The following is a 121803-nucleotide window of genomic DNA, read 5'->3' as shown; positions in this document are numbered from 1 at the left end:
GGACGAAAATGGGTTGTGCCAATGAAATCGAATGAAATCTATAAAATCGGTAGATGAAAGTAGAGATGTACTATGCCAAATATTTCAGTCTTAACTTAAACGTGTTAGATAATCTAGCATCTCAGTTTTCTTCTCCAAATATTGAATAAAGTTAACGGGTGTCCCACATCAAATTGCATCACGGAAAAAGAACGCTGCAGAAAATAACCCATTTGGTATTCCTTAATAATTTGGGTAGAAATAGTTTAGAGTGCACGGTTTTACTGTATTTTTGTCGCTATCAGTTTTTCGAAAATCCGGATGACGTCATCCTGAAAGCAACGTTGCGCATTAATTTTATGCAATCCTCAACTCTCTCATCGGGACATCGGAAAACAACTGGGAATCGTCCAATCAACAGCGAGTCATGTGATTAAACGTTACTTCCCATCTCTGAGCATCCAACGGAACGAGAAATGCGGTAAGAATGGTTGTTCCAGTAGTGATCAGGATCACAAGCGTGTAGTGAAAGCGTTTAAGCGGAATCCCAATGCTTCGGTCAGGGATGTGGCCAACAAGTTGAATCTGTACAAGTCTTTCGTTTCGAGGACCGGGAGATATTGCACACGTGCAAAGTGCAGAAAGCTTCAAATCGTGAGGAACGGCAAAATACGCTAGAAAAGTCACAGACCCGGAAACTGTTCACCTAGACGCTGACGAAGCCTCATTGTATCATCATGGAGATGAGATTCCCGTCAAGGCGGACTTCCGGCAGCTTGCGGGGCTAATGTTCTTTACCGCCCAGCATAAGTTTGATGTTCCGGAGGAAGTAAGGAACCATAAGCTTTCAAAGTTTGCCAATAAATACATGATTTGGCGAGCGATTTGCTCATGTGGCAAACGAAGTGCGTTTTTCATAACTACCGGGACTGTAAACGGGGAGATCTACCTCAAGAAGTGTCTACAGAAGCGTCTACTTCCTCTGTTAAAGCAACACGAGGGCCCTACCATCTTCTGAGTGGATCTAGTTCCGTGCCACTATTAAAAAGCTGTCATGGAGAGGTACGAAGCAGAGCTAAAAATATTAAAAAATTCATTGAATGAAAATTGATGATATTCAGCGGCATTCATTTTCAATATTCAGTGACGCAGCTGAAAACGTCAAACGAACAAACCGCCGATTCATCCATGCAGATTTTCATTCGTCTCCGATTATTACACGAAACGAACGTGCAGCAACGAATCAAACGCATCAAAGCAGGCCCTGGCACAATGTTATCGATGATAATTGTTATTTTATATGCTTTACCGGCAATTGACAACATTTTTCTAGATAATTAGTGAAATGAAAATTATTGTATGATATTCAACTGAATGAATAACATGGTTTTTTGAATGAATATTTTTCTATCCACCACGACTCGCATCAGGTTCATTTTCAGCCGTCAAAAAAGATTATTTTTACTCTGATGCGAAGCCATGACCCCCCCCCCCCCCCCTTCTTCCCCACAACGCACCGGAACTAAGGTCCATCGAAAAATACTAGGTAATTATAAAGCAAGCAAGGAGGTCAAATCTGAGGAAGACATGAAGAAGCAGTGGGTTTCAGTACAGAAGAAACTGTAGCCAGCACAGTGCACAGTGATGCCGCGATGGCAAAAAACCCCAAAAAGTTTTTATTTAATTCATATGCCATATTATTTTTTCCCAATTCTACGGCACTTCAGACATCATACTTCCAATTTTCTTGATTATCGTATGACAAATAAGCTCTCCAGAGCATTTTGAACTAGGGGTGTTGAAAGATGTTTTCCATTCCTTTCATGGAAAACATATGGCGCTATAATGCAATAATACAACTAGGTTTTTAAATAGGAAGGAAAAGGCAGAAACGGATCACTCCAACTTTAATTTGTGGCAATTTTTGTGTACTTTAAGGAAATCTTAGTGCGATCTTGCGCAAATCTGCGACAAAAGAGTTATGATTAATTTTTTCACCGTTGACTGTAGAAACTACGCAAGGGCTAGGTATCAAGTGGTATGAAGTTGATAATCGCAAAAAATTTTTTTTTTGATTTCCAGAAAATAATCCAAGCTGATCTCAAATTTTGATGTCTTATTTTGATTATTAAGAACTATTGTGAAATAAACCGTCCAATGTTAAAAGTGATATTTTGATCATTTTGCCCTTGGCCCATAACAGTACTTCTCACATTAACCAGGCCAACTAACGAATAAAATGGGTTTTTTGTATCGACAATGTTCAATTTATATTAAACCTTATTAATATGTTGGTTTCCACCCTAGAATCTTTTTTTTTTCGTTCAAATGTTTTTTTCAGACATAGTTTTTAAAATGGCGTATCAAAACAATTTAAGAACATTGTGAATTATAAAAAAAGTTTGATCGAAATGACGAATGAGTAAATATCATTGCATAGTAAGTGGTAATTATTGACAAAATACACCGAAAAAAACACCATTTATTGCACCTAGCAGTGAGAATGAATGAAGTGAATAAAATGAACAATAAAATGTAATAAATTACATGAATATAATGAACGAAATAAAAGAATAGAATAAAATAAATAAATTGTATTAAATGAATAAAATGAACAAATTCTGGTTGGGCGATTTCAAAAAAAAATTTTTTTTGTTTTACATATTTGTAATCTATACCTATATAATATCTATAAATGTATGGAATATCTATCACCCTGGCAAAACCGATTAAATCGTAAGTTTCAATAATAATATTCTATTTAAACTTTTATTTTATTATGCGTTTTCTATAAAGTCGTGTTTTCGTTTGTGTAGGCATGTTCCGTTCTAAAATTTTTAGTATATCGTGTGTTTACGAGTTTTGATTTAAAAAGTGTTACTATGGCCAGACACGAGCTATTTGGGATTCTAGGTAAAAGAAACAGTTAATTTTTTTGATCAGCGAAATAAAAAAAACGCAATAAATACATCCTGGAAAACGATGCTCGAAATTCGACCTCACGGCTAGAAGACAGGGAAATGAATAGCATATAAATATAAGGAGTAGAACCAACCAAATGAATTTATGAATAAAATTTATATAACAAATAAAATGAATTAATCGAATAAAATAATTAAAGTAAAAAGAACTAATGATATGAATTAAGCAAATAAAATTAGCAATATGAACAAAATGAATAATATGAGGAAATTTAATAAAATTAATTAAATAAAACAAGGAAATTACATCAAAATAAATTAAAAAGAATAACACAAATAAATAAAATGATGGAAAAAATTAAAGAACAATTTAAATAAATAATGAAAAAAATAAACAAAATGATTAAAATTAATTCATAAGTAATAGGAATAAAAATGATTACATGAATTAATTTCATAAAAACCAATAAATTTAAACATCATATAAAATTTCTGTTCTTGATCAAACGATTCAAATTAATAAAATAATAAAAAATAACTTTTTCCTGCATTCGAGAACATTTTTAGTAAAAAACGCTGTTTTAAGCTCTAAAAATTGTATTAAAAAATTCTTATCCATGAAACAAAAATTTATGAATGAAAAAAGAATCGTCAAGGTACGCGAAAAATTTATTACGATCAACTGAAAAAATACGAAAATTGATTCAGTAGTTTTTCGACAATCGTGATCGCCAAAAAACCATTTTTAGTAAAACTACATTTCGAGATAATCGAGTTTAAAATTTCAAATTACCACTGCTCTTGGTAGACGAAGCGCGCTTGGAAGCACTGTAACTTTCGATCTATTTCTCGGATCTCTATAAAAATATGGGAAAACATTCTCAAGGAGTTGTACTTTCAGATAAAGTAATAAAAAAATTTCGATCTTATGAAAAATGAAAAAGTACTTAACCCCTGAATAAAAATATGCTTTGTTGCTAAATTAGACAACATCTTCTCACAAACCAAGTTTTATTGGAGTCTGAGATGATTATGGCTTTCATTGATTTAGTTTTAGATAAAAATATACTGAAGAAAAAAATCAGTTTGGTCAAGGAAAAGTTTTTTTTATTAACTTTTTTCCTTAAAAGTGACAAACTTGAATTTTTGACGGTAAGTAGGGAACATAATTACCTATCTTGGAACAAAATTTTATCCAAATCAAAAATGGGTTTTTATTTGCAAACCGATTTTAAATTTTTAAAATCGATTTTTTTCAGTGTAGGAGCCAATGAAGAATTTTTTCAATCTTTTTATTTCTTATTTGACTAATTTTGTGAAAATCACTTGTTTAACATTTTTTTGTAGGACTTGTCATTTTTAGACTATAGCCATTTGAAAAAAATTGGTAAAAAAAGTTTTTTCAAAATACAGCCTAGATCATTTTTGGAAAAACAAAGTATGCAAAGTGGCTTTTTGTGACAAAGTCTTTATGTACAGAAAATTTCATTAAAATCTGAGAGGGTGCTGCCAACTCTGAATACGATTTAGCGCAAAATTCGTCTTTTTGAAAGTTTGTTTACAAGTTTTTGGAAAAGTGGTTACATAAAGTACCAAAAAGCCTGCCGGTACTTCCATTCCATTCTTTTCCACATTCTTATTTTTATTTTATTTTATAATTTCATAGTTTGTTTATAATTTAATCATTTAAACTTGTCATTTACAAAAATAGCTCAATTATGTGTTTAATCCTAAACTAGCATATTTTTATTTGTTATTCCTATACAATAATTGAATCCAGAGGGAAATATCAATCGCATGAATGGCAGTCACATTGTCCTTTCATTAAGTACATTTCGGCACTTTTTGGGTAACACTATTAGGAGTCTGTACAGAAATGGGATTAATACGAAATAATTTATCAAATTCATTATTTTTCTATTATTCAAAAGTGCTTGAAATGCTTGTTTGTACACGAATTTATCACAAAGAAAACGGTTAGTGATATAGGGATACTTTATTCAGAAACATTATGTTGTATTAAAATATTGTGAAAACTTATTTTTGGAGACTTTAATAAATATTGCGATAAATTTGGAAGTCTATTCAAGGTAGAGAATTAATGTCTTCAAAAAAGATTGTTTAGATTGTAACTTTGCTGAGAATGAAAATTTTCTATTAACATTTTTACAGTCGGTAGTTTTGTTGAGTTTTTTTATGATTACTGACCGCTGAGAATTACGATTAATGCAATCAAAATTCGACATTTATATGAGCCAAAACGCAGACTGTTGCATTACAGTCAGATGATCATTTCATCAAAAATTGCTCGATAAATACATACTTTTACTATTTTACCTTAAGGATTTATATATGTTGTGCTTGGCCAAAAACCGAAAAATTTGTGAGTATCATATCCTCAATAGCGTTTGGTGAACTTTTCATGGCGAACTGAGCACTCTGAAGTTCATGGGGTATACATGGGTGCAAGCTATATCACAGTGTATTTCCGGAGACCTGTTTCAAACTTTAAGTATTGTTGTGCCGTGTTTCAAATCAACGGGATCAAACAAATAATAGTCTTCTGTGCTCTACGTTCGGGTACGTTTTCATTGAAATGTGAATAAATTACACAACGTGATTATCTCGAGGCGACTTCGAAAAGTGACCGCGTGATGACTAAAATATTCTAAATACCGCTGAACCAATCGATCTGAAATTTTCAGAGACTGTTTATAATTACACAATTTCAATTTTAACCATTTACACTTGTCCAAATATGAAAGCTCCCAAAAACCGTTTTACATTTCTTATAAAAGAAATGTATAGAATTCGCTCAAACTTTCAAGATTTTTTCCGAGGCCCGGAGGGCCGAGTCTTATATACCAATCGACTCAGCTCGACGATTTGGGACAATGTCTGTGTGTGTGTGTGTGTGTGTGTGTGTGTGTCTGTGTGTGTGTGTATGTAACGGACAAATTCTCATTCGTGTTTCTCAGCAATGGCTGAACCGATCTTATCCAAACCAATTTTAAATGAAAGAACTAAAAAACAGTATGAACGCTATTAATTTGTTTTTGATTCTGATGTTTAGTTTCCAAGATATGAATGTTTGAATGCGTAAAAATGGCGCTTGTTGCAGTTTTTTTAAATTATCTGCCGAAAATGACAATATAGATTAACAATTTATATGTTTTTAGACAGCTTTAACGAATACCTTTCGAACAAGCTATTGTTGAAATCGGACTATTATCAAAAGAGATGTTTAACATTAAATGCGGACGAAAGATTTTTATCATTTCCCATTGCCAGAATTATGAGCAAAAACATGTAATCTATTATTAACGCCAAAACGGCTTATTTTAGGTCAATAGTATCTTCGGAGAATTTAATGGAGGCAATATGCCCTTTCTTTTGGTATTGTGCTTTTGCTGATTAATCCCCCTATGAGTGAGATATTTTCACAAATTTTCTTGGAAGTGATTATATCGAAATGATGCCTTCAGCAAATTTATAGCTCTTACTTTTGCGAATAACTTTACTGAAGACTTCAAATATCTATTTTGAATACTTTAAAAGTTATGGCTTGTTGTTTGTGGATTACACTTTGTCGCCTATTTATTGTTCAATATAGTAATAATCCATTGAAATAAGCCAAATATTATTTCGATAAAACGAATTTTGTATTTCATTTTTCTATCTACAACCGCTACAAATATTCATCGAACACTTCCAAGTTGTCTGGAAGGAACTTGAAAGCTTATCAGTGCAAAAATGTTCATTTGTGCGAACCTTCTGACTACAATTTTTCTAACTTATAACCATCGGATCGATCTGAAACAGATCGGAAAATGAAAGCGAAGCAAATAACTCCAAGCAACGGCGTAGCCGAGAGAAGGTTTTGGTGTTTAACACCATACAACTCCTCCCCCCCCCCCCCACCACACAAACAAAAATTTGGATTGAAGTTGAAAATTTATTGATGCTAACTGATTTAATTCAATATCACAATAACAATTATCTGATTCTTACATTGATAACCTGTTGTTGTAAACATAAACATAAACATGTAAACGAATGGGGTCCAGATATGTAACTGTTCTATTGGTCTTGATTTAATAGTTGTCTAATAGCACCAATATCAAATTCCTGCCTGAAAACATTCCAATAGAAAATTCTAGAGTTCTGTAATCAATCGTAATCCTCAGATTTCTTTTCAAATTGAGCTCGCTTTTGTAGAGATGCACTGTAATAAGGGTCTTTATTTAATGGAAAGCGAAGATAAAATTGATTTAATGTCTATGAAACATAGACCTGCTCACCAAAAAAATGCACAACTTTCAACATTTGCTAAAAATGTTTTTGCCTTTCTCATTCACTCTAAAATTCGTCAATCTAATCCCGACCGGGAGGGCCGAGTGCCATATGCCAATCGACTCAGTTCGTCGAGATCGGAAAACGCCTGTGTGTATGTATGTGTGTATGTGAAAAAAAAATGTGACCTCTGTTTCTCAGAGATGGCTCAAAGTTAGTCTCAAATGAAACAACCTTCCCATCGGCTGCAATTGAATGTTTTATTGATTGGACTTCCGGTTCCGGAGTTACGAGTTGAAGAGTGCAATCACACAGCAAATTCCCATATAAACTGAAATGAAAAATTTTCAAAATCAGATTTGTATTTTTGATGCCAAATGACTTTAAAATGCATGAAACATTGAGATTTGATGTAAACTCGAAAAAAATAATGTTGGACAAAAATTGATTTTTTGGACTTTGGTACATTTTTGCCTTTCTCTTATAGAAAGGTTATGCAATCACTCTAAAAATCGTCAATCATACCGACCCGGAGGGAGTATGCAGTAAGGGGTTGCTACTTTAAAATTAAAACTAGTTTAAAATTTCGTAACAAGTTGAAATTTTTTGGCAGGACCCGGACCTCCCGGATCTTTCTTCATGATCCGCCGCTGTTTTCAAGCGGTGTTTCAGTATCACATAGTATCTCAAGATCGTGGCTGTCGATCCATTGTACGTATGTGCAAATCGTACTGAACATGTAATATTTATTTCCACCATTGTATTGAACATAACCAGCCATGGAATCGTAGTCTGGACAAATGAGAAAAGCACAATTGCACCACTAGGTGGATTAAAACAGGTTTTTATTTTGGGAATGCGTCGAGTTGAGACGAAAACGTAATATGATTAATAACTAGGATAACACTTTCCGATTTTCATTCGACTCTAGCAGGTCGTTATCGATTTTGATGAGCATTTGATTTTTGTTGTATGACCAATTATATGTATAGGTCAAATGTTTAAAAACAGTAATCTAAGGTCAAGATAGCATCATTTTAAAACCGCCAATTTCGGAGGTTTAGTATCTTCGATGAGTTTTACAAACGTTAAACAGCGCATCATTTGATAAAATAATTTTGACGGTATATCGTCCAAGAAGTATTTATGGTGAATTTTCTCAGGTTAATATTCATGACTACAATAAAGTCTCAACAAATTCGCTAAAGACACGAACTCTGTTACTATTTCCTGAAAAATAAATTCTGCATAATTTTAAAACATCAAAAATTACGGTTTCGGAATTATGCCGTTTGGACAGTAAGATCGATTTTCACCAAACCCCCACCAATTGTAAAATTGGTATTTTAATAAACGTAAGGGCGATACTTCAATGCTGATAGGTGGGACCGAAAAAGTAAACAATCGCCAAAGGGGCGATACTATCATTTTGTCAATTTCAATAGCAAAAACAAATTTTAATTTAATAATTTCAAAATACTTTATGAAGTTTTGGGTTTCGATCACTGAATCATGCAATCTAGGATGTAAAAAACACAATAGTTCTTAAATAGGAAATAAAACCAAGTCTGGAAATATTCACTGTTGATTTTCTTTGAATGGTATCACTACTAGTATCGCTTTTTTCAAGAAAAAACGTTGATTTCTTAGTTCTCAGTCGCGTTGGAAATTTAAGTAAAGTATAAACTTCAAATCGATTCAAAAAAAAAATTCGATTTTTTTTTGGCTCAGTACAATATACATAACCTCTTTAGGAAAATTCAGTTTTCCCACCACAATGCATTGATTGAGGAATTTAGATATTTTATTAACAGAGCATCCCTAGTAACAATTTTGGTTTTATGATAGTGTTATAGCCCCTTATAAAACTTACATGGCTCTTGTAGTGTCCTATAAAACTTCAATTGTTACTTGGGATTAACAATAATTCGTTTGTATGTCTATTTTATGGGCCATTTTATCGCTTTCCCATTGATTTGGTTTGAGATTTCTAGCACTGATGTTGTCCTATGCTGATTTGAGCGATTCTCTGAGTCCTGCCACTATCCCATGTAGTATGTGTTATCAAAAACATCGCGAAGCATCAAGTCCTAAATGTTCTCAAACGATATAATATCCGAAGAGAGTGATAAGAGTTATAAGAAATGTCTCATCACACTGTTAGGTGGATTAAAAGCGTTTTTTAAGAAAAGTCGTCATCATTCTCGAAAAAAAAATATCTTCGCCAAATCCGTTTTTCGCCAAATCCCCATTTTTTATGGTTGGTAACTGTGTGATAAGGTGTAGGTATCAAGAATATTACTATAATCTTTTATTAATTTTTAAAGCTTAGCCTAAGCTGATCTCGAATTTCAATAGTTTTTTTATTGCTTGGAACAGTTTTGAAATATGGCAAATGTTAAAAGTGATGGTTTCGATAATTTTGAATATGGTACACAATTATTCTTATTTCGCGTTTTAACCAGGCCAAATAACCAAATAAAACTAATTTTTTTGACAATAATGTTCAATATATAATGAATTTCTTGAATATATTGAATATCTTGATTTATACCCTGTAATATCTTTTCGTCAAAATATATTAATAGTTTAATTGATTTGAAGTCTGTACGAGGTAAAGTACCTTCAAAAAAGTTTCTTATGAAAAAATATTTTTTTGTGGGACAACAAGTTATCGCAGGGTTCTGCAAAATTAAAATATCTGCATTTATTGAAAATTGGGGTTCCTATTTTCTGCACCCAACCAGTTTGAAGTTATTCACTGATTGTTTGAAAAAAAAATCATATATATTTCGATTTTATTAATTTTTCCATTCGATTAACAAAGAAGTTACGGTTAGTTAATAATATCGGGTTATTACTGTACTGCATTAATACTTATGAAAGATTGATTCCTAATTATTCAAAAAAATTCCACAGCTATTTGTTTTGGTGAGTTTCGTATCGTTATCGACTACCGGAATTAAAATTTCTGATTGCCACAGATAGCAATTATTGCAATTGTTTGCTCATTCAGCATGATTAAAATCATACATTTCTCGAATAAGATTATGTTGGAAATCAATTCAGAGACCTGAAATCATGGAAAAAAGTTATCAAATAAATGTTTTTGTACATCTTTTGGGTTATTGCCAACTTCTGTATGGAGTGGAATCACTGTGCAGTGGCTCGGTTTAGGGCAAAGGGTGGACTAAAGTCAAAACTTTATCGTATCAGTTCGAATAAGACTGTTTTATGTAATTTAGGTACGTTCAATTCGTTTTTGATATTCAAATACCTTGAAAATATACATTTACTGTTCATTAGGGTGGCTTTTTTGTCGAAGCGGTCCAAAATTAGAACTGTAACTGTTGTGTTTTAAATTTGTTTTTGATAATACATCATGCCAGAAAAAAACTTACTCATTACGGTGACTCAAAAATAATTATATTGATGTAATCGTTCATAAAATTGTTTAATCGTTATGTTCGTGCGCTGAATTTGTTTTAATTTAAAAATTTAGTAGAAAAAAATTCCTCTCATTAGTGTGGCTCAAAAATAATTATTTTGTAGTAGCTTTTCATATTTTTGTAGTAATGTTTGTGCACTGCATTCCTATTTGATATTAAAACATAATAGAAAAAACCACTCACTAGGGTGGCTAAAAATAATTATTTTGTCGTTAAGGTTATTGTTTTTTTTGCTAATTTTGGTACGCCGCATTTATGTTTGGTATTCAAAAGAGTTAATTTCCGTCTCATTAGGGTGCTTTAAAACTATTGTTATGGCTTAACGATTCAAATAACATTTTTACATTTCTTATAAAAGAAATGTATAGAATTCGCTCAAAATTTCAAGATTTTTTCCGAGGCCCGGAGGGCCGAGTCTTATATACCAATCGACTCAGCTCGACGATTTGGGACAATGTCTGTGTGTGTGTGTGTCTGTGTGTGTGTGTATGTAACGGACAAATTCTCATTCGTGTTTCTCAGCAATGGCTGAACCGATCTTATCCAAACCAATTTTAAATGAAAGAACTAAAAAACAGTATGAACGCTATTAATTTGTTTTAATGTAGAATACATTTAAGGTTTCAATATAGGGGTCCCGTTTCAAAATATCGGCTGCGGCGCCGCGTCAGATTTTGAACGTTAATAACTTTTATCATACTAAACAGAATGATTTGATTTTTAGGCCAATTTGTTGCAAATATGTTCCTCTATGCTGTATTAAAATTTGAAGTATGTATAACATGCACTAATAACAAAAAAATGTGTTTTGAAAAATCTTTCGAAAACGACTCGGAAAAGTGAAATTTTTCAGCCCATTCCGCACAGAGCCGTCAAAATCGTGGACCAACCGAGCAATAAAATAATGAAAAGTTTATATATAGGTCCACTACATGTTTGTTTTATGATTATTCGCATTGGGTTGCTTGACGAGAGCAGTTGGTGGGGGAAAGACGGCATATTCCTTTGGTTAGGCCATTAGAAGCCGGACGGAAAGGAAAGGCTCATGCACGGCACGAGAACGAGCGAGAAAGCGATAGTAGTGCATATTAGCGCGATTATATAAATATCTGTCGGTCGGTTTTTCTCATCATTCGTATTCGTTCAAGCACTAGCAAGCAGCCAGTCCACCGAAGGAAAGCAGTTGGCGATGACGACGGCGGAAAAAGTGCCCCAGCTACTGGTGACTCATCGCAACCCGATCAGGAACTGTCGCCCTGCAAGAATTTCGCCCCAACTAAAGGGCAACAGAGAAACTAATCTGTGTTCTAATAAGAGTTAAACGGGCTCACCGTGTCCGCGGGGAGTGCGTCTGAATTATGCTCCCGCAATAAAACAATAAACGGTTCTTTACAGGACCAATTAATTGTGTTGTAATAAGAGTTAAACTGAAATTTACATTTTATGGTGCATAACAAATAATTTTCAGAAAGCTATATAAGAAATATGATGTGTGGAAAGAAAGAAAGAGAATTTAAATTATCCTCTCTCGCTCGTTTTCGTGCACTGCTTTTCCATTCCTTTCTGCTGCTACTACCATCATAACTAAAACGAATGTGCGTGTTCCCCCACAATCTCTTGGCCAGTGTTGCCACAATTGCATGTCGCTATTACAATTTGAATTATTTTATTGATCCTCTCTAGTATTGATAAAATATAGAACGTGCAAAGTACACTAGTCGCATGCTTTTATTCGAACTTTTTGGCAGCCTCCATTGATTAACTGCATAAATCGATTTGTTTGTGCAGCTCCTTGCTAGTAGCAAACTAAATAGCCTTTATCAGCGCTAACAAATAAGACAAAAGAATTTAAATTTGTGAAAATCTTCTCCTTCCTTCTTTTCAAATCTGCAACATTCTTTGAAAATATTGTTGGAATGTTGTTATTGAAAAACTGAACATGCAAGTTTGCTAGCACTGGCCACTGATTGAAGGCGATGGAAAGACAGAATATTCGTTTTGGTTATGCTAGTATTGGTAGCCGAACGGAAAGGAAAGACACAGGAATGGCACGAAAACGAGCGAGAGAGCGATAGTAGTGCTTTCTCGTGTGTTCATATATGAATATTGGTCGGTCGGTTTTTCTCATCATTCGTATTCGTTCAAGCACTAGCAAGCAGCCAGTCCACCGAAGGAAAGAAGTTGGCGATGACGACGGTCGGAAAAAGTGCCCCAGCTACTGGTGACTCATCGCAACCCGATCAGGAACTGTCGCCCTGCAAGAATTTCGCCCCAACTAAAGGGCAACAGAGAAACTAATCTGTGTTCTAATAAGAGTTAAACGGGCTCACCGTGTCCGCGGGGAGTGCGTCTGAATTATGCTCCCGCAATAAAACAATAAACGGTTCTTTACAGGACCAATTAATTGTGTTCTAATAAGTGTTAAACTGAAATTTACATTTTATGGTGTATAACAAATAATTTTCAGAAAGCTATATAAGAAATACGATGTGTGGAAAGAAAGAAAGAGAATTTAAATTATCCTCTCTCGCTCGTTTTCGTGCACTGCTTTTCCATTCCTTTCTGCTGCTACTACCATCATAACTAAAACGAATGTGCGTGTTCCCCCACCATCTCATGGCCAGTGTTGCCACAATTGCATGTCGCTATAACAATTTGAATTATTTTATTGTTCCTCTCTAGTATTGATAAAATATAGAACGTGCAAAGTACACTAGTCGCATGCTTTTATTCGAACTTTTTGGCAGCCTCCGTTGATTAACTGCATAAATCGATTTGTTTGTGCAGCTCCATGCTAGTAGAAAACTAAATAGCCTTTATCAGCGCTAACAAATAAGACAAAAGAATTTAAATTTGCGAAAATCTTCTCCTTCCTTCTTTTCAAATCTGCAACATTCTTTGAAAATATTGTTGGAATGTTGTTATTGAAAAACTGAACATGCAAGTTTGCTAGCACTGGCCACTAGATTGAAGGCGATGGAAAGACAGAATATTCGTTTTGGTTATGCTAGTATTGGTAGCCGAACGGAAAGGAAAGGCACAGGAATGGCACGAAAACGAGCGGGAGAGCGATAGTAGTGCTTTCTCGTGTTTTCATATATGAATATTGGTCGGTTGGTTTTTCTCATCATTCGTATTCGTTCAAGCACTAGCAAGCAGCCAGTCCACCGGAGGAAAGCAGTTGGCGATGATTACGGTCCGCAAAAGTGCCCCAGCTACTGGTGGCCCATCGCAACCAACTACCGATCAGGAACTATCGCCATGCTAGTATTTCGCCCCAACTAAAGGGCAACGGAGCAACTAATCCGCTGGCTAACATTCCAGCGTCTGGTTCGTAAGGTTGTGTATTACTTCAAAGTCGAGCTACGCTTACAAAACTCAGCCGTAATGAAGCCAGTGATGCCTACTTGGTCGGTTTGTGGGAGTGGGCGTAAATTACAATAAAAGCAACGGTTCTTTTCAGGACCAATCAATTGTGTTCTAGCGAGAGTTAAACTGAAACTTTCATTTTAAGGTGTGTAGCAAATTTTCAACAAGCAACATAATACGTTGTGTGGAAAGAAGTAGCTTGCACATGGAAAAAAAAATTAAATTATCCTCTCGCTCGTTTCGTGCACTGCTTTTCCATTCCTTTCTACTGTTATTATCAGTATTACCAAAACGAATGTGTTGTTGCATGTGTTTAAGAGAAACGTTGAAGTCGCATGCTTCTATTCAAGCTTTTTGGCAGCCCCCGTGAACTAACTGCATATGATTTTTTTGTGCAGCTCCGTGCTAGTAGCAAACAAAATGGCTCTACTAGTGTCTGATTCGTGAGATTGTGCAGGATTTCAAAGTCGAGCTAAGTTTATAAAGTTCAGCCGTAATGGTACCCGAAGAAGCCAGTCTTGTCGTTTTGTTCGATGCTACAAAACAGTTCGCTAGGCACGTAACTATCATGCCAAAAATATCCAACGATCCAGCGCATCACCATCAACACCAACGCCGATACCAAAGGTTCTTTTCAGAACCACCATTATTACCATAGAGAATTATTTGAAAATTTCCCATTCAAACGTGATTCTGTTGAATATTATTAGATTTAAATTAACGTCTCGAATTGAAATCACGACGCTATGGTTATGTGACAGACATTACCCACCCATCTTTTTTTATTGTGACCACGACTAACGGTTTAATATAGACACCCCATTTCAATATTTCTGAAGGAACAGAAGGTCGAGTTTGGAAAGTTTGTAACTTTCATTGTACTTAACCAAATTACACAATGTTCGCACTAATGATTCAGAAATATGATCAGGAATCTGTTCAGGAATCCAATCTTCAGGAATCTTCTGTTAGATTTGTAAGTATGTATAATTTACATGAATAAAGAAAAATTGATTTTCAGGAATCAATTATTATCTGTTCTTCCATTGGCCAGTACTACGCGACTTCCTCATGCTAACAATTAATTTCATCGTTAGCCATCTCCCTCACCAAGGCCAACAACGCCAACAAAACTGGTACCTTTTCAGGACCACCATCATTTTTGTAAAGAATAATTTGAAATATTCCTCGCCCAAATCACCTTTTGTCCGAAAATTCCAATGAATATCAACATATTTGAAGAACGTGTTCCTTATGTATTCTACATCTCTCCGGTTATGTCGCAGACATTACCCACCCATCTTTTTTTTGATTCTGATGTTTAGTTTTCAAGATATGAATGTTTGAATGCGTAAAAATGGCGTTTTTTGCAGTTTTCTTGAATTATCTGCCAAAATTGACAATGTAGATTAACAATTTATATATTTTTAGACAGCTTTAACGAATACCTTTCGAACAAGCTATAGATTGTTGAAATCGGACTATTATCAAAAGAGATATTTAACATTAAATGCGGACGAAAGATTTTTATCATTTCCCATTGCCAGAAATATGACCAAAAACGTGCAATCTATTATTAACGCCAAAACGGCTTATTTTAGGTCAATAGTATCTTCGGAGAATTTAATGGAGGAAATATGCCCTTTCTTTTGGTATTGTGCTTTTGCTGATTAATCCCCCTATGAGTGAGATATTTTCACAAATTTTCTTGGAAGTGATTATATCGAAATGATGCCTTCTACAAATTTGTAGCTCTTACTTTTGCGAATAACTTTACTGAAGACTTCAAATATCTATTTTGAATATTTTAAAAGTTATGGCTTGTTGTTTGTGGATTAATCTTTTTTGCTTATTTATTGTTCAATATAGAAATAGTCCATTGAAATAAGCCAAACATGATTTCGTCAAATCGAATTTTGTATTTCATTTTTCTATCTACAACCGCTAGAAATAATCACCGCACCGAACACTTCCAAGTTGTCTGGAAGGAACTTGATAACTTATCAGTGCAAAAATGTTCATTTGTGCGAACCTTCTGACTGCAATTTTTCTAACTAATGACCATCGGATCGATCTGAAACATATCGGAAAATGAAAAGCCAAATAAATAACTCCAAGCAACGGCGTAGCCCAGAGAAGGTTTTGGTGTTTAACACCATACAACCCCCCCCCCCCCCCACCACACCCAAAAAAAATATTGGATTGAAGTTGAAAATTTATTGATGCAGACTGATTTAATTCAATATTACAATAACAATTATCTGATCCGTAGATTGATAACCTGTTGTTGTAAACATCATGAGGACTTTTGATAAATTGTCGGAATGGGGTCCTGATATGTACCTGATCTATTGGTCTTCATTTCACAGTTGTCTAATAGCATCAATATCAAATTCCTGCCTAAAAACATTCCAATAGAAAATTCCAGAGTTCTGTAATCAATCATAGTCCTCAGATTTATTTTCAAATTGATCTCGTTTTTGTAGACATGTACTGTAATAAGGGTCTTTATTTAATAGGAAGAGAAGTTAAAATTGATTTAATGTCTATGCAACATAGAACTGCTCACCAAAAAAATGCATAACTTTCAACATTTGCCAAAAATGTTTTTGCCTTTCTCATTCACTCTAAAATTCGTCAATCTAATCCCGACCCAGAGGGCCGAGTGTCATATGCCAATCGACTGAGTTCGTCGAGATCGGGAAATGTCTGTGTGTGTATGTATGTGTGTATGTGGAAAAAATGTGACCTCTGTTTCTCAGAGATGGCTGAACCGATTTGCACAAAGTTAGTCTCAAATGAAAGGTACAACCTTTCCATCGGCTGCTATTGAATTTTTTATTGATTGGACTTCCGGTTCCGGAGTTACGAGTTGAAGAGTGCAACCACACAGCAAATTCCCATATAAACTGAAATGAAAAATTTTCAAAATCAAATTTGTATTTTGACTTTTTTTGGACTTTGGTACATTTTTGTCTTTCTCATATAGAAAGGTTATGCAATCACTCTAAAATCGTCAATCATACCGGCCCGGAGGGAGTATGCAGTAAGGGGTAGCTACTTTAAAATTAAAACTAGTTTAAAATTTCTTAACAAGTTGAAAATTTTCGGCAGGATCTGGACCTCCCGGACCTTTCTCCATGATCCGCCCCTGGTTTCAAGCGACGTTTCAGTATCACATAGTATCTCAAGATCGTGGCTGTCGATCCATTGTATGTATGTGCAAATCGTACTGAACATGTAATATTCATTTCCACCATTGTATTGAACATAACCAGCCATGGAATCGTAGTCTGGACAAATGAGACAAGCACAATTGCACCACTAGGTGGATTAAGACAGGTTTTTTTTGGGAATGCGTCGAGTTGAGACGAAAACGTAATATGATTAATAACGAGGATAACACTTTCCGAATGTAGAGAGATATTTATGAAAAATGACGATTTCCATTCGATTCTAGCAGGTTCTGATCGATTTTGCTGAGCATTTGATTTTTTTTGTATGACCAATTATATGTATAGGTCAAATGTTATAATCAGTAATTTAAGGTCAAGATAGCATCATTTTGAAACCGCCAACTTCGGAGGTTTAGTATCTTCGATGAGTTTTACAAACGTTAAACAGCGCATCATTTGATAAAATAATTTTGACGGTATATCGTCCGAGAAGTATTTATGGTGATTTTTCTCAGGTTAATATTCATGACTACAATAAAGTCTTAACAAATTCGCTAGACACGAACTCTGTTACTATTTTCTGAAAAATTAATTCTGCATAATTTTAAAACTTCAAAAATTACGGTTTCGGAATTATGCCGTTTGGACAGTATGATCGATTTTCACCAAACCCCCACCAAACCGAATTTCTGGCTACGCCGCTGACTTCAAGTAAGTAGAAACAAAGTCGTTCTACACTCGTTCACAAGAAACTTCTTCGAATGCTGAATATCTATTATAATACATTGAAACCCTGATTTTATCAGCCAAATATGAACATATGTTTGATGGGCTCTAGCAGACGAACAAGTCGACTGAATTCGAGTAAATCCTTTCTTGAGCATGTTTTCCTTATCATGAAGAGTGAAATATGCAAAAATAAAAAGTTCATCATAATCAGAAATAGTTATCAGACTACATCAAGGGACGGCAAGAATATTTTAACAGCTTCAGTTTATTATGAAGAAAAAAAATTGCCCGATTTAGTCAATGTCCCCATTTTGTCAGCCTAAAATACACCATGAGACTGATAAAAATGGGTCTTTATTGTATGTATTATTCACTGTGTTTCACATTAATAGGTACATTACATTTTTGGGGATTTTTTTATTGCATCGAACTACAACAATTTTTAAGTTGCTTTCAAGGGGTTATTCTATCGACTTCTCCAAAATTTGGCGTACCTATTCCAATTAATTGTTATACTTAAGGGTTTATTTGTTACAGATAGAGAAAATACTGAAATTTTCAGCTTTTTTCCTACACAATATTACGAGAGTTTATTAAACAATTTTTCCTAATAAGTTTCTGAAAATTATAAACTTTTTGAAATTTTTTAATAGTTTTATTTTTTATTTAACCGTGATTTTTTAATAAATAGTGACCATCGCTTCACAACGTAGTCTATTTTTCATGGCTTGCGGTGAGCACGATCTCTCGAATTGCTGAACTGAAAATTATGGAATAGAAATTAATTTTTAGTATTCTTTACAGACCCGCTGGTGCCCTAAGACGATTTCGCCAGATTTTCAGAGCACTGTGAACCCAGTGCATTAACGCAAGTGACGGAAGGTTATCGAAAAGTTTCGTGAAAATGAAAATTCCAGTAATGATGATGATTTTCCCAAACGGTTCGTTTTCGTGAAGTTTTTATTTGTTCTTTGGCATTAGGATTAGCGATAATAATTCAAATCAAGGATACTACTGGGAAGTCACCTTTAGAAAAAGTCGATGTCGAAGTAAAATTTGAAACTATGCACGCATGCACTTCAGAGATAGCGTGATATCCGGAGCTGCGATTTCATTTCAACCCTTTTTTGTGAAATTGGCGATACTTACAAATGTAAACATAAGGCTTTTTTCATACATGCGAATGAGGGCTTTGAAACGCAACCAATTAACCTAAAAATTTTGATTCTACGATATTGCTTTCTTAAACTACAGCAAAAAATACAACGGGCGAAACTGTATTTTTGTTTGTTTATTTAAAGTTTCGCCCTCCACGCTCCATGCAAACAAACAGGGCGATACTTTTTTTGCTAGCAGTTTAGAAGCGAAACTGTCATTTTCGTATTTTTTTAGGATTATCAAGCTGATATCAGCTGTAAACAGTAACAATGATCGCTATTGAAAAAAACCCGGACGAAATCGGTGGTGTAGAACTGTAGTTATTGTAAAAAAACGTAAGAACGATACTTCAATGCTGATAGGTGGGACCGAAAAAGTAAACAATCGCCAAAGGGTAAAGTATAAACTTCAAATAGATTAAAAAAAAATGCGATTTTTTTGGCTCAGTACAATATATAACCCCTTTAGGAAAATTCAGTTTTCCCACCACAATTTAGATATTTTATTAACAATAATTCGTAGCTATGTCTATTTTATGGGCCATTTTTTCGCTTCCCATTGATTTGATTTGAGATTTCTAGCACTGATGTTGTCCTATGCTGATTTGAGCGATTCTCTGAGTCCTGCCACTTTCCCATGTAGTATGTGTTATCAAAAACATCGCGAAGCATCAAGTTCTAAATGTTCTCAAACGATATAATATCCGAAGAGAGTGATAAGAGTTATAAGAAATGTCTCATCACACTGTTAGGTGGATTAAAAGCGTTTTTTGAATAACGTTGGAACGTTCACTAATCAGTGGTTTGGGTCACGCAGAGCATGATTTTTATGGTGGCTCGAATTTTTTTCTCATATGATTGCTTCAAACAATTTTTGGTAACAGGAATTAAGTGAATATTTTATGACAAAGTATTTCGGGGCTACCGTTAGTCTACCCGCATCCACTGAAATAACACAATATAACACAAGACCTGATCAAAACAGCGTTTCATAATGAATATAACGAAGTAAACGTGAACTTAGCTGTGTTGACTAAATTTGGCAGGTACTGTGAAAGATAACATGAAATACTTCCAGGAATATTTAATGACTCATTTCAACATTTGAAGCATTTACTGAATTTTAAACAAACTGATTGGATATTATCAACATCTAGGTAACAACTCTTTCCACTCGGCTTTCCTCGTTTGTGCACTTGTACAAAGCTCGTGGATCATCCTCTCAATATTATTTAAAATCTGTACATGTCTGCATGTTATTATTTTAGCCATAAAATAATTATTGAAATTTTCTATCAATAATTATCACGCGTCTCCATTGGCAGTTTTTTAAAATTTTGATTGCTTATCGCAAGTTTTCGCAAAATTACCATGGGCTTTTGTGAAAGAGAAAATTGAAAGCTTTCGATTAAACAATAAATAAATTAACTAGTAACTCATTTGTGGATTGTCTGTGCGTTCAAAGTCGAGACCAGCCCACAGTGGCACGACGAGTGACAAAACCCGAAAAATAAATGTCTTGTAATTCTTTTGTAAATATTTATTTAATTTTTCTCTCACTTTGAATAAAATTATCTCAAAAGCAAGTGTTGGTGAGGATTTCTGATCAATTCAATTTATAAAAATTGTTTGTACCTTCGAACCTCAAATGGCGACTGCACTGCTGATTGAAGAAGTTTTGAGTTCTTTGGAAAGAAGAATGAATATGCTAAACTATAGATTTAGACATTTTTTTGTAGAAATCGTTTACGTTTGTTCAGCATTAAGAAAACCAAAAACTAATTTTCATAATTTTGTCACATCTTTGTATGTGCAGATGCCACTGTACAGCCCCAGATTAAAAGATTGAACACTCTGTCCTGAAAAAACACCAAATAACTTTTTCACGGTTTAACACTATATTCCATAAGACAGAGTAAATTTATACGTTCAATATTCAGGAATCAGGATATATTGACTCAAATGACACATTTCCTATGCAATCAAGGATTTGCGGCTTGCTAGTCTTCTTATCATTTCCCAGATCGGAAGGAAAGGAGAAGATGGCGAGAGGCTGTAAAATTGGAAGGGTGAGAAAAACAGCAGCACAAAAACTAACAGCTGGTAAGTTAACGCGCAAAACGGTTTAGTCCAATTTTCACTTTAGGGAATTTAAGATTGCATACTACCAGGAGTTTGGTTCTTCAGCCAAAAGACAAGAGTTCGCTTTCGCTTTCTCGTCAGCAAACCAGAAGTATATTTGTTTTCCGGGACATCACTAGGGACATGTGTCTTTAGGCGTTCACATATGTCGTGTGAACTGTTTGGACTTTTTTGTGTCTAACTAGTGCTAATTTGGGTACTAGTTTAGATACATCGTCTAACTAGACACCCAGATGGTGCTAGTTACTGACGAGATGAATTCGAAACATAAAAAACTTAATTAAGCTAGAAGTTTTTTACAAGCACTGGACTAAGAAAATTTATTACGTCACTAAATTTCAGCCGAAAACTCAAAATAGCAATAGGGATCATTGAGGGTGTGCGGGTTAAGGCATTTTCTGATGCAGATTAGTACCGTGAGTTAATATCTCAATCCTTTTTCTATTTGTAGGTCCGAAACTATTAAAAAAACATTTTTAGTTCGTTTCCTTTAAGGACAACAACACATCCAAACCCATGCGACTTGCACGACTCTTTAGGTTGCCTTATCAGATCTACCATAGTTTGCAGATGAAATTTGGGATGGCAGGCTGCTAGCGGATTGCAAAAGTACCAGATCATGATAGTTGCATATCAGATACTATGGTCGGTGTTAAGTCAGATCGGACTAAGTGACAATATGTTGATTTCGAGATAAACGAGTTTAAAGTTTGAATTAATATATGTAAATGTAATTGTGACCACAATGGTGTAGTACGACTGATAGCAAGATCAACAGGGTTACTTTTCCAAAGACCAGTGACCTGCAGTCTATATGCACATGATAGTGCTTCTTCTTTAACCCCTTAATGCCCACGTTGTTTATAAACAATAACGTTTTTTAACAGTTATATATTTTGGTTTTCATAAAAGCAAGTAAGGCTAATAACTGGGACTATAACCTTTCATTTGAGCACTAATAGTTGTGAGATTTATCTGTATAACAGAAGTTATTGCAATAAACCTTACTGGATTCCACTGGAGCAGGGCTGCCAGAGATGGTTTCAGTTAAAGGTGAAAAATGATATTTTGATATATCTTCTTTGTCTTACAATATTATTAAAAACTGATGACACCTATATCAATTAAGGTTATCTTCGCTATTTTTCCATACAATTGGGCTATTATAAAAATACTTGGAGAATTGTATTGAGCTCCGGAATATAAAACTTGAGCAGCTTATAGCACTGCCAGAGAAACACACATCTTGATACAAATAGGGTTTCTGTGTTTCTTGATGTCAACAGACATAAACAAAAATAGTTTGAAACCTTATATGCACTAGAAACAAGTTGAGCACGAAAGGGTTAAGGTGTAAATGTGAAGGTTTAATATTTCGATGAGCCTCCAGAGCTGCAGTTGGAGTTGTAAATGCACCAATCAATGTCATGAGCGTCATTTTGTGCAAATGGTTGAGCCTCAACAAGATATGCCACCATACGAGGCATCTGTATGACAGTATGGGGCATACAACTATTATATAAATCCAGTAGAAGTATTTTGGTTTGAGACCCCAAGTTTTTTTTTCCGAAAATTCGCCTGCACTGTTTGAAGACCACGCACGCTTTTTTGACTCTGAACTCAATGTAAGCAGACCAGTTAGGTGTGGAATCCAACGTAACTCCAACGTGTTTGATCTCATCTTCACACAGTAACTCAAAATCAAAGAACTGCAAGCGACAAACCCCAGTTATTACTCGTTTCTTCATGGAAAAAAAATTACAGGGTTTTCCCCATTCGTAGCTTTTGTCAAATGAGTAGGAGACAGTGCGGAGTTGTGAACATAGTTTTGTTTTCGGGGCATAACTACCATAAATATTAATCGATTTTCAATGTTAGACCTGGTATTTGTTAAGGACAGCTTAGTACATCCACAGGCTGAAGCAATTCAAAATAATCATTGTCTTGTTTGAAATATGACAGAATGCGTAAAATGCGTGGAATCGGCATTTTTTTAATTTGGTGGGGAGTTGTGAACCTTTAGAATCGGTCAACAAACCATTGAGATATGGACTTTTGAAGTAAACATTCCAACTTTTATTCATTTTTTTAGTTTTCACATTATATTTAACGTTTGGAAGACAACCCTATTTTCATATTTTTCCGTGCACCATATAAATAACAGCTTTTGTACATTATATTTATGTAATTAAATGGCAAGGTTTTCCTTTAAAAACCGCGACACGTATAAACGATCTAAATAGTCAATGGACAAACATGGATTCACGCTTGATGTCTGGTTGAATACCCATCTATGACCGCATACCACATCCAAACCGTTATAAATTTCGATTCCGTCAATGAAATATTTTCAAACTTGCAGTAGATATACTTCATTACTATATCTTTCGAATGCCATGTACTAAATAACCTTTATCTCCATCGACACACTCAATTTTTTTGACGAATCCACATCCAATTTTTTTTTGACGATGAAATTGGCCAAGGAATATTTTCCACTAATTTACTTTGAAATCAGCTACATAACAGGAATCCACATACCACAAATACAATTGAGTAAAAAAATTTTTTGTTTGGTATATTTATTCGCCAGTTACCCGCACACGAAGAACATGAGTTAAGGCAACATTTGCTAATGAGAAAGTGACATCATGACAGTAGAAACATTTTAAAGTAGTTACCACATTTTTATCATCTATAGCTTGGCGGGAATTGACGGTGTTCACTCCCCATGGTTCACAACTCCCCACCGTCGCCTACATTTGATACAAGGCATCTTCTTTTATCAGCATTGCAATGCAGATGGAAGAACTACCTTTTGTACGACGAACGAAAATATTTCCTCATACTATTTGGAATGGCAGTCGAGTAGAGACAGGGTGCCATACCCACTGATTTGGCATTTTAGAAAATTTCGGGTTTATAGATCACATCTTTCAATAATTTGTGGAATATGTGCAACGGTAAATCAAAGTAAAAAAAGGTAATAGGATCGAAAATTAATCGAACAAGGATGTGTATAGTCGGCCAAACTTTTTATTAAAATATCGTATTCCTTTTGCAAGATTAATTTATACAAAATAAAGAAAAAAATAATTCAAGCTTTCGTTTTCGTGAATGCGAATTGCCGTGCCTTTCGTTAGATTCCTTCTATAGAGTTTTGCATAGCCTCCATGGCCACTTTCCAGACCACAAAACGCCAGTTTTCCATGAACAGTATCTCACTGGCAGCTATCTTTCTCATTTTCTTGAGATTCCGCTTGATGATTGCCCAACATTTTTCATGTCCTTGGGCATCACCTGAATGTTGCTCGCTGCATACCACTCCATGGCCTTTTTAACGTAATGGAAAGATGCCAATTCCGGCCAATACAGAACGGAACAATTGTGTTGTTAGAGGAATGGCCTGCTTTACGGTCCCGGTTGCGATGTAAATGTCGCTATTCAAGCCTCCGGAATAGATAGCCTGCCACAAGACATATTTCTTTGCGAAATTCGACAGCTAAATGTGTTAAAAAATCTGTGACACCTTTTCTCTTCAGTAGACGTATAACATTTTGTCTTTTTTGCGGCCTCCGGCTTTCGAGTTCCCTTTGTTTCAGTTTTCTTGACTGTCGACAAACGTTTTACGAACAATTTTATTGATTCGGCCACATTCAGCAAAATTTTGCTTTTCCTCTTGCTTAGATGCCATTTTCACAACTGAAGATCAAATGTCAAAATAAATTAGTAGGCGTGATGCTACATGATGCAGGATGATAAAAAAGCGTCATGATCAAGTTGATCAATTTTCGATTGTACTTTAGAAGAATTTTTCCAATTCAATTTTTTATTATGATTATAGAGGTTTTAACCTTAGGGTCATTAGCCTCTTTTCAGGTTAGAGAAATCTCTTTTGGAAAACTCTCTAACCCTATGTGCGGGGTTGGTAGTCGAACCCAGGTGAGCTGCGTACAAGGCAATCGATTTACCAACTACGCTATGCCCGTCTTCTAATTCAATTCTTCTGGTTATTAGGTCTTGTGTTTCAGGTTGAGTATCGTATGAAACAAATGGAACTCTGTCGGTACGGCTCATGCGCACGGTTATAAATCAGAATTTTTTGGCATTTCGCTATCTGTTGTGCAATCATCGCTTGGACTTGCGAAAGTCAGTATGCATCGACGCACGTTGTTCCTTCCGCAGCTCGCATGAAATGAGAGCTGGAACCAATTCGACATCTCGCTGTTTTGGGCAATCATCGCTGCGAAATACAACCATCAGCAAGAGTAGCAATAATCCTGCTCATTCTGCTAAGAAAGAATCACAGTGTAGAAATTCGGTCCTAATTATTTCTTTTATATCAAGCGATGGAATTTGTATGACACTTAGGGACCATTAATAAATTACGTAACGCTTTTAGGGGGGGGGGAGGGGGTACGACAAGTTGTAACAAGTTGTGACATAGGGGGTGTTAACTAGATCGTTACGTAACATGTTTTCATCGAAGAAAAAAAATTTTTCTTGGAATTTGTTACGTAACAGGGGAGGGGGGATGGAAAAATTTGTGACAATTTGTTACATAGGGGGAGGGGGGGGGTCAATTTTAGGCAATTTTTGCGTTACGTAATTTATGAATGGTCCCTTATGAATGTGGAGATGATGTCTGTGTTGGAGGAAGTTTTGTGTAAGTTTGCGAAAATGGTGTTTGCTTTGCCTATTTTTTACCGATTGAAGGAATTTCCAACAGAGTACTATTAAAACACACAAATGAATTTGATAATAATTTTTTATTGACAATTGTTTGAATCAATTGGTGTTTGAATTATGAAAGTCCGTCAACAATTAAGAGGGGCGTCTGGTGCAGTGTGCAAAAATAATGGACTTCTCTTTTTTATCCGCTTATTTTTTAGTATTGAATCTATAGAATAGTCTCCCGCAGTCTCTGTGGCCAAGCTGAACTTCTTTTGTTTTAAGCAGCGATGCATTCCTCACGCATATTTGCTATAACAGACGCAGATTTCAATTCATCGGCAAAATTTTTCGAAAAACTGACAGCGATAAAAATACAGTGTAAGCAATACACTCCAAATTCCTTCTACCCAAATTTTCAAGAGAAAATACCCAACGGATCATTTTCTACAGCGTTTTTTCCGTGATGCAATTTGATGTGGGACACCTTTTAACACTTTTCTCGAAACAACGTTTTTCAAATTGGCGAACTTAATAACTCAAAAACTAGTCAACCAATCGATTTTTTTAGGAGATGCATAATATGTGTAGCCTGTCGATGAACCACAGAAAACTAAATTAAAAATTCTCCCTATTTATTGAAGAAAAATGAGCGAGTTTTACAGTAAAATATGATATTTATCGGTTTTCATGAAGCCATTTTCCGAAACTCGAACTTTTTTTTTCTATTTTTTTTTTGATTAACTACAAATCTAAGCTTTACAAAACTTATTTAATTTCCCGTATCAGACAAGTTGATCGAGAGTTATCGTGCTTGCCGCGGCGCTCCTTGACATGGAAATGGCTCGACGTCTACTCTTGAAACGCGTGACTGAAATTTTTTTTTTTTCGTGCACAATGAATGTATAAATAAATCTTAACATCACAAAAAAGATCTATTGTTATCATGCCTTCAAAATCGTCAACCAAAATAACCATTTATTAAAATAATCGAATCATTTCGTTTCATTCACGAAAAATAATGTCGTTATCAACGATAACATTCGTGCAATATACAGTAAAGATATAAAATTTACGAAAACTTTCGTTCACCAAGAGGCCATTCAGTTCATGAAATGAACGAAACCTACTATTTACAATGCACGAAAATCGTTTGTTGCAGAAGACGATGACTCGTGCATTGCACGATCAATTTCATCATATTTTCGATTCTATATTTTCAGTGGAATAATATGGAGAAGAGTATGAAAAATTGTATTCGTTATAAAGTGTTAGTTTAAAGTCCTACTCTCGAATTCGTCAACCGTATGCAAATGACACATAAAAACTTTTTACTTTGTTTGAAAAGCCCTCACTGGAAAAGTTATCCAGATTAAGTGGCCAACAAAGTTCTGGCTTTTCCATTCTGGCTTCATGAAAGATGGGAAGGACTTAGTCACTTCACCACTTCAACCCACCTACAAATTCGAACGAACCACAGCCCCACAGATTTCTTCTCGAAGCTTTACACACCATTGCTTTTTATCACGTTTTATCCATCTAGGAATCCATTTCCAGATCCGACAAAGTAAACCGGAACGGAAAGCCAAAAAGTCATAAACGCGATCTTTACTACCCACGCTTCTCACTCAGCTTATCCGGTCCATTCCGCCCTAGGCGATATAATATTTTTATCAAATCGACCGTATGTGTATGCGTACGGTCGGTCAAAAGCGGTTCTCTCCTGGCCCCGGTTTGGCACGTCCCAAGTTCAGTGAGCTTCTAGTAAAAGGTGTCCCTGCCCGATGAAAGCAGCATTACTGTGATGGGCTAGACACGTCTGCTGCTGCTGCTGGCTATAAAAAGACGGATGAAAATAGGGAAGAGCGCGACGACTAGCGACGACAGAGCCAACGTGCCTGGTGGTCATGTGCTTCTGACAGCGTACGGGGTGTACGTGAGGCCAGGATTCGTCGTCGAGTCGGGTTCTCAGCTGTTTTCCCGCACATTTTGTTTGTACACAAAACACTCTGCGCCGGAGAGGAAAAGCAGACGGCGAGAATGAGTTACCTGTGGGAAAGCTCTGCTCCCGGTTGCTCCGGAGTTCTCGTGAATTCTCACGGTGTATGGAGGGATTAGCTGAAGGAAAAGCTGGGAAGTGTTGCCAGTTTTTATTTTCAAATGATTAACTGATTGGATGAGTTTTCAAATACACTGGAGCCTATTTTAACGAGTTTTTTCAGCGGTTTTTATGAGTTATCGAAGTGGTTTTTAACGAATTTATTAGGATCTGCTGAATTGGTTTAGGAAACAGAGTAAAAATGTTTTATAAAATTGTTGGAAATGGTGTGACATGATAAATCCAGAAAATTGTTGTTGAATGCATAATTAATTAATTTGTTTCCAATATCTTCGTATCAGATAAATGGTTACACCTTCCTCTTCAAACATGAAACTTACGATATCTCGATGGTATTTGGCGAACGACTCATTCTACCCGTGGAACCGAAGTCATGCCTCAAGCCGTAATATCTGCGCGTACCGCGAGCTCAACCTGTGCTGTGTCATTGCATGAGGGAACTAATCAAAAATATTCAGCGAAGCTATATTCTTGTCTCCCAGGAACTTGCGTCAATTGCGCATTATCTTCAGCAGGCGCCTATTCTCACTACACGGAAAAAAATCCGATCGTAAATTCATGAACAAAAAGTGACGATTTCGTAACTGAACGACTGACGAAAATCGTGACCAAGTTCCTGAAATTATGAATACTAAACCTCGTATTCATGAAACAATTTGTGTTTTCTAAAAACCAAATCGCTCCGAACATATACATAGCGTTACATTATAATGTTTGGTTGGGTTACTGTTGTTGTTCCCTGGACATGTTTAGTTTTGTTTATGATTCTTGTTCATGATTTGGGAATATACAGTCCACAGTCAAATGATGTTCATGATTTCCAGAGCTTATTCGCGATTCTTGTTAATTCTCATAACGTTAGCGGGATTAAAGTTCATGATTTCAAGATCTTAGTCGCGATGTTCGTAATTTTAATTCACGTTATCGTGATATTTTAGTCATGTATAGAGCAACTCATGTTCATGATTTCAGGATCTTAGTCATGATTTTCGTGATTTCTGTTCATGTTATCATGATATTTTATTTTAGAGCTTACTTTCAAAAAGTAATATAACTGTTCATGATATCAGCAGTTTCATCATGGTATTCGTAAATTCACTTCGTCTTATCGTGATCTATTATTTTTGGTTACTAACGGTTTTTTTTACTCGGAATATCGTAACAATATGAACTGGATCATTAAAATAAGACTCATTCGCTATATCTGGTTCTGTGAACCATGTCACGCACACCATTTTGGGGTTCTTAGTTCACTTTTCGTTTTCTGTCCGGACATCACAGTAAACTTTATCAAATGAATAACGATGTTCGGGGTCCTAATATTTATTTTTTTATATTTACTGCTCGTACCTATTACTGGTCACCAGGGTTGCCAAAATTAAATCTATGTTTTTGTCCTAAAAAATCTTTTCATCTGTATTTACTCTTCGAAAAATCTGTGTCGATATCTGTATCGAATCAGTTGAGTCGTTTAACCTTTTGCTGGATTATCTATCGAAAATATTATTTCTTGTGGTTTAAATCAGTCAAGCAAGGATCTGTTTACATTTTCATAAAAAAACACTACAAATCGTTCTGATATTTTACATCCAGAAACTTGAACTTTATCAATGTGCACAATGGAAAAATAATTTTTTTCTTCATTTAATGACTTTTGTTGATATATAATGTTATATACATTAAGTCGACCAATGTAGCTGTCGAATTCTCGGAAAAAAAATCGAGAATTACAAAGTCACAGAGCATTACAATTAACGTTTCTGGAAGTAGACTTCAGCCAGGCGTTTGCTGGGTGCTAACCTGAGTGTATTACAAACCTTTACCTTTCACATTGAGCTACCAATCTCAAAAGTGAAGATATATTTTAATATAGAGGGCTAAGCTGAGAGAGACAGACAGGAAGTATAACTGAAACTGAAAAAATATTTCTAAAATAGTTTTTGTAACATCATTTCTCAAAAGTCTGTATATACACGGAATAATCTGTATATCTGTACATACAGATTCTTGGTCTGAAAATAGCTGAAAAATCTGTATAAATACAGAATATTCTGTATTTTTGGTAACCCTGCTGGTCGCTAGCTGCTGGGTATTTCATGAAAAAGTGCATGGAACAGAAATTATTCCACGAATAATACTACAAATTTTATGGAAGAGTTCACGTAAAAATTTCATTACCATATTGCGTGAAATTGTAAATGATTAGGAATATCTTCTAAATATCACAAATACGCAGATAGATCATTGATCATGTACTACGAATCATGAGCCAGCTCCCGAATACATGAATAATATTTTATGATTTCGTTAACTTTTTCACGAAAACGAATCATTGTCATAGTTGTGACTATTATACTAGGTGTCACGAACCAGTTCAAGAAAACATGAATTATATTTCATGAATTGGTGAACTATTTCACGATTACGGATATTGGATCGTACTTAATATATTACGAATCATGAACCAGTTCACGAATACAAGAATATTATTTCATGATTTCGTGAAGTATTTCACGAGCACGGATATTGGATAGTGACAAATATGTTAAGAATCATGAACCAGTTCACGAATATATGAATAATATTTTATGATTTCGTGAACCATTTCACGAAAAAGAATGGTAAGTTGTGACTATTATACTAGGTATCATGAACCGGTTCACGAATACATAAATAATATTTCATGATTTCGTGAACTATTTCACGAGCACGGATATTGGATCGTGACTAATATATTAGGGATCATGAATTAGTTCACGAGGATTGATTGTATTCATGAATAAATTTTTTGTTTGAATATTTTGCTTTGTGAACTAATGTCCCTATATCTATGAAAAAATCATGAGTCAACCTTTGGTTTTATGAATAATGTTCATAAAGTTGTTCATAAAGTTGCGTACTCGGAATCGAATTAGAAATAACTTAGCAGAAACAGTGACTGAAGTTCACAAACCAAAAAAATATTTCCACTAATGAAAGCGTTATGCGGGCGTCAAAATAAAAAGAAACGCAACAACAAATCGTAAAATTACTCGTTAGCAGCCTTGCTATTTTTGTAGAAGCGTGGTAAAACGTCCCAGCAAGTGTCCCGCATTTACCAAAATGTCAATTTTTATTCCAAAATAATCATATTGTACAAATAACTCATAAAACTTTCGATACGTGGTGCTTAATCTCAGAACTAACTGGGTAATGTGCTAATTGACCCAATTTATTCGGATTGTCACGGTGTCCTTTTCGCCTTTGATGTGAACCAGTTCATGAATCTTTACCAAAAATTCCGTACACATTTCATTTCAGATGCATCCAAATAATTTTAATGATTCATATATTTTAACTAAATTCATATTCAACAACGAAAAAAGTAAAATGTCGCTTCAGAGTTGATTGATTTAAACAGTTTTTCTTCTAGAACCCTTCAAAACACTTTTTATTAAGTTATCAGAGAAGGAGTCGTCACAGTTCGAAATTATATTCCATAAATCATATTTTGCGAGGAAGCCCTGTTCCTTCCCTACCGTTGTCAACGCTTATGTACAGGATTGGTCCAAGCGTGTCTGCAATGGATTAGGAATCGGTCGGTGAAAATGGTGGTTTTTCTGTCCACGAGGTATATTAACAGATCCTAAGTAGAATAGATTCACATTAATTTTGATGATTGAAGTTTTAGAAAATAATTTCCGGCAGATTAGCAGATCGCAATATAAATGTCATTAAGAAGCAATTGAGTGAAAACAAGTAATAAAGGCAGGATTCGAACCTGCAAGCTATGTGACTTTAGCTTAATGCACATCGTCGCGCCTCGTCATTCAAAATATCACGAAGAACTCTGTTGGTTCTAATTTTTTATTGTATCCGTCGAACTTCCAACTAGTGCCCAGCGGATCTCGGCAGTATTGAGAACTAATGGAGTATTCCCAGTATTAGAATGTAATGGAATTGAATCATTATTCGAATTATACAATTTTCGTTAAACATATGAAGACTTTTTTTCAAAGGGCTTCTCTTTGTTTGCTTTCTCTTCCGCGAATTACTCGGTCACCTTTCTGATTTCTTCTCAACTGTTTGCGTAATAAGCTAGTAAAAATCTAGGTCTTTCGAAACATACTGATGAATGTTTGAAAAGTTTTATGGTTTTGCAGTAATAATGGAAAGAGAAAATGAAAAAGGAGGGCTCTCATTTGCAGATTGGACCTAATGAAAAACAGTCTTCGTATGTTTACGGTATCTAAACCAATTATCCAAATTCTCTTCGGACGGATGTTTCGAACAAACCAAACACAGTTAAGAGCAGTTAGGGAAAGAGAAAACTTTCCTCTCTTGTTTCCTAACAGTATCTATGTTTGGTGAGTAACAGTTGTACGCAATTTTCACTCAAAGTGAATTTTGACAGTTGCCTTATACGCCTTAATCATGTGCAGATAAAAATTTTTTAATAGGCTGTTGACATCCGTACTAATAACACAGACTAACAGACTTACAACTATGAGGGAATTCCCTCAAAAACATCCAACCTGCAATTTTTCCAGAACACTAGCTCCACCTTTTATTCACAGTCCCAAACATTCATTTGCTGGTGGGTTACTCCTCAGGTTTAAGAACAATTTTTCACTAGTGGTCTATCTCCCATACGCTTGCTCATATGTCTCCATAATTGCAAATGTAAGTGTTAATGCCATGATTTAGGATTTTTGGTAATGTTCAAAAGTGTGTAAAATCATATTATTAGCACAGACTAACAGACATAACACTCGAAAACAATGCTTCGCCCGCTTTAACGGTCATTTTAAATATATTTGTAGTTGGGACTGTAGCCCCCAACTACAAATATATTTAAAATGACCGTTAAAGCGGGCGAAGCATTGTTTTCGAGTGTTATGTCTGTTAGTCTGTGCTAATAATATGATTTTACACACTTTTGAACATTACCAAAAATCCTAAATCATGGCATTAACACTTACGGCAGATATCAACAAGTAAAAAGTTGTTCATATCAGTAACTTAATTAATTTCGTTCATTTAGTCGCAGTCCATGTTAAATCCACAATGTCTTTCTAGAGCAACTTTATTCAAAAAAAAAAAAAAAATCAGCATCCGTGAAGCTTCAGGATACGAAAGAATGGACTTTTCCCTTTCATTTGCTAACGATCGAAAAATAAACGGTCGGGGGGTCTAGAACAACCTCAATGATTTTTGTTTGGAAACATAGGTTTCACAATGATACTAGTTCACATTTTTGCCACTAGGTGGTACTATGGACATTCAAATAATACTAAAATTGAGAATCCGATGAAAAATTTCATTGTCTATAACTTTGCACCGAAATGTAAATTGATATAAAATCATCCGAGAAAGTTATTAACATTTTATCAGTTTTTAGATTTGCACAGGGCTTACTGGTTAAAAACTAGTTTTTCAAGGACGTACAAAAAATTGTTGTGTTTAGTTGAACAGTGAATTCAGATGAATTTAAGTGTTTACAAAGTGCCATTTTAAAAGGAAATAATATATTTTCAGATTCCGTCGGTTCTTGGGCGCCAATGATAATTTATGAATATGGAAGTATAGAGAAATGTTGACCGGACTTATTGGATACTCTCACCTTTTAAAGCTCTTGATTAAGATAGTAAACAGATTTTATTTATTCAATCATGTATTCGTGTCTTCTTTATACTATCTATTTCCATTCTAGGGAATGGCTATTTAAATCTAGAATTACTAACCTTCCTGATCGGATTCTGCATGGTAAAATACAATTGGTTTAAATTCAAAACTTTCTATTGGAACAAACTTAATCAGACAATTTAAGTCATGGTAACAAATGACGGATTTTATTGCAATTTTTGATTGGAAATTATGTTAGTCCTTTTCAATATTAAATAAAAGATGATTGAAAGAGAGACAAAAATTTGAGTTTTAGGAAGACATCTAATGCACATCGTTAAGTTTGTACCTGTGCACAAAATTTCGTGAACGCGTTCAACCTCAAACATGTTTCGTCGCGATGTACACGTTCGCCTCGAACATCGAACCCAAGCAAACGATGTACAAACTCTAGTTCAAACATCCGTGTGCGTACAGCGTGTGCGTAAACGAGAACGATTCGCACAAGGCAGAAAAAGTCAACGCTAGTGATGATGAGAGTGAGAAAGTGAAAACTGGTGTCACGAACCTATGTGTACGCACACCGTGTACGTACATGGGGTTCGGTTGTGCAGGCGAACATGTGCACGTATTTAGGTACGAAATAGCTTGTTCGAGTTCGTACACAAAATGTGGGTTTAATATGAGCACAGAACCAGAGCGAACATTGTGTACGATGTTTATTTGGGAAGACTGGTTTTAGGTACACGTTTGATTATTTTTGGGAAAGATTCCATTTATAAAAAAATTGTAGGGTTTCGCTTGCTCTCAAATCGCATTTTATTTCCAAAAGAAACACATTTCGCAAAGCCTTAGGAGAAGGCATCAAAAACAAGTTACAAGATAAGAAGAAATTCCGGAAACGTTACTCGCAGAACACGGATCACGACAGTAAACGAACAAGAAAGCATCGCGCTGAACCATACATTCGGTAAATTATCTTATTAATTTATGTCTATTTATTGAATATTTCTCGCATGATATAAGATAAGAGCAAAGACCGTATATCAACAAAACTGGAAACTCAGTCCAGAATCTGGAAACAGTAACAGCAATACCTCTTTCGGGTAAAGGTTGTAATTTATATATCTACTTTTATATTGAGCTCCCTATTTTCGTACAATGGACAACACTTTTATTTCTCATTGACTATTACGATTTGTGCTCAACGTATAGCGATCCGAGATTTCTTCTCAAAGAGAATTGTGACAGTATGCTTTGACATCTGTCCTGTCTCCTAGGTTATGTGAAATGTGCTACTTTTAAAACCAAAGTGTGATTGGAGTACAAGAAAAGCCTTGTAGGTATATCGTTCAATGAACAGAAATCCTCCAATTTATCCTAAAAGATATAAACTTGAACCTAAATCTCATAGAATTATACCTACTTTTTCCATCATTATTAGTTTTAATTTTGAAACGGTCAAACAGGATGACTAAATATCTAATCGAGTTTGTTGAAATATAAATGTATAAATTTAAACCAAATGTATCTTACAGAATGTTGATGGAAAAGGAGGTTGGTTCAAGATTATATCTTCCATCCTCCAGAACGAGGGAAGAAATGAAAAAGAAGGAACGAACATAGTTTTGTCAGAAAAAAACTGTTCCTTTTTACTACCTTACCCAGCCCAGCATCTTTGAAAAGAGCACCAATTTAATTCAAATTTTGTCTGCTCTTCTATGTACCTCCTTGATCAAAAGATATCATTTATGCGCAAGAACTGGTGGAATCTGAAACTATGTTTTTTTGCTTTCATGTGGGACTTTGTCAGCACTCAGATTCCTCTGAAAACACTGTTCAATTAAAGCAAACCATTTTTAACAAATGAAAATATTTTTTGAAATTGGCTTAGTAGGCCCCCTGTGAATTTAAAACTTTGGCGAAATTTTAATAACTTTCCCGAACGATTTAGGTCGATTTATAGCTCTGTACATAGTTGTAGACAATGAAATTGCCCATCCGATTCTCACTTTATTAGTAATATATGAATGTCTATAGCAATAACTAGGGGCAAAATTGTGAAGCAGCTTTATTGCAAAACCTACGTTTTCAAGCAAAAAGTCTTTAAAATAAAAAGTTGTTCTGGAGCCCCCGACAGAATATTATACTTTTGATTGTAAACGAAAGGGCAAAGTCCATTCTATAACATACTGAAGTTTTAGAGATGCCGCTTTTTTTTCGAATAAATTTGTTCCACCAAACACGCCGTGAAATCATTACAATCAAACTGGCACCACTGGCCAAAGGGATCTCAAAACGTTCTCCCAGATAGCTAAGATAACGTATAAGCGCTCTCCCTGAGTGGGAAGGATGCTGGATGCATGACGCCCGCTGCAAGTCCCGTTGAGGCCAGTTCAAGTTGGGATTTTCTCTCGTTCGGTTCGGTGGAAACGTTTCAGTCGACTGTGCTTTTGTTTTGCGAAAACTTCAACTTTGGAGTTTGGTCTAGCCTTCAATTATTATTTTTTCTTTCGCTTCGGAGACCCACCCGGGAGTGATATTTTGTCTGTTAGCCGTCTGCGGGAACTGCTTATAGGATTATCGGTGCGTCCAGATTTGGAAAGTTCAAATGGTTGTGTCAGCGATCGGAAGAAAGTAGTGTTGCCGAGTGATGATAATGAAATAAGCCTAATTTAGTGTAAATAAAAGGAAAGCGTGCAATGCTCAGTGGTCCCCGGAGTGAGCCAAGAGGAGAGAGCAAATAAGCGAAGTAAATAAATATCCTGACAAAAGAAGTTTATGGTTTGGAGAGCTGCTGGTGTCTGGTGGGAGTTTGAGTTCTCGGGAGGGACACTGAATAGTGTCCCAAAAGGGGTTGTAGAAAAACGTCGGGCCGGATTTGGGCGCACTATTGGGGGGTGAGATTCAATTTTCCCGCTCGCTACAGTTTGTTTTTTGCCCTCTGCTCGGCTCCCATCCCAGGCGATTTGTGATATTGGATTTTAATATCGGCTGTCCGAGAACTGTCAAAGATTATGCATGCAAACAGAGACAGTCGGTGGACGTGGTTCAGCGTGCTGTTTGTTGGGTGACTTACACGCCTTACTAACAGAGAATAGGAAAAGGATTATACAGCGAGTGTTAGGAAGCGTGTTTTTGGTTCATGCTGCTTCTGCTATCACCATCTAGGCAGAAGGCGAAGGAGAGTGTTATGCAATCGTGCAGGATTTTTTTCGTTTTTCGCTTCTCTGTTAGCAGCATTGGAGAAATACTAGCCGGAGCCGCTGAACGGTGGGTGTATGTGTGGGAGAAGGAATGCCACTCAGATGATTGAGGAAATGCATTTGGAAGGATATCAATCGCCCGTAGGAGAGACGTGTGATGAATCCGGCATTCGCTGAGTATGGATAGTTTAATGGAAGTTCCATTTGCTAATTTGAAACCCTTACCGATGATGGATTTAAAGTGCAGCGGCCTTCACTGTCCATGGTGCTGTGTGAGGCATTGGATACAACTATATGTATTGAATATAATTGAGACTGCTAACGTTGTTTAAAATATCTGCGTGGCTAGATGGAAAGCGATACAAACATTTGTATCCCAACGTGTTTGGCTTTATTGACGAACCGTTTAATTAAACAATGTGTTTAGGGATATGAGGAATATGATTGTCATCATCTCAAAATGAAAAAAGACTTGTTATTCAGAAATGTAGTTAGGCGATATTCGATTGGTTCAATAATTGATAGGAGTTTTAGTATACCAAAAATTGACGATAATCTTCGCTAATTCGCTCGAAAAATGTTCAAACCCGTCAATAATCTTTGGAACTCCTTCAGTTTACATTCTATAGAGAATTTGTTTTCGTTGACGCCCAAATAACAAAATCAATCGTTGCAACCGTTATGTGTCCGACATGTAGCAGGATATCTTCTCAGATCTCAGTGTACTAAATTCCAATGTTTTTTCCCACACTTAGTTACACAGATTTGGACCACCATCGCAAAGGATAGTTTAGGTGAGGAAGAGGCTCTGGATTTTTTTTTACTTTTTAACTGCCCACCAGATTACCAACGGAACTTAAATGCTCATAAACATGACATTTCTTAACCGCTTTGGACTTTTCTAGCAGAGTAAAAAAGCTTATTAGATCCCAAATTCCTTAAAGCTGTCTTTGTTATGAACAACCCGTGTACTCTGTCGGCCTGTTAAAGGTGCTTTTTGCTAGATAGAACGGATAAAACTGGGCCCCTATGCAATTCCGTCTAAATAAACTAAACTAAATATATTTAACCTAGTGACAATGGGCGATGTCAAGCTATGCAAAATTGATGATCAAGTCAGAAGCTTCACCAAATTTATTGAAGCTATGGATCAGTTTAGCGAACTCCGGTGAGCGGTAATGTCCGTGTTTGAACACCATGAGACTTCTCATGTAGGTATATAAGTTTGTTTTTTTAAGACAAAGATTGAAAGCATGAACCAGTACTGCTAGGAGTAAAGATAGGGGCTCACGAACATGATTGATTTGCAATAATATGAGATAAGGCCGTAGTATAATCGGCGGAGGTATGCGTGAATAATCACGTTTGCGGTCGGCTTTGCATCATCGCGACGGCGCGAACGTTTGTATGTTATCGTCCGCATTCATTGTACCGTGACATTTATTCAGTAACAGATGAACGTACGACTCGGTTACTACAATATATTAGAGAAAGATATTAGATGCGAGTATCGACAAGTTCGCGAGTTACTTCGTGTAGCTGGGCTGACTGCACAACATGAGTGCGACGCACAGTGGGACGGAATCAAAAAAAGCCGGACATTGATATTTGCGACGAAACTATTGGTTATGGCACTTTGATGTCTTCGGAAAGGTTCCTTTATTTTTTAAGTAGTTTAATATAATGTTGAAAATTTTTTATTTAAGGGGGTATATACGCAGATAAAAAAAATAACTTTGCAAGTTGTTGCCAAAATTGATAGTCATGTATGGAAAGTTTGTAGATGAAATGATTTTATGAAACTTTGTAGAAGTAGCGAAATAGCTATCTGTTAAGTGAAAAGTCCCTTAAAGTTAGCCCAAAAAAACCAAAAAAACAGACATACACCCTAAAAATAAAGAGATAGCGAGTTGGTCTGTTCCACAAAAATGTGTGTTTTGAAAGCATCTACAACTTCCTAGAACATCGAGAAACTGTTAAAAATCAAATAAAAAAGTTACAATGAAAAAAACACTTTTTAAGGGGGTATTCCGACATGTACTTCAATTTCACCCAATAACTTTTTTCACTTAACAGATAGCTATTTCGCTACTTCTACAAAGTTTCATAAAATCATTTCATCTACAAACTTTCCATACATGACTATCAATTTTGGCAACAACTTGCAAAGTTATTTTTTTTATCTGCGTATATACCCCCTTAAATAAAAATTTTCCAACATTATATTAAACTACTTAAAAAATAAAGAAACCTTTCCGAAGACATCAAAGTGCTATAACCAATAGTTTCGTCGCAAATATCAATGTCCGGCTTTTTTTGATTCCGTCCCACTGTGCGACGCAGAGAAGATTTGAATGTGGGTATTGTTGGAATTTTTTGTTGGGACCTTTTTAGTATTAACCATCTTGGTATTAGAGAATTTTTCTCATTACCTATAGGTATTGCGGCCGAATTTTGAGTGTATTCCACAAGTACAAAAGCATCAAAATTATACTATACCAGCACATGATATTAAGTTTTTCTTTCTTCATTCTGGTTTCGTACTGTATGCGTCCCAGTATTTGCCATCATAAAACGTTAATACGCTAAAACATATTATTGTTTGCTTAGTTGTGTTTTGAACCTATGATTCGCTCAGATATTACAAAGAAAACCCGTTTTTATCAGCCCCGAATTTTGACAGCTTTTCGATCCGATTTCGTCAGCCAGCCAGGGTTGTGGGGCTATGTCTACGCAATAATGTTGAATATTTCAACAGCTTTGTTTTAATAAAAGAAAATATTTGTTGTCGTTGTCCCCGTTTTGTCATCCAAAAATACAACAAAGGGGCTGATAAAATGGGTCTTAATAATATAATTAACTTCCGTTTCAAACGGAAAAAAATTAGTGCTCGATTGATTGAGTCTTAATTGAAGTTACTGTATCGTTTAGCGTAGAACAGCGCAATATTAAAAAAATGTGGAAAATCAAAATGAAATGATTATTACCGAGGAAAACCGACTTAATCCACCTAGCAGTAAGATGGGACATTAGTTATACATATTATTATTGGATCATTAATTAGTTTGCAGAACGCATTCGAAGTAGGCACCCAACTAGAGATGAGATGAACACAGTTTCGAGTCCTGCACGAATAAAACCACAAATAAACTGAATAAATTAGAGAAAATGAGCAACACAAATGAAATAAAAAAAAAATATGGCAAACAAATTAAAAGATGTCACCAAATGCATAAAATGAGTAGAATGATTAATATAAATCAAATTAATAAAATAAATAAATGAAATTAGATTAGATTAGCTCAACAAAATTAGTCAATATTTAAAAATAGTTATATAATTTATAAACTAAGTTGAATTGACTCAATTTAACAAATTGATGGAAATAAATATAACATAACATGAAATTTCTAAAATGAAAGAAATGAATAAATTAAATTAAATAAATCCAATGAATAACATGAATAATATCATTAAAAGTAATATACTAAAACGATGAAATTAATAAAATAAAAAAATAAAACAAGCGAATCAAGTATACAGAATGAATAATATTAAGTAAATGACTAAAAAAAATAAGCAGAACAAACTGAATTAATTGATTCAAATGAAAAATTACGATGTCAAAGAGTTATCAATTAATAGAAAAGGTAAATTGCATCAAATCAATAATTTGTATTAAATGATTAAAATTGACTACTGAAAATCCATATTATTAAAATGTAGAAACTGAATAAAATGTATGAACTGGAAAATGAACTGGAACTGGAAACTAAATTGAATAATATGAATCAAATACATAAAAAGAATAAACTGATCACAGTGAATCCAAAGAAAGAAACGAATACAAAAAAATAATATGATTAATTCGAATGATTTTGCAAAATGAAATAAAAAACGTGTTTAATCCACCTAACAGTGTGATGAGACATTTCTTATAACTCTTATCACTCTCTTCAAATATTATATCGTTTGAGAACATTTAGAACTTGATGCTTGGCGATGTTTTTGATAACACATACTACATGGGATAGTGGCAGGACTCAAATCAGCATAGGACAACATCAGTGCTAGAAATCTCAAACCAAATCAATGGGAAAGCAAAAAAATCGACTTTTTCTAAAGGTGACTTTCCAGTAGTATCCTTGATTTGAATTATTATCGCTAATCCTAATGCCAAAGAACAAATAAAAACCTCACGAAAACGAACCGTTTGGAAAAATCATCATCATTACTGGAATTTTCATTTTCACGAAACTTTTCGATAACCTTCCGTCACTTGCGTTAATGCGATGAGTGCACAGTGCTCTGAAAATCTAGCGAAATCGTCTTAGGGCACCAGCGAGTCTGTAAAGAATACTAAAAATTAATTTCTATTCCATAATTTTCAGTTCACCAATTCGAGAGATCGTGTTCACCGCAAGCCATGAAAAATAGACTACGTTGTGAAGCGATGGTCACTATTTATTAAAAAATCACGGTTAAATAAAAAATAAAACTATTAAAAAATTTCAAATAGTTTATAATTTTCACAAACTTATTAGGAAAAATTGTTTAATAAGCTTTCGTAATATTGTGGAGGAAAAAAGCTGAAAATTTCAGTATTTTCTCTATCTGCAACAACATAAAACCTTAAGTATACCAATTAATTGGTATACGAATTGGAATAGGTTCGCCAAATTTTGGAAGAAGTCTATAAAATAACCCCTTGAAAACTACCTAAAAATTGTTGTAGTTCGATGCAATAAAAAAATCTTTAAAAAAAGAAATGTACCTATTAATGTGAAACACAGCGATACAATAAAGACCCATTCTTATCAGTCTCATGGTGTATTTTAGGCTGACAAAATGGGGACATTGACTAAATCGGGCATTTTTTTTTTCTTTATAATAAACTGAAGCTGTTAAAATATTATTCTCGTCCCTTGATGTAGTCTGATAACTATTTCTGATTATGATGAACTTTTTATTTTCGCACATCTTCATGATAAGGAAAACATGCTCAAGAAAGGATTTACTCCAATTCAGTCTTGTTCGTCTGCTAGAGCCCATCAAACATATGTTCATATTTGGCTGATTAAATCGGGGTTTCAATGTGTTATATTAGATATTCAGCATTCGAAGAAGTTTCTTTTGAACGAGTGTAGAACGACTTTGTTTCTACATACTTGAAATCAACGGCGTAGCCAGAAATTCGGTTTGGTGAAAATCGATCATACTGTCCAAATGGCATAATTCCGAAACCGTAATTTTTGAAGTTTTAAAATTATGCAGAATTAATTTTTCAGAAAATAGTAACAGAGTTCGTGTCTTTAGCGAATTTGTTGAGACTTTATTGTAGTCATGAATATTAACCTGAGAAAATTCACCATAAATACTTCTTGGACGATATACCGTCAAAAATATTTTACCAAATGATGCGCTGTTTAACGTTTGTAGAACTCATCGAAGATACTAAACCTCCAAAATTGGCGGTTTCAAAATGATGCTATCTTGACCTTTAATTACTGTTTTTGAACATTTGACATATACATATAATTGGTCATACAACAAAAATCAAATACTCATCAAAATCGATCAGAACCTGCTAGAGTCGAATGGAAAGCGTCATTTTTCATAAATTTCTCTCTACATTCGGAAAGTGTTATCCTCGTTATTAATCATATTACGTTTTCGTCTCAACTCGACGCATTCCCAAAATAAAAACCTGTTTTAATCGACCTAGTGGTGCAATTGTGCTTGTCTCATTTGTCCAGACTACGATTCCTGGTTACGTTCAATACAATGGTGGAAATGAATATTACATGTTCAGTACGATTTGCACATACATTCAATGAATCGACAGCCACGATCATGAGATGCTATGTGATACTGAAACATCGCTTGAAACCAGCGGCGGATCATAGAGAAAGATCCGGTAGGTCCAGGTCCTGTCGAAAATTTTCAACTTGTTAAGGAATTTTAAACTAGTTTTAATTTTAAAGTAGCAACCCCTCACTGCATACTTCCTCCGGGCCGGTATGATTGACGATTTTTAGAGTGATTGCATAACCTTTCTATATGAGAAAGGCAAAAATGTACCAAAGTCCAAAGAAGTCAATTTTTGTCAAACATCTCAATGTTTCATGCATTTTAAAGTCATTTTGGCATCAAAAATACAAATTTGATTTTGAAAATTTTTCATTTCAGTTTATATGGGAATTTTCTGTGTGATTGCACTCTTCAACTCGTAACTCCGGAACCGAAAGTCCAATCAATAAACAAAATCAATAGCAGCCGATGGGAAGGTTGTATCTTTCATTTGAGACTAACTTTGTGTAAATCGGTCCAGCCATCTCTGAGAAACAGAGGCCACATTTTTTTCTACATACACACATACACACACACATACATATACACACAGACATTTTTCGATCTCGACGAACTCAGTTGATTGGCATATGACACTCGGCCCTCCGGGTCGGGATTAGATTGACGAATTTTAGAGTGAATGAGAAAGGCAAAAACATTTTTAGCAAATGTTGATAGTTATGCATTTCTCTTGGTGAGCAGTTCTATGTTTCATAGACATTAAATCAATTTTAACTTCGCTTCCTATTAAATAAAGACCCTTATAACAGTACATCTCTACAAAAGCGAGCTCAATTTGAAAAGAAATCTGAGGATTATGATTGATTACAGAACTCTGGAATTTTCTATTGGAATGTTTTCAGGCAGGAATTTGATATTGATGCAATTAGGCAACTGTGAAATCAAGACCAATAGATCAGTTACATAGGGGTCATGCATAAATGACTTAGCATTTTAGGGGGTAGGGGGGGTACACCAAATTTGTGACGAAGTGTGACGAGGGGGAGGGTAGGGTCAGAAGTTGTGCGACGTAGCATTAAGTTTAAATTTTTTGGCGGGCATCAAAACCCATTAATTAGAGAAAACAATTTAATGTTCCTCCATTCCTAAGTTGATTTTCACGCCGTTTTTGATTTTGTAAATTTTACTGTTCGCGGAATGGCAGGCTCACAAAGAAAAGGATAGATTTTTCATGCCGATTTAAATTTCCACATTAGGTAGCTAATATTGCTAACTAGTAGACTTATTTTGGTAGCTGAATTAAATTTTCTTTCGGATTCAATCAAAGAAAATTTAGTAATTTAGTTGAGCTTATGCTTCCTAAAATCGTTGGCAGCTGCAGGATTGTAAACTTTTCTTCATGCTTTATGACATGTAAAATTCTAAACAAAACTATCCACACTATATTTGTCATGAAATGGGCTTCTTTTGTAGGCAATTTGCTGTTATAATGAAAATGTTGATAAAAGTCGTCAAACATTTTGTAAGGACATATATTTAAAAGAATTGAAAAACATATGTAATTTTTTCATCTCCCGGTCACGTTGCGTGGGGGGGGGGGGGGGGGGTTAGAGCTATGCTACGTCATTTACAAGGGGGAGGTTAGAATTTTGTGACCAAATGCTACGAGGGGGGAGGGAGGGGTCGAAAATCGCCAGAAAAAAGCTACGTCATTTGTGTACGGCCCCATATCAGGACCCCTTTCCGACAATTTATCAAAATTTCTCATGATGTTTACAACAACAGGTTATCAATCTACGGATCAGATAATTGTTATTGTAATATTGAATTAAATCAGTCTGCATCAATAAATTTTCAACTTCAATCCAATATTTTTTTTTTGTGTGGTGGGGGGGGGGGGTTGTATGGTGTTATACCCCAAAACCTTCTCTTGGCTACGCCGTTGCTTGGAGTTATTTATTTCCCTTTTCATTTTCCGATATGTTTCAGATCGAACCGATGGTTATAAGTTAGAAAAATTGCAGTTAGAAGGTTCGCATAAATGAACATTTTTGTACTGATAAGTTATCAAGTTCCTTCCAGACAACTTGGAAGTGTTCGGTGATTATTTCTAGCGGTTGTAGATAGTAAAATGAAATACAAAATTCGTTTTATCGAAATAATGTTTAGCTTATTTCAATGGATTATTACTATATTGAACAACAACACACACACAAACAACAAGCCATAACTTTTAAAGTATTCAAAATAGATATTTGAAGTCTTCAGTAAAGTTATTCGCAAAAGTAAGAGCTACAAATTTGCTGAAGACATCATTTCGATATAATCACTTCCAAGAAAATTTGTGAAAATATCTCACTCATAGGGGGATTAATCAGCAAAAGCACAATACCAAAAGAAAGGGCATATTTCCTCCATTAAATTCTCCGAAGATACTATTGACCTAAAATAAGCCGTTTTGGCGTCAATAATAGATTACATGTTTTTAGTCATATTTCTGGCAATGGAAAATGATAAAAATCTTTCGTCCGCATTTAATGTTAAATATCTCTTTTGATAATAGTCTGATTTCAACAATCTATAGCTTGTTCGAAAGGTATTCGTTAAAGCTGTCTAAAAACATATAAATTATTAATGTATGTTGTCAATTTCGGCAGATAATTTAAAAAAACTGCAAAAACGCCATTTTTACACATTCAAACATTCATATCTTGGAAACTAAACATAAGAATCAAAAACAAATTAATAGCGTTCATACTGTTTTTTAGTTCTTTCATTTAAAATTGGTTTGGATAAGATCGGTTCAGCCATTGCTGAGAAACACGAATGAGAATTTGTCCGTTACATACACACACAGACACACACACACACACACACAGACATTGTCCCAAATCGTCGAGCTGAGTCGATTGGTATATAAGACTCGGCCCTCCGGGCCTCGGAAAAATTCTTGAAAGTTTGAGCGAATTCTATACATTTCTTTTATAAGAAATGTAAAACCTTTCTATATGTATCAAAAATACTGAATGAAATAAATAATTAAAATTGATGTTTTTACAATTAGTAACACAATTCATGAATTGAAGTAATATGGATATATAGAATGAAATTGAAAAATATGAATAAAGTCAATGCAAGAAACGGATTGTACGAATTTTAGAACCATTGTTTCAGATAGTTCTGAAATCCCATTATTAGAAAAAAGGGCTAATTAATATACAATGTAATTTCTGGGGTTGTCACTCTTTTTTGTGTTCACCTTTTCGTTTTTGTTCTTTTTTTCTTAAAGGAATCGATTATCTGGTGTTTTTATTTTATTTGTAAGCCCTAATGAGTTATCAGGAATCTGGAATGTTCAATTTGTTTTTGGAATTCAAAGATGCTTTTTGGTCACAGATTTCCGATAAAAACTCTTTTTTCCCATTTTTTGTTAACGACCTATCGAGTCAATTTGTCAACTGTTGTTACGGTATTTAATTAGCAGGGGGCTGGAAAGTGAAGTATATTTTTCAATATCAAGAGCCATAGTACTTAAGGAAGAGCAAAGAGATGAAGGAAGAAAGTTTATAAAAGCGTGGAAAGGGTCATATTAGCAAGCTTAGAGTTTCCCGGCGACTTAACCCTTTGTCTGCTACCGCAGGAGTCAGGATCTTTTGGCATTAGAAATGCGAATCATCTGAGTCTGCGGCATGTCCGGACGAGCGTTAAATAGTTTTGTACTTCATGCTGTGGAATGGAATTTTACGGACCAGTATTTCAACGCGCGATTGAAATAAGTAAAGTGAGATAAGGTCACATGTGCTTTCAAGCCCCTTAACGGTAGCACCACTGAAGAATTTAAAAAAATCGATATTTGTTAGTCTAAAATGTGCTTTATGATGTTAAAAATGATATACCAAAGCGTGGAAGACGAGAATAATACATAAATGTTCAAATATTCAATTCTGCCGAAAGGCCTGTATATGTGTACTAAAAACTTCAACCGCGTTTTTCTCGAAACCACTTTTTTGAGCTGGCCGGAAATGTAACTCAAACAAATGATTTTTGATCGCTTTGAAATTTTCACAGTATATTCAAAATTGATATCTACAGCAACGTACGTAGCATTTTATTTTTCTATAGCTTAACTTTTTTTAATTACCAATTTTGTGTCGATTTTTATAACATTTTCGGCGTTTTTTCACTTAAAAATTGCGTCATTTCGCGTGAAATCAAAATATTGAAAAAATCCTACGTACGTCGCTTGCTATTGACTTAAGGAATCAGAGAAGCTTTAGTTTTTTACTCTAAGTCAAAAATTACGTGACCCCCTTCCGAATAAACGCGCATGGGGGAAAATGCTGCACAGCTACTATTTTGTGATGAAATTGTTCGGAAAAAATATTTTTTTGTGATTCAATACTTATGTTATAAATCCCATTTAACAAGATCTCGATTCTCCTCCTTATTGCGTCAAGAAAAATTCTCCAAATATGCCCATTTTTTCGAGCTCTACACTGGTATAACCCCTTAAACAGAGAGCGACAGAGGGAGAATGCGATTCTTGAATGAGATAGGTAGATACTTTAAAGTATTCCTTTGCGTTGAAATAAATAGTAGGAGATGTCTACACTCAAAAAAAAGTAAACGTTATGCCTATTGATTTTACACATAGATTTTTGCAATTAACGGAGGCATATAGACACTATTTGCTGGCACATAAACCTTATGTGTGTATTTACAAGACTTAATAATCTTACATTCACATTTCATAACTATTAGGCACATAAAACCCCATTCTATAACAATATTTACATATAACTCATGTGTGTGCATACATAGTTTATGCAGCTGACACATAGAAGGTATGTGTGTGCGAGATAACAATAGCATTTCTTCTTCATATGAATTTTAAGCGGTTTGAAGCAAATAGAATTAACGTTTGGATTTTTTTCAGTGTAGGATATGTCGATAGCACAAAAGCCGTGCACTCAATTATCTACAATGCAGTATCTTTCCAGTCATCCTTGGGTTTGCGAATTGTTTCGTTCGGAATTCTCGTTCCGGAGATATGGATAAATGAGTCCTATGCACACAATTACAACGAAAAAGAAATAGTCTATAAACTTTCAAAATTAGTATTCAAATGCTTGGAAAACCAAGTGACCATTGAAAGAGTCACTAGACGTAAAAATCGCTTTTGATGGATGGACATGCTTGAAAGTATAAGTCTTAATTTTATGTTAATAAATAGGGTTGTAGCCACATTGATCATGAAAAAGTACCTTGTGGTTTTCAGTACAAATCAGTGGCATTTTTTGCTACAAAGTAAAGTGTATGGCAAAAATGTAGTCAGAATAACTATCTGTCCAATGCATAAACTCTGATTGTAATCCTACCGCCTCTCTACTAATTGGACCTGCCACTGAAACATTAATTGAAGTGTTTTTAGTATAGAGCAAATATGGAAAACTAAAATCTTCGCCGTAAGTTAGGAGAAACATTGTGCTTTCATCCCCCATCGAGAGTGCGGTGGTTGGGAGACTTTCCCGGATCTAATTCATGTATATTTTTTTGGAATTTTATTCGTTATTTTTCATAAATGTTCATACCAATACAATGAATATGTATTTTCAATAATATTGTCACAAAAATTGTGTTTTTAGGTTTCACATGACATCTTTGAGCATATGTTTCATTCATAATTCAATAGAGCTACGAAGAGTTTAAAAAACGCACGTAGAGTGTCTCTTTTCAAAATTTGTATCTTCAAACATCCAGATTATCCAGTTAAGTATAATATTTTTCTGAGATAGCAAGGATTTCCCTTATTATTGTGTATATAAACGTTTTGTATAGCATTTAATTAAATTGGAGTTTGAGTAGCTTTCGATTTTTGGTCACCTGGATCCCCATAGTTCAACGTTTCGAACGAGGGTTTCATCTTAAGGGTTTGCACATTTGAAAATAGTTTTTTTTTCAGCACTACATATACAGTGAAGATTTGTTTTTATCAGGACCTTGGTGAATTTTAGGCTAATAAAACGGGGACGTTTGCAAAATCGAGAGATATATGTTTTTCTTTTTAGTAAACCGAAGCTCTTAAAATATTCTTCTTTGGTCTCTAGAGCCTCATATGTTACTGATGCTCAAGAATGGATTCATTCCAACTTAACTTGGTTCGTCTGCTAGAACCTATTAAACTACAAACTTTCAATTTTCATATCAGGCTGACAAAATCGGGGGTTCACAAAATCGGGTCTTATCTGTATTTTCTTTGCCTAGTAGGATGTAATATTAAATTAGCAAAAAAACTATTTATGTTAATAGCCATAGGTACCATAAATGATAAAAAACCCATTGCTGCCTTTTCTAAATAAGCATGCAACTGCAAAGTTGTTCTGACCGGATTTGACCATCTATCTTTACGCCATGGACACGACTGTTTGGTGTCAATAGAATCCTATTTCTAAAAGTTTTAGAAGTAACGATTAGAAGTTTGAGAACTGGTTACGAATTATTCAGAGGTATTTTGCTGCTTTCTCAGTCTAAATATTGTAGGTAAACAATTTATTTGTAGATTGGGCAACGTACAAATAAATTCCCCAGCAACAATTGAAGTTTCATTGCACGCTACAAGTAGAATTTAAATTTTATAAGAGGCTATAAAACTACCACAAACCCTCAATTGTTACTAGGGATCGTTTGCCTGCAATATTGAGACTGAGAACCCGAGCAGAGTCTGATAACAAATTGAGAACTAAACTTGATGTTGTGATGTAATAGGGAATGATTGCTGAGGTTGTTATCATTTTGGTCGTTTTAACGGTTAAAAGATCAAAATCGAAAGCAGAAAAATTGCACTATGACATCAAACAGAAAACTATTTATGATATCAGTGAAAGCAAATTGAAAACTTATTGAGATGGTGAAATATTTAATTGATAACAAAATAAGGAATCAATTTGATGTTTGTCAAAGAAATAGAAACAAGCATTTTTTTTCTAACAATGTAAACACATCAAAATGAGATCAAAATATGACGTCATATTTGAAAAAGTTTAAATTGATATCCAAATAAGATTTCAATTTGATGCTTGATATCAAAATATGTTGTCTATTTGTTGTAATTTTGATGTTGGACTTTGCTCGGGAAGGCCGTGAAATACCTCTGAACGATTTAGAAGTATATTGTTTATCTTCCTAAGGATTGTAATCCACCTAACTGTCCTAATCTACTCCCACTCCATACATTCTTGTCAGTCGTAAAGAAAAATATTCGGTTTGCTTTTGAAGAAAATTGGAAATGGTATTGTGCAAAGACTAAGGTACAAAAAGTGCGCTCGACAGACTATGGAACAGAATCCATATAACATAATACAGAGTTTTGATGAATATCTCAATTATATCCGATATGAGGAAAACAAATTTTATGAAGAATTTAGAGTTCTATTTTGTAGCATTTTTGTGTGGTCGGATTTTGGTGTGAACGGCCTTTCAAAAAGTTCCTGAATCGTAAAATAACCTTGAAAAAGATTGTTTTTTTGGGTGCATGGATGTCTGTTCCAAATTCCCCAAACCTACCTAAAACAGAAAAAAATATTTCTCAAACTCATTTTTGATTCAAGTGAGTTCAATGTAGCATCGATCAAGAAAAGTTGAATGTTTTCAATAATACACATTAAGCCAATTCTATTGTAGTTGTTTTTGTTGTGAGATGTTGCTGAGAATAATTGCAAATTATGATGGGATGATGAAAAAATCTCATTGCGCAATGGAATCGTAGTTGGTTTGTATGAGAAAGGAACAATTGCACCACTAGAACATGTTTTTTTAGATTATTGGAAGATACAGTATTTGTGAACTGTTTCATTCGTTCTGAACCCGTAAAACAAATTAATAAAATCTTCACGTATACCTGAATAATAGAAATGCCATCCATTCGGGGAAATTAAATTACTCAAATCCATACACTGAGTTCCGCGACCAGACTGAGACAGAGCATTGATAAATTCTTAAAGCCACAACCCAAGTTCCACTCTTCGATCAAGCATAGAATACCAATAAACACATTTATCCTACCATTAAACAACTTTATCCTATGGCAAAACCCATCATCGCAATCATACCTCGTATTCGCTCCAATGTTGATTTTGAGTTCCCATCCACCAGCGAGGTCTGTTCGAAATAGCATGGGGAAAAACCTTTATCAATATTGACTTTGATATTATTTGTTCACTTTGATAATGTTGGCTCCTCCGTGGAGAGACGTAAATGGCTGCTCCCAACACAGTTAACGTGATCTAAATAACGGAAAAGTCGATATTATGAAATTTATTGGCCTATTTCTACTGGGCTAATGTTTGGCTAGTGAAGAGCGACAGAATCAATACCAATCATAACACAAAAGTTTTGTTCGATTAGAATTGCATTATGCTACATTATAATATAGATCATGCCATTCTATTACTCGGGTTGGGCGAATTCTCGTTCCATGGTGGAGTGCTATTCACCATTGAGGTGTACTAAACAAACGACCGGTGGGCGATTCCAATTATAAGCATGTCCCGGTTTGTTTTCTATTCAAACATGATTATTACCGAACCGGTGATCCATTATTCTGTGGGTGACAGAATAATTTCCGCAGTGCCATGAATTCCCATGGGTTGCGTTTTCCGAGCTGTTTTCCTTCTTTTAATTTGAATACATTTTCGAAAAATGGCCGTAGGATGTTGTGGAACACGTGTAAAGTTTTAGTGCGTAGGAAGATTAAAAATCATCGGGAGTAGGTATGGAAAACAAATACAATGGCTAAAATTAGCTAAGAAATGGATTATTGGGAAGCTTAAAAATCAGAAAAAGCTATAATCAGGTATAATAACGAAAAATAATTGTGATAAAAATGGCGTGACAATCTCTTTGTGGCAGTCGTATAAAAAGATTAAAAACAACCGAAACAAACGACTTCTTTATCATACAATTTTAACACGTTTTTGTTAAAATAAAGTTTCCAATAAAAGTTGCAGTGAATAGCCATATTTCTTCAAAAAACTTTACAACTTTCGGAACGAAGATACACAAAACGTAGGTGCTTCTGACCATTAGTTGCAGAATGGTGAAGCGGGTAGAAATCGTGGTCTGGAAGCATGAAACAGCTGAGTGTGATGACCGATGACTAAACGAACTTTAACACCCACGACGATTATGCCTGAGTGGAGGCGTTGTCAACTGGCTAGCGTATCCTCGTCCAGACCAAATCACGGAGGCCCATACAAGTCACAAACACTTACAAAACTGTTGAATAGAATAGTGTCATAATTACGTTACTATAAATCGGGGTAGAATTCGTAAGTTTGATGCCGGATATGGGCAGAGCATCGGGATCCGGTTCCGTTCATAAGGGGATATCGGCAGGTTTTCGATTTTAGGAGTTGTAACAGCAGCGAAAGCTTCGCTCTTCCATATTTTCCTTGAAGATTTGCTGGGTTTCAGAGGAGCTATGTTCGAGATAGCACCGGGTTTCAACGTTTCATGCATTGCTGGTCCATTTATTGTCCGCCTTCACATTAGGTTCCTGGGATTTCTCACGGGAGGGTATTTTCCAGCTTTGGTCGCTTTACTATGCCCACTGATCGTGTCCGATTATGCTCGGGTTTCGCGTGGTGACTCGGGTTACTTTAGCATTTGCGGTATTTCCATTTAGAACAATGCAGTTGACCATTCTTATAGGGTACTTATTGTACAATATACATCCCGCGATCTCGTAAACATAAAAACGCTGTGGTGATTAAATCAACCTATTAATTTCTAAACGCGATCTCAACTGCGATTAAACAAACAAACAAACATTTAAAATTAATATGAAGCAAACAAAATAAAAAAAGCTATTAATAAAATGAATTGAAGGATTAATGTAAATCAAATTAATAAAATAAATAAAAAATCAACGATATTAAAAATAGGTAATAGAATTAATAGAATAAATTAAATGGTGTAACTGAACAAAATTAGTCAGATTATTAAAATAAATAAAATGTGAACCCGAAAAATAACATAAAATGGCACAACACGAAAAAAGAGAATAAAATAAATTTAATGAATGATACGAATAAGATGCATGAGATAATAAACTGATCGGAACGCATACAAAGAATGAAATTAATACAATAGATCAAATAAACAAAATGAATCAAAATATTTAAAATAAGTCAAATATTTAAAATGAAAAAAATAAGCAAAACGAATATAATCCATGAAATGAATGATCTGAAAAAATGAGCATATAGAAAATTTAAAAAAGCTAGTTAAATGAAGTAAATGAATAAAATGAATTTCAAGAACTCCAAAACCATTGCTTCAGAATATTCTGAAGTGTTTGTGAAAATCCCGTACGTTTTAGTTCTTCTTTTCTTGACGGCGTTTTAAGAATATCTGGTGTTTCTACTTTACTGACGGGCCTTCATTAGTCGTCAGGAAATCTAGAAATCAGGAATTTGTCCTGGAATTAAAAGATGTCTTTTTGGTCACAGATATCTGAAAAATGATTTTTGCACAGAATAGAATTTTCAGGTCCAGTATTTTAACGCGTAATTGGAAAGAGTAAACTGAGATAAGGCCACCTGTAAATAGTATTCATTTGCAATGAAGTATATAAAAAAGAGTGTCAAGGTTATGTTGGCTATATTATTGTCGATGGCACAAGAGCCTTACAATACAGCGCTTTCCACCCATCCTTATCACTTGAGAATTGTTTAATTTGGAATTCTCGTTCCGAAGATATGGGTTTATGAGTCCTACACAAAACTATACCATGACAAAGGAATTGTTCAAACTACCAGAATAAGTATTTAAATTCATATTTTTGAAATTACAAGTCGTATTTTTTCGCAAATAAATATGCTTTTAGTCACATTGATGATGAAAAGTGTGGGGTTTTCAGTACAACTTAGTATTAGTTGTAGTTACACAGTAATATGCAGGTTTGTTATTTGCTCACACAATGAGCCACAAAGAGCGAAATACACCGATTAAAAATAGAGCAGCACAAACACTAGGGCATTGCAAAATTTATTTTTTTTTGAATTCTCAAAGGCCCCCCCTCTCATATTGTTACAAATGTCAAAGTAAGCTCAGGTGCCAAATTTCACATCATTTGGACAATTTTAGACCCCCGCCCACTTCGCTTGAAATTTTTTTAAATTGGTACTATGGGAAAATATGGATGAAAAATACATTAAATGCTATAACTTTTGAAGTAGCAATCAGAAAATTACAATTTATACCTCTTTTGAAAGAAAATAATCTTAGTATTTGAATGAAGATATTTTTGTTTCTAGAAAAATACGGGAAAGTGGGGTACAGGGTCATTTTGGCCCAAAAATCCCATATTTTTAATGATTTTTCTGCTCCTTGATGCAAATCATACATATTTTGTAGTTTTTCCAATGTGGAAATCTCGGAAATCTAACGAAATCCTTTTGACCTTATTCCGAATACGAGAAGTTGGGGTTATAGGGCTTTTTGTCATTCATATTAAATTTTATCATTTTCTCATGCATATATCTCTATTATTCTTCGATCAATTTTCATAAAATGTAACTCGTTGTACGTGTAAAATTCTGAGGAATAAAGCAAAAATAAAAACGTTAAAGATAAAATTCAGAAACATCAACTTTTTGATATTTACTCTACAAATCTCATTTTTTTTTTTCATTATTTGTCCTAATAACTCAACTTCCCCTATTTTTCCAGGAATGAAACTTTTCCCGTGTGATCCCTAAGCGTATTTTACACTAAAAGTAGTAAATTAAATAAGAATTTTGTTGCTAAATGGAGTTAATATGTGCGATTTTATGATAAAAATGTGAAATCGCCACTATATGTCAGATAATTTGATGTTCCTGAATTTTACCGGTAACGAATCTATTTTTGTTATAATCCTAAGGATTTTCCACGTTCAACAAGGTATAGTTTATGAAAATTAAATGAAGAATAATAGAGATATATTCACGAGAAAATGATAGAGTTTAATATGAATGACAAAAGGCCATATAACCCCAACTTCTCGTATTCGGACAAAGGTCAAAAAGGCTCCGATCGATTTTTGAGATTTTTTTACATTAGAAAAACTACAAAATATGTATAATTTGCATCACGGAGCAGAAAAATCATTAAAAATATGGGATTTTGGGGCCAAAATGACCCAATACCCCACTATCCCCTATTTTTCTAGAAACAAAAATATATTCATTCAAATACTAAGACTAATTCCTTTCAAAAGAGGTATAAATTGCAATTTTCTGATTGCTACTTCAAAAGTTATAGCATTTAATGTATTTTTCCTCCATATTTTCCCATAGTACCAATTTCAAAAAATTTCAAGCGAAGTGGGCGGGGGTCTAAAATTGTCCAAATGATGTGAAATTTGGCATCTGAGCTTACTTTAAGATTTGTCACAATATGAGAGGTGGGGCCTTCGAGAATTAAAAAATTTTTTTTTTTTGCAATGCCCTAACAAACACACTGCGATGTGCAGAACGACCGCACAAAAAGAAACTTGAAAACGAAAAAGAGTAAGAGCTGTGCACCAAGAGCTGCACAATTCCGGTCAAAGAGTCACCTTGAAGAGCCACTTTTTTGTGCCTCCCCTCACTAGCAAGTAGATAGGAAGACGAATCAAACTACAATTCAGATAAAGTTAGATCGGAAGAAGACAAAAATAGATTTGTTTTCTTTAACCTGAACAAATACATCGCAAGATTAAATTAGCTTGGATACTAACAAATATTTCAGGTTAGCTAAAGATCTTATGACTCATCTTAGAAATGGATATCAGTATAGATCTGAGTCATGACAGTTGCCACGAACACGATTGTGGAGAGATCAGCGGAGGGGAGGGGCGACAAGTGAGGAATGGTAAATGATTTTATTATACATAATGTAACTGATAATTTTACGCCATAATTAATATAACATAAATATTGTGCAAAAGAAGATAAACTTTCACTAGAATTTTGTTATTCAAAAACACAGTTGCTCTTGGTGATGCTACGAGTATAATATAAATATGAATTATGTTAGAAATCTATTTTCTCACTACTAGGTGGATTACTTGGTGATCTGTGCATTCATAAACCATCCAACGTCTATCTCACGACTGAACGCAATACTCGATTCAACGGATAAATTTATCAACTCCGGACAAATTTTCACTTTTAAGTGAATTTACACATTGATTTATCTTTGAAGTATTCTTGCACATTACTTTTTAAGAAATAATAAATTTATTATTAAGTGAATTCACAAAATGTTTACGGAATCGAATTCCTTGAATCACGCAGATGTGTTTCATACCCCAATATTCAAAACCGGTTTAGTTTAACCCCTAAAACACCCGTAAAGCAATACTCTGTATATAACGGTCTCATTTTTAGTTAGTGGAAATTGGTAAGCGAGGAATAGAAATTCAAAATGTTTAATATCTCCGCCATTTGTGAACGGATTTTGACAATCTATACCTTGTTCGAAAGGTATTTTAGTTATGTGCATTGCTTTGTTATTTCCTTTAAACCCTTTGTATTTTGACAAAATCATCCATATTTCAGAAAGTGAACAACATATTGAAAAACAAAAATAATAGTGTCAAATGGTAACGTTGGGCCTTTCACTTGATACTAATTTCGTAAAGATCGGTTCAGCGGTTGCTGAGATAATTATATGACATTAGTGCACATACATACATAGAGATTATCCCAATTTGTCGAGCTGAGTCGATTGGTATTTGTCGAGCTGAGTCGATTGGTATCTCATACTCGGCTCTACGGCCCCCAAAAAAAGTTTTCAAAGTGTGAGCGAATCCTATAAATTCCTTTGGTAAGAAATGTAAAAATGAAAAATTGTGTACTGGAATCTCGGCCGCCCGAACATCCAAACCTACGAGTTCGTGCGTTCATGAATCGGTCACGTTCGGAATAATATGATCAAATGACGCTCATATCTATTAAACAACACGTTCCATGGTGACATGACCGGGAACTCTAGTTGTATGGGGAAACTTGCTCTCGCCTTGCTTTCATCACGTTAACATACAAACGCTTAATTCCTTCGCGATCATCCACATTACACTCGCGATCTCGTAAACCGGAAAACACCCCGGTGATTGAGTGAACGTTTTAGTACTAATAAACTTATAAACGCGGTCGCAAGCGTGATTTTGCATACGTCCGTGTTTGCGCGATAATGAATTAATCGAACATGTTCAGAAATCGCTACTCTTGATCCTAGCGCTCTAGATTAATGCCTTCAGTTGGACCAATAAAAGAAAATGACGATCATATCCACTGGACAATAAATTCCATGGCGACATGACCGGGAGAACTCTCCGTCAAACTATGTTGAAACAGTAATAACCATAATATCTAGTGCTTTACGATTGTTTGTAGGGCAAACGCTACTGTATTTCTATTCGGGATATCAACACCCCCGAAAGGGATACTGAGTTAACAGAACGACAACACCTCCGAAGAGATATTGTCATGCAAATTAGGCCTAACCGATTTAGGTTTATAAATATTCGCCGTGGCCAAAAATACTGCTGTATAGTCTCTGTAACCGATTTGATTCTCAGAACTTTCCAGCAAACTTCCCGCCAACAAGGATTATGGGAATCTCTTCTGTGGGGTTCCACGACCAGTTCGAAAATAAAACGGCTCATTAGCCCGAACCAAAATGCAGCCATTAGTAGGTGTTTGTACGGTATGAATGGTGTTCGGAATACTAATATTTTTTCATGTGCTGTATGCTTTTGCCTTTCTTATCCTTCACTTCAATAATTTTTGGCCGTTTTGCAAACAAGTATACTGTTTTATAAACGAAATCAAACACGCGAAGTTATTCACATGATAGCATCCGCAGCATGAAAACATTCATGCGATCAAGCACGTTAACCTAAAATCGCTTGAACCCTTCGCGATAATACAAATCTAGTCACGCATGCGAACGTGCGATCGCGACCATCCGCGCACACACCTACCCCCAGGCTTGTTATTTGCTCACACAATGTGCACAAAGAGCGAAATACACCGATGAAACAAAGAGCAGTACAAAAACACTGCGATGTGCAGATCACAAAGATAAATTTAAAAACGGAAAAGAGAAAGAGCTGTGTACCGAGAGATACACAATTTCGCACAAAGAGTCAACTTGAAGAGCCACTTTTTTGTGCCTCCCCTCACTGGCATACAGAGAGGAAGGCAAATAAAACTGTAATTCCGATAAAGTTTGATCGGAAGAATATTTTTAATGTGTGTTTTGGTTGCCTTCCCTGCTTCCGTGCTGGTGGGACCAAGATGTACACTAAAGAGCCTCTTTATTTCTACTCTTTTTTATGTGCAGCCTTGGAGTAGAATGCACACATGGGAGCAACACACATCGGAGTGCAGCGGTTTATTGTGAAATAGAAGAGCGGTGGTTCGCATGAAAAGTGCGAAGAGCGTTTTTATTCTTCCTTTATTTGCTCTGAGGTGCATTCCATCCTTGACCTACGCCCGCGATATTGCATACATAAAAAACTCCGGTGATCAAGACAATATGTTAGCATTTATGAATTCATCAACTCGGTCTCAAGTGCGATTATATCAACGCGCTTTTTCACGTATCCTTCACGTCTGGTAGCCTTCAGACTCGTCTGAAAAAAGCAAACTCATAGACACTAGAAGTCTGAGGTCGCCATGACCATGACATACTCTAGTGATATGGGGACTCTCACTTCTCTTTAAATCTGAACCATACACTGAAAATCAGGGATCGCACAAACATTGAATAAGTCACGCGAATATGCAGGATTATGATTATACAAACGATTTCATACAGGTGAAGTTACATTCACGCTACACACAAACTCCAACGCGATCAAACTCTTTAACATACAAACAATCGAACTCTGCTTGATAATATAGCATTAATCACAAACGTGAATGTCCATTTGCGATCATCCACTCTAACCATAACAAGTGATCTCGCAAACAATAAACTCCTCTGAATGGACTGGACAGGATTTTTTCATACATGAATTTCCACGATCTTAAGGAATTGATCGTAAAAATATTTTGTGTTCTGCTCAAGCCATTAGCGGATTTGTAAAAGTTTGGAATCGTTCCGTGAACTTCACTGAAGATGTCGAAGCATTTCTACTGAAGCGCATACCGTTCTACCTGAAGCATAAAAGAAATTGTATTACCTATTATAGACGATCGTTCCTAACGCTAATGATGTGACATTAGGAACGCGCCAGAGCATCTTGATTGTTACACTTTGACACAAATTTGACCGTACCAACTAGTAACGCGAGTGACGTCGTGTAAACTAATGAATACGAATAGCTAATTTTCAAAGTTTATTTTAAAACATGTAATAAATTATACAAAACTACTCTTGCAAGAATGGTCTTTGATAAAAAATTAGAAATTATAGTTAAGTACGATTGAAAAGGTTGTTTGGCACTGTCATTATTAGGCTTTTTGTTTCCTCATGAGTTAGCCGCCTAATTTTCTTTCTTTCCGGCTAAGATATCGACGATTTATAAGTTTCTCAGAACATTACAAATTCGACATTCAGTAATAGTAAATATAAGGGCGAATTCCACTCGCCAGTAATTCGTTTTGCCACATGCAGATATGACTTGACGCCTGTGCTAGGTTCGAGTGATTCTATCGTTCTTAGATGCGCCTAGGATCCAGCTCGGGTACCTAAAATTGGGATCGTTGGAATCTTTGATTGATTCTCCGTATTAACAAGTTGGGTTTGGATCGGGTCTCTCAAATCGTATATTTTCTGGTTCGGCTAGGGTTTTCAAATTTTTAAATTCTCGGGTTCGGGTCGGGTTCGGGGTTTACAAAGTTTTCATTCTAGAGTTCGGGTTTTATAATATAATTAGAATGTTCGGGCTCGGGTCAGGTTCGAGTTTTTCAAATTTTTGAATTCTGGGCTCAGGTCGGGTTTGGGTTTTACAATTTTGCAGCTCTCGGGTTCGGGTCAGGTTCGGGTTCGAAAAAATTGAAACCCGACCATCTCTAGTACATTGGTTCACAAAATCAAAACAGTATGGATATTTTCTCGTTAACTAGTTCACGAAACTTGGATTTTTCCATAAATCCATTTAATTCTCGTGAACTAATTCATGCTTTCTAATATATTAGTTTCGATTCAATATCCATGCTGGTCCAAAATCATCAAATATTATTCATGTATTCGTGAACTGGTTCATCATTCCTAGTATAATAGAAACGACAGATTATTCATGAAATAGTTCATAAATTCATAAAATACGATTCATGTAATCGTCAACTAGTTCATGATTCCTAGTATAAGTCATGACTTACCATTCGTGCTCGTGACATAGTTGACAAAATCATAAAATATTATTCATGTATTCGTGAAGTAGTTCATAATGCCTAGTACAATAGTCCCAACAAATTATTTGTGCTCGTGAAAAAGGTCCCAAAATTATGAAAAGTTATCCATGACTTTATGAACTGGTTCATGATTCCTAGTACATGATTTACGATAGTCATTTTCGATTTTATGCAACATGGTCATGAAATTTTCATGTAAACTATTTCTCAAAATTTGGAGTATTATTCGTGGAATTTGTTTTTGTTTCATTTACTATTTCACAAAATGTGATATATGTCCAACTGGCAGCAACTAATAATAGGTACGAGCAGTAGACATAAGAAAACTAATAGGACTTCGAACATCGCTGTTCATTTGATTGTGCTCAGTGTGAACAAAAAAACGGAAACTGCACTGAGTCTCAAAAATACATTATAGAGTTACAAATCGTGTTCGTGATATAGTTCACAGAATAAAATACCGAGGATGGGCGTAGCGTAGTTGGTAAATCTATTGGCTTGTGCGCAGCGCACCTGGGTTCGAGTCACGACCCCGATTTTTCTAACCCGAAGAGGTGAATGAATTTAAGGTTTAAACCTCTATAATCGAAATAACAAAAAAGAATAAAATACCGCGAAACATGATCCATTTAATATTGTCACGTTACTCCAAATGAAAAATCCGATAGCATCCAAAAAAACAACCTATCGCGATAAGCGGAAATGAATTTGCGAATAACATGATAAAATTGCTGAGCTCACCTCACTCCACGTGCCAAATTCGAAAGCAAGCTCGAAAATAAAATATCACGATAACGAGCATATAAATAACAAAAACCGTGACTAAGATCCAGAAATCACGAGCATTATTTACAATAGACGTGATAAAAATATCAAAAGTCCTGAAGTGAACAGTCTACTCGTGACTAAATTACACCCAAGTTTTTTTTATGCGGGCGATACGTACCGCGTAAAAAAAACCGCGTTAATTGGAAAATCCGCGTAAAAAAACCGCGTTAATTGGAAAATCCGCGTAAAAAAAACTCTCAGCAAAAAACTTTTGCTTTTTTGGAAGTTTTTTTTGCGCGGATTTCGCAATTAACACGGTTTTTGCAAAAAATGTCCTTTTGAATGCAAAAGGCTTTTCGGAAAGATGGAAGAGACGGGTCTGGAAGATTCCTTATGGCCCGCACCCCAACAATATGGGTATTTTCGGAATGGTCTTGAAGAGTAGGTTCCAGAAATTGATTTTTGACGCCATTTTGAAATCAAAGATGGCGACTTCCGGTTTTGGCGAAATTCGCTATAACCCAATCAATATGGGTATTTTTGGAATGGTCTTGAAGAGTAGGTGCCAGAAATTGATTTTTGACGCCATTTTGAAATCAAAGATGGCGACTTCCGGTTCAGCGAAATTCCCTATAACTCAATCAATATGGATATTTTTGGAATGGTCTTGATGAGTAGGTACCAGAAATAAATAAAATTGCTCCTTCCCCGCAAGGTTTTCCATGAAAACTGATTTTTGGCGCCATTTTCAAATCCCAAATGGCGGCTTCCGGTTTCGCGAGATTCTCTACAAATCAATCAACATGAGTATTTTCGGATTGGTTTTGACGAGTAGCAGACAAACGTCGATGTTTGCCGTCAATTTAAAATTCTAGATGGCGACTTCCGGTTTACCGAAATTCTCGCATGAAAAATTTGGGCAATCATCTAAATCACCTTCAAATATAAGATCTAATCATAAACCAGCAAAATGCAAAATATTTTTATGTGTTCATCCAGGAAAATGCGGTGAGAATGGAAGAGAGAGAAGAAAGAGACGTAAGTGGTGTGAGTTAGGGGTTTGAATTTATTCAAATTAAACATATTCCTTAAATTTAAGTAAATTCAACTGTTTAATTAAAACTATTTGTACTACAACTTCAACTTCCAAAAATACCAATATTGATTGGGTTATAGCGAATTTCGCGAAATCGGAGATCGCCATCTTGGATTTAAAAATGGCGTCAAAAATCAATTTTTGAAACCTACTCGTTAAGATCATTCCAAAAACACTCATATTGACTGGGCTATAGTGAATGTGGCTAAGGGACCATTCATAAATTACGTAACACGAAAATTGCCCAAGATTGACTCCCCCCTCCCCCCATGCAATAAATTGTCACAAATTTCTCTATCCCCCCCTCCCCTATTACGTAACAAATTCCTCGAAAAATTTTTTTTTTGTTCAGTAGAAACATGTTACGTAACGATCTAGCCTACTCCCCCTCCCCCATATGTAACAACATGTCACAACTTCTCGTACCCCCCCCCCCCCTAAACGCGTTACGTAATTTATGAATGGTCCCTAACCCGGAAGTCGCCATCTTGGAATTCAAATTGGCGTCAAACATCGATCTTTGTCTACTACTCGTCAAGACCATTCCGAAAATATCCATATTGATTGGGTTATAGCGAATTTCGCTAAACCGGAAGTCGCCACCTTGGATTGCAAAATGGCGCCAAACATAAATTTCTGGAACCTACTCTTCAAGACCATTCCGAAAATACCCATATTGCATGGGTTGTAGGGAATTTCCGCTAAACCGGATGTCGCCATCTTGGATTTCAAAATGGCGTCAAACAAGTTTCTAGCACCTACTTGTCAATACCATTCTGAAAATACCCATATTAATTGGATTATAGCGCTTTTCGCTAAACCGGAAGTCGCCATTTTTGATTTCAAAATGGCGTCAAAAATCCATTTCTGGCACCTACTCTTCAAGTCTATTCCGAAAATACCCATATTGATTGGGTTATAGCGAATTTATCAAAACCGGAAGTCGCCATCTTTGATTTCAAAATTGCGTTAAAAATCAATTCCTGGCGCCTACTCTTTAAGACCATTCCGAAAATACCCATATTGATTGGGTATAGCGAATTTCACTAAACCGGAAGTCGCCATCGTTGATTTCAAAATGGCGTCAAAATCAATTTCTGGCGCCTACTCTTCAAGTCCATTCCGAAAATACCCATATTGATTGGGTTATAGCGAATTTCACTGAACCGGAACTCGCCATCTTTAATTTCAAAATGGCGTCAAAAATCAATTTCTAGCGCCTACTCTTTAAGACCATTCCGAAAATACCCGTATTGATTGGGTTATAGCGAATTTCACTGAATCGGAAGGTCGCCATATTTGATTTCAAAATGGCGTCAAAAATCAATTTCTGGCGCCTACTCTTTAAGACCATTCCGAAAATACCAATATTGATTGGGTATAGCGAATTTCACTAAATCGGAAGTCGCCATCTTTGATTTCAAAATGGCGTCAAAAATCAATTTCTGGCACCTACTCTTCAAGACCATTCCGAAAATACCGGGTGCGGGCCATAAGGAATCTTCCAGACCCGTCTCTTCCATCTTTCCGATAATCTTCTAAGTCTTTTGCTTTCAAAAGAACTTGGAATAATTTTTGCAAAAACCGTATTAATGGCTAAATCTGCGCAAAATAAAAACTGCCAAAATACTTCTAAGTTCTTTGCATTTAAAAGGACTTAGAATTTTTTTTCAGAAAAAAGTCTAAGTCTTTTGCATTTAAAAGGACTTAGAACATTTTTGAAAAAACCGCGTTAATTGGAAAATCCGCGTAAAAAAACCGCGTTAATTGGAAAATCCGCGTAAAAAATCCTCGTAAAAAAACCGCGCAAAAAAAACCGCGTAAAAAAAACTTGGGTGTATCGCGTGAATAGAAATTACGAAAATCATGTCAAAGATCCTGAAATCATGAACATAAATCACATTTTACTCGTAATTGAATTGAATGATGCTAAAATCATGAACATGAATTAATCTACTCACTACTAAAATATCACGATGACGCGAATAGAAATTACCAAAATCGTGACCAAGATCCTGAATTCTGAATTAATGATAACAAACCCATGGTTTGATTTCAACAGTTGAATGCATAACATTACTCAAGATTCAAATAAATAGAAGAGTTCTATGCTATATTTCACCCTAAGGAGGAAAGGAAGGAAGAGTTCGTCAGTAAGTTAGCCTTATGGCACGATACGGGCCTCGATGGTCCTGACGGACACATCGACTCATACCGGTGATTTGGGGTTATCTTATCTGACGCAATTCTTGGTCATGGTTGGTACAGACTATACACACATCGGTTTGGGCATACGGCGTCACCGTTCTGTCCAGAGTGTGTAAATGCGTACAATACGTTTCTGAAAGATATCATCCAAGGGGTGAGTCGCTTAGCACAAATCGAATTGTGCTCACAAACAAACAGCGTGGTAGCTTGTGCCGCAATGTGCCACGATGTGCCACGGTGTGCCATGGTGTTCAGTAAAACAAAAGCAATGGCTACTATGAGTATTCAACTACACTTTGTTGACAGTTTTTGAGTTGTCAAAAGTGTGCCTCGTTGTGCCACACATTGTGGTAACGAGTGAAATGATCGTGTATTACTGTGAATCGTAATCTTATATCGTGTTATCTTGTGTGATATAATGTGTATGGCACATTGTTCTAAGCGACTTACCCCTTGATATCATCACATTTTCCGCAAACATTTAGACCCTACGGGTGACTGGGTGGTGGTTTGCGATAAGTCTACTTAAGTGTACAAAAGTAGGGTGGATCAGAAATAAACGAACGCGGTATAATGACTACTAGACCACCAAAGCACCTTGTGTAAGTAAACCACGCTGTTGTTTTGATCAAATAGTTTAGTTATTAGACTTTCATTTTGATAGTATTAAAATAGTTATTGAAATCATTGCATTAGGACATACCGAGAACCACCCACCAAATAATGCCACTACCTTACATATCGTGTAAACATATAAAGTCCAAATTAACAACACCAAAGCGACACAACACCACCATCATTTCATCCCGTCGAAAGGAAATCGCCTTCCTTAGTCACTCTGTTTCCTAGTCCCATATGTACCAACTCAAACGAAAAAGGTCGGAACGACGGAACACTACACTAACGACAACGACGACGACGACACAGAGTTTGCTTTATTATTAGAGAAATCAGACACGATATCTCTCGAGTGCAGTCAGTCATTCATCCCGGCGACAAATCCGTCGTCTGCTGCCGCGATAAGCAAAGGATATAGCATGGTTGGATGGCTGGTTGGTTGGTACTCCGGTGTCGGTTTTCAATCCTAAAGTGGAAAATGTTTACGATTTCACGACTGAACGGTGGATATCGAAGCGGATGAATAGCTCGAAAACAAGTTTTAGGACACGCTCCAGAAAACGATGTAGCGATTTCTTCCACCAATGCTCTGATGGAATCGTTTGTGATGCAGTGCGTGTTGGTACTCGATTCAGTAGTGATGAAAGCTAGATACACTCTTCTCTGCGGAAAAGTCAGTAAAATGATAGGTTTTGGAATAGATCATGTTCCAGTTGAAATTGGAGACTAAAGCAAAAAGATTCTGGAAGCATGTGCAAAATTATGTAACGCTTCAGGGTAAGTTCTTTTGTTATCGTATGACTTTACGCAAATTTCTCACTTTGGAATTCAATTATATCACGCCGGGTGACCGGATATTTGCGTAAATTTCTTGTTTCATGTAGTATCTGCTAACCTACATATATGCAGGCATCACGCTGAGCTACAATGGAGCAAAAAAAAAATCTACAAGTTTTCCTTTCAATCCAACTTGGGAAAAGCAAACAGAATTTCATCAAGAGTTTCTGTTCAGGATAGAAAAACAACTAGCAAAATTTGCATCGGATTTGTTGGAGTTGGTGTGCTATAGAATTATGTATTTGCATTAGCATAAATAGTCCATAGTAAGCTCAACAAAATCTAATGATACCCAGTAGAGCGATAATAGTCGAATTTCCGGTTGCCCATCTTTGAAAACCGAAATAATGTCCGTTGTCCTACTTGTATGACCTGAAACGCTATATGGCTCGTTTCGATTTTCCTTCAGCGCGCTCGGTTGGGTTGAGTGGAATACTTCCCCGTAATTTATCGGTCGTAATTATACTGTTCGATTTACTAGATTACACTGTCATTTCGTACCTATTTCTGGAATGTGCTATCCAATATGAAATATGAACAGTATTTATTTTACCCTTGAGTGAGACACGCTAATTGGTTTTCCATATGCCGAACATGTGGGTCGATGTTTAATGAATCACACAAGGTACAAATGGATTGTTTAACAAACCAATACGTTTATCAACAACGCTGTGCGGAGCAGGATCTGTGTCGCATTCCTAGCGAATCTAGCTGGTGGTACGCACAGCTAGACAAACGGTATGACTCGTTAAGAAGTAAAACTTTTGTTGTGCTTCGAGCGAAAAGAAACTGTTATCTCATAATTAAGTCATGTTAGACAGTAGAGTTAAACCAACAACTTGAAGTGGTTCATTTCTATAGGGGAAAAAGATCATGATGGCACGCTACTTTCTCCAACTTGTTAGCTTGAAGCAACCACGTACAGTCGTGTGTCTTGGGGATGACTGGAATATGCCAGCAGGACAGTTTTCTGTTTTGATTTATTTATGAACTGTACCGTGTCGGCAATCATAAAAAAAATCATGATGCATTGCAATTACGATGTAATGACAAAAATAGGGTTTCTTTTTAATTTTAAGCTACTACTCCCGGTTGATGCTCCGTATTTTAGAATAAAAATCAATATATTGTAAGATGCCGGGCACTTTCCGAGATGCCTAGCAGGACAAATCCATTAAATTCGGGACTGGCCCGTCCAATCCGGGACGTCTAGTCACTTTATAGTAATCGAAACATCTTTTAGGTTATTATTTTTTATTACTATTAACTTACGTCGAATGAAATCCCTAATTTGAATGTGGATTGTTCGAATTAAGCTAACACTAAAATAATTTGTTTGGCGAACTAGTCCGTATGAGCTATTATCTATGAGTTTGAGCGACCACCCATGCTACTCCGTTATTGGTCGGGACTAGCTGAAATTGCACAGAGAATCAATAGATGATAATGTCTGGGAGTAACAAACCATTTTTCAATGTACAATGTATGTATGTACTTTAATATCTTGTAGTTATCTCAGCAATGGCTACGTTTTTAATGAATCTAGTTTTAAATGAAAGGCCTAATGTGACAGTTTGATACTATTATTATTGTTTTTCGATATGTTGTTTACTTTCTGAGATATGGGTGATTTTGTCAAAACACAACATGTTTTAAGCGAATAACTTTCGAACAACGCAATCACATCGTGCAAACTGCATAGAAAAATTATAAAAAAATCTTTCTAACAAGCTATAGATTGTCAAAACCAGTTCACGAGCGGCGGAGATATTAAACATTTTGTATTTTTAGTCCTCGCTCTACAATTTCCACTATTAGTGGAAACTAAAAATTAGACTGTTACATACAGAATATTGCTTTACTAGTGTTTTAGGGACTAAACTAAACCGATTTTGAATATCGGGGTAAGGAAACACATCTACGTGATTCAAGGAATTCGATTCTGAAAACATTTTGTGAATTATCTCAATAATGAATAAACTATGTTTTAAAAATTAAGTATACTTTATAGACAATGTATTTATCCCTTGAATTAGGCATTGCGTTCAACCGTGAGGTAGATGTCGGAGACAGAGTAGCAAATTTTCATCGGGTTGTTTTGAACATGCCCTACTATGTTCAATTCCCAGTTTTTCCTTTGCATCATTCATTCAAACAGCCGAGCTGCTCAATCATTTTTCATTCATTTTCGATTTCATTGACCCTGTGAATATCTTTGTACTGAGATATTGACTAGGTTTTTCAAGCAAAACTACTCTGAACATACTTCTTACTGTTCATGTAAGCTTGAAAACGCAAAACGTGTCAACATTTAACCTGAACTGGCCTCTACAAAGCAGATGACAACTTTGGTTGGTGAATGAAAAAGCATCAATTTGAAATGAAGACGTACGATTTGGTTATGAAAATCCCGCCAACTTGAAAGTGAATGATTAGGGGAGGCTTTGAATTTGAAGCATGGTTGGGTTTGATTGAGCTGAAAGTTGGCATTTGAAAATGAAAATTTGCACCTCTGGTCGGAGGGTATATTCATTCAGAGACAGAGAGCAACTGTATTTTTGAATTCCAAAATTCTAGCGACAATTCAGCTTCTTTAGCAAGATTTAGGTTGTACAGGTCAGGGCGCAAAATTTCGAAATTGCTAATTTCGTTATTTACAATAAGGATGTAAAGAAATAATTATATCGCATAATAGACCTCCCAAGTAACAATCCAAATGCTAATTGGTTTTATTTAAGTTTTATGGTAGTTTTATCAAGGCATTACTGAGTGAATCTGGCTTTAACATTGCTTATGAAAAGGGTCTTTAGTTTTATATACTTGGCGGGATTCAAGAGTGCTTCAAGAGCTCTTGATGAAATGTCCATAAAACTACATGTTTAATAAGTGTAATTAATCTTATGAGCAGTTTTAAGAGACCCTTGAGCCCCTTCTTAAGACATTGTTTTTCAACCTCCTAAAAACCAAAAGATACTTTTATGACATTCTTGCTGAAGCTAAATGTATCTTAAGAATGCTACCATAAAACCTTCTTAAAGCTTTAACGAAGTAAAAACATTCTTGCATAAGAGCGTTCTATAATAAACAAACAAACTGTTTCGATTGACGAGATATGTGACGTATTCCAAAAGGAGAAGACATGAAATGGAGCTCAATCATGAATAAACACCAAACTCGACGATTATAATTAAATTATTTAACTTGACAAATCTGTAGGTGCTATACATATAGCGAGATTGCGTCGGGTGTTCTTATAGCTATATTTAACAATCGTTGTTGAAATAAAACTTTTAGATAAAATTGTGATTACCATAATAATGAATCAGGGGCATTTTCATTTCAACATTGACATTTTCAATGTAAAATAGACTGGATTTATGGCGATCTTCTATCAAACCTTTCTGTCTTGAAAAATTCTAATTAGTTTTCTTCAAGTGTAACAGCTCTTCTTCAAGTGTATCATAAATAAAAATGAATTTATTACGATCTTGAACAACTCCTATGACTCTTGAGCAAGAATAGTTAGTTTTAATAAGATCTCATGGTGGTTTCAGTTAAATCCAATGACAAGTAATGGCGTCGTTGGTATTTTCGACCACTTCGAAATGGTAGCCATTAGCATAAGAATTAAAATAATAACCTTTTTCCATATACTGAACTGATCCTCACTGATTGACATACATTTCTGAACTAGAAAAATGTATATGCATGCGTTTCATCAAAAATTCGACATTTAAGAACATCTTTATGTATTATTGAATTTTGGAAACGATTTAATTTTTTCTATAAAAATCAATGCTTTAGAAATTGTTTCACGGCGCGTTGAATTTTTCGCATTTTCATATTGCATATCATCGGAAAACTTGCAACCGCATGTAATTTTTCTCAATCATTATATTATCGATTTTCATTCGCATCCATTTTGGTAAAGGAATATCATATGATGGATAGATTATAATATAGGATCTTATAATAGTTTTTAGCAGCTCTTAATCACAACTATAAGAATGTTTCGATATAAAAGTTTTATGAAAACCTTGGAAAATACTCTTGACAACCTTCTTAAGTATGAGCCTTTTTCGTTTTAAGAGGGGTTAATGGTTGTCTTGAAGCAGTATTGTAGAGTAATATTCGGTTTTAGGAAAATAATCTTGAAGATATCTTCAAGTGTACCATAAAACTAAATTTGTTACTTGGGATAAATATAAGGTCACGGCACTAACCATCATTTGCCATTTCTCACCTCTCCCTCACTCTCATTCTCTCTCTCTCTCTCTCTCTCTCTCTCTCTCTCTCTCTCTTTGTTTCTTTTTCATTCTTGTTCGTTGTAACTGTCACGACTCACATTTTTATTGCTTTTTTTCTATTCATTTCTAAGTTGTGTGACAAGATATCCTGCTAATCTAAAACGTTTATTAATGTCCAATCATGTGTGCGATGTAATTGTGGAGGTTTGAGAAGACCAAACTATTTTTTGTCTGCCGTTACTCTGTAAAATAGTATTTTGCATTTTAGTGTGAAAGAGAACCACTCATGTAGACAAGTTTTATATTACATCCTACTTGGTAAATAATTTTTTTTAAATGTTTGTTTTATGAGAAAACTAATACTATTTTCAAATGTTTACACCATCGAGTATCCCTCCAAAACGTTGAGCTATGGGTAGGCAGACGACCAAAAATCGAAAACTACATCAACTCCAATTTAATTCAATTCTATTTAGGGGCCGTACACAAATGACGTAGCTTTTTTCGGCGTTTTACGACCCCTCCCTCCCCCTCGTAGCATTTTGTCACAAGACTCTAACCTCCCCCTTATAAATAACGTAGCATATCTGACAACCCCCTCCCCCCACCTTCTTAACGCGACCGGGGGATGAAAAAAAAAATTAAATATGTTTTACAATTCTTTTAAATACATGTATTTACAAAATGTTTGACGGCTTTAACCATTTACATTTTCATTTTAATAGCAAATTGCGAACAAAATAAGCCCATTTTCTGACAAATATCGCGTTAATAATTTTGTTTTGAGTTTTATATGTCATGGAACATGAACACTGCTGCAGCTGCCCATGATTCTAAGAAGCATACATTCAACAAAATTACTAAATTTTGTTTTTGCGAATTTCGACTGGTACTATCAAATCAAGAAGGAAATGTTTCGGCTGTGCAGTCAATACTATAGCGTCGATACTTTTTTAGGCGTAGGTTAAAAAGTATCGACGCTATAGTATTGACTGCACAGCCGAAACATTTCCTTCTTGATTTACTAAATTTTATTTGGTTGAATCCGAAGAGAAAACTTAATTTAGCTAATAAACTAAGTCTACTAGTTAGCAAGATTAGCTAACTAATGTAGCAAGTTAAATCTGCATACACGCAAACTTACGTGCAGTAAAATTTCATTTCAAGAATCGAAACTGAATGACGCAGTCAATCAGTCGTCTATGGTAGCATTCATATTAATTTAACGCATCAGTTGCTGTTGATCTGAAGCTCGGTTCATGGCTCTTCACTCACCGTCGCTTTCAAATGAGTCGCAATTCATATTCAACCTCCTTCGTTTGATCCTCTCCAATGAATAGATCCGCTTTCATTTAACCCATTGAGCATCAATCAAATGAGATTCTGGTAAACCTAAGACAAAAAGAGACAACTGGCTTCGTATTTTTGGTTATCTTGCCTTTCTTGTACAAGATGACAGATGAGTGCATGCAGCCAGCGAGGTTGGCAGTGCAGCCAATTTTTTGTCATATTTAGATATGTTGCTATAATACACATAATAATGACCGTTTTATTAAAACACATTTTGCCAAAATTTATCTGGTACAAATCAATCCAGCTGCATCTGTCAACAATTATTCAGTAGGGTACAAGAAAGGCAAGAAAACTAAAAATACAGAGACAACTGCTCCAAGATAAAGAGAAAGAAAGGTTCGGTACATTTGTCATTTTGAGTGTACAGTCGTGATTCGTTGGTTGGGCCACTGCCTATGTCCAAGTAACGAATTTAATTCGCTTGTTGGACCGACTGACAAATGTCAAAAACTCTCCAAAGAAGACATTAGTAGTGTAAAAGATTGTTAGATAGATTGTCAAAGCCAATTTAACATGACATTTTGACGTTCAGATGCTTTTTAGTTGGACAATGGTCCAACTAGCGGAGGTCCAACTAAAAAGCAAGCCAATTAAAAAGTGTCCAACCAGCGAATCGTTTTATGATTGTAAAATTAAGCATATCCGCCAGGCCCCTGGTAGCAAACATAAACATCCGAACGAGCATCCCGATTCTTTGGCGCACGATGAAAAGAGAGAAAATGCCGGGTTTCACCTCGGATCTTCCGATTCGATTACTTAGGGACACTCTTTATCTCAAAACTACTAATAAAAAATAATTATTTCCAAACCAAAACAAAACCTATATAGAAAAAAATATTTTGTAATTTTAAGTTAATTTTCATGCAAATATTTGGAGCATGAATATAAATGTAAAATAAAGTTCCACCCCAAATACACACGACTTGTACTTTCCTCAGCGAATTTTATTGCAATTTTACACGGGGATTGAAAATTGCAGTTTCTTTAAACGGCAAACCAATGCACTTCAATGTATTTTTACTCGAATACTGCTGTAAAATGAATGACATGTAATATTACACGAATGAAAGTGTAAAATTGTATGCTGTTTGATGCTCCAATTGATTTTAACGTAATTTTCAATCAAATTTTTGATTCAATCGTTGTATGTTTACATTCGTATTGATTTACATGTCGTTTAAATTTCATTATTTTTTGGTGTGTATATTAACAGAAAAGCCCACTACGTCATTGTTTATTATTTTTTTATATCCTCCTGATTTATCAGCTTTATCGAACTAAAATGACAACCTCACTCAGCCAGAGAAAAAATGTTCCTTGCTGTTCTGCATCCTGCCTTTATCCTCACAGATAAAAAAATTCATGTAAAATTATGCTAACTATACTGCACATAAAGGGAACGCGACCAATAGTGCAAAATTATGCGAGTGATTAATTTTACATTGGCCACAAATCGTACTATAAATAACTTATGTATGTATTGGTACGATACCGACATCAAAAAAAAATCCGTTAAGTAATACCAAGACTTGAACCGACAATCATTGACTCACCAGAGACACCCCCTTATGGACTAGGCTAAAGCGACACATAACAACGTGACTGCAAAGTGCTGTAAATAAGCTTCGCTTGAGCGTGGACGATCCAAGCGCATTGAGTTGCGGCTCGTGCATGTATGTGTATGACGCAGTTAGTTTTTCTCTCTACTCAACACCGTTTCGTATAAAATCGTGTAAAAATAAGTTATTTTACCTGAAAGTTGAATTAATAGCGCGCAGGTCTCGAGCAGAATAATGTAAATTTCCATAGGAACATACAGATTTGCATGATTTTCAGGGGTCATTTTATGTGCATTATATATAGCGTAAATTTATTCGTGAAACATAATTACACGAATAGTTTTTCTGCGATATCAGGAAAAACGCTGAAGTTAATTTTCATATTTTTTTGCTGTGCTGTATGTATTTATTATCTTGGTCGGAGTTATTTTCATGTCAGTGAGTGTTCATTGATATTCATTTGTGAGTGGTTCATTGGAATGGTTCTCTTCCATTAGCTGAGACCGTGCTAATGTGAGGTTGGTTTTCAATAGAAACTAAACAGGCAAAAACGTCAACTGGCCAGAACTTGTTATTCAATTGACAGTGAACTCTCAGTGACAAAAACGAAGACGGCACCAGAACTCAACTGATATAATGATGGCATGCTTACAGTGAAATCCTCGCTGTTTCACTTAAAACGAATATTTTCGTTTGAAATTGATATTTTACCGCACTAAAACTTAAATTACCACATTGAAAATTTCATGAAAAATAACTTGTGTGAATTTAAATTTATTTCTCTTGGGAATGGCGGAACATCAAATTCAAACATCAAATGGGTTTTAATTCCCGTAAAAAAATCTTAATGCTACGTCGCGCATCTTCTGACCCTACCCTCCCCCTCGTCACACTTCGTCTCAAATTTAGTATACCCCCCCCCTACCCGCCAAAATTCTACGTCAATTATGCATTGCCCCATAGAGCCTTTATATACACTATGATTAAAAAAATTCTTGGCTATCTAGAAAAATATTTAACTTAACTGGGTAATATGAATGTTTGAAGATGAAAATTTCGAAACGAGACAATCCACGTGCGTTAACCCATTCATGCCCATGTTGTTTGTGGACAACAACGTTTTCAAACAGCTATAACTTTTGATTGAGGCAAGATTTGCTCACAAAAACAAGTAAGGCTTATTAATGTGATTATTGCCTTTAATTTGAGTAATAATATTTACAAAGATCAGCTCTAGAACTGAAGTTATTGCAATTATTCTGATTGCATTCCGATGGAGCAGTGCTGCCAGAGACAGTTTACGTTGACGACCGAAAATGATTTTTTCATATATCTTTGATATGGTGCAATATTATTGAAAACTGATAAAGCTTATCAATTTAGGCTGTCGTTGGCTACGTTTTCCATGTAATTGGACTATTGTAATTATTCTAGGAGAATTGTATTGAGCATCAGAAGGTAAAAATTGACCAGCTTCTAGCACTGCCACGGAAACACCTATCTTTATGAAAATAGGCTTTTCGTGTTTCTTGACCCAACCGTTTTCGAGGAAAAATAGTTTAGAAACCCTACATGCACTAGAAAAAAGTTGGGCATGAAAGGGTTAATTAAACTCTTCGTATCTCTATTGAATTTTGAATGAAACATGCTGAAATATGTCGTGTGAAAAGTAAGAACACCTTTTTTGTGATGATATTATTGAAAATATAGATTCATTTATTGTTATGAACTATTATGCAGAATAACGGATCAAAGCCCAAAAATATCCACGAAATAAGTCTGAGAAAAGAAGTCTTCCAAAGACCTCACTCTCGAAGGGGGATCCAAGCACAATGCTTGGTCTAACCTATCGTTGCCCATTTTTGCTCTGTACTGAGTACAATTCAATTGATGTTACAATGGCAGTCACAATAAGTAAAGAGGCGCTAGATAATTCAGTACACGTTTGATCTGGCTACATTTTTGACATTAGTGTGTAACAAAAAAAGGAACCCAAAGTTACCCTTTTCATGACCAATGTGACTAGAAACATATTTATTCGCAGAAAATTAGGACTTGTAATTTTAAGCATGTCCATCCATCCAAAGCAGTTTTTATGTCCAGTAACACTTCCAATGACCACTTACGTTTCCATCAAATTAAGTAATTATCTTGATAGACAGCTGATAGCATTTGAAATGCTAAGTTCTTCGATTTGAGTTCGACATGCGATTACTAATTTCGATCTCGAATCTGCCGAAAAAAGTGCTTTCAGAGCTGTCAGCAAAAAATAGATTCTTTTACCGCAAATTCTCTGTTGAAGTTCTGATTGTACGCCATACAGAATTGCAAAGATTTCTGCTTGGAATACGGTACAGTATCTACCAAGCGAATGAGATTGGTTTAACCTCATTTCAAGACAATAGACACCAGCACCGGCTCGGCCCTCTAACAAAGAACCGTCAGTATAACAAACTACGTATCCTTCAAGTTGTCGCTCCATCCAGCCAGACAGCCATGCCTTGCGAAGAGGAATTCTCACATTGAAAGTTCAAAAAGGAAAACTACATGTGAGTGTAAGGTCACTGGGAGAAAGTGTATAATCATCTCAAGTAACCATTTGGGGCACCAATCTTGTGTGGTTAGTTGCAGGATCTATTGGGTTACTATTCCAAAGCCCAGTAACTTTAAGACGGAATGCACAAGAAAGTCCTTCTTGTTTCCGAAACACATGCGGTTGTTTATTTCAAGAGTGCCTCTAGAGCAGCAGTAGGTGTTGTCGAGAACGCACCAGTCATCGCCATCAAGACCATCCTTTGAAGATGGTTTAACTTTGATTGGATTGTCATGACTTCTCCCTTCTGCCGCCAAACAAGGCACCCGTATGCCAGTATTTGTCTAACAATTGTTGTGTAGATCCACTGTATGTACTTGGGTTTGAGTCCCCAAGATTTGCCGAAAGCCCGTCTACATTGGCCAAAGCCAATGCAAACTTTCTTGATCCTGAAATCCATGTAAGCTGTCCAATTAAGTTTTGAGTCAAAAATTACCGCAACGTACTTAATTTGATCTGTGATAATAATTTCAGAGTCAAAGAACTGCAATGGACGAGCTCCGGTTGTAATCCTTTCTTGCGTGAAAAGCACCATTGGTGTTTTATTTGGATTACTGATAGTCCAACATTAAGACACATAAAGCTTGTTGCATCAAATCAAAAATTGTGTTAAGGCAAATACCGGTGATCATTATATGATGATCATCGGTGAAACCATACGTCGGAAACCCAAGCTCATTAAGTTTCCTCAACAAGTCATCGGCGACAAGGTTCCATGGAAGTGGTGACAGCACACCACCTTGAGGACATCCGCAGACACTCCGTTTCCTTATCTCTACTTATCTTAACGATGAGCTCGGTTGCTAAGCATTGCGTGTATCCAGTTCGTGAAAAAGAAGGTACTCCATGACCTCGTGCTGCTTCCAAAATGGATTCGAAAGATACGTTGTCATAAGCACCTTCAATAGCAAGAAACACTCCTAAACATGATTGCTTTTGGGCAAAAGCTTTTTCAATCTTATAGACAACATTGTGTAACAGAGTGGTAGTAGACTTCCTCCGCTAATATGCATGTTGCATTCCATGCAGCGGGTGGTCGTCCAAGCTAACATCCCTAATGTAGTGGTCGATTAAACCTTCCACTGATTTGAGAAGGAAGGAGGTCAGACTGATCGGTCTAAAGCTCTTTGCCTCCTCATAAGTAACCACCTTTAGGAACGAATTTGACAGTTATTTCCCGCCACGCTAATGGAATGTATCCTGTTGCAAGACTACAAGTAAGAACCTTTTTTAAAATATGCTTGAAGTGTTCATATCGTTTTTGTAGTAGAACTGGAACGATTCTATCCTTTCCGGGAGACTTATACGGAGCAAAACTTTCAATCGCCTGTTTGATCGATTCGGTTTTCACAATTCTGCGAGCAAAAAACCAGGAATCAGAACCCAGAGGCAGTCGTCAGTGATGGCTCCGTACAGCCTGGAATGTGTGTGTCAATAAGACAGTTGAGTACTACATCTTCGTCAGACGAGTATTCACCATCAGCAGTTCTAATTGAACTGACATGAAAATCTTTTGATTTCGAAAGTAACTTATATAATCTACTAGTTACGTTGAGACTTGAGACATTTGTGCAGAGGCTTTTCCAACCACTTCACTCAGAGAATCGAAGGGCATTTCTGTATGCTTTGTGAGTCAACTTAAATACCTCCGATCCGTCCCTGCGTCTGTGATTCCAAGCTCTTCTACATAATTTTTTGAGTCGAACAAGTTCGATATTCCACCACGGTTTTTCTCTTGAAGCACGCATAACTCGAAGTGGACAAGCCGCTTGATATACTGCTTCTATGAATGAGCTTGTTTTATCCACGACCTCAGACAAGTCACTTGGAGATTCAATCGTCGGAAGATACTCATGAATCCTAGTCGCCAAACCCCTTTTCATAGAAGTCCCAGTTCGTAGATATGGAATTACGATATGTGACGATTCTAGTGAGAAGTTTAAATGATCAAAGACGATGTTCTTATGATTAGATAACGACGGTTCGAGCTCGTTTGGTACGAACCAGTTTGCCAACTCATGCGTAATATCTTTAGAGCAGAGAGTTACATCTAACACCTCTTCTCTGCCAGCTCGTTCAAATGTTGATCGGTTTCCTGCATTAATAATGTGCAGATTTGTACTACTTAAGTATTCCATTAATTCGGTACCTCTCAAATTGATATCTGAGCTGCCCCAAATTGTGTGATGGGCATTTGCATCACTGCCGATTATGAGGGGAAACCCTTTTCTGCCACAGTATGATACAACCTTATTGAAATCATCAGAAGGTGATGGTTCATTTTGCGGCAAATATGACGAACAATAGACGTATTTCTTGTTTATGTTATCAACAGTCATATTTACCGTGACAGCACAAAGATCGCGAGTTGTGAGGTCGGATATAAGACAAGCGTCAATAGCACTATTCGCAAGTATACATGCACGAGGCATTTCACGTGGATTTGCCATGCCATTTTTGTTAAAAGCTACGAAGACGGGGTTAAGTAGTTTTCCAATATAGAAGTTTCCTTTGTGGAAATACGGTTCTTGCACCAAAGCTATGGAAGTTCTTCCTTCCTGCACAAAGCGGGATACATTCATAGTTGCTGTACGTTTATGCTGAAGATTAATTTGTACTACTCTAACCATACTTGATTACAGCCCTATACATTTCATCATCAGCAGTTGTTGTGCAGCAACTAGAAGATACCAAACGCGTTGACTTATAATCGCCTACAGCGAACACCGAAATGGGTATTAGGGGCATGACAATCATTTGAATGCCCCGATTTGCGAAGAAACAAACGTCCACTGCGTTAGAGATTCGCCTAACACAGCACGTTTAAGGGGCTTGAAAGCACATGTGAAGCACATGTGAATTGCGCGTATTCTGCACAAAAATCTTTTTATGGAAGTATGTGACCAAAAAATAGCTGGCTTCCAAAATAAATTGAAAGGTTCCTGATAACTAATTAAAATCCGTCAATAAAATAGAAACACCGGATAATTTAAACTACTACAATTGGGCCCAAGAATGTGGGCTTTTCAAAATAATCACGCTAATAGATTACTAAACTCATTTTGCTAGTTGATGTAGAATGTTAAAGCTAGAAAAACATCTCCTCTCCTGGTTCCTCCATATTACAAATTGTTGTTCGAAACATCATTTTCTGTCAATGGGCGGATTACTTATTATTCAATAAAATTATTCCATTTTTCGCACCAGTACGCAAGAGCGCCTTCGTATAAAAATGTCATGCTAATTAATACCAGTTAACAAAATCGATCCTTCAAACCAAACACAGATTGTTTATTCAAAAAATATTCAACACGTTTCACACATTTTCACACCTAGTTCATTCCTCATTCCTACATAACTGTACACAAAAATCCAACATTTTTAATTCAATCCCATGAATTTTACTTGATGATGTGATGAAAAGCATAAGCAGTGCTTTTTATCCTTCTGAATTGATTTCTTAGCTTGAAACGTAGTATCAGATGTTAACCGTTAATATACACGGAAAAAAATTGTTCCCAAAATCGTGAATAAAGTGCCATCAATTCTGGAACAATCACGTTTTTACGTTACGAAAACAGGACCATGATCAAAAATCATGGCTTTTGTAATTATGTTGAACTTCTCTTCAGTAACGTCCGCATAACGCTTTCATTAGTGGAAATATTTGATTTTGTTTTGTGAACTTTGTTACCGTTTGGGTACTTTACCCTATGCAGCTTTGGGATGTGAGTAAGAGAGTGAGTGCAGGTTGGGTCATACTGCTGTCGCATATCAATGAGTGCTGATAGGTGAGCGACTATCTGCCATAAAATCATAATTAGTCGATAAAAATTAGTATAGATATATATGTGTAGAATAAATAAATTAATTTAAGGATGCTAAGATATGACTAAATGTAGAAAATTTAATATTTATTGTGATACATGATAAAAATAATTAAAATACTCCACTTTACTATTTGCGACCAACGGTCAATTTAAAAACCCTAGAACAAAATTTGATAAACAATACACTTTAGATTACAACACAAAACACATACATGCAATGACTGGTTTACCGGAAAAGGAAGTAAATGTGAGAAGTTTCGGAAAAGAGAAGAAAAGAGAGGGAATTGGTTAAGGATAGGTGGCTACTGGGTTAAGAATTTCATTGGGCTCACTTTACGAACAGACAGCCCAGCGATCAGATAGAAAGTTTAACTGAAAAGTAGTAAGTTAAGACATCAAGCTAACATTCAGAGATCAACAATTAGTTATAAAAAGACGTGAAGGTCTTTAAGCATATACACGGAATCAGGTATGTACTATAAAAGCTCCACCCAAGTGCCCAGTAGCATAACCTCAGCACAATAGTAGGAAATCCTTACACCATCCGGCAATTTCCCTCTTAACAGGACCCATTCGGTTTCTTTTACGAAACCTTCGAGAAGTGCCGCACGAGTAGAAATCTCGTGCCTTAAAAGCCCAGGAAACAATACGAGGTCAGAACCTTTCATAACGACCACGCGGGTCCAGACAACCGCTATCCTTGTGGGAAAGGTAATCGCCGCACGTGGAAAACCAAACCCACCCATCCAAACGACCAGCTCAAGGAACGCTTCATACGGTCGCTACCGAGTTCATCCGTCGAGTATCCAGCAGCATCGAGCGCGTGTTCATTTGCCGAAGCGCCCCGTATGCTCAAATAGTCGACCACCCATCCACCCAACAGGTCGAACACCGACGATACCGACGTGATCTTCATTCACCAAACCCCCGAAGGTCGGGAAATCGTCACCAGCTGCAGATCCAATCACCGTCGGCCGGCCGCAAATACACACACACACCCATTGTAGGTAATAAAATTTAAGTTGAATTGATTCGAGTCGCGTTCTTGTCGTTCTGATTGGTGTCCCTATAGCCGACCTTGAGAGTCCCGTCTCTCATGCTCGAGCTAGCCTGTGCAAAAGAGGCCGTTGAGAGCCCACCCCAGACGGTCCCCGTGGCTTGACCAGGGACTAGGGGCATTGTCGAAGTCCGTCTGACCAAGTAGTAACAACTTCAGTCACGGTTTCCGCCAAGAACTAGTTCACAACTTTATGAACTTATTCATAAAACCATAGGTTGACCGATGATTTGTTTCATAGTTATAGGGACAATAGTTCACAAAATCAAAATATTCTGGAAATATTTTCGTGAACTATTTCACGAAATTCGGAATTTTATTCATGGATCCATTCAATCCTTGTGAACTGATTCATGATCGCTAATATATTAGTCACGATCCAATATCCGTGCTCATGAAATGGTTCACAAAATCATCAAATATTATTCATGTATTCGTGAACTGGTTTATGATTCCTAATATATTAGTTACGCGATCCAATATCCATGCTCGTAAAATAGTTCACGACATCATGAAATACTATTCATGTATTCGTGAACTGGATCATGATTCCTAACATACTAGTCACGATCCAATATCTGTACTCGTGAAGTAGTTCACGAAATCATGAAATAATATTCATGTATTCGTGAACTGGTTCATGATTCCTAACATATTAGTTACGATCCAATATCCGTACTCGTGAAATAGTTCACGAAATCATGAAATGTTATTCATGCATTCGTAAACTGGTTCATGATTCCTAACATACTAGTCACGATCCAATATCGTGAAATAGTTCACGAATGCATGAAATATTATTCATACATTCGTGAACTGATTCATGATACCAAGTTTAATAGTCACAACTTATCATTCGCTTTCGTGAAAAAGTTCACAAAATCGTAAAATGTTGTTCATGTATTCGTGAACTGGTTCATGATTCCTAGCAAATTTACGATCTATCTAGTATCTATTTGCGTGCTTGTGAAATTTAGAAGATATCGCTAATAATTTACAATTTCATGCAACATGGTAATGAAATTTTTTACGTGAACTCTATCACAAAAGTTGGAGTATTATTCGTGGAATCATCTTTGTTCCATGCACTTTTTGGGAAATACCCAGCTGCTATCGACCAGTAATAGGTACGAGCAGTAGATATAAAAAAGCTATTAGAACCTTGAACATCGTTATTTATTTGATAAGGTTCATTGTGATGTCCGGACAGAAAACGAAAACTGCACTGAGAACACAAAATAGTGTGCGTGATATAGTTCGCAGAACCAAATATCGCGAATGAGTTTTATTTTAATGATCCAGCTCATATCGTCACGTTATTCCGAGTAAAAAACCATTAGTAACCAAAACGTAATAGATCACGATAAGGCGAAGAGAATTTACGAATATCATGATAAAACTGCTGATATCATGAACATTAGTTACATTACTCTTTGAATGTAAGCTCTAAAATAAAATATCATGATAACATGAACAGAAATTACGAAAATCGTGACTAAGATCTTGAAATCATGATCACAAATCATACAACTAGTGACAAAAACATCTAAAATTGTGACAAAGATCCTGAAATCATGAACATGAATTGATCTATTCATCACAAAAATATCACGATAACATGAACAGAAGTTACAAAAATCGCGACTAAGATCCTAAAATCACGCCAAGAGAATTCACAAGAATCGCGAATAAGCTCTATAAATCATGAACAACGTTTGGCTGTCGACTGTGTATTCTCAAATCATGAACAAGAATCACAACAAAAACTAAACATGTCCAGGGAACAACAACAGTAACCCAACCAAGCATTCTAATGTAACGCCATGTACAAATTCGGGGCGAACTGGTTTTTAGAAAACACAAATAGTTTCATGAATACGAGGTTTATTATTCATAATTTCAGGAACTTGGTCACGGTTTTCGTAAATCGTTCAGTTCACGAAATCGTGACTTTTTGTTCATGAATTTATGAACGTATTTTTTTCCGTGTAGCATATAGCATTGGCCTATCAAACTAAACCAAGATTCGATTTCATTAATTCTCATCAGTTTAATTAGAACATTTTTTCTTGCTGGGTTCCCGCAGGATTTGGAGTTTGCCAAGAGACATAAATAGATTTTCCATTTTTTGAGCTAGTGTTAATCCGGCGCTAGTTGAGTCCTGTCAATAAGTTAGTGTCGGATTCTGCTGATGAGACGAAGTCGAAAAGCAAATTGCATAACTAGTTTAGTTATAACTTTTATGTTCTTCACGCACAAAGATAAAAATAGTTTTTACCTAATTTTTTCCTCCACTATGGAGATAAAAAGCATAATGAAACTTTTAAAGTAAATTCTGTACTGATGAGATGACTGACTCAATGGTTCCCACTTTACTTTTAGATTGGGGCATAACACAGGTTCAACTATAAAACCTTACGAATTTGTAAATCAAACCTTTCGAGGGTGAGTTTCAAATATTTTCCAACGTACCCGTATGCAAACATACCTGTTTGTGTACTGTGTATTTATTTATGAGACTCCCGACACAAACGTTCCCGTAGCTATGATAAATGCTAATTTTTATGTGCCAATGGATTTCAAAGCAGAATTCAGACAATTGACAAAATATAGATGGAACCAGTTCGAGCACAAGCAACACGGCTCCAGCACTTTTCCATCGAATGCATATTGGTTTATATTTCAATTCAGCTGCTCACCACCACCTTCCCCCATGAAGTACCATCCGAGGGGGAGCAAAGTGAGCTGAAGCTTACTGGTGCTGTGAGAATGGGATCCCGTCCCATAAATCCTTACCGGTGCGATTGATTCTAAATTGTATTACACTGAGCGGATTCTCATGGATTTTTTGCGGGCATGGTTGGGCTGATTCCGAAATACTGTAAATGGAGCAGAAATGCTGCGGGTGCTGTTCGGTTCGAACCAAGATGATATATTGCTGACTATGGAGTTTAGAGGATTTGGGAAAACTGTTCATTGGAGGGAGATGAGAACTCCTCGGTGTCAGAGTTGAGTTATAGCTTATTCGTTTTGAATAATTCTTAAACATAAACGATTCGCTAGTTCCACTAGCTTAATTTATTCCTGTATTGTTAATCATTTGGTTTCTGACTGTTGATTAATTACGAAAATACAGTGCTCGCTGGTAGAACCGTACCTCACCATAATGATTGCATGAAATATTGCCTTGATTGATTGTGAATAATGAAGAAATTATTCAGAGGACCCATAATTTGCCACCCGATATCATTTTGATTACCATACCACATGGAGCAAAGTACCGTTCATCAGTGATATCGTGGTTTGTGGTTCGATATAATAGCATAGCAATACATACTTTTAGCTGAACAGAGCATAATTTATCAAACCACAAGCTTCACTATGTTGCTGTGCCAGAATTTGCATATTTCTTTTAGGTTGAATATTTAGTAACCCAATCAGAATGACAGGATTATAACTGATTACTATTTTCGTAACGAAAGGTCTTATCTATATTAAGTTACGTTGAAAGTTGAAATAATAGAAAGTAATGAAAAAATTGATTGTCCTTTGTTGTGATTTTCTGTTCGGGACGGGGCTCAAACGAATACTGTTGAGGAAAATTTAATAACGCTCAACCGATGTAATAAAAAAATAATTGAGAACAGTAAGTCAGTGTAATAAATCGATTTTGGCATCATACCTTAATAGAAATTAATTCATTCATTAATTCATCATCACATGAAGTCATTTCTTAAATGAATCCAGGGATAAAATTTTTGCGCATAAGTCTGCTCAATTAAATACGTGACCATTTTTCAGCAATACTCTGACACCCCTGCTAAGCTGCGAGCTCATTCTAGAAGAACATTAATTTCGATCATTCTGCTGTAAGCTTCTAAAGCTGCAACAATAGAAGGGAAGCTACTCCCAGCCCACCCTTCAGGCCGGAAACCGTACGAGCTAGAAGGCACAGTAAAAACATACCATGTCGCGTAAGGTTTTGTGTCAATTTTGGCTGTTATTGAAGAAAAATTATGCTGCTCTGGTAGTGTGAAATCTTAATTGGAAACATTTATAAATCATGTAGTAGTCCTGTACACTAGAAATCAGCTGCGATGCGAAAAATTTTAAATCGTTTGGGCGATACTCTATAATTTTCTTTTTTCTTTGAATAAAAGTTTGGGTTCTCATATGTATATCATTATTCTACGTAATGTGAGCTCAATAAATACTAGGAATTTTTAGCTGTGTCAATGCCTCCACTACCGGCGGAACTTATTTTCATTGTCATCAAAACCGTTGGCGAGTAATAAATCTCATCAATCGTTTCCACGCTGTAAATCCCTACCATTTTATATTCGCTCTTCCTTTTTCATCCCCACCGCATTTTTTCGGTAAATTTTTGTTTGTTTTTCCTACGCCAAATTGATCTATTTTTTGCTTTGTCAATGAGTGGGTAACGAATTATGCTGAGTTAGCTCGACTACAACTTTTTTTGTTACTGGTTTCCTTATACCACGCTTTTTTATGCTTTATGATTTATAATTTAGAGTTAAGATATTTATTCTAGGAATAATCATGTTATGAGATTGCGTACGATAATTGACCTATACGAATACTTCATCTGTACATACCTAACTGTTGAAATTGTCAGCTAAAAATTATGATTCGACTCTGTAATCATTGTGAGTTTACCGACCTCTGAACGATGCACAGAGGAGTAACTATAACAAATTCCTGGTCAATAACCAAAAAAAAATTTCTTTGATTTTTTAATTAGTTATATTTATTTAACATACCTAAATGCATACTGCATAATGTGGTAAGATTAGGAGTATTTATGAGTCTTAATGAACTAAACTACTAATAATTAACCTTAAGTGGTAACAAACGATTTCGAAGCTGTGCAGAACCAACGACGAAGTCGACGATGTCGGTGAAATCGTTGAAAATCATTATTAATATTGGGCTGTTGGTAGCGTAGTTAGTGTTGCGCATTTCAGTCAGCAGCAGTATTCGAGGACGAAGGACACTGGTTGGCGCCTAGAGGGTAATTTGTGATAGGTGGTCGGATGTCTCCGACCATCTTATTCATCCAGAAGAAGTTTACACACGACGGTAGGTTGTGACGCGTGTCTACGATCCTTTAAGGTGTGTAGTCTTAATGATTGACAACGGTCTTCGTATACACAGTGGTCGAAAACCCCAAAAAACGTGAACTTAATTCATTAGAGGCCAAACCCTGACAAAAATTAGGCATGGCTTATTACGATCGAACTAAAAAAAAACTTTTTATACTGACGAGGTAGAAAGTTGGTGTTTTCGACAAAGTTTTAGAAATAATCGTTATTAAGAATTTTGTTGAACAACTTGAACTTGTAGGCAATGGATTTAGAAAGCGTTTTCTATAACAACCGCCTTAAATTTGATTTTTTAAATATAACTTTTTCCATTGCGACTTTTCGTTCAAACCCTGTTCCAAACAAATGTGGAATTAAAACCACATAATTTTGTTGAAGACTATGTAAAAATACCCATTCGTTTCAAAGTTATTAAATATTTTCTCGTTTTTTACACCAACTTCAACAACGTAAAAGAAAGTAAGGTGCAAACCAAAATGCACGAAAATGCACTTTTTTCAATGTCTGTACTGCGCACAATAAAGACAAGACAGGTTGAGTCGTGGCACTCGAGAACCCCATGAATAGGGTAAGCTTACTTTATCATACTTTTTGACATTTTCCATACAAAAATCAGCAATTTTTTTTTTCGTAAATTTTAAATTTTTTTGGTTTGATATTCAATGCAAGAATGATTTTCACTTATACGTAATTATTTCCGATTTTATAAACGTTGGAACCAAAATATGGAGTTTTTAATATCATTGAAGATCCCAAACTGATATATACTCAAATATACATGTCATAATGAATTTAATGCTTACAAAAGAATGTTAAACCATTAACTACAAAATTTTACGGAAAAATCCGAAACAACACCGACCTAAATACCACACCAGAGGGAGAAACCGGCCGACCGCAAAATATGACCATCGTCGATTCGAACGAAACTTTGCAGGTGTGTTCGCTGTATGAATCTCCATGATATTCTCTGGCAATTGGAATATTTTGATACAAGAGTAATTTTTCAAAAGGGCGTAAACGTTTCTACATGTATGAATTTCAAATTTTTTTTGTTCGATTACTGTATTTTATACAGCAAAACTATCTGAGAACAAGTTACAGGGAATAAATACTTCTGTCCGAAAAAAATATACACTGAAAAAAATGTTGTGTCATTTAAAAAAAAAAAAACAAAAATTTATGATAAAAATTTAAATTGCGAAAAAACACATTTTTTTAATTTTTTTTTGTTACCTAAAACCTAAAGAGAAAAGAAACATTTTGATTGTGATTGCATGATGGAGAAAAAATCGGAAAAAAAGTTTTTCTAACAATAACTTCGTACATGTTTTTAAATTTCATACTAATTGACATACAAAATTGTAATTCTATTACAGAATATAATTCTAAGCACCATTTAAAATCAAAATGCATTTAACAAAAATCTTCCAAAATGCGATAGTTTTCGAGATATTTGAAATTTTGCTACTTCAAAAACAATTAATTCGTTATTTAGGACTGGTGGTATCCAACGGGGAAAAACGATCGAAAATGGTGAGTGAAGCTAAGCAATCATGTGAAAAAAATTCCCCACCCAGAGGCGAGACTCGAACTCGCAACCTTTGAGACTCCGGCCCAATGCACTAACCCTTATGCTATCCCTGGGTATGATGACATCCCAGAAAGAACATATGATTATCCCACTGGCGACGGTGATCGTACCCTGCCTGCAAAGCGAGGAATCACACACAACGGCAGCTGATCACCTCAACACATTTGATCTATTTAATTTCCCCGCTAGATACCAAGGCCCGGGTTTTTATAATCGTCTTATGTCTAATTTTTAGTTCATTACCCATCGTACTTCGGTGGGTGACAGAGCTAATGAAGACTGTCGATTTCTGGTCCCTTGCCCAGTGAACAGAGGTATGACGGGAGCGAACCCGCCCGTTCGAATTAAACTAATAATTCAATTTTTTTTTTGGTCTTTTGGCTTAAGTGCCAATACCTTATTTAGGACTGGTGGTATCCAACGGGGAAAAACGATCGGCTGCCGTTGTGTGTGATTCCTCGCTTTGCAGGCAGGGTACGATCACCGTCGCCAGTGGGATAATCATATGTTCTTTCTGGGATGTCACCATACCCAGGGATAGCATAAGGATTAGTGCATTGGGCCGGAGTATCAAAGGTTGCGAGTTCGAGTCTCGCCTCTGGGTGGGGAATTTTTTTTCACATGATTGCTTAGCTTCACTCACCATTTCCGATCGTTTTTCCCCGTTGGATACCACCAGTCCTAAATAGGGTATTGGCACTTAAGCCAAAAGACCAAAAAAAAAGAAAAGATTGAATTATTAGTTTAATTAATTCGTGTAATTATGTTCTTTTTAAAAATTATTCGCGTTACCCCATCAAAAAATGTCAAAAATTTAATGTTTATCGTTTTAAAGACGTAAAAGCAACTTTTTTAGTGTATTTGGATCCTGGAGAAGCTTTCAATAAAAAAGTTTTCCTAACAACAACTTTTGACATTTTTTTATAATTCTTACTATTTGCAGTCAAAAATACAATTTTCTTTTTGAATATGATTCTAAACGCCATTTTAAATCGAAATGCTCTTAACAAAAATTTTCTAAAATGTAGTAGTTCTCGAGATATTTTAACTTTTGTTTTTGTTTTATTACGACCTTTTCATAAGTTAGTCGCGTTTCTCTATCAACAATAATAGGTTTTTCAAAAGGCCCGTAAACTTTCGTGCAACTTTGTCTTTGACATCAAGGCGATATTGTAAACCATTTGAAAGTTACATGAAAGGAACCAAAATATATTTCAACCATAGGGTCTGTTGATTAAACTATATAGCTGAATCATATGTTGGTTGTTTTCATGTAACTTTAAAATGTTTCACAATATCGCCTTGATGCCAAAGAGAAAGTTGCAGGAAAGTTTACGGGCCTTTTGAAAAACCTATTATTGTTGATGGAGAAACGCGACTAACTTATGAAAAGGTCGTAATAAAACAAAATAATTGTGGTGTTAAAACAAAAGTTGAAATATCTCGAGAACTACTACATTTTAGAAAATTTTTGTTAAGAGCATTTCGATTTGAAATGGCGTTTAGAATCATATTCAAAATGAAAATTGTATTTTTGACTGCAAATAGTAAGAATTATAAAAAAATGTCAAAAGTTGTTGTTAGGAAAACTTTTTTATTGAAAGCTTCTCCAGGATCCAAATACACTAAAAAAGTTGCTTTTACGTCTTTAAAACGATAAACATTAAATTTTTGACATTTTTTGATGGGGTAACGCGAATAATTTTTAGAAAGAACATAATTACACGAATTAATTGTTTTTGAAGTAGCAAAATTTCAAATATCTCGAAAACTATCGCATTTTGGAAGATTTTTGTTAAATGCATTTTGATTTTAAATGGTGCTTAGAATTATATTCTGTAATAGAATTACAATTTTGTATGTCTATTAGTATGAAATTTAAAACATGTACGAAGTTATTGTTAGGAAAACTTGTTTACCGATTTTTTCTCCATCATGCAATTACATTAAAAATGTTTCTTTTCTCTTTAGGTTTTTGGTAACAAAATATAAAAAATTAAAAAAAATGGGTTTTTTCGCAATTTAAATTTTTATCATAAATTTTTGTTTTTTTTTTGAAAAATGACAACATTTTTTTCAGTGTATATTTTTTTTTGGATAAAAGTATTTATACCCTGTAACTCGTTCTCAGATAGTTTTGCTGTATAAAATACAGTAATCGAACAAAAAAAATTCGAAATTCATTCACGTAGAAACGTTTACGCCCTTTTGAAAAGTTGCTCTTGAGTCAAAATAATCTTATTACCTGTGGAAAATATTTAGTCTTGCATGACGGTGAAACGTGTAAAGTTTCATTGGAATCTAAGATGGTCGGTCACGATTTTAAAGATTTTCGGACGGATCTTCGTGGAATTCCTCACCACTTTTTTGAGCAGCGTCTCCAATATTCCAGATTTACCTGGAATCTTCCAGATTTTTCCCAACTGAGCAGACATTCGTTCAAGCCAGACATTTTTACAGATTTTTCAAATTTTGCCAGATTTTCCTAGATATTCTGAATTTTACGTTACACCCCAGAGCGGTTACCACTATGCCAGATTTATCTGGAACAGCTAGAGTATTTTTCAAGCTTCCAGCAAGAAGTCAACTCTTTTATTCTATCATATTTTGAAATTAAAGAAATTGTTACACACAAATTTTGGAAATCTGGGTCATATTCGACCAATACACGTTCTATGAAAACCAAAACTTATACCAAATTTCTATTGTTTTGAGGTCGCCGTCAAGTGACAAATTTTACCTCACATTTTTAGTTGAACTGCCAGATTTTCTTCGAAAAATGGTGGCAACCCTGAATTAAAGTCAGTTTTTTTCTGACTGTGTTTTGAAGCTTGCCGAGTGTGCGATCTTCAAATACGGAATATGTCGTGTAGAGAAAATCGAAACTCGTCTTTATCCACATTATGTTTGCTTCGCTTGATGCGCAATACAATGACAAGCGAAGTGCTACACACTTCCAGGCAATCCGACGCGTTAATATTTATTGTATAAGAATTGATGAAACATGAGTGCGACGCATAGATTTGAATGTGTTGGTATTGCCGTTTGGGGAATTTGTTGTTGGGACCGTTTTGATATTGAACGTCTTGCTATTAGAGCTTTTTTTTCTTATTACCGTAAAGGTAATACGGCCGAGTTTTGTACGTACACGTACGTGTGTCATCCATTCCCGGTCAGCATAGCATGAAAAAGTTCTAACAGAGTGCAATTGTCATTAATGGTAAACATGTATCATTTCCTGGCATTTAGAAGTGTAGTTTGATTGCAGGTTACATATGTTCTTTTCCTCTACTTCATTAGTCTGTTTTTGTTGTAGTTCTGTTGCTTTTTTTAATACTTATGTATTCCAAAATAAAATCGATCAATTTATGCGCTGGTACTATTTTCTTCTCTTTTTTATTTATTCGGCAGGTTGTTTTTCTTTTTATTACTATATCTTAAATTAGATTCAAACTAATATTCATTAACACAATCAATTGCATAGTCTCTCATATACACTCACAATCTCTCTGATTCCAAACGTACACACGCTTGTGGGTTTCGCGATAACACAAACATTCAATTGCAATCATCCACATATACTAACGCCCCCGATCTCACCAACATTAAACTACCCAGGTAATAGGGTGAACGTTTTGGCTCTTAAAAACGCGGTCTCAAGCATTAACCCACCGTTCGAACGAAGTTTACACCCTCGGTCCTAGCAGCCCAGACTTATGCCTTCAGTTGGACCAATAAAAAACAACGCTCATATTCACTAGACAACCGGTTCCTTGGTGATATGATCAGGAACTCTAGTGACATGGGGAAACTTACTCACTTCTAGCATCTGAACCATACACTAAAAATTAAGTTCATTCAATTCACGGTTCGCGCACGATCATTCAAGAACATGCGGATATGCGAATTAGGGGTTACAAGGTTTTACAAAATATTTTATACATGCGAAGTTACATGCACATTAGCACACGCTACAAAAACGTTAACATACAAACGCTGGAGTGCTTCGCGATCGTCCACGCACACCTACGTCCGCGATCTCGCAAGTAAGATAACACCCTGGGGACTAAGTGAACATTTTAGCACTTATAAATTCACAAACTCGGTGTCAGGAGTGAACCTACAAGCGCCGGTGTTCGCGCGATCATGAATCGGTTAAATCCGAAAGTACCTATCCTCGGCCCGAATTTTTGCACGCGAAGCTACAAACACGCGACAAACACATTAACATACAAATGCTTGAGCCCTTCGCGATCATCCATGCAACCTACAGCTGCGTTCTCGCAATCCTAATAACATCTGGGTGATGAGGTGAACTTCTCAGCACTTATAAATTGTCCAACGCGATCTTAAACGTGAACCTACAAACTTTCACGCTTGTGCGATCATGAATCGGTCATTTCTGAAAGTCCATCCTCGATATCAGAAATCTAGAAATGCCTTCAATTGGACCAATTAAAAAAAAAATTAAGCTCTTATATCCACTAGACAACACGTTCCATGGTGACATGACCCGGAACTCTAGTGAAATGGTAGAACTCACTTTCTGCTAGCATCTGAACCGTACTCCGAATATTAAGCACAGACTAACAGACATAACACTATGAGGGAATTTTCTCAAAAAACATCGACCCGCCAATTTTCCCAGAACACTAGCTCCACCTTTTATTCACAGTCCCAAACACTTATTTACTGGTGGGTTACCCCTCAGGTTTGCGAACAATTTTTCACTAGTGGTCTATCCACCATATGCTTGTTCATATGTCAGTGGCGCCATAATTTCAAATGTGGCCACAGTCCCAACTACAAATATATTTAAAATGACCGTTAAAGCGGGCGAAGCTTTGTTTTTGAGTATTATGTCTGTTAGTCTGTGTATTATCAGATTCACGGTCAGCACGCGATAATCCTAGAATACACAAGAGTATGCAAAAGAACACACGGTCTCCAAATAGAATTTATAAAAGCGTGTATGGGTAGACAAGCCCTTATTCATCTCATTAGTCGGGATGTCACACTATTTTGATTGTAACTCGGTCTACAGTGATTGGATTGCGCTAAAATAGATATCGGTATCCTTGCTTCGTTTATAAGAAGGAGTAACATAAAAAATTTGATTTGAATAATGTAAAATACTCGCGTTTGAGCGGAACAAAAATTCGAGTATAATGCACCCTTATTCATTCTACCATTTGACCTAATGCGTTGAATAGAGATAGCAGATACTGCTCTAACCAATGTATTTAAATGGGTGGGATGAATACAGGAGTTAAGATGAATTAGGGGTTACTCTGCCCTAATTCGACATGTCAATTCTACATGTTAGCACACGACAAATACAAGCGCACAAGCGATCGAACACGTTACGTACAAACGTTCGATTCTTCGCAATGCTACACGTGATCGCGAAGTCCCTACCCCGCACATATATGAACCCTACAATGAATATTATATTCAGAATCACGGCCCACTTCAATTGGGCTTAGGCAGTGTTTTAGTTGGTGACATTTCCCGTCTCGTCTGTAATTGTATTGAGTGATTGTGCCCAGGGACCCCCGCAGAGAGCTCCAGAGTTCCAATAACAAAATTATCAAACCCAAAGAAAAAATGGGAATTACAATCTACTTACAGAAGATTGCATCAAATGTTTCTGAGACCGAAATTGTGTGATGGCAGTTACAGAACTGCATGTGCTATTTAAGTGTTTCATATTATTGGCAAAAAATAGGAAGGAACTTGCTGATGCTAATGATGGTGCAAATTTGTTTTACATTCTAGAAAAGGAAAAAAAATCATTAAGAGTCAACGTGGACAATTCTCGTTCCCTCGCCCCCCTCTCCATTGGCAGGCGTGGACTTTTTCGTACTCCCGACCCTCCCCTAAACTGTCCTCGTAGTATATGGACGGCCCCAAAATAGAAATATATTTGGCTTACAGCAGAAAAACCAGGACAAATCAAGCGTTTTCCACGACTCCCCGAGACACCAGGACTGTCAGTGGAAAACCGGGCGTGACGAATGAAAAAGAAATACTTTTAAAGTCACGTAAATAAAAATAAAGTAAAAAAAGTGCAAAACCGGGACATATCATGGGAAACCAGGACTCATGATAATCCTTTCGGAAATTCGCCCTACTGTACAGTTGTTATTCAGGCTCTAGCCTACTTGGACGTAACATCATAGACTAACAGACATAACACTCGAAAACAATGCTTCGCCCGCTTTTCGTTCATATTATATATATTTGTAGTTGGGACTATGGTCACATTTGCAATTATGGCACTAATGACAAATGAACAAGTAGGTGGGGGATAGACCACTAGTGAAAAATTGTTCTCAAACCTGAGGGGTAACCCACCAGCAAATGGGTGTTTGGGACCGTGAATAAAAGGTAAAGCTAGTGTTCTGGGAAAATAACCGGATCGATGTTTTTTTGAAGAAATTCCCTCAGTGTTATGTCTGTTAGTCTGTGGTAACATGTGTTCAAACTTAGCCCTACGTAAGGATGAAAATGTACTAAGCAGTAAGCTATATATATATATATATATATATATATATATATATATATATATATATATATATATATATATATATATATATATATATATATATATATATATATATATATATATATATATATATATATATATATATATATATATATATATATATATATATATATATATATATATATATATATATATATATATATATATATATATATATATATATATATATATATATATTGAGCTAAAATGATGCAGTCTAGTGACAAATTTAAAGAACGATTTGGAGAAATTTTAGTTTATGAGCATTGTGTGTCGCAAGCTTAAATTAAACCGTTTAATTATTATGCCGCAGTTGTTATGAACACTATAAGTTAGACCCTCTATCACTATCACGGGAGGTAATTTTATATTTGAACTGTTGGAACAATTTTGTATTACTTGTTGCACTTCGCTGCCGTTGTCGTACATATATTTTCAATACAGCTATCGTGATAAAACATCCTTTCATTTTTTCTCAATTCAAATTACTTATCCCGGCTCTTAAATGTTTGTTTGATCTTCCAGGATGAAACAATGTTTCTTTTTTTCTTTGAACATCTTTCGAAGAAGGGAAAACGAAAACAATTTCAACCGGCACGCGAACAAGATAAAAGCGAATTACCGTGCGGCTCGCCATTCTCTAAACTCTACGAGCGGGATGAATGGCTAATGAAATTAAGGATGAGCCTGCTCCGGTAATGGTACTTTAGATTTGCTTGGGAACAAAGGACGAAGCTCATCCGGATTGCCAGTATACGCATGGACCATTTTTATTCTATTCACTGGGGCTTTCCACGATACACCCCGTTAGATGCTGGAATTTTTACGACATGCTTTCGCGTGGGGGCGTAATACTGCTAAAGCAGCAGAACCAGACGACGCGTCACGGATTAACAACCGGGCGAAGCATATTACAGCGTGTAGGAGCGAAATTTCGTTTAGGGAAAAATTGCTCTGATGGAAAAAGGCAAGCGGGGTTGTGATTAAACGACAAATAATTATTTGTGAAATTATTACCCTGCGCTGGGGCGGTAAACGAATAAGCGTATTTAAACGATCAGAATAAGGATCCGATATTTTATTTTAAATCTGCCTGTGGTGTAAGTCGTAAAATGGATCGTTATGAAACTTCCAGCAAACGTTTTTCAAACGTTCCCATTCCAAACATTCCAAAGTACACTCGTACATCTTATCCTAATCTTAATGAAAATACAACTAACCCCAACTATGGTGCTTTTCCTATGCCCAATTCATAGTTATGTATGGCACGACCGGTCCGCCACAGGTATACTTCTATCTTCATGGATGAACCACCAATAGGTTCCAGTGCAAATAAAAGTTTCTCGGTCTTCCAGACACTCCTCGAAGAGAAAAACAGCTCTCCAAACATTATATCGGTTGGTGATTAAAAGTAAACATCGTTTTTCCATTCTTTCCCATTCTAGCATGCATCACAACTGCTGTCCCACCATAAATGAGCGATACAAAAACTCCCATCAATAATGGTATTAGAGGACAATAAAATATTCGAAGTGGATTAGTGATAACTAGGAGTAGAAAAGAAATTAATAGAATTACACGTTCGATGAGCTAGTTTGAGCAGAAACAACACCAGTGCCATCAACGACGACATAACTGAGGAAAAGTGAAGTCGCGGAAAATAAAAAAAACTAAGCTGCCTGGGTATAGTCGGGAAAGCCAAAACGTGTTCTGGATTCGTTAATAGAAGAAAACCCCTGCCAGCAGTCAACCCGACAGCGGTACAGTCGTTCGATCGTGAAGCTCATCCAATCGAAACCATTTGTCGGTCCCATCGCAGCCGAAAACGGCGAAAATAAAGCAACCACGACGTTTAGTCTGTGTCCGAGCAGTAAAAAGTGTTTGCCATTAACTTAATCAAGTTTGTCGTTAAAATGTGGCACCGCTTCTCGCCCACCAATTCCAATAAACTGTTGTTCGATCATGGTAATAATAGCAATATTAGTAGCAATAATAACAATACTATTACCACCTGTAAAAAATCCGGTAAGGCCAGTGCTGCCATTGCCGCTGCCTTTTCTGCCGCTGTTAGCCCCTCCATTGTCGCTACCAACAAAGCAGCGGCAACCAATACCACCACCACCACCACCAATAATAAAACCAATAGCACCACCAATAATAAAAATACCACCACCACTACCACCACCACCATCACCAGTAGTAGCAATAAGCCCAACAAAATTTTATCGATCGATATGGAAATTCGTATACAACATAAGTGTATTTCAGCATAGCGGATCACTCTGGAGGGACCGGATCCCCCCTGGATGCAAGGCCCCCTCAAGGTGGCATTTCTGGGGGCCTCCGGCGTTGGACGTACCAGTGTACTGCAGGTAGGTGAACATGTTGTCCAGATTCATGCTTACATTATATTCAGCAGAAACTGATTGCCCATTTAATGTAATTTTAGATTGAATTCAGTAGCAAAATTGATTATTTAAAAAAAATGGTGCTGGGTAGTGACTTCAATAATATCATTCATTGTAATTTAAAAAACAAAACATTTTCGCGCTCTTAACTGTTTTTAGTTCGATTAAAGTAATTATAGAGAATTACTTTTACAAATGCCATTATTGTTTAGAGGTTTTGAGTCTTCAGTAAAACTATTGAGAATGATATTAAAAAAACTTGATTGCAGGCCTGAGATCTCTATGTATCTCTATGCACACGGTGTCTCTGGCAGAAAAATAATTAGACATAAAAATCAGTATTACTGAGGTACTCACTAATCGAAAGCTTAGATACTCCTCTTTCATCTGAGACTAAATTTGAAATGTTTTATAGGGGGGTCTAGAAGAATACTTTTTTAACATGTTACTCTCAGAAGATATCTCATTTTTTGGGGGATGAATCTTTAGACATACAGTATTAGAAGGAGGGACTTGTTACGTTAATAAATACCTCCGAAGACACCAATGACCGACATTTAGACAATTTCACTTTAATTCAAATTTTAAATTTGAATAATATTATTACTCGGTATATTTTTTGTCGCTGGTAGAACAATGTTACCACAAACAAATTAATCGAAGTTTTGAATTGTTCTTCCTAAGGGTCTAAAACTTTTTCATTTTGGAAAACAAATATCTAAGTTTATATATTATGGATACTATATTGTTCATTTGTACGTCGATCTAGGAAACTAACTTTTTTTGAACATTTATAAATAATTGGTCAGAAAATAATTTTTTTGTTTATGATGTATTTGTGTTCGTTGAATTCAGTTAATTATGTGTATGTATTGTTTATTATTTAAATTTGGAGAACTTTTTCACAAACGAGCATCCCTTTGATCGAGAAGTCATTTTTATGTATATCGACTTCAATGATTACAGTGTTCGTTAGTACATATGTTATAAGAACATTGGCATAATATCTGCTTCCTACTTCAATGGTTAGTGAGATGTAAGACCCCTAAGACCTTCCCCCGGATCCGACACTGATTTTTCGCATCTATTGAGTTGTGAAAAGACTTAAACAGATGATTTTTTGGGCCAACATTGAGTTATAAACCTGTTTTAATAAGTTTTTAGAAATTCTTCAAATGCGCGAAACAATATGTTTTGTTCGTATTTTATGTTATTAGAGTTTTTTGCTCGGGATCCAATCATATCCAACCCTTTTCTTATTCAGTATTATATCATTTTCGGATCATTTTACCTTTATTTGATGTATTTAAATAATTTGTTTCGTCAATTAATCAAATCGAAATACTTGATAATGTGCACTTTAAAATTTGAAGTTTCCCATATTTCCTATAATAGAATTGCTACTATGAACAAATCTCTAAAAGCAGATATCACCCTGCTGCTTTCAAACATTTTCTCGCTGACTACAAAACAGAACATGAAATTATTTGGCGGAGAATATAATTTTGTACTAAAATGTGGATAACTGATTTTATGTGTTTCTAAAGGGAGAGCCTTTCGATCGTACCTAAATTCGTAATTTCAAACGAAACTTAAAACGAAAACAAATTTTATTGAGATATAATTGTTCACAGAATCCATCGAACAGAATTTTGAATGTAACATCAGTTGCATAGAAACCCCGAGCAAAAATACATTTCGAAAAAAAAAATTGAAAAAACGTTTTGTTTTGCGAATTTCAAGATACCTAATTACCAACGCAAAACTGGCTAGATGGTGTCGTCGAAGGTTTTCTTTAACGTTACAATCCCGTTCCTATGACAGTATGTGTTCACTGATTTAACCTCCTAAAAGGGAGATATTTGTTTTCAGGTACAAATAGAAAAATTACCTAAAAATTAATCACCAAAATGTTAAAAAATAAATGTACCAGACCGGGAGGGGGCCTTGGAACATTTCAGTTATGCTCAGATGATGCCTCTTATGTATACCCTTAGTGTAAGGGAACAGGGAAGACTTGATCAGGTTTTCAGTTAAACCTATGTAAATCTCCAAAAAGGTTTTCAATCCTTCAAAAATCATTGAAACTTATGTTGTTTTTCATTGAAAAATACTGGGTCAGTGGATTGCACTGATTCTGCATTATCTAGCAGAAATGGGAATGAAACACGTCCAGTGGCTTGCTCTTCTGCTAGAAAATGCAACACTAGTGCAATCCACTGCCCCGGGGTTTTCAATGAAAAACGACATTAATGTGCAGCAGTATTGAATTTTGAATTCACCTTTTCAAAAGATAGAAATTTTTTCTGAGATCATTTTTTTGGTCAAGTCTCCCCACTGCGGGGAGACTTGATCAAGAGAATTTAGAAAAATCAGAACAAAAAATAATGGCAGAAAATCTGTTGCGATATTTTTTTAAAAATATTGTCTAGATCCTTAGGTACCGTGAAGGCACATAATTCCGCGCATCTACACTGAGAAACAAAAATATGCATAGTTAGCATACTTTCTATTCCCGTCTCTTGTATTCTGTTTTGATTTTTATGCAATTTCTACCATATACTTCTAGTAAGCATTCAATGAGTGGATTGACCGAATATGTTCAATACATTGTTTCAGCAATTGCAAGCTTTGCACTTGCGAATGGCTTCTTCGGTACCCTCGTCGTCGCTAGAGTGTGGAATTGAAGTTGTGCATTCCAGCTCACTTGGATGCTTAGCTGTGCGACGATCACTTGCGCTTCGGAGTATTTTTTTATTCTTTTTTCTTCTCTTTTTCGATTATCTACTTCAACAACGCCTTAAATTATTATATTGTTAACTCACGCGAAATATCTGACGCGCTTTCATTGACGACGAGCATTTTCCTTTCACACGAGCACATAATGTTTTTAACGGAACCTTGAATTGTTTAGAGGCTGATCGAATACTGGCGCCTGGAACAGATGCAATTGCGTTGTTTATGTCCTCTTCACTTCGTTTTGGCATTTTTCGCACCAAATTACGCACAATTTTGCTGTCAAAATAATTCTAATTTACATTATAGTAGTGACCTATAGTGCCCACAATCGGATGGCCTATCGTGCCCTCAAGCGTTTGTTTCATGTTGATGTCCTTATTTTTTCGAAAACAAAAATTTATTAAATTTTTAACATCTATCCACCTAAAACGGTTAACTGCTTAGATAGGTCCGAATAGCCCCTACTAATAAAGTCAATTTATGGTAAAAATACCAATCACCGGCGAATACTCACCCTAGGGAACAGCTAGGGTAAAATATCCACATTACTTCATTTGCTGACAAAAAAAATTCCATTTTATGACAATTTACAATTCTAACAGTTTTCGTTCAGGAGCAAAAGGCTGCCGAGCAAAATTGTGCTCTTCAACACGCATGTCTCAAACTTCTGTAATTTTGTCAAATCTCAATATTTTCAGATGAAAACTTGACAGCTTCGTGTGCTAATATATAAAAAAAATTTTACCTATATTATTAATCCATAGGTTGCTTCAACGCTATGTAATATAACGGTATGGAAAAAGCTGCTATACTGCCACACAGACACCAACAACGACAGCTCTGTTCTTGAATGGGAATCTTCACAAAAAATTCTTCAGATACATACTTTATTGAAGCAAAATTGTGAGGTTCGGTTTGAAGCAAACATTTGCCACAGTGATTTAACTTGATGAATATACGTGCACAGTGCTGCATTGGAAAACGTTTTGGCGAGAAAAAATATACAGTAGGATTCCGTTTTTGGCAACAATTTTATTTTTTCAGTTGTCAAAACCGGAATCGTGCCAAAAATGGAACCTTTTTTCAAACTTTAGACTTTTAATTCACGATTTCAAAAATGATTCAAGGATTTTTAGTCATATGTTAAATGGAATGAGATGAAAGAAAAAATAAGCAAATTCAATTTTATTCATGTTTTTATCAAATTCAGACGTCGTACGGTGGGGCACGTGCTACTTTCGACGCTCAAAACCTCTAGCGCCTTGTGTATATATCCTCGAGGACTAGTGTCTTTAGAAAAGTATCTTAGATGGAAATGATAATTATTTTGACAACTTTGGTTTTGATCTAGACAAGTAGGAACTGATCTAGATCAGTTCTATCTTTTGGCAGAGGTGTTCTATCAAAAAACGTTCTTCGGCAAAGTTGTTTGTTTGATATTTTTAACACATGTACTGAAGACATTTATACTGTATAACTTATGTTATTGGCGCTACATGACGTTAAAAATACTTGAGAAATTGAATTTAACCATTTTTTTATGAAAAATATATCTAGAAGTAAATGTTTTATTCCTTAATCTTCGAAAATATACAATAATAAAAAAAGCTTCAAAGTGTGATAAATGTTATCATGACATTCGCTCCTGGGATTGTTTTTTTTTATTATTCATTTCGTTTATTTGATAGGCACAAATGCGTTAGCTTGGCGGTGCCAAATGCTTTTGTTTTTACATTTTGGATATCTTAAAACTAGGAGGTTACAATGTTGAAATATTTTTTTTTACAAAGGAAAAGAAAGTTTACAGCTATCTTAAGACTAGAAATAAGATTCAATATACAAAAGAGGGCCAAAAGATTTTTTTATGAAAAAAATTTAAAACAAGGGATTCACTTTGATATACAAGAGGGGGGGTAATAGTATTTTACGAAATATTTTACGGTTATCTTAAAACTAACAATATAGTTTAGTACACAAAAGGGGGAACAAATATTTATGAGAAATTTCACAGAAATCTTAAAACTAGGGATTCAATTCTATTTACAAGATGGAGGACAAGAGTTTCAATAAAGAGTAAAAATTATAGCTATCTTAAAACTAGGAATACAGAATACTAATTTGAATTTTTTAACTAAAACTTATGCTTGGTCAAGATATTCAAAGGGTGGCTTATTTCCGCATCAGTGTAGCAGCAGTTGTATCAAAGACAGGGGAGAGACAGGGAAAGAAGAGCAAAACTTGCAACTTTCGCTCGAACGGCGGGTGTGGGGGGGGGAGGGAGATCAGCGTATCAAATTTGCGCCTCAGTCTAGTAAGTCGTCGAGTACCGGATTGGCGGATGGTATTCTTCGGACCCGCGGGGAATCCTTCAAAAGTCATCGGACCTCGAGTCGCTCTCGCTTCAGTTTCCTTCTATGCAGGCGTAGTGGTAAGGGCGACGGCGGTTACATAGTGGCACTCTGGAGCTGATCGGTTCCACAAGGCAGGAGGAAACTCTAAAAACGAGAAATAAAAGAGAGGGGCTAAATTGGGATATTTATCGTTTTTATGAAGGTATAAATAAGGGACATATAGGGGAAATCACGAGTTGCCAGCATATCTCGGACTGGTACATTGGGTGGTCTACCTCGGGCCCGAAGGGATTCCTTTAACTGAGACCTGGCGTCACAATACCCGGCGCACACCCAGACAACGTGTTCGATGTCGTGATAGCCCTCGTCACAAGCGCACAGACTACTCTCCGCAAGCCCAATACGCCGCAAATGCGCATCCATGGTGTAGTGATTGGACATAAGTCGGGACATTACACGAATAAAATCCCGACCCACATCCATCCCCCCGAACCAAGGCTTCGTTGATACCTTTGGGATAATCGAATGTAGCCATCGTCCAAGTTCCCCATTGCTCCACGAGGTTTGCCAACTGTTGAGCGTCCTCTGACGACAAATACTAAAAAATTCATTGAAGCAGATTGGTCTTTCGTATATGTCACCATTTAATGCGCCCACCTTTGCTAATGAGTCGGCCTTTTCATTGCCCGGGATAGAACAATGAGAGGGGACCCAAACAAAGGTAATCTTATAAGATTTTTCAGATAACGTACACAAGGACTCCTGTATCTTCCCCAGAAAATACGGTAATTGCTTTTTAGGCTTCACCGCACGAAGAGCCTCGATAGAACGGAGGCTGTCCGAAACGATGAAGTAGTGATCTGTGGGCAGAGTGTCGATGATCCCAAGGGTGTACTGAATTGCAGCTAACTCTGCGACGTAAACTGAAGCGGGATCATTGAGCTTGAATGAAGCGGTGATAGTATTGTTGAAGATACCGAAGCCAGTGGACCCATCGAGATTTGATCCGTCAGTGTAAAACATTTTGTCGCAGTCGACTTCTCGGAATTTATTATAAAATATATTGGGGATCACCTGCGGGCGTATATGGTCCGGGATTCCACGAATCTCTTCCTTCATGGATGTGTCGAAGAATACAGTAGAATCAGAAGTATCTAGCAAACGAACACGGTTGGGAGTATATGCAGAAGGATTAATGCTCTGTGCCATGTAGTCGAAGTACAAGGCCATAAATCGGGTTTGAGAATTAAGCTCGACGAGCCTCTCGAAGTTTTCAATTACCAACGGGTTCAGAATGTCGCATCGGATGAGCAATCGATATGAGAGTTCCCAAAATCGATTTTTTAGCGGAAGAACGCCCGCCAGCACTTCGAGACTCATCGTATGGGTCGAGTGCATGCAACCCAAGGCAATGCGCAAGCAACGATACTGGATTCTCTCTAGTTTGATGAAGTGTATGTTCGCAGCGGAGCGGAAACAGAAACACCCGTACTCCATCACCGACAATATCGTTGTTTGGTACAACCTGATCAGGTCTCCTGGGTGAGCACCCCACCATGTTCCAGTTATTGTTCGGAGAAAATTGATCCTTTGTTGGCATTTCTGTTTCAGATACCTAATGTGACATCCCCAGGTACCTTTAGAGTCGAACCAGACCCCGAGATATTTAAATGTGAAAACCTGGTTGATCGTTGCACCCATTATTAAAAGCTGGAGTTGCGCCGGCTCACGTTTCCTAGAAAAAACAACCAACTCAGTTTTCTCCGTGGAGAACTCAATACCCAGCTGAAGAGCCCAAGCAGACAAATTGTCCAAGGTATTTTGTAATGGTCCTTGCAAGTCGGCAGCTTTGGGCCCTGTAACAGAGACCACCCCGTCGTCTGCAAGTTGCCTTAGCGTGCATGAATTGGCAAGACAATCGTCAATGTCATTCACGTAGAAATTGTAGAGCAGGGGACTTAGACATGAGCCCTGGGGAAGACCCATGTAGCTAAATCGCGATGTTGTTAAATCGCCATGCGAAAAGTGCATGTGCTTTTCAGACAACAGGTTTAGCAAAAAGTTATTTAAAATTGGCGAAAGACCATGCTGGTGCAGCTTCTCTGACAGAGTGTTGATAGAAACTGAGTCAAAAGCCCCCTTAATATCCAAGAAGACTGATGCCATCTGCTCTTTGTTAGCATAGGCCATTTGGATTTCTGTAGAAAGCAACGCAAGGCAATCGTTCGTCCCTTTGCCTTTGCGGAAGCCAAATTGTGTATCTGACAGTAAGCCATTTGCTTCAACCCAATTGTCGAGGCGAAACATGATCATTTTCTCGAACAACTTCCGAATACAGGACAGCATTGCAATCGGCCGATACGAGTTGTGGTCGGAGGCTGGTTTTCCTGGTTTTTGGATGGCGATGACCTTCACTTGCCTCCATTCATAAGGGACAATGTTACCCTCAAGAAACTTGTTAAATAAATTCAACAGGCGCCTTTTCGCAGTGTCAGGCAGATTCTTCAGCAAGTTGAATTTGATTCTGTCTAACCCTGGGGCGTTATTGTTGCACGATAAGAGAGCAAGTGAGAACTCCACCATCGAAAACGGTGTTTCGTTCGCGGTATCGTGAGAAGACGCGGCGCGGTACGTTTTCTGTACCGGGACAGAGTCCGGACAGATCTTCTTGGCGAAAGCGAATATCCAACGGTTTGAATATTCCACGTTCTCGTTGGTACTATTATGATTACGCATACGTCGAGCCGTACCCCAAAGAGTGCTCATCGCTGTTTCTCTCGTTAACCCGTCGACGAACCGGCGCCAATAACTGCGTTTTTTGGCTTTCATTAGACTCTTCATTCGCCTTTCTAACGACGCGTACTGTTGATAGCTAGCGGGTAACCCGTCTTCCCGGAAGGCCTTATATGCAGTGGACTTTTCCGCGTACAGCTCTGAGCACTCTTTATCCCACCACAGGGTGGGAGACCGTCCATGGGTATTCGCGCTGGGTACTGGTTTAGTCTGAGCTTGATTCGCACTGTCGAGAATCAAGCCAGCCAAAAACCTGTACTCTTCCTCCGGAGGAAGTTCTTGAGTGGATTCGATTTTAACGGATATCGCGGTCGCGTAACTCTTCCAATCAATGTTCCGTGTGAGGTCATACGAGACATTGATTGTTTCCGATGGTCTTGAACCGTTAGCAATTGAAATCACGATAGGCAAATGATCGCTACCGTGGGGATCAGGGATCACCTTCCACATGCAATCTAACTGTAGCGATGTCGAGCAAAGCGATAAATCCAACGCGCTTGCGCGTGCTGGTGGTGTAGGAATCCGCGTCATTTCTCCCGTGTTTAAGATGGTCATGTTGAAATTATCGCAAAGATCTTGGATTAATGTTGATCTATTATCATCATGAAGACAGCCCCATACCGTACCGTGCGAGTTAAAGTCTCCCAGAACTAGCCGCGGTGCCGGTAAGGATTCCGTGATATTACAAAGCGTTCGGTGCCCTACCGAGGCTCTAGGAGGAATGTAGATGGAAGCAATGCAAAGGTCTTTACCTTTGATTAAAACTTGACAAGCGACAATTTCAATGCCTGGTGTCGAAGGGAGGTTAATTCGGTTGAAAGAATAGCACTTTTTGATCCCCAAAAGTACTCCTCCATAGGGGTTTTCTCGATCCAGACGAATTATATTAAAGTCGTGGAAGTTGAGATTTATATCGGAAGTTAACCAAGTTTCACATAATGCGAAAGCATCACATTTTAAACTATTTAGTAAAAATTTAAAGGAATCGATTTTCGGGAGGATACTTCTGCTGTTCCACTGTAGAACAGTGATCGAATCGGTGACCTCGTTCGATGACTTAGCCATCGAAGGATACGATCGCTGCAAGGAGGGGCCATTTAGTAGTCAACTGCTTCAAAAATGTTTGCACTATAGGGAGAAAACGTATCAGAAGGCTTTTAAGAGGATCAGTAAGCTCCTGGGATTGTTATCTTTTCTTTCGTAAAGCTTAATGAACAATTTTGTTAAAAAATGCAGCTTTTTTAAAAAATACATAAATTTTGTTCTCTATAACTAACCAATCGTCGATATTCCAGTCGGAATTGATAGATTGAAAATCAAATTGCAATGTTTGAAGATAGTTAGGTTTAAAGAAAACCTGTATAAATCACTTGCAACTATCCAAACAAAAGGGATTGAAACATCAGTGCTACTGTGAAAATGTGCTCCAATAAAATTTCCAAAAATCTCTAGAACAATGCATTTGCGAGAAATTAACACATCAAAAGATAATATAAGCAACCCTATTTTTCAAGAGCCACCCTACCTTAAATCTTTAAAAAAATCATAACAGATTAACCATTATAGATAGCCTTGTTTATTTAGCAAACTTGCTTCAATTAATTTGTGTTATTATATTGTAGGCTATTTCGCAGGTAAAATTCACACATCTAAACAGTCGATACTTTGAACACCTCAACCACTAGGACCACCCTAATTCCATTCATTTGAAAAAAAAATCGCCAAAAAAACTAACAAATGTTCCAAAGCTAAACCAAACTATTTGGGGGCCATCAGTTTTGTATTCTCAAATACGGCTTTGGGACGCACCATGGTCAGATTTCGATATGTATAAGTTTTGTATTGACGTCGTAATAATCCAAAGTGAAAGAGGCTCGCAATGTTATTAAGGTTCTATTGAAAATTTTCTCCAGAACTAGTCTTATTATGCAGTGTATCGCATTCCTCTGTACTTGACTCTTAAAGTGCTCTGGGTCTTACTATGAAAATTGATTCCTTCAGACACTAGTTACACTGTTACCAGCTATATTATACATAAATAATACATTTCTATACTTATTGTGATCATTAAATACAACACGTATAGTGTATAATATAGTTAACCCTTAAATGCATAACACTGTTTCAGAACAACATTGCGAAAAACATCTCAAAATTATCACAGTAATAAATTGAAACTATGAGACAATTTTAACAAAATTTAAAAAAAAATGATTTGCTCCTTTGAGGGTTAATATGACTTCCATGATTGGAAATAAAGTAAAATGTGATGTCAATTGATATAAAAAAATATTTATTGCGCAGTTTTAAGAGACTTATTATGTACAACAAGAATGTTGCCAAAAACGGAACCCATTTGTTGCCAAAATCGGAGTTTGCCAAAATGGGAGCATGCCAAAAACGGAATCTTACTGTATGACACGAATAATCGGTAAATGTAATTCAGCTTAATCGAAGATAACCTGAGCAAACGTAAAGTCCATAATACCCCCCATACTCATGGGGTTGGGAAATGGTGTTTGAAATGGGTTCAGCCCACGAAAACACCATCGTCATGGTCCGGTATATCCCATAGAAAAACCATACGTTGGTATATTTATGGGTTATTGAGACCATTTTATGGTGTTTTAATGGTTGTAAAAGTGGGTACGGACCATGTTCATGGTATTTTCAAGGGGCTGTGTGGTGTTTGAACCCATGAGTATTTGCTCGGGAAGCCATTCATAACATAGGAAATATTAGTGAAAACTGAAATAAATTCATCAAAATTGATTTCTGCATGCAAACATGCGTGCCAAGAATATTATTTCCATCACAGTATGCACAGTTGATGTAGGAATGCACAGTGAGCCTGTTAAGCCTTACCTTTTTTGTGCGTGTAAGACATACGAATCAATGAAGTACGGTGGGATATTTTCATATTTGAATTACTTTCTCAATTAAGTTTACCGTCAGTTAATAGCCATGTCTAAGATGTTACTACATGCATAACACTCTGTCACTAAGAAATCGTTAGCTACCAGGCCTGGAAGACCCACGTCCCTTTTTGAGGGTTAAAATCGCCTGTTCGAGAAAAGACAAAATTATTAAAATTGCAAACGAAGCTAAAGATGGCCAATGTTTACACCTTACAATTCCACCATGTTAGACATACCGTAATGATTGTGTTCCAGACCATTAATTAAGCGTTAAATATAAATAAATGAGGCAACAGGTCCGTGCGCAGAAAATTCTCAAGGGGGGGGGGGTTTATTTTTAACGTTTATTTTAAAAGAAACGTACATAAACCCTCAAACTTTGAAGTTTATTTTAAAAGAAACGTACAGAAACCCTCAAACTTTTAAGATTTTTTCAGAGGCCTGGACCTAGTCTTGTATACCAAACGACTCTGCTCAACAAATTGGGTAAATGTTTGTTATCGAGAAGAAGGCATCAAAAGACACCGCTGCATCGTGGTCGGAAACTCCAAAAACGCGAACTTAATTCACAAGAGGCCAAACCATCGAATATATTCGCAGGGTATCTTTGGACGAATTGTTCGTAAGAATTTAGGCATGGCTTACCACGATCAAATTAAAAAATGAACTTTTTTTGCTGACGAGGTAGAAAGTTGGTGTCTTCGACAAAGTTTTAGAAATGCTCGTAATAAAGAATTTTGTTGAACTAGTTGAACTTGTAGGATTTAATGGTATCGTTTTGTAAAGCGTTTACTATGGCAACACCCTCAAATTTAGTTTTTTTTAATATAACTTTTTCCACTGTGACTTTTCGTGCAAACCGTGCTCTAGAATAGGGTTGGGAGTACCGGTTTTACCGTTACCGAAAACCGGTAAAACCGTCCAAATATCCTATACCGAAATACCGGTTTTATAAGAATGAAAAACCGGTATTTTCGGTAATTTGGTAGGAAGGACTATTTAACAAAAGGGTTTTATTGTTGCACAGCTTTGAAACGCTTTAAAAAGCTTTTCACTTTCTAGTGTTTTCAAATTAGGTGCCATGCACAGTATGTTTGCCTGTTTTAGGACTTTTTAATAATGATATAAGCAGGGGAATAGTGCTTATGTAAGCAGCGATAACAACCCGAAAAAATCCCACATGTCAAATAAAACTTATCAAAATATGAAGGAACAAGAAAATCTGCAAGACAAAAACAATCAACTCCATATTCCCATACTCCATTTTGTATTCAATTTATTCACACTACTGGCAAATCTATAACGCATAGACCCATCATAGAACTCTGACAATAGATAAATACTGCCTCAGGGTACGTTGAAATGAAATTAAAAGAAGATTGTTACAAAGCACTGGCTTTCAAGACAAGGCGGAATTTATGCTCAAGCGGTTTCATAAATTGAGTATGAGTGTTCGAATGACACTTTTGGATACCAGTGACAAATTTGACCTTGATCAACCTGTCCTGTAGCGTTTTCGTTTTCGCTAGGCTGAAAACCCGTTCCAATTTATGGTAAACATCACATTCACGTCCGAGCATTTGGGTAACCAGAAAATAATAACTTCAGATCTGATTTTCTATGTATTTGTTTTTCAAATCTCGGAACGCTTACTGCATCTAGCTAACCAATGTGCTTTTTGGACCAATAAGCGACGACACTTTGCATAATACGATACACAAACCAGATGCTGAATCATATCCCATTTTATATTTTAATTATAGAGGTTTTGATCTTAGGGTCATATGGCTCTCTTTTTGAGTTAGAAACATTTCTAACCCTTTTTGCGGGATAGAGAATCGAACCCGGGTGAGCTGCGCATAAGGCAATCGATTTACCAACTACGCTATTCCCGCCCCTTAATGTGGACTTTAAAAAAGATCATAATACCATAAGAGTAATCAAATCAACATTCATAAAGTTTATTCGATATTGGAGTACTGTAAGAGCCAATCATGTTTTCTGTTAAATGATCAAATGGTAATGTAATGGTTTTGTACGTTGAGCGATAACACAGTTTGTAATTTTTTTTAAATACCGGTTTTTACCGGTTTTTTTTATTTTCAATACCGAAAATACCGGTTTTTTAAAATCCTCCGGTTTTCCCAACCCTAATCTAGACAAATATGGAGGCATTAAAACCACATAATATTGTTGAAAAATACCCAAGTAAAACATTACAAAAGCGAGTTTAAGGGATTTGCGTCAAGCCGGCGCTAATCTATTCCGACAATAAGTTAGTGTCGGTTTCTGATGAGGCCAAGCCGAAACGCAACTGAGTATGAAATAAGGATTTGTGCCCTCAAATGCAAAGACTGGTTTTACCAGTCAAAAAATATCAAATTTTCACCCTAGTGAGAAATTTTGGTTTTTACCAAATTTTCCTCCTTAGGGTTAAATATAGCATATTACAAAATGAGCTTAAAACCTTCTTACCTTTATTATGCGTAGTCCGAACATTGAAAATAATGCCTGCTCGTCCATTTTGGTTTGCACCTTTTTCTCTTATACGCATTTGAAGTTGGTGTAAAAAAAATTAAAATCCTTCAATAACTCTAAAACGAATGAGTATTTTTACAAGAGATGTGAGCGGCACCGCCGATTTCAGATAAAACATTTATATGCAGTGTTTAACAATATTTTTACAAGCCAACAATAATTTAATTTTTACATGCAGTCTTCAACAATATTATGTGGTGTTAATACCTCAACATTATTCTGGAACATCGTTTGCACGAAAAGTCACACCGAAAAAAGCTATATTAAATAGCTAAATTTAAGGGAAGGCCTTAGAAAACGCTTTAAAATCGATAACATTAAGTCCTACAAGCTCAAGTTGTTCAACAAAATTCTTCATTATGAGCATTCCTTAAACATTGTCGAAGACACCAACTTTCTACCTCGTCAGAAAAAAAGTTATTTTTTCTATTTCAATCATAGTAAGCCATGCCTCAATTTAAGTTTTATCAGGTTGTGGGGAATATTCTTGCGAACAATTCCTCCAAACATAACCTATTCAATATTTTGGCCTCTAGTGACGTTTTTGGCATTTCCGACCACTGTGCGTTGAATACTGGCTCGTGGTGGATTCGGATTGGTTTGTAGTAGTCGTTAAGCCAACCGACTAAACTTAAACCTCTTGTATCTCGTAATCCTCATCCATCCGGGGCAACCGTTAAGTACTGCTTTAGGAAGGATTGCGTTCTTGCTTATTTTGTTTTGTGTGAATCGTCATGTTTTTATCCATAGCTACTTTTCCTTACTTGCTGTCAAACCTTCGCGATATATCTCACCTGCTCAGGTCTGCTGCAAATGTCGTACTCTGTTGAGACATGAACCGGTCCAGGGGTGTCGACCATAAGGATTTACATCTGTTTACAACCACCTTCGCCGGGGTTCTTACCCTTCTTGGTGCTAGTCGTTCCTATTTATCTGTTAGCTGGTGCTGAGAACTTCTTGGCAGCAGTATTTTACCCTATACCGATGCCAATTTTCGCGATCTCATGTTACTCATTTTACTCATTTTACTCATTTTACTCATTTTACTCATTTTACTCATTTTACTCATTTTACTCATTTTACTCTTTTTACTCATTTTATTCATTTTTTTCATTTTTTTCATTTTATTCCTCTTATTCATTTTATTCATTTTATTTATCTTATTCATCTTATTCATCTTATTCATCTTATTCATTGTATTAATTGTATTAATTGTATTCATTGCCTTCATTGTATTTATTGTATTCATTGTATTCACTGTATTCATTGTATTCATTGTATTCATTGTATTCATTGTATTCATTGTATTCATTGTATTCATTGTATTCATTGTATTCATTTTATTCATTTTATTAATTTCATTCATTTTATTGATTTTATTCATTTTATACATTTTATACATTTTATATATTTTGTTTATTTTATACATTTTTTTCATTTCATTCATTTTATTCATTCTATTAATTCTTTTAATTTTAGTGATTCATTAATTTTATTAACTTTATTAATTTTATTAATTTCATTGATTTTATTAGTTTTATTAATTTTATTCCCTTTATTTATTTAATTATTTCGTTTTTGTTTGTTTTATTATTTTTAATAATTTTATTATTTTAATAAAATTATTATTTTATTAATATTAATAATATAATTACATTAATTATGTAATTAATCGATATGAGCAATTTAACTCATATAATTTAATTTATTTGATTCATTTAATTCAATTACTTAATTTAATTCACTTAATTCATTAAATTACTTCAGTTCATTTTCTTTCAGTTTTGTATATTTAGTTCGGTTTATTCATTTTACTCATTTCATTCATTTTATTCATTTCAATCATTTTATTTTTTCAGCTCATGCATTTTATTGTTTCGTCATATTATTCATATTATTAACTCTGTTCACCAATTTTTTTTTAATTCGTTACAGGCTATTTGTTTATTCGACTTAATTTTGTTTATCCTATTTTTTTTATTAATTTTGTTAGTTTTATTCATTTTGTTCATTTCATTAGTTTAATTCATTTTATTGCTTTTATTCATGTATCTAATTTTATTTTTTTATTAATTTTTTTTTGTTTTATTTATTTTATGCAATAAGCTCATTTTAATTATTTAATTAATTTTCTGAATTCCATTCATTTTGTTTTTTAATTTTATTCAATTTATCCATTTGAATTATTTCATTCATTTTATTGATTTTTGAAATTTTTATTCATTCCATTTCGTTCATTTTATTATTTTTAATAGTTTTATTATTTTATTAATTTCATTAAATTTGTTCATTTAATGCAATTCATGTAATTAGTCGAATTAAATTAGTTATGAAATTTGCGTTTCGACGTCTCATCATAATACGACACTAACTTAATCAACGGACTAAACTAGCGTCGGATTGACACTAGACCCAAAAAAGGAGACAGGTTTTGTGCTCTTCACGTGCAAAAATGGTTTTTAACAATTTTCTCTTTAATGGCGAAAAAATAGTTTTTACCAAAATTGCTCTCCACTAAAGAGAAATATAGTATAGTGTAGTTGAATTAATATAATTAATTTATTTAGTTTATTATTATCTATCTATTTCAATATGAGTAATTTAACTAATTTATTTTAATTCATTACTGTAATTTAGGTAATCTTATTAATTTTTTTTAATTTAATTGTTTTAGTTATTTTAATAAATTTTATGCATTTTATTCATTCAATAAATTTTATTCCGTTTTGTTCATTGTATTTATTTTACTCATTTCATTCATCTTATTTTTTATTCAGTTCATACATTTTAGTATTAATATTATTTTAGGCTATTCATTTCTTCATTACATCCGATTTGTTAATTTGACTCAATTTAGTTAATTCTGCAAACCTTTTTTAACTTTCCCGATTTTTCATTTAAAGAGCTGAACTAATTTGATTTATTTATTTTATTAATTTGATTTAAATTAATCATTCTATTCATTTTATGAATTGGTAACCGTTTTGATTATTTTAATGTTATCCGTTTTTATAGATTTTCTATGATTTATTCAGTTTATTTGAGGTTTTATTTGTGCAGGACTAAAAACTGTGTTCATCACACCTCTAGTTGGGTGACTGCTTCGTATGAGCTTTGCCAACTAAGTCATAAGTGACATGTGTAAGAAATGTCTCAACTCATTGCTAGATGGATTAGGTTTTTAATGGGGGACAACATGAAATTTCAGAAACCAAATTCGTATATTTGATGACAAATGTCTTTAAAATGCATCAAACGTCAAATTTTGCTATAAACTAGAAAAAAAACTTTTTGGACTTTTTGCACTTTTTTGTCTTTCTCTTATAAAGAAAGGCTATGCAAACACTCTAAAAATCCACATTTTAACCGAGGCACGGAGGGCCAAGATTCGTATACCATTGGATTCAGTTCATTGAATCGAATCGATTCAGTTCATCGAAATAGGAAAATGACTGATGATTTGAATAAAATTGGGTTCAATTGAAAGCTCGTACATCGCCATAGACTGCTATTGAATTTCATTTGAATCGGATTTTTGATCCCGGAGTTACGAGTTGAAGTGTGCGCTCACACAGCAAATTTCCATATAAAGGGATATCAGTATAAATTTTGATTCAAAATCTATGAAAATTGTTGCAAAATTACTTGGATTTGCTGGTCAACATTAATTATGACTAACCAAAATCGTTTGGACCACATTGGACGGTTCTTGTTCCCATATAAGCTGGAACTGAAAAATGTTCAAAGTTCCCTCCTAAAGCCATTGCTACTACTCCGCTGCACGAGTACATGCATTTGTTCCCTTCAAGATTTTTTGTACTTTTGGTTGCACACGTGCAGTGGGTCAAAAGGGGGTGTGACTAACAAAGAATTGCCCCGCCATCTAAAACTAATACCGTTTAATTTTGTACTGCATGGTTAACGAGAGATGTAAGAAAGAAATCCGATAACATAAATTCATTTCGACTAATTAGGGTTATGGTCAATTATTTTATCGGTCATACTTTCATTGGCAAACTATTCGTACTTGGTTGGGCAACATGTAGAGCTACTAGGCATAAAATAATTGATAATTACACCGCTACGGGTACTAAGAACTTGAGGTACCGCTTGTTAAAATTGCTGCTCAATATAATTGTTCTAAGAAACTATTCTAAGCACTGTTCGGTTTTTATATTTTGCAGTTCGAAATAATTGCCGAACAGCCCTCGTCCGGTATCGATTCGATATTAAATTAAAATCAGTTCTATTTGCAAGAAAGGTTGAAAATGCTTTTCATGAAATACATATAGATATACAAACAGATACCGCTGGTAAATCGATTGCCCGGCAGTTTCTGGTGGCATCCACATCTACTATTTCAGACATTCCCTACAAAAGTCGCAAAACAAAACAGCAAACACACCGACTAACGGATTGCTACGCGCAAATCTCATTCCAGCAATTTTTCAAGCATGACTTTCCGAAGAGTCACGTTCGGACCAGCCGGCGAACGGTGTACCGCAGCTGTCTGGTGTGCGACACCTGCATCCGCGAGCTGATGGTGATCGATGTGCCGCCGCAGAGGCGCTTTCCCGTCGACAACCTTGCCGAGTGGAACAACGGACATCCGCTGGGGCTCCGGACGGTGCACACCTACGTGCTGGTGTACGATATGGGTAACCTCGAAACGTTCCAGGTTGGTTGGTGGCTGCAGTCCACAAGAAAAAAAATTAGGAAAATCAGCATCTAATGTAATGGTGTTTTTTTTACAGTACTGCCGCAGCATTCGTGATCAAATATTAGAAAGTTTTAGTCATCGTGATTTCAAAATTATGGTTGTGGGCAACAAGGTCGATCTGGTATCGGAAACCATTCCGCACACTCAGGTGAGGATGATTTTTTGGTACCTTTGAGGCTAAACTACAGACCAGGCGCTTCCACTTAAATTTACATTATCTCTGTTATTCCAGGAATTAAAGGACATTTCCACATTGGTTCGAAAGCACTGGCGTTGTGGATATGTAGAGTGTTCCGCGAAGTTAGTACCAACAATTTACTTATTTGCTTTTTTTGATAGAAATGCCTCTGGAGACAATATAAAAATTTCATTTTCTTTATCTCTGCCTCCCCCAGATACAATTACAAAATCGGAGACATTTTCAAAGAACTGATGGGCTACCCGGTGGGTGGCACTGGGCACCGGCTCGAGTTTCCCCAATCGATTAGGAGTAAAAACAAATGCACAATTCTCTAGTAGTGGCTGTAGGTGCTGGTCGGTACTTTCGACCGGTCTGTGACGTGACGTTCTAATATTGAAAGATACGTGAAACACCCGGCATCGGAGATGCCATTTTGAGTGAGAGGTAACCGCATCCTGGTTGGATATGGTCTGCCAATCTTTTGCTGATACATTTGAAAGCGTAAAACGAGCCTAATCAGATCGTTCTCTAGTCGCAGCAAAGTGCGGCAGTTAATAAATTGTAGATTTAAGCAAGCATTACAAAACCATACAATGTTGACTATTGATACCTAGCAGTTTATCACGAAACTAATTGACACACTTTTGTGTCACTGGCGGACTGTGTAGAGTAATACTGCGTGGCGGTACCAAGGCAGAAGGACGAGAAACCGAGCTGCAAATTACCCATTAAGGCAAGCGAGACTGTTGAGATTAGAAAGACGTATTCCGATAACGAAGCAACAGCACCCACTAAATGGCTATATCTGTGTACGTGTTTGTAGATAAGTTCAATCTGTGAAACGGAGAAATACTGTATCACGGGGTAGGTAGTGTCACACGTTTTCCTGGCTGGCTGGAGTTCTGAACACAGCTTCATTAAACTACAGGAACAGAATAAATTTTACCTCGTTCTACGGTACAAATATCAAAATACAGCGCAGGAGGACCGCCAGCAAAAGCCATCCCTCCAGAGGATGGCCCTGAGTGTACGTTTACAATACACGCACATACACACATACACAACACAACCTTACGTACCGAAACTGAAAGCGAAAAATAAGATATATTTGAAGCGGACTCTCGAGTTTACCCAAAGTGTACATAAATAGTCTGTCAAAGACACAGCTTTCGAGAGGCATAATAGATGCTCTTCTGTTGAATAGGCTCGATAAGATGAATCGATTAGCCGCTGCTCAACGGTCGGTGGATAGGGGTTTGGAGCTGTGAAGCCAAATGATTCCTTTTAAAGCGGAGTTCTGGTAAATAGGGGCACGTAGATAAAAAGGCACGTTTGCGTTTGCTGCGAGATGTCAATTTCATTGCTTTATGTTTCAAATTCCTAAAAACTTTTCATTTTTTTTTTCATAGTGAAACTACTAAAAAAAATCAGTTATCTTAACGCTAGGAATAGGTTTCGGTAAATATAATAGGGCTATATAATTTTAGGGCGATTAATTTGAGCTTGAACGACGTTATTTAAATTAGCATTTAAAATTAGAACAACGCAGGGGAGGGCGAATATATTTTTACCATTTTTTTTGTATGCCATTTTTTGTTAACGACCTATTGAGTCAATTTGTCAACAGTTGACAAATTGACTCAATAGGTCGTTAACAAAAAATGGTTAACAAAAAAAAATGGTAAAAATAGAATTTACCGTGATGGGGATCCATCGTCGCAGCTTTGGGTGAAAACTGCCGACACCGTGCGAATCAGTAACACATGTGACCATATGCCACAGACGATGATACAGTCACAATAGTCGATAAAATAAAAACACCCATGCAGACAATAGGCGAGGGAACAAAAAACAAAAAAACTAGCTCATTCAATGAGTTTCAACGTCGCAAATGCTTATTGTGGAAGTATATCGTGACTTAACTTTTTGTCGGTTCCGACAGCATGAAGTAACTAGTAACTTTACGCTTGTCCGGACATGCCACAGACTCAGGTGATTCGCATTTCTAATGCCAAAATATCTTGACTCCTACGGTAGCAAACAAAGGGTTAAGCCGCCGGTAAACTCTAAGCTTGCACATATGACCCTTCCACGCATTTCTAAACTTCCTCCCTTCAACTACTTGCTTTGCTCTCCCTTGAGTACTATGGCTCTTAATATTGAAAAATATACTTCACCTTCCAGTCCCTTGCTAATTAAATGCCGTAACAACAGTTGACAAAGAGGTCAAATATGCTTCGGGAAGGTATCCTCGTACCGTACCTCGTACGTACGGGAGATCAACGGCATGGATTAAAGACTCGGACGGCATCAGGAGACGTCATGAGCTGAGGTGCCAGGTGATCCTCCTCGAACCGGCAGAGGCTCTTCCAGATAATTTCATGGTACGGCTCAAGTGCGGATCGGCAACACGACAGAGATTTTCCGTGTCAACTGGAGATCGCGTCAAACCATTGCAAAAAGGTACGGTACATGCAGAAGAGGGCAATTCAGCGAATGATGGGAAATCTAAAATTTTAAACGGCTTTTTATAATCCTTAGTCGATTAAAACGACTTGTTTGTTTTTAAATCTCAACGTTTCAACGCCTTGATTGCGCCTTCTTCAGGGGAGAATAAACTGATTATCGTTTCTCATTTTTTTCTCCCCTGAAGAAAGCGCAAACAACGCGTAGAAACGTTGGGATTTAAAAACAAACAAGTCTGAAACCACTAAGGATTGCAAAAAACCGTTTAAAATTCTAGATAACAAAAATCCAGTCGAAAGTCCATAAAATTACAATGATAGCGAAAATAAAAGGGGCAGTAAAATTTGAGGAATTCCACGAAGATCCGACCGAAAATATTGAAAATCGTGACCAACCATCTTAGATTACTTTGAAACTTTACACGTTTGATCGGCATGGAAGACTAAACATTTTCCACAATCAGTAAGATTATTTTGACTCAAGAGCAATTTTTAAAAGGGCGTAAAAATTTATACGTGCATTAATTTCAACATTTGTTTGTTCAATTACTGTATTTTATACAGCAAAACTCTCTGAGATGTTTTAGGGAATGAATATTTTTGTACGAAGAAATATACACTGAAAAAAATGTTATGTCATTTTTCACAAAAACAAAAATTTGTGTTAAAAATTTAAATTGCAAAAAACCCATTTTTTCTAATTTTTTACATTTTGTCAACAAAAACCTAAAGGGAAAAGAAACATTTAGAATATAATTGTATGATGGAGAACTTCTCGGTAAAAAGTTTTTCTAACAACAACTAATACTAATACATACTAATTGACAAATAAAACTGCAATTTTATTACTGAATATAATTCTAAGCATGATTTTAAATCAAAATGCATTGAACAAAAATCTAAAATGCGATAGTTTTCGAGATATTGGGAATTTTGTTCCAGCGAAACAGTCAATTCGTGTGATTATGCCATTTTTAAAAGATATTCCCGTTACCCCATCATAAAATGTCAAAAATATAATGATTAGCGTTTTAAAGACGTATAAGAAACTTTTTCAGTGTATTTGGATCATGGAGAAGTTTTCAATAAAAAAGTTTTCCTAACAACAACTTTTGACATATTTTTATAATTCATACTATTTTCAGTCAAAAATACATTTTTCTTTTTGAATATGATTCTTAACGCTATTTTAAATCTCAATGCTCATAACACATTTTTTTTTGAAATGTAATTGTCCTCGAGATATTTCAACTTTTGTTTTAACGACGCAATTCTTTTGTTTTATTACGACATTTTTAGAAGTTATTCGCGTTTCTCCATCAACAACAATAAGTTTTTCAAAAGGCTCATAACATTTACTGTAACTTTCTCTTTGACATCAAGGTGATATTGTAAACCAACCAACCTGAAACTCGTTCTCAGAATGTTTTGATGAATAAAATAGAGTAATCGAACAAAAAAAAAATTAAATTATGCACGTAGAAATGCTCACGCCGTTTTGAAAATTTTCTCTTGTTTCAAATTATTGTAATTGCCAAAGAAAATCTTGGAGATTCATAAACAATTTCAAAGTTTCGTTCGAATGATTTTTAAAGAAGGTGTATACGAGGGACAAATAGAGGGGATCACGGCTTGCCAGTACATCTCAAACCGGGACATTGGGTGATCTTCCTCTGGCAGAATACGCCAAGTTGTGCCCAGACAATATGCTCGATATCGTGATATTAGACGCCACTAGTGCAAATACCACTATTCGCAAGCCAAATACGCGTTGGAGATGAGCGTCTAACGTGTAGAGATCGGACATGGGCCGGGACATCACACGAATGAAATCCCGACTCAAATCCATTCCTCTAAACCAAAGTTTCGATGATACCTCCGGGATGATAGAATGTAGCCACCGTTCTAACGTCGTCTGACAAAAGATAGAAAAAAATCATTGAACCAAATATTCTTAGCTAAATTTCCCGTGATGGAGCAATGCAAGGGGACTCAAATTAAGGGAATCTTGTATGATTTGAATGCACACTTAATTTGCTTAATTTTCTCTGACGGAATTCAGTATTTTAGCAACTTTCGCCAAGATTTGAACAGTCGAGCACTCGTCAAGTTCATTTTTCGCTGAGATCTCAGTAAAAGACACCATTGTTTGCTGAGACTTGGGAAATATTTCGCAGAAAATCAGCAAACAAATGACACTTTTCCGAGATATCATTATAAACATTTACGGCTGTGCGGGAAATCACCGAGCTCAACTAAGTGTGATGGAGTATGCTTTCTAGGATTTATGGAACGAAGAGCTTCTATTGAGGTAAAGCTGTCCGATACTATAAAGTAATGATTGGTGGGCAAAGTGTTCTTAATCCTAAGGGTATGTTTAATAGCTGCAAGTCCTGCAACGTAAACTGAATCAGGATCATTGAGTTTAAATGAAGCGGTGAGTTTTGTTTATTTGTTGTATCTTCACCAATTTTGCTTATACTAATTACATTTCAGGATAGAAAATATTTTAATTTTTATAAAATTCCTCGTTAGCTTGAAGTTAAAAACCCGGAAATAGCGCTCTGACTACCAGTTGACTCCCAGTTGGTTCTCTTGGACGGTAATTGCAGAAGAGAGTTATTCCGTAGAATTCGAACACGGCCTTGAAGATCCAGACGTCTGAAATTCGTAGGGCAATCCACGCTGGCAGGCAGTAAGTCCGAGACGAACAGGATTCAAGAGCAGACCCTCCGGATGCCTAGAGTGTATTAACTGCCAGCGGTTTTCGCAGCTGGCTTGGCTCTACTTTGCCAAGGAATATGTCGGAGTGTATAGCGTATGAACCGGCTTTTAGCAGCTTCGATTCTGTCAACGCCGTTCTGGTAGTACGGATTCCAAACAGCAGAACAATATTCTAGTGTTGAGCGAACCAACGCGCAGTAGAGTTAATTTTATTTACACTGCCCTAAAATTTCTCGCTATTCGGAAGATGAACTCAAATTGGCATCACCTTAGCCACGATGTATGAAGTATGTAGTTTGAACGTTATTGGCGAATCCATGATTACTCCAAGATCATTGACATAAGAGTGTCTTTGAATGCTTGAGTCAAAGAACTGATAGGTAAACAGAATCGGATGACGTCTCCGCGTGAACTAACGATTGAGCACTCACTCGGGTTTTGAAACCGTTCTGTTTAAATCACACCACGTACTAAATCTCTCCAGTTCACTCTGAAGAAACTCCGCATCGGTTTTATCCCGTATTTGTCGGAAAAAATTTCATGACTGCGAAAGAAAGACAGGGTCCTTGTAATTTGATATTGAAGTCATTAAAGTAAAGGAGGAGTATTACCGGACCGAGGTGGCTTCCTTGTGTATGTCGGATGTAGCGAAGAATGGTGCAGATGGATAGTCCTTAATGCACCAAGGTAGGAATGAAACCAGCAAACCTTCGCTATTGCGATATCCTGGTTGATTTTGTCGAAGGCCAAAGATAGATCCATGTAAATAGCATAGGTTAGAAATCAATGAGCGAATCCATCGAGTACATATGTTGTGCACGAGAGCAGGTTGGTCGTTGTTGATCGCTTAGGCATGAACCGTGTTGGTTGTCCGCAATCTGGGCCCGGGGAACAAGATGCTTTCAGGTCGGAATTTGCTGCTAGAATGGCCTCAGGTAAATTGAAGTCACTCGGTATAACAGTATAATTCAGGTGATGAAAGAAACTGAGAAAAAAATGTGCATCGATCAGGCTGAAATAATGAATCCTATCAGGTGGAAAATACATGGCACACAGAAACAGAATCGCAATCGGCAAGTTTTACTGATATTCACCCTTGCTCGGAGCACGCCCACCGGTCATCGTTGATCACTCGGGCTTTTATACCATGGCGAACGGCGAATACATTAGCACTTGAAGTGTTCAGATCAAATGTATACACGCCATTTGTGTCGGGTTGGAATACCCTTTCACCCATCCCACATACAGGACCGGGACGATTGCTGAACGCTGGCTGCAAGGGCTCGACTGTAGCGGAGTGGTCGAAGGCTTCCATAGTACCAACTGCGTTGCGTCTCATTATGCGATCTTGGTATAGTGGCATTGCCAATCTTTGCGGAGTCCTCTGTAAGGTTAATGGACCGGATTGCATTAGCGGAGTACATTCAACTTCTGAAAGCGGAGGAAAATGTTCCGGGTGCGGCTATCCTCAAATTCCCTGAACAAACAACCTGGTGAAAATTTGCAGCTCTGATCCAGGCAGCTCACAAGAAACAAAACACGGTTACTGCTCTACTGGTCGATTAACGGTTAACATACGCACACAGAAGAAGAAAAAAGCTCAAAACCTCGAAGAAGATAATCTTGAAAGCGGCTTAGCACTATTCGTTATAGCTATACACTGCATGAACTGAAACGATCGATTGATCGCTCCGAGAGTCACCGTACGAATGACTGGGTATTCAGATACACAGTCAACAAATTGTGACAACACCGATCGCAAAAATCATCTAGATAATGCTAAAGTGAAATGCAACCTGTCGAGGATCGTACAATAAGATACAATGTAAAGTCGTAAGCGTATATAAATATGCATTCTGGTGGGATGACACAGGCAACATTATTAAAGAACACGAAGAATAGTAAAGATCCGATGTTGTTTCCTCAGGGCACATCTGTGTGTTCATGAAATTCAATGTATATGATCCGTGTTAAGTCAGACCGGACTGAATCGTAAAACACTAAATAATGAGATAATGATAGCACTGAATGAAGAATTTTTTCAGCTACATTTTACTTTTACCAGATTTGAAATATGTAACAATAAGCAATAATCATAGCCAAAATTAATTTCGAAATATAACATAAAGTAAACTGCGATTCAAACTTTAGCTTGAGCTTGAGCTTGTGCGACCACCCCTGGCTGCTACTCCGTTAGTGATCGGGACTAGCTGAAGTTGCACAGGGAATCAGTAGATAATTATGCTTGGGATTAGCGAAACATCTTTCAATGTGCAACTCCTGGTAATCCTAAAGTGTTTCTGATCAATACCGGCGCCGGCCAGGCCCGAACGTAGATCGCGGAAGGAAAGGGAAGGAATTGTTAGTCCGATACTTGCTTTTGCTAGAGGCCGTATATACTACTGCGCACTCCACAAGTATCACGGGAGGAGGATAATTTTTGTTAGTAGAGTATAGAAGTTGGATATACTTCTTCTTTACCGACGCCAGAGAGGTGATTCCACTACCTGGACTAGATAT

At 36.0% G+C, this 121803-nt stretch overlaps 1 protein-coding gene across 2 annotated transcripts; it reads left to right on the top strand.

Moving 5' to 3' along the window:
- The first annotated feature begins 36020 nt into the window (after window positions 1-36020).
- On the top strand, window positions 36021-118004 carry LOC131684466 (ras-like protein family member 10B). Of its 2 annotated transcripts, XM_058967375.1 has the most exons (7): window positions 36021-36361; window positions 94892-95411; window positions 95715-95818; window positions 113635-113871; window positions 113948-114061; window positions 114146-114213; window positions 114309-118004. In XM_058967375.1, the coding sequence occupies exons 3-7, from the start codon at window positions 95753-95755 to the stop codon at window positions 114427-114429; spliced, it is 606 nt and encodes a 201-aa protein (XP_058823358.1). In that variant the 5' UTR covers window positions 36021-36361; window positions 94892-95411; window positions 95715-95752; the 3' UTR covers window positions 114430-118004. The 2 variants fall into 2 exon arrangements, with proteins under 2 accessions (XP_058823358.1, XP_058823359.1); XM_058967376.1 differs by having other exon boundaries at window positions 94892-95818.
- The last annotated feature ends 3799 nt before the right edge of the window (window positions 118005-121803 follow it).

Source organism: Topomyia yanbarensis, chromosome 2 (genome assembly GCF_030247195.1).
Source record: "Topomyia yanbarensis strain Yona2022 chromosome 2, ASM3024719v1, whole genome shotgun sequence".
NCBI classification, from domain to species: Eukaryota; Metazoa; Arthropoda; class Insecta; order Diptera; family Culicidae; genus Topomyia; species Topomyia yanbarensis.
The sequence above is the reverse complement of the archived record's forward strand: the minus strand, read 5'-3'. Positions and strand labels throughout refer to the sequence as shown.

Excerpts from the sequence above, each read along its gene's own strand:
- LOC131684466 (XM_058967375.1), top strand. The coding sequence starts at position 95,753 with ATGCAAGGCCCCCTCAAGGTGGCATTTCTGGGGGCCTCCGGCGTTGGA. Across the intron at positions 95,819-113,634 it reads GACGTACCAGTGTACTGCAG|CAATTTTTCAAGCATGACTT; the intron begins GTAGGTGAACAT and ends ATCTCATTCCAG. Across the intron at positions 113,872-113,947 it reads GTAACCTCGAAACGTTCCAG|TACTGCCGCAGCATTCGTGA; the intron begins GTTGGTTGGTGG and ends TTTTTTTTACAG.